The 102307-nt window shown below is 43.8% G+C and overlaps 1 protein-coding gene across 1 annotated transcript; it reads left to right on the forward strand.

Annotated features, from left to right (window-relative positions):
- The first annotated feature begins 15692 nt into the window (after nt 1-15692).
- MUC2 (mucin 2, oligomeric mucus/gel-forming) lies at nt 15693-89285 on the forward strand. The gene is made up of 59 exons (XM_086612847.1): nt 15693-15762; nt 17234-17498; nt 20033-20147; nt 20830-20920; nt 21322-21431; nt 21641-21857; nt 22322-22447; nt 23150-23267; nt 23590-23728; nt 24381-24491; nt 25503-25572; nt 27823-27960; nt 28535-28699; nt 29301-29395; nt 30330-30460; nt 31090-31341; nt 32235-32287; nt 32580-32689; nt 33120-33271; nt 33731-33869; nt 34438-34548; nt 34862-35041; nt 36030-36269; nt 37481-37637; nt 39159-39287; nt 41207-41354; nt 42119-42162; nt 42761-42958; nt 43325-43354; nt 43724-44194; nt 45740-45955; nt 47679-48329; nt 49983-50231; nt 52287-52937; nt 54592-55012; nt 56926-57048; nt 58492-58614; nt 59536-59658; nt 63316-63527; nt 66366-66968; nt 75232-75566; nt 76706-76880; nt 77446-77693; nt 78865-79048; nt 79178-79382; nt 79999-80177; nt 80428-80430; nt 80828-80897; nt 81220-81320; nt 81475-81506; nt 81681-81858; nt 82479-82583; nt 83207-83247; nt 83904-84026; nt 84488-84586; nt 85254-85382; nt 85988-86027; nt 86311-86440; nt 89042-89285. Exons 1-59 carry the CDS (start codon nt 15693-15695, stop codon nt 89283-89285), a joined length of 10368 nt encoding a protein of 3455 aa, XP_086468973.1.
- The last annotated feature ends 13022 nt before the right edge of the window (nt 89286-102307 follow it).

Below are 102307 nucleotides of genomic sequence, written 5' to 3' on the forward strand. Positions count from 1 at the left end.
CAATAAGCATAAGAAACTCAAAACTTAAACTGAAGATGTAGTTTAGCTTCAGGGAGTGAATAAATAATATGAAGGATGTGCATGACTGTGCTTCTCTTTCTGCCTCTGAATCACAAGTGTAAGAACAGCCACCTTAACTCTTGCTCCCCACCCGCGATCGATTTGTTAGCAAAGTCATATCACTTTGTAAGAAAGCTTATGTAATAAAATTAAGTGTAGGATCTTATGGAAGAGGAGAGTGATACTTATTTACAAAATCTCTAAATAATTTTATCTTTTTAATCATAGAACCATAGAATGGTTAAGGTTGGAAGGGACCTTAAAGATCATCTAGTTCCAACCCCTCTGCCACAGGCAGGGACACCTTCCCCTACATCAGGTTGCTCAAAGCCTCATCCAACCTGGCCTTGAACACTGCCAGGGCTGGGGCATCCACAACTTCTCTGGGCAACCTGCGCCAGTGCCTCAGCACCCTCAGAGGTTTGGCCAGGACTGTTGGTGTGCAAAGTAGAGGACAAGAGACACTGCTGTCAAGTCCCCGTTCCATTATTTGATTTCTTCATGTTAGTGATGACAAAGTCCTCTGGACAGATATGTATATCCTTCTTAGTCACTGGCTGTGAGGATGTGGTCCGTTACTGCAGAATATGGCTTATTTCAGCTTTCTTAAATCTTAGATCTGATTACTGCTCATTGTTTGCTTTTCTCCATTTGAATTATATGTCTTTAGTCTGTTTTCTTGGTAAACTAATGGGAAAAGGAACCATATGTGTAACATGCTGCTGCTTCATTGCCATCCTCCTGATATGAGGATGCAGTCTTCCACTGTCAAGTTATCTGTGCTGTGGTCTCAACCGAGTGCAAGCCTTTTTTTCTGTATGTAAACAATACTCTTCCACTTTATCCGTGGGAGCAGTGTCTCTGGAACAGTGTTCTTCATTATAATTGTGTGCTGTTCTTTCAACCCTTGTTCTGCTGCTTCTTCCAGTGCTTAAACATACACATTTCCATTCATATTGCATTCATATTCATACCAGCCCCAAACCACATGTCATTAGTTCTGAAAATGTTTTAATATGCTGAACTGGATTTTCGCTTTCATTGGTCATCTTGAAGAGTCTTTTTTCAAAGTCATAACTAGTTGTGACTGAATGGACATTTCTCTTTTGGCCAGGCTGTTGAATTTCTCTCTTTCACATTCACTATTGTTAATGTTGGCTGTCCATGGCCAACAGAAGTAAAAAAACGTGTGAACAAATACAGTGTCACAAATGCAAGAGCAAGTCTGAGGAATTTACTGATGCTTTTATGATAGCTTTCAAGGATAGAAATATCATTGAAGCATCTCGAGAGTACTCAACAAGAGATACTTTGTTTCACGGTGAGCAAGCCAAGCAGATTAGAAGATTTTCCAAAGCTTAAAGCTTCTTACTTCCCCATTTTAAACATGTTGTTTAGTATGCATCTCTTGTCCTGATGGCATTACTTGATGGATTAGTAATTTTGTTTCAGATGCATGACAAGGGATATTGTGCCTCCGCCCACTAGCCTGCTGTGTCCTACATTAAAGTGAATTTACTTAATTTTAAATTTAAGAAAAAAATGTCTTTAAAGTCAGAAACTGTAGTTTTAGAATTAGACTACCAGAACATTAGTGGATCTCACCATTATCTAGTTCCAGAAATCATCACCTTTTAATTGAGTTACACTCAATGGCACTTAATATATAACATATACACTTGACGATGGAAAAAATGACATAGAAGACAACAGTCAGTCCTAGTCATTCATGTCCACAGGTGTCCATATTCAGTCCATGAGATGCATCTGAAGACAACTAAGGTCCTTATAAGTGGTTAACAGATCATTACTAGAACCTTATAGGTGAACTTTTTGACACTTTTGGGAATGCATCTCATCCTGAGTCTTGTTTTCCTTCTCCGCACTTTTTCTAGTTTTAAAATATGCTTCTTGGAATGGACTGACCAGAATGGGAGGTAATTTTTTAAAAAATGTGGTTCCTCCATGAATGCATATAGGGTATCACAGTGTTACTTTGTGTTTTGTTCTCTCTGCCTTTACTAGCACTATATTAACATATTGACTCTCATCGGTCACTTAGATGGAATTATTCTGATACTTGTCACATTGTTTTCAAGATATTTTTCCTGAGAGCTGATGACTAACGTTGCACCCTTTATGTGTGCATGTGTGGGATAGGAAGACAGTGTGGGCACACTGGAATTCTTTTTTTTTTTGCATTCTCTGCAGTCTTATTTTTTTCTAACTCTTTCACAATTTTTGACTCTCATTTGTTTAGTGATTTTTGTACTGAAGCAGTTCCAGATATGAAGTAACTTTTGTGAGATGCATTTGATTACTACATGAGGTAATAGGAAATTAAAAGATGAATCGTGGCAATGAAGGAACTAAAATGTGAAGGAACTAAAATCCCGTGTGTTTTTCTATCCAAATGATATTTAGGCAATCATTATTCTGACATACCTGTCTTGGATTGAATGCAAATATCTGTTCGCGTATTGCGTAGAAAGTTAGAAGCCAGTCTTCTATCATTTTCATTTTCACTATGTATCCTTGTCTCTGTTTTGTTCTCATCTTGCAGCTAATCAAGACAGCTTTTTCCTAAGACTCACGTAGGCTGTGCATATACTCTTACCTAACTTACACTCAGTGACTCAGTAGTATATACTAATCTTCTGTTCACATCAGACTTCTTTTATATTTTCTAAATTTACTTTGTGAAATGGGAGTTACCAGATTGTATGGTAGTTTCTCAGAAATCACACAAAGAGGATACACCTTCTTAGTCAATTAGAGAGCTTATTATGAGGGTAAATGTCATATGTTGAGCATCAATCACTTCCAAGTTCATTCAGGTATGCTTTGTTCACTGTCTTATTTTAACAGTATTTATGTAACAGGAGTCAAGATAACGTACAGGATTATGCAAATACTTTTTAGCTTTGTAAAACCAAATTCTGTTAGTTCAAAATTACTGCCTGCACCCTTCAGGCAAATATTGTCTATGCATCCCAGTTTAGGATGAGGTGAATTGCTCTTTCCAAGTTCACTGAGTTCCCTCAGTTAAAAGTTATTTTTCTGTTTGCAGTTTATTTTGGCTACGTTCCACATACTAGCTTGTATGAGAGACCTGGCAAGGACAGGGTCACAACATGAAAATGCCAGTTTCATCAAAAGAGGAAGGTTTTCCTACAACAGCTACAAAGTAGCTCCTATTAAAACATGGATAATCCATGTTTTGTAATCTGTATGTTTAATCAGTTTATATTCTATGTATTGATATAGTTGTGTTTGTAATTGATACCATCTCTTGTATAGTTAGTAGCAAATTAAAATCTCATGCATCCTCAGTTAGTTCAGGGGGATTTTTTCTTTGATTCGAATGACCCAATCTGAAAAGATTCCTGTAATGACAAAATAAAAACAAAGAGTTTAGGATAAGAGATGAAAGACTTGAAAAATGGGTTTTTCTTTGACATATCTACATTCCCATAAGTTTCTTGCAAAGAAAGGGAAAAGTTTATCCCCAAATGCATTTAACATTAACCAATAATTTTTCAGTTGATTGCTGGAAGTGTGATTTACATTTTGTTTTATTATAATAGTTTTTTTCAAGACCTCATGCGCCTGTCTCAGTCTTTCCATTTTTGTAACATCCTAAGTTACCCGAACACTTTGTAGTAAATCTAAAATCTGACCATTATTTACCATTTTTGTTGTTTTAAACGCCTTTTTGAATGCTGGATGATTTACAGAAGAGTCTGTTGTCAAATAGTGCTAGCACTTGGATTCAATGCCTCTAGAGTAAATGTCTAATCGTATTGTTAGTTTATAGACAAGTACGTTCAATCTGATCTAAAATAATAGAAAAAGATCCTTTTTGAAACACGCGGCTCTCTCAGATGGCAGAGATGTTTCTGTAATAATTTGTGTATCTGTGTAATTGGTTTACCTGGCAAGATTTGGGAATCAGGGGAGTTGCAAGGGAGGGTCTCTGCAGAAAGAGACGGGGACTGCCCCATGCTGCCAGCTGGCTCCAGTGGTCCCACCACAACACACAGTTGAGCCCATCAGCCAAGCTGTTGGTGGCCCTGTGGAAATGTGTTCAAGAAAGGGTAAAATGCTCTGTAGCAGTGAGAGAGAGGAGGGAGGAAGGAACGTCCTATTGAGGAGGGGGACTGAAAGAGCTGCTGGGTGAGGGTCTTGCAGCCAGCCAAGGTTAGCACACCACAGCAGGAGAAGTAAAGAAGCTTTTTATCTGCTTATAGGTTTGCCTGATGAGAGCAACACTTAAAGCAGTATTGATGAAGTACTGTTCTGAACTGGAAACTTTACTCTAGTTTCTGTCTTGGGAAAGTACAGAGAAGATGTTATCACTTATCTCCTGGACCTGCTTTCGATTTAGCTTTTTTATTAAGCTATTTGCTTAGAGCAAACATCTCTTACAGTTGTTATGAAATACTTTTTCTCTATAATATTTCTACTATATGAGAACATTGCCAGAAAAATAACTGTTCTTCAGACTGGGTAGAGAAAGATGATTTTACTTTATTATCCACGTTCTGCATGCTCTTACACATCAGCAACATTGTGCTGTGATATGTTAGGTCAAAAAAAGAATTTAACTTTTTTTCGATCTTTGTCTTTGCATAAACTGAGAAACGTCTTTGGAAATGAACATTTGGGTCTATATCCATACCAAAGTTTCCGTTACCAGGATGTGAGCTATATCTTACATCCAATGTTTGGATTAATGTTTTAAAATTAATTTATTTTCAATCCAACATTTGGATTAACTGAGACCACGCCTGCCCTTCCTCTTCTCATCAGCAAGCCTCTCTGATTTCTGCATTGTAGAGTCATGCTTGCTGCTGCTTTCCTTGCCTTTGGAACAATGAAACTCTTTGGTATTCTGCACAAAGTTGAAGAGTTTCAAAAGGAGAAGGGAGCCTTAGAACCCAGGTTTCAGGTATTAAAACAGAATTGTTCAGTTGGAAGGGACTTAACAACAATCATCTAGTCCAAATATGTTATCACCAGAGATGTGCATGTGAGTCCCCAAGACAGATTTAGGTATATATGTCACCCCTTGCTGAATGAGTACTCAGTAAGCTGTGGAATGAAAAGATAAGTCTTCCTCTGGCATCATTTTGAGAAAAGGATCTGTTTTTTGAAAGGCATAAAGCACCCATGTTCATGAAAAGAGTCATGTCTGTGAAGGTATTAGTCATGATCCACAGAAAAGAGTTAAAATTTATTTGAAATGTTTCTCTTTCCTGGTCCAGGCAGCTCTCTGTTCAGAATGCTGGATGTGTACATCTCATTTTGAGCGCTTGCTGTATATTGCCTAAGTACTTTTGTGGTTCTGTATCTCTGACTGTGTGTTTAATTCTGCAGTTGTAAATAATTGCGACAGGAGTTTTGTGAAGACACATACATCAAAACTGTGAGGTATTCTGATACTCTGGGAAGTAGTTCTCCTGGACATCAATTACCTATAACTTGAAGTTATAATCAGAACTTTTCTTCCATTTTGTTTTTATCCAACCCTTCCAAAATTTGAATGCAGGTAGTCCTAGTAGATGCAATTCTGTCGCTGGATGACATGTACTCTCGGTCTCACTGCTGGTGTTTTATTGTACAGATGATCTGCTTCTGAGAATTGGCATTTTTAAAAGCAGTAACTGAAAAGGAAAAGCATTAAGGAATGCTCAAAAGTATTTTTTTTGTTTTCATCCTGGTTTTGTTCTCTATTTTTTTCTCTTTCAAAAGGCACCTTAATGAGTGATCAGATTCAAATTTTGAAAATGCATTGAAAATAAACGCAAACAGTGCAAAATATTATGGAAGTGCGTGAAGGAAAATGTTTCTTAGGTTGTCTAATTCATCTTTCCCCCTCCTTTGCTGTGTGGAAGGTAGCAGCTCTCAAAGTGTTCTTCAGTATACACTGTTATATTCACAGTGTTGCTGTGATACAGCATTCTGTATTGACAATGTTGTCTTTTTGATGATTCAAAAGTTAATTATAAAGGGATGTCGCTAGAAAAGGTGCATGGCAGCTGGAAGACTTGGATATGAGTCAGATGTATTCTTGCATTTGACGTAGTTTTTTGCTCTCACACAAAACAGAAGGCCCTATTAATTATATAACTGCTTATATACGTAACAGAAAAAAGTTAAAGTATACCATAACTATGGAAAGTGTAGGAAATTGCACCAGCAGGACCATAACAGTTGGTGATATGAGGAGGAATACTAAAGATTCTTAGCTAAATATTCATGTAAGTAAACTCAAATTTCCATAGTGTTCTGTGGAGCTATCACCATAGTTATGCCATGGCTCAGAATATTATTTAACTCAGTTATTTGATATTAAATCTTAAATTTATGAAATTCTATAAGGTTGGTAGAAGTGTTGACTACATGCCATTAAATAAGCCATTCCATCAGAGTTGAGCAATACGGGAAAAGTTTAATCCATCAGCCAAGTGACTAGACTGAACATTTCATAGAATAGGAGAATATACTGTATTAAGCAGGCATTCAGTGTGATATTTGGAGTCATTCAAATTTCTGGTTTTGAAAGCTAAAAAAACATCATAGCGAATGTTGACTTTGAGGCCATATCCATATACTGCTTCAAAAAGGAAGGAAAGAGCAAAGGATTTGCTCTCTGTTTTTTGGGTTTTTTTTTATGGCAATAAGGTGAGTCTGATTTCCCATATGGCACCTGAAAATATTAAGTAAATGCAAATTTACTTCAGTTTCAGCATCAGTGTCAATAGGAATTTTGAGGCAAGGAGATGGTATAAAATATTAGTAGAGGAAGACAGCAATTAAAGCAAGTATGCTCACTTTGTTTCTTGTTCAAACCCTCTCTAAGATCTCCTTGATATGTGAACTCCATGGAGAGAACACAGGTTTAGGTGTACAAGCTTTTCCTAGAACATTTCCCACCTTGTTAGTGAGCTGTATTTTCAGATAAAACCTTCTTCAGACGACAGAGGAAAAAAATGCACATTTTGCCAGTATTTTTCTTCCCAGTGTTTCCTAGAGAGAAAAGAACAGATTTGGGAAATCCCATTCCACTGGAGTAATATTGCCAGAGGGAAAGCAATGTGGAGTGTAATTCACTTGGTGCCTTTACTATGTCATTGCTTTTTGACTCTGTCCATTTTCTTGTAGGAAATCCAATAGATACTTGAACAAAGGAGAGCTGTTCTAATCTTTTTTTAAATTGTCAAAGATTTTTCCATGTATGATATAGAAGCTGTCGTGCTGAGGCTTTTCGCAGGTATACCTTTTCTAGAAGGTAAGTGTTAGTAGGAAAGTTTACTAGTTAAAGTTATTACTTAGTACATCCATTCCTAATCTACAGTAATTCTACATCACATATTTATCCCCATTTGTACTTTACTGGAAGAGAAAGAAATGTTTTGCAACCTCAATCTCAGAGTATGTGCTACCAACAAAAAGAAGAAACAATTATGAGTGGAAAATGGATGCTAATCTTGAAATTTCTGCACTAAACCATTTAAAGAAGGGCATGTGAGAATGCTATACTCCAGCTAGCATCAGCAGATACCTTACACTGTTGTATTTGTGTGAATAAAAAAGAATGCAAATAACTCAAAGATTTGCTCAAGGCCACAGCGATGAAATTAGTGGTAGTCCAATCAGAAATCAAATACCTTAGGGTAAAATGATAGAATAATTCATTACATTATATGAGCCTGTTTCCAGAAGAGACCTAGGATTAATCATAAGTATGCAGGTTTTTGTAACATTTCATTAAATAAAAGCTTGACTGTTGAATACATTTAAATGGACATTCTGTATATTAGAGTTCTTTTTGTAAAAATAGTAACTACTGACTCCTCATTAGAAAGTCTGAGCAAAAAATTGGTTATAGCCATGTTTGGGTTTTTTTTGTTTCTAATTCTTTAATAACATACAAAATATAAATTAATAATTTCAGTAATTTTATACCAGCTATACATCCATATAAACACTGGCTCCTTTTGTGTCCATAATTTTAGGTTAATCTGTTGACAGCATACATATCAAAAGGAAACACATCCTCATTACTTCTGCATCATTGTTTTAACACTCTCTTTCATGCACTCTTCACCCTTTGGCTTCATGTCTCTGCTTTATTAAGGTTTTGTCTAGGTGTGCTACAGAGTGCTTACTGGTGTCTCAGTCAAGGAAGTACTGTGATTGCTTGTCAGACATCTCTTAATTCATAATCTGCCTATATTTTGCCAGAGCTATTTTAGAATGGCTGCCAAGGAGTTCAGACAATCCATCTCTGTGCTTGAGATAAAGGGACTGATGTGTATATCATGCAGTTGGATGGTCATAGAATCATAGAATGGTTTGGGTTGGAAGGAACCTTAAAGCTAGTTTCAACACCCCTGCCACAGGCAGGGACACCTTCCACTAGATCAGGTTGCTCAAAGCCTCATCCAGCCTGGCCTTGAACACTTCCAGGGATGAGGCATCCACAGCCCCTCTGGGCAACCTGTTTGTGTTTCACCACTCTCATTGTAAAATATTTCTTCCTATATCTGATCTAAATCTCCCCTCTTTCAGTTTAAAGCCATTGCCCCTTGTCCTATCACTACATGCTCTTGTAAAAAGTTCCTCTCCAGCTCTCTTGTAGTCCCCCTTTAGGTATTGGAGGACTGCTATAAGATCTCCTTGAAGCCTTCTCTTCTCCAGGCTGCACAACCCTTCATGTAGAAGGCTTTGTGTGCTCTGGTGAAGTGCTGACAGGTGGTAGAGTAGTAGAACAAAATCCTATGGCTACTTCTGCAGAGCAACGTCACTGATGATAGAATATTGCTTCTTGGTTTGACAGCCTTGATAAGTCATTAATGCAAAAGAGATACAGAAAAAAATTCCATCACCAGTATAATTGTACTTTTTGAGGTATTTGTACAGTGGTCATCCTGTGATTGCCGTGTCAAGACTGCAATGAGATTTCCTCTTGATATGTTAACAGACAGAAACAGACCCCAAATTCTTGAAAAATTATTTATTCTTCCAAAACCAATAAGCTCAGCCAGCTGTCTGCTTAATTTATCTTAAAGTAATATAAATTTTGCATATAGGCAATTTTATTCTGCAGTGTGAATCAGAATGAAGATAATCTTCTGTGTAGGTTCTTTTTTTTAACAGAAAGTATACTGCAAAATAAATTTACACTGTAATTAGTATGAACATCAAAAGTGAGCTATGCTGATGGAATGATTAGAAAGTGTCATAAAAGTTTAAGGGTAGGGAAACACACAATGCAGTGACATAGCTATGACTCAAAATACATTTTTTATCTCTCCTTCTGCGTCTGCTGCTATAACAAACATACTTGCCATGCAATCAACTTTTTTCTTTTAAATTTGAGTTTTAGCATTGCCTGTTGCTATTGTTACTGTCATAGCACTGGTGTTCGGGCTCCTAGGTTAGGCATATAGTAAAAGATTATGGGAACTTGTATTTCTACTCATGGACTTCAGGAAATTTTAAAAAGCTATGTCTGTTAAGAAACAGCAGTGGGACATAAATATGAAAACACTCCTTCTCATGGGTTGTTTCGGTGATGCCACTTGCACAGTGATAGCTTTTACCCAGTTAGTATTCCATATGTTCTCAATTGTGATGTCCCTAACTGCGAGAGAATTGAAGTGCATGCAGAATTATAAGAAGCATCATTGGTATTAAAGGCAAATGAACACCCGGTATTGGAAAGATGAAGGTGATTTCTGATTACAATGACTGGAAGCAAGGAATGTCATGAAGTTCCAGAGACAGGTCAATTCAGATGTAGAGAACTGATGTAAGCTGAAAGCAAGAATGCTAATGCTAAAGAATTATCTTTGTTCCAAAATGATTGATTACTTCAAGTTGTCAAACAATTTGAAAGTTAATTAGTGCATACTTATGGATGCAGAGTTATCTGTGCATCAACAGTAAAATTCTTCTGGATTAAAACGTGTAACCCAATCAGCTGTAAGGTAACTGAGCATGAAATAAAACAGGCTATGATTGTCTACCTCAAATACTGATTGTTTCTGAAAGGCATATAAAGCAGCTGGTAGACAGGATCATTACCCTTCCAGCAATAAGGAAACAGTTTAGGACACTTTCCAATGCTAGCAAAAGTACAAATACTTATGAATTGTGAAGATAAGGATCTGTCCTTGCTTCTCCTCAGATCAGTAAAGCCATGTAAGCTTGAGTGCAGATTCTGTAAGAGTGGCCTCAATGCTCAAAGGCGTGTTGTTTTCTCTTATTCTCCAGTTTGGGATGTCACAGTGAGACACAGCTTCCTGTATGTCAGAAGGGACAATGGGAAATTGTTGGTCACTCTGAAAAGAAAAGACTGGAGAGGGAAAATAGTCCTATTTTAACTTTATAGCCCATGAAGGAATCATGCTTCCTATACAGTCAGACCAGAGCTCAACCAGAGAAAATCAGTCACTAAAATTTAGTGTTGCTTGGCTAAGAGCAGCTCTTCAAGGGGCTAGACCTTGAAGATGATTCATATCACCCAAAGAAAGGTGCATTTCTCACCATGCATGGGAGAAAAACGCCAGCGTATCGAACTGAGGGATGGTGCATCTGTAGGAGAAGGATGATTACCTTTTACAGTCCCAGCAAATGAATGAGGCTGATTCCAGATCTAGAAGTTTCATGGAAAAGAAACTTGAACGGAAAATATGCAAATTTCTAACTTACACCAAAGAGCATGCACATCCAATTTAATCTATAAAAGGGTCAGGTCTGTTGTGTACATGGAGTTGCTCTTACAGTTTGAAAGATTGTACATGACTTACATCCCACGCCTGTTGGGATATGATTTTATTGGCATCATGGAGACGTGGTGGGATGAATCCTATGACTGGAGTGTCAGAATAGAAGGGTATAGGCTCTTTAGGAAGGATAGGCAGGGGAGAAGAGGAGGAGGAGTTGCCCTCTATGTCAAGGACCAGCTAGTGTGCATGGAGCTGCACCTGGGGACAAATGAGGTCCTGACTGAGAGCTTATGGGTTAGGATTAAAGGCAGAGCAGGGACAGGGGACGTAGTAGTAGGGGTCTGCTACAGACCACCTGACCAGGAGGACTGGGTGGATGAGGCCCTCTACAGACAGGAGCTGCCTCACGTTCACGAGCCCTGGTCCTCATGGGGGACTTCAACCATCCTGATATCTGTTGGAAGGACAACACAGCAGGGCATAAGCAATCCAGGAGGTTCCTGGAATGCATGGATGATAACTTCCTTCTCCAAGTGGTAGAGGAACCAACGAGGAGAGGTGCTTTGCTGAACCTTGTTCTCACCAACAATGAAGGGCTGGTGGGGAACGTGACGCTCAAGGACAGCCTTGGCTGCAGCGATCTTGAAATGGTAGAATTCAAGATACTTAGAGAAGCAAGGAGGGTGCATAGCAGGCTCACTACCCTGGATTTCAGCAGAGCAGACTTTGGCCTTTTCAGGGATCTCCTTGCTAGAGTACAATGGGATGAAGCCCTGAAGGGAAGAGGAGCACAAGAAAGCTGGTTAATATTCAAGGATCACATCCTCCAAACTCAGGAGCAGTGCATCCCAACAAAGAGAAAGTCAGGTAGGAACACCAGGAGGCCCACATGGATGAACAAGGAGCTCCTGGACCAACTCGGACACAAAAAGAAGGCCTATAGGGGGTCGAAGCAAGGACAGGTAGCCTGGGAAGAATACAGAGTGATTGTCCGAGCACCAGGAGATCAGGTTAGGAAAGCTAAAGCCCTGATAGAGTTAAATCTGGCCAGGGACATCAAGGGCAACAAGAAAAACTTCTATAGATATGTCAGTGATAAAAAGAGATCTAGGGAAAATGTAGGCCCTCTCCAGAAGGAAACAGGGGACCTGGCTACCCAGGATATGGAGAAGGCTGAGGTTCTCAATGACTTCTTTGCCTCAGTCTTCACTGGCAAGAGCTCCAGTTGCACAGTCCAAGCCACAGAAGGCAAAGGCAGGGACTGTGAGAATGAAGAACCGCCCAGTGTAGGAGAAGATGAGGTCCGAGACCATCTTAAGAACCTGAAGGTGGACAAGACCATGGGACCAGACAAGGTGCATCCGCGGGTCATGAGGGAACTGACAGATGAAGTTGCTAAGCCACTATCCATCATATTTCAGAAGTTGTGGCAATCTGGTGAAGTTCCCAATGACTGGAAAAGGGGAAACATAGCCCCCATCTTTTAAAAGGGGAAAAAAGAAGACCCGAGGAAGTACAGGCCAGTCAGTCTCACCTCTGTGCCCGGCAAGATCATGGAGCAGATCCTCCTGGTGACTATGCGAAGGCACATAGAAAATAAGGAGGTGATTGGTGACAGCCAACATGGCTTCACTAAGGGCAAATCCTGCCTGACTAATTTGGTGGCCTTCTATAATGAGGTTACAGCATTGATGGATAGGGGAAGAGCAACTGACATCATCTACCTGGACTTATCCAAAGCGTTTGATACTGTCCCACATGACATCCTTGTCTCTAAACTGGAAAGACATGGTTTTGATGGATGGACCACTCGGTGGATAAGGAACTGGCTGGATGGTCGCACTCAAAGAGTTGTGGTCAACGATTCAATGTCCATGTGGAGGCCAGTGACGAGTGGTGTTCCTCAGGGGTCAGTACTGGGACCAGTGCTATTTAACATCTTTGTTGGAGACATGGACAGTGGGATCAAGTGCACCTTCAGCAAGTTTGCAGATGACACCAAGTTGTGTGGTGTTGTGGACACGCTGGAGGGAAGGGATGCCATCCAGAGGGACCTTGACAGGCTGGAGAGGTGGGCCTGTGAGAACCTAATGAAGTTCAACAAGGCCAAGTGCAAGGTCCTGCACGTGGGTCGGGGCAATCCTAAGCACAAGTACAGGCTGGGTAGAGAATGGATTGAGAGCAGCCCTGAGGAAAAGGACTTGGGAGTGCTGGTGCATGAGAAGCTCAACATGAGCCGGCAATGTGCTCTGGCAGCCCAGAAAGCAAATCGTATCCTGGGCTGCGTCAAAAGAAGCGTGGCCAGCAGGTCGAGGGAAGTGATTCTGCCCCTCTACTCTGCTCTCGTGAGACCCCGCCTAGAATACTGTATTCAGCTCTGGAGTCCCCAACATAAGAAGGACATGGAGCTACTGGAACAAGTCCAGAGGAGGGCCACGAAGATGATCAGAGGGCTGGAGCACCTCTTCTGTGAAGACAGGCTGAGGGAGTTGGGGCTGTTCAGCCTGGAGAAGAGAAGGCTCCGGGGTGATCTTATAGCAGCTTTCCAGTACCTAAAGGGGGCCTACAGGAAAGCTGGAGAGGGACTTTTTCAAGGGTGTGTAGTGATAGGACAAGGGGCAATGGATTTAAACTGAAAGAGGGCAGATTTAGATTAGATATAAGGAAGAAATTTTGTACAATGAGGGTGGTGAGGTACTGGAACAGGTTGCCCAGAGAAGTTGTGGATGCCCCATCCCTGGAAGTATTCAAGGCCAGGTTAGATGAGGCTTTGAGCAACCTGGTGTAGTGGAGAATTTCCCTGCCCATGTCAGGGGGGTTGGAACTAGATGATCTTTGAGGTCCCTTCCAACCCTAACCCTTCTATGATTCTATGATTCTATAATTAAGTCATGGAGAATCTTTTTTTCTGGGACAATAGTAGTTCCAGACAGAAGACTATCTGGAAAAACACAAGTTGGAAAAGAAAAGCTCAAAGTAAAGTCTAACAAGAATCTCACTAATATTTTTAGAAAACATTTCTGAACTAAGACTTTTGGTGGCATAAAAGAAAGAAAAATCCAAGGTGAGAGATGTCTCTGAGGTGTCATAAGAAGTTAGGTCTGTTGAAGTAGCCATCAGGGAAAGGTCTCTGTGTGTAGTGTTTCTTCTTTTTTTTGTCTAAATGGTTTGTTCTAACTGGTTATTGCTGTTTTTATTTTTGTTTTCCCATAATTAAAACCAATTCTCTTTTCTTCTGGTGATGGTGTCCTAAAGGAGAAAAGGGCAACTACTTAATTTCAGTCATGAGTCTTCAGTGAACGATACCCTTCTCTCACCTAAGGGTGAGAGAAGTGCAAATCTGTATCCTTAAACAGGAAAAGCAGAAAGTCTAAAACCTTTTGAGATGTATTGAGGGGAAACAGGAACATGTTCGGTTTGAGGCTAGGCTGTACTTGAGATAAAAATAGCAAATAAAAGAAAACTTTAGCTAAAGACCATGTCTTTATGACAAAAGAGTGTTTTTAGTTGACTAGAGCAGCCAAAGGGCTAAGTGAAGAGTTTCCTTGATGTTAACAAAAGATAAAATATTTCTACTTGCAGTTTGAGCAATGAAAGTAAGGAACATTCTGAACAATTAAGAGGATTAGAGGTTTCTGGACACTGCATTGAGAAATTTTTGATAAGAAAATATAGAGCCTGGCTTGAGACCTTTAAGGAGTAAATCCTGTTAGTGCTATGAAGAAGCCGTGTTAAAAGATCTGTTGAAATAAGTGTATTTTACACCAAGGAGACTGTGTTTTGTCTTCTGAAAAGAGTTGCAGAAACACGTTCTCAAATTTTTCAAACTAAAACACAGTGCATGTGGAAATCTTGTAATTCTGAAGCAGCATTCTGAACTGGTTCCTGGTTCTGTTTTCTGCTTTATTCTTCTCCCAAGGACCCTCTTCGTCTTTCTCTGCACAAAGGAAAGCTGACCTTATGGCTCTTGTAGGATCTGATGTGAGACAGCAGACTGTAAATTTATCATTTATGCAGCAGGCAAGCAAGAGTGAGCTGTTTAGGAGGATTCTACCTGAAAACAATTGTTATTCAATCTGGACAGTAATGTTTTCCCCTTTCCCCCCCTTTTTTCCCCCTTTTTCCCTAAAGCTTAATATGATGTGTGAGTCTCTACAACCTTTTTGATAGACTTTCTCTTGTACCATGACAATGTTCAATAGAGCATCTCTTTTGCTGCGAATTCCTTGAACTTACCTTGTCACTCCATCTCAGTTATTTTTTGGGCACAATATGCAGTAGGGACTATGCCCTGTTTTAGATGCTCCCCAGAGCTTTACAAATGAAAGGAATCCAACAATTGCCTGCAAAATAATTTTATTATGCATGGTGTATCATTCTTATTTGTGAGGGTTACTATTGTCTACAAGGAGCTTCACAAGCACTATTTAATTTTTACAGAAATCCTTCTATGTGATGGTGAAAAATGAAAAATCATTTGGCTTTGAAGCCATTGTTTGAGGATATCTCATCCTAAACTTCCTTCAGGGGATTCCTTTGTTCAGCCACTCCAAAATTCACTATTTGGTATAGGAGTTACTGAAGGTTAAACTTGACGTGAATATTTGAAAGGTTTAAAATCATAGCATCCTGTAGACGAAATAGAGCAATAAAAAATTGCATGATTACTGAATCAATATTATACCATTTCCTGTATACTGAATTCCTTCATTTATGGTGAAAAATACCTGTCTGTTTACTTCTTATCTTCTGTAAACATCACGCCTATTTTTTTACCCCTCCTCTTTCCTCTTCCCTTTGTGTCTCCTCCCTTGTGATAGAATCAATTGCATCAGTGGATATTATATAAAGAAATTTTTCAGTAGAGTTTCCAGTTCACCTGCCTTAGCCACCATGGGGCTAAGAGTAGCCAGCCTTTTCATACTCTGGCTGGCTTTTTCCTATGCAAATGAAATAAGAAAAGGTAAGCTTTAGAAATGGAATGGTAGCAAATTGCCTTCTGGAAAAGAGGGAGAGGATTAAAATATCACTGCAGAGGCAGAAGGAGGCAGTCCATTTAAATAACGCACTGGAGTTTTAAGGGACCTTAAATTTCTTAAACTTTCAAATACTGAGGCTACATGGCTCCCAACATAGGCAGATACTGCTGTCTTTGGAGGGATTAGTACCTCTATCTACTGCATTAATGTCTAGTTTGATGGGCTTGAAAAATGTTTTCAGTGTTACTTTTCTTTCTTGTTGAGACTTTCTGCTTGGCAGAAAGTAACTATAGGAGTTTGGGAGGTTTGTTACAGTAATGAAGAAAGTGAATGATTGTGCCTTCTGTTACTTTAGAATGACGTAAATGCTTTCTTCAAAAGCGAATGTAGTCACGTTGGACAAAGCTCATTTTGTCATCCAGGACATCAATAATTGTTCTGTAAAAGCTCTGATTTACTCTGTATGTTATCAGCTTTGTCTGAAGTGTTGAAATGGAGCTCTTATGCTGAAAACTATTTTGGAGGAAGAGGTGATGAATTTTGTGCAGTGATCAGGTTTGGGCTATTGGTCTTGGTCTGCTATGTCTTGAATTCAGCAATGGGAGGAAAGCATTATCTTGCATTTGATATCCCAGCTGTGAGCTCTGGGAGAATTTCTCTGTAGCCTTCCTTCTGGGAAGAGAAGCATACCAGCTTGGCTGGATGTATCTGCTATGACTGATACCATCAAAGTACAATAACTTAGAGGTCCCCTTGGTAGTTTTGCTTCCTCAAATTAAACATTGCAAGAAAATCTTATGAAGATGAGTGGCATGTGTGCTTTCGGTACCTTGGTGAGTTTCACAAGTATGCTCAGCTTTTATGTTTACTCCTGATTTACAGCATCTTGAGATTTAGCAGATACTGTCTTAATTTGTATTATTTGTTGGTATAGATGGCTGGGATGGGAAATATGATCAGTTACATCTTTTGTTAATGCAAAAAAAAATTAATGTTTGGGGTTTTTTTGCTCCTACCATGGTTATTTTCTAACCTATCTTCTGAAAAATTTCTGTTCAGTAGTAATAGAAATCACTACTTCTGTTAGGAAAAGAAAGAATTCTTTAAAAATTCCTGTTGCACACAAGTTCTTTCATAATGTTTAATCTACTTACTTTCCAGAGTTAAAGTGGTAATTTCTTGGTTTCCTAACTGTTTCCCTTCTAGTGCATGTTGCATCAGGGAAGAAAATAGCTCTTAGAAATATCTAGTATTACTAAAAATAATACTGTAATTCAGAATAAATTCATATGTTTGGCAAAACAGCTCCATACTTGATCAGGCTTGGGATCTGTGGAATCACTGTGGACATAATTGCAAGTGGTTTCTACTGTGTACTGCAATACTCACCTTTTCTCGATGCTAGCTTGCTCATTTCACTTTTTTCATCCCTATTTCTTTTTCATCACTTGACAGGAAGGACAAGAAACCATGGCCACTATGTCTGCAGCACTTGGGGAAACAACCATTTCAAAACTTTTGATGGAGACATCTATCAATTCCCTGGCACTTGCGAGTATAATTTTGTTTCTGACTGCCGAGAGTCTTACAAGGAGTTTTCTGTGCACATTCAGCGTGGCCTGAACAGCAATAACCACTCTGAGATCCAGTATATTCTGTTGACAATCACGGACTTCACAGTGTACCTCAGACCAAAAGTGGCTGTGGTGGATGGGCAGATGTAAGTTCCTTCAGTATAATAATGTTTCAGAGAAATGTTCTGGGAACATAAAAGCGGAACTGAAGAACTGATTATTTACACATCTATCTGTATACCATTAAGGTACCTGCTACAAGCGTTTCCATGAGCAAAAAAAGACCCTTCGAAACACAGCATAAAAATTGCTTTGGGGAGGAGCTTTAGTATTAATCATCATTTCTACACTGCCATAAGGCATGATTTAGATGCAAGTCAGGAGGAGGTTTGAGTGAATTGTTCTTTTTCTGGTTGTGCAGAAAACAATGCAGCTCATAAACCGGATCTTTCTCTGGTGTAAAATGACATAGTTTCATTTAGTTTATGGCATCACCTTAAGTTTACCTTAGCAGATGATCTAGTAAATCCTCAAAAATGAAGATGTATTTCTCTGGGGTCTTTTTCTCTTATTTTGTGGCAGAAGAGAGGTGTTTTTTTCTGATGTTCATAAACAATTCTTAAAGTTCTGATGGCCATTCCTCAATGAATTACAACAGATATAATGCGGGTCAAAATTTACACTTATTTCTATGTGGCAATAAGTACTTTTTCACAGTGAGTTGTAGCATTTTTCTCCTCCTGTAACATGGTCACGCAAGGAACTAGTCTGACACCGTTACTAGTGACAAGTAGTGTCTTAATCTAGCCTTTCCTATCATTAGACTGTCCTTTCAGTGTGTGTATATATATATGCTGAAACAAGTGAAGTGACTCATAGGTTAAGATATAGTTCTGAAGATGGAAGAAACTGGCTGCTAGCATATCTTAGCATAATTTAAAAAAAATCCTTTCTATTGTCACTGTAGACTGGGTTTTGTTCAGAACTGAGCTTTTGCTCTGAAGTTTGGAAGCCACTGAAATGAAAATCTGTTCAAAGATAGAAAATAACATTCAGTTTTCCAAGGATCATACCAGAATGCATAACAATATGATAAATAAAAACACATTCTTGCCTCAAATTGAAAAAGTCCGTATTGTGTACTCAGGTCTTAAAAAGAACTCCATGAAGAACAAGTTTGGAAATCCTTTAAAAATTGTTTTTTTAAACCAAGCCTCTTTTTGTCTTAAGTAGTGTTCATAAAACAATAGATCCCTTCAGACCAGAAGGCTTGTAGAACAGGTTTTTGCTGCATGGGGGATTTAGATTTTTGAAGAACTTAATTTTCCATATTGCTCTTTAAATGACATATGATCCATTGTCATGCAAAATAACGTTTCACACTACTGAAGTGAAAACTGTAAAGTAGAAAAATGTATTAATTTGCCTTTTGGTACCTGATCCACTGATTGACTGAAAGTCCTAGTATTAGAAAAAAAAGAAAAAAAAAAAGAAATATTCCATGCTGTGATAGCTGAAAGGTGAAAAGCTGCCTAATGTTTTATAATCCCTCTCTGAAAACATGATCTCTTAAGGCCTCATTGTCCTTGATGAACAAGGCAGACAAAAGTAGAAATAATGGCTTCTGAATTTCCACCTAGTATTTAGACGTGTAAGTCATTGGGTCGTGTTAAAAATAAATGCCTGAGGTAAATAGTTGGAAAAATCCTAGGGACAGGAAATTAGGAGATAAAATTCTCCCAGTCAAGAGATCAGTTAAGAGATGTACATAGACCTATGTGAATCCTGATAGGTAACGATTATATTGGCAAACCTATAGAAAATGAACGGGTTATTTTGAGTGGATTCAAGTTTACACTACTTCTGTTTGAACAACTCTAGCTCTTCAGATTTTATAGGATGAGGCTGCTTGCCACAATCCCTTTATTGCTGAATGAAACTCAGTGATGTGATTCGTTACATAGTTCACTGTAAGACAGGCATACAAGAACAGTAGAGAAATCTGGTTAATTGATTCTTTATCAGACAAAACCCTCTATGCTCAACCTTCTGCAAAGTATCTTCTGTCACATTAACATGCCTCACTGTCACCATTAACAAGCTTGGTCCTGCCAACCAAAAACTAACGAATTAACTACTGAAACAAACTACTGAATTCCTCTTAACATGCTCCTTTCTTTTCATACTTTTGTTGGCACTCTCTGTATCTGTGCTTTTTGAACTCTCTCTTGAGGAGGAGGATCCTTCCAAAGGAATACTTGTTCTCTCTGAAATGATTGTCAGATCTTTTGGTAAGAAAACCCTTCCATTTATGTTGTAACTTCTTTCATTGAAGTAAATTGTTAGTGTTTCAATAGCCTCTGTTAATACCAAAATAATGATGGATCTTCCTTTGATTAATTTGAAGACATCTGACATTTTGAGTTTTTTCTTAAAGAACCTGTAGTCTTGGGGAGATTTTAGCTCTGAAATTGCTTTGTCTTTTAAAGGCAATGAGTTATTGCATCAAGTGTCAGAGAGGATTTTATGCCTCATTAAAACAAGGCATCCTGTGCAACTAGGATCAGGTAGACAGAGACTGGTTTCTCTCTTCATTAGGGTATTTATTTGGCTCATTACAGACATCCATGTCACTCCCTATGTTTCTGTACTAATGCAAAGTCTCTGGTTTTCTTCCTAGTGTGAAGACACCTTACTACAGCTCTGGTGTGCTCATTGAGAGCAATGACATTTACACCAAAGTTTATGCCAAATTAGGCCTCGTTCTGATATGGAATCAGGAAGATGCACTGATGGTATGCGTGACCCAAGTCTTTTTATTGGTGTTTCCTAGGTTTAACAGACTACTTTATACTGAACAGGAGTAGAATCTCACAAACTGAGCAGAGCTAAAGTGTTAGGCTGACTCATCCAACTGACACTCGTAGTACCTTATTTTAAAAACATAAAGTTCCGTCCTTTCTCTGAAATGGGATAGAGGGAGCAGTACGGCATGCAGATGATCTTACTGGTCTCAAGAAAGTGAGAAGGAGCTTTCTGAGAAATAGCTAATGTTGTTTTTCCTATAGCACTTTTACAATTCAATCTGCATTTTCCTTCATGTGTTTTTTAAAGAACCGTCATCATTGACTTTCCCAGTTTATAACAAGACTTAAATTTTATCCTGGTAGGGAAAAAAAAACAGTCCTCTGATTTTAAGAATGCTTTCCCTTTCATCTTTATTACCGTGATGGTTACTGCCATTATTGAAACACAGGAGCTTCAGTCACTTCTTTCTGTTTTCTGTGTTACTTTTTGCATCTAACCGTGTGCTTATTAACCATGTTACAAATTCGTTTGCAATAGCTGCTTCTCTAAGAGTTTTGGGTTTGCAATTGCTTCTATCATTAGCAACTTCCCTTTAAGTAAAAATATTTGCTTTGGAATGTCTTCATGCTCCAGATAATTATTTTCTGGTTTTTTCTTTCCTTTACCTAGGTGGAGCTGGACAACAAATTTAATAACTATACTTGTGGTCTATGTGGGGATTACAATGGAGTTCCAATCTACAATGAGTTTATCAATGGAGGTGTGTCATCCTACCATACTGACAGTTATCACAGAAGATAGGCTGATAAGCATTGTGCATAGAAGCATCACAGGAGAGCAAATGTCACCTGAGAGATTTCTGTGATTGCCTCAGAATAAACATTATTTTCCAGTTCTGCATTCCTAGTCTAAGGTTATTTTATTCCAGATGAACCATCTTGTTCTTTTCTCTACTGGCCTTGTTTTCTTGTTACCACTTTAAATTTTTAAGCACACTTAAACATAATAGACATAATTCAGAGCAGAGGTCTGTGTCTGGCTGGCATATATATGGCATATACCATAGTAAACATTTTCCTGGATCAGTCGAGTCCCAGGAATAAGATTCTCCTTGTCAATTTTTTGAGCTCAGCAAGTCCTCTTTGTAATTTTTTCTCACAGTTACAAGCTACAATTCAATTACTTATGGGAATTTACAGAAGATCAGCAAACCCAATGCCGACTGTGATGATCCTGATGAAACTCAGGCTCTTCCAAGCTGTAGTGAGCATGTGAGTATTCCTAGTAGTGAACTTCACTTGCATGGGCACATGTGTGAGGAGCTGGGAAGACTTTGTCCCTTCCAGGGCAAGTGGTTTCTTCTTCCTTTCTTGAGTAACTGTTGAAGTTCAGAAGACAACAGTTTTTATGACAAGACAGGAAATGTCTAGAAGCTCAGGTGCTTACAAATCTCTTAAATATTATTACTTTTTCTCCTTAGCGTGATGAGTGTGAGACGTTGCTGACTTCCTCTGCATTTGCTGATTGTCGGTTACGTCTTAATTTGGAATTGTACATCCAAGCCTGCATGCAGGACAAGTGTGCATGCAGCACAAATGAGGACTCCTTCTGCCTCTGCAGCACCATCTCTGAGTATTCTCGACAGTGTTCTCATGCAGGTGGCCGGCCGGGTGAATGGAGAACACAGGACTTTTGCCGTAAGCAGCTACATAAATTTTACGAAGAAACAAATATTTTGTGAATGTAGCACTGTGAAACATTTAAATTAATTCCTTCTTTACAAAACTATAGGCATATATTAGGAATTTCACACCAGTAGTGTGACTAACTACATGCCATGTTCTTCCTGTTTTCTTCTTCCATTACCTTTGCTATTTTGCTATTAAGAAATCTTTTTCAGTGAGTAGAAATTCTGTTCCTGGTAAAAAACTGTGAGGTCTGATGCTGCAGATGACTGGCATAATTTGAACTATTCAAGACCAAAAGAAGAAAATATAAAAAGCAGGGAAAGCAGTTCAGAAACAGACAAATGTGTTTTGCTAGATGGAGTCTGGCTCGGGACACCAGTGACTTGAGAGAAGTATTGGATATGATCTGTGATTTCTGAGGAATGACAGACTTTACCCTCAAATAATTGGTGATGTCTTTCTCATTCTTTCAGCCATGACCTGCCCTGACACCATGGTCTATAGAGAAAGCAGCTCACCCTGCATGGATACTTGCTCACACTTGGAGGTCAGCAGCCTTTGTGAGGAACACTACATGGATGGTTGTTTCTGTCCTGAAGGCAAGTGTTATTCTAGCTGTTGTATATGGAACAAAACCAAGTGCTCTGGCAAAGGAGGTCATAGCCAAAATATTAAATGTAGTCAAATTATATCTTAAAAATTAGTACTACTACTCATTATTTCTCCACTAGGGGAACAAAATTATAACAGTTTTTCAAAAAGGAGATCATCGTTGATTTTGTAGTTAAATCATATTAACACAATGACAGGTAATAAATCTGCTTTTTAATTCTCAACAAATGGACTTCTGCTAATACACAGAAAATCATGCTTTTTAGGTTGAATAATTCTGAGACAACAGACATCATTTGCCTGGAGAGTGATAATGAGGGACAATGAGTAAAATTCCCAGACTTACAGTCAACCTTAGGAAAAAAGATTACAATGATAGTCTACAGAGTATGCCAGAAGGACTGAAAATATAAACATGTAAAATTCTGAGATTGTTCTTGTATACTTACATTAAGCTTTGCATCTGTGTATAGTTATATAAATGGATAGACAGATTTTGAAAGCTTGACAAAAATGTTTTCCATGTGTCCTATATTACAAAAAGTAGAAACAGTATACTTCACAGTTTTGATAATCTCAGCCTCTGCTTTCTGTGTCAAGTTGATAGCATGCCTCCCCTGAGAGTTTCTCATCTATGGAAGTTACTTATTTCAGAAGGAGCTGGAACAGCTTACTATTGTGCTTTACAGGAACTGTGTATGATGATATTACTGGAAAAGGCTGCATACCTGTTAGCCAGTGCCACTGCAAACTCCATGGACAGCATTATTCACCTGGAGAAAACATTACCAATGAATGTGAAGAATGGTAAGAATCATGGTTATTTATATACTTTTCTTTGAATAATTATAAATGAGTCTGCGTTTTTCAATCTTCCACTTAGTCATAGGAGACTTCCTGAAAACATTCTGAACTTAACACTTATGTTACATGTCTATACAACCAATTTTCTGAAAAGTTTTCTTATATCTATGGCACATGGCAGAGGGGAAATCTTAAGGAAGTGGTCAAAGATACAATTTTAAAACAGCTGGAGATATCTTGATGTTTGCTAGGTATACAGATGCTTTCAGTGCTCTCAGCTCCTGTAACACCTACAAGCAATTTTTGATTATTTGTCTGTTTATAGCACCTGTGATTCAGGCAGATGGACGTGCAAAGATTTACCCTGTCCAGGCACATGTTCAGTGGAAGGAGGTTCCCATATTACCACCTTTGATGGGAAGAGATACACCTTCCATGGAGACTGTTACTATGTGCTGGCCAAGGTACTGTGTACTGTAGGGCTTTCTCTTGTAGACTAAATACGAGTGTCTGTGCACTGGTATGTAGCAGCTGTGAATTGGTGTTTTATTCAATTTGTAAGGAATGAGGAAGGCAGAAATGCTAGAAGCTGTACTGGAAAATTCAGAATGGGCTGAAACAGCCCTACGGGAGAGTTGGGCACTCACTGCAACAGGTGGTTAACTTAGTAAGACAGTAAATTACATGTGCTGTCATTACCCAGTGGAGTCCTTAATGTATAAGAAATCAAAGAATAGTCTGGCTACATGGATAGGAAGTCTGCAAAAACTGGCAGTTCTCAGGATTAGAAGCTCTCAGCCAGATCTGTAATAGCTGTTTCCATGTCTAAGTGTCAAAGTCAGCTAGGGAAAGGAGCTAGGCAGCTATTTCATTCATCTGTCCCTAAAAAATCTGATGCCTGTTCTAGAGAGTGACAAAGATCTTGTTTAACTAGAAACCATACCACTGGGTTTGTTTGAAAGACAATTCAGCTTTCAAAGCCAGTGCTGAAATGGTGGTCTTAATAGCTAAGCTCCATAGTAATTGTTGTTGTAACTGATGACTTTAGCCTTTGTTTTCAAAATCTTGTAAGATTTCTGATTGGACTAACGGACATTTATTTCCCTCTGATTGTAGGGTACTGTAAATGACAGTTACGCTCTCCTAGCAGAGCTGGCTCCTTGTGGCTCCACAGAAAGGCAGACCTGTTTGAAGACTGTTGTGCTATTAGTAGATGACAAAAAAAACGTAAGTGTTCTGCGAGTTCTGCTACATATGTTTAAAATTAACATATTTCCCTAATGTGGAGCAATAAGTAATTCTTCTGGAGTTGCTATTGTGGATAGATAGGCTGAAAAACAACTCAGGCTTCTGACTTGGGAATTTAGAATAAACCTAAATTGAACAAAAGATGAAATTCAAATAAGATAACATTTCCCCTCTTCCCTTCTCTGCTCTATTCTATATGATTATTCTCACTGTATTCCAGACTGGCTGGAAGTAAGAGTATCATTCTTCCTTCCCTTACAGTATTTTGCTTTATTCAGATACAATTTTATAGATTTAATTGAGTCTTTTTCAGAAGAGATCTCATCTTTGAATGTGATACAATCTAAGCTTTTTAAGTATTTGTATTTTTGTTCACTTTAGTGTTCTGTTTGGTTATGGGAGTATCTAGACTATAAACATAATTTTACATACATGTACATATGATTTTCCTCCCATTTTTCTGGTCTTCCATGTTGTTGCCAGCATAACTAAAACAAAACCAAACCAAATCATAAACCCATGTTTATGTTTCTGTATGTATGGACTAGCATTTTATGAGGAGGTTTAAGAAACTGCTTTCTTACCATGCCAGAATCACACCAAACCATTACACTGAAGCTGTGACACATGCTTTTACAGGGAATAGGAACTTGCTATAGATATTGAAGGCCAAGTATTTTCTTTTACTTGCTGAAAATAAGATGCTCAAAATAAATAAGCTTTGCATTTTGTTACTGCCATAAATTGTTGTAGGCAGGTGTAGGTGAAACAATGAATATCAAATTCAAGTTTGTTCAGTAAGACCAAATCTTACTTGTATCCTACAAGTCTACTGCTACCTTCAATTTTCAGATTCTTCCTTTCAAACATTTTGCGTTCTAGTCACAGTCTAAACGTGCAGAATATTTCCCCTCTTAATTTTGTTTTTTTCATTAGTTCCTTTTCCTCTCAGTACCTGGAATCTCATTGATTCTATTTGCTATTTTACAGGTGGTGGTTTTCAAATCAGATGGCAGTGTGTTACTGAATGAAATGACAGTGAATGTGCCACATGTGTCAGGTAAGGGACATAGCCTTGCGTGTCATGTGTCACACACCTGACTTCTCATGTGGGAGTGTATTTTTTCAGAGGGAAAAGTAGAAGAGAGGCATATGAAATTTGTTCAGATTTTGGAACAGCTTGGAGATTAATGTCATTTAATAGTAGTCCCTGAGAATTTAATGGGCAGACTGACTCTCCATACAGCGAGTGATTGAAAAAATTGTCCCTTCAATTTTTCATACATGTTGAATATACTTCTGCAGGTAGCTTGAGAAAGAGGAATTGTCATGGCTTATTTTAAAGTAGATAACCTGTCTATTAAGAGGGGTATTTAGCACTTTCCAAATCTAGCTACATGGTGCGTACATGTTCTGGCTCTCAGTCATGGTGAGGCTCAGGCATATCTACCCCACCTCGCTTCCTCCCTGTGTTTTTTTTTTGTCCTGTGGGAAGAAAGCCTGGCAGAAGGTAACTGCTGTATTTTCTGGTCAAACAGGGCAGGAAAGAAGGATGTACTGTGTAGCACCCTCTCCTCTTCCCAGCTTACTTGAGACATGAGCATCTTTTTATATAATCAGTGGATTTAGAGAGACACTTTCAGAGGCTGACTCAGATCACCTAATATAGGAGCTAAACTTCTGGTGGAAGGTCACTATGAGTAGCTGCAAGCTCTGGGAGTAACTTTTGAAAGGAACGTAGAACTTCTCTTTATCACTCCTTTTTAGACACTTTCAGGCAGCGCTCTGATGCAGTATGTGTTGCTTCTTATTTACTGGCTTATGTGCAGATGACAAGTTACTTGCAAGAAAGTAATTCTTTATCTGAAGAGACAAGTATTCATGGGATGATATGTTCATGAATGCTTGCACAAAAACAATTACAGTAGGCAGTTGAATGTTTAGAAAAATTAAAGTGCTCTAGGCAATAAAACAGACCATCTAATAAGTAGATTAAATAAATAAATAGAACATTTAATAATAGATTTGCTGTAAGAAATTAGTTAGCCAGTAGATGTGGTGGTTTCAGACTTTAGCAAAGCTTTTGATACTGTCTCTCAGAGTAAGCTGCTGGACAAATGTCCAGCATACATCTAGACAAGTCCATAATATGTTAGGTGAACATTTGACTGACAGGTCAGGCTCAAAGAGTTATAATAATATGAGTAGTATGAATACAAGCCAACAGTGTGCCCTGGCAGCCAGAAGAGCCAACTGTATCATGGAGTGCATCAAGCACAGCATAGCTAGCCAGTGAGGAGGTGGTTTTCCTACTCTACACTGCACTGGTGCAGCTCCACCTTCAGTACTGTGTGTAGTTTTGGGGGCCTAAATACAAGAAGGACATCAAACTACTAGGGCGTGTCCAGAAGAGAGTGACCAAGATCATGAAAGGTCTTGAGGGCAAGACTTGTGAAAAGCAGCTGAAGTAACTTGATTTGTCCAGTTTAGAGAAGGCTGAGGGGTGTCCTCATCAGAGTCTACACAGGAGCAGCAGAGGGGGAGGAGCTGATCTCCTCTGGTGACCAGCGATAGGACATAAGGAAATGGTATGAAGCTGCATCAGAGGAAGTTCAGATTGGACATTAGGAAAAGGTTCTTCACTCTGAGAGGATGACGGTCAGTGGAATAGGCTCCTGAGGGAAGTGGTCATGGCACCAAGCCTGTCAGAGTTCAACAAGTGTCTGGACGACGCTCTTAGTCATATGGTCTAGTTTTAGGTAGTCCTGTGAGGAACAGGGAGTTGGACTCGATGATCCTTACAGGTCCCTTCCAACTCAAGATATCCTATGATTCTATGATTCTAATTAGGAAGCCCAGTTTCTCCACTATGCTGATTTTTTATGTCAGTTCTGCTGATTTTTTTACAATGCCTTAATTAACTTAGGTATAAGCATCTAACATTTTATTAATAGTAGTATTTAGCTACGTATTGGCCTGTAGAGATACATCTATTACTTATCATATACAACAGTACTGGGACAATTCTCAGAAAATCTCTTGCTCTTCAGTTTGCTCAGCATTAATGAGTTAGAATTGAAGCTCTATTGCAGAAAATCTGAATTTGGTTCTGATCCCAGGAATCAGCTTGTTAAGTTAGTGGGAATCAGCATTGTATCTAGTTGACCAGGGATTTTTAGAGGACAAAAAATATTAATTTGATCCTGATCTCAGAGTTTTCATGGCAGGTGATACCTTAGAATTTAATACGAAGTGTTTCTTTTGGCCACCCTATGTGTGTTTACTGCACAGTTCATGCTTTGTTTTTCAGCCAGCTTCTCAGTATTCCAGCCGTCTTCCTACTACCTTGTTGTACAAACTTCTTTTGGGCTTCAGCTGCAGATCCAGTTGTATCCAATCATGCAGCTGTTTGCGACTGCGGATCAATCAGTTCAAGGAATACTTCAAGGCAAGTGTCTAATCAAATGGGAAGAAAAGCTGTTCCACAGCTGAAGAGTCGTGTATTCTTTACACGGGTGATAAGTTGTGCTACTTATGGCTTCAAAAGGAGGAAACTAAAAGCAGAAACTGAAATATTAGAAGAGAATTGACTCCAGCAAACTAGAAATGCGTTTTTATTATTTCATATTGAAGTGAACTATCACTCCGGTGCCAGTACATGAATGTTTCTTAGAATATTCCTTACTCTTGTTTTCAGTTTAATTTTTAACTGTCCACAAACTCAGGCTTTTCATGCATTTTGTGGTTTTAATATCATCAGAAAGCACAAAAAATACAGATTAGGGTGGTGATCTCCTGAGGCAGAGATATCTTCATGAAGACTATTCTTCTCAAGAGGTTAAAGAGTTGAAGTGGAGCTCCTGAATCTTCAGTACTTATAGTATGCATTAATATTGAGGAGGAATTATCAGCTGTATGAACTTCTGTTTCTGATGATTGTAGTCAATTGTCCCTTTCCCTTTGACCTTTTAGAAAGAGAATGAGTAATAATTAGGTAAAAATTTTACCTTCTTTTTGAATAGGTCTTTGTGGAAACTTTAATGGAATGGAAGGTGACGACTTTAAAACAAGCAGTGGGCTGGTAGAAGCTACAGGATCTGCCTTTGCTAACACATGGAAGGCACAGTCCACCTGCACAGACCAGGCAGAAAACCTGGAAGACCCCTGCAGTCTCAGCATTGAAAGTGGTAAGCACATTAATAAGTCAGATGGTTGGCTTCTGCCTGAACGAGCAGAGTTCACTGTTTGTTGCTGCAATAGGCATGTAAAAGCTGTGGTGTGGCATTGAAGTTTTTTTAGAGGACTGCCAAATTAGTGATTGATTTCTGCAACTGTGTATACATACAAGCACTGATTTCCCATCAAATTGAAGTGCAAGTTTAGGGGGTGATTGTAGAGGAATCCTGAGTGGAAAGGTAGGATCCTTGATTGCCTTTGCAGATAATTAATTTATATTATCTGCAAAGGCAGCTTGTATTTCCTAATATGAATTATTCTTATGTTTAACTTAGCTTTATGGTCTTCAAATAGAAAGGACTGTCACAATTTCATGTAGACAAGTTGCAGCAGTAAAATATGATTTTCGATTTTATGATTGTGTGTCTACTGCTAGATAACTGAATCAGAGAATAGAAATATATGTGCAGCAATTGCACGTCGTTTCTCCACTCCCCAAAGTGCAGACAGGTCTCTCACTTATATTCCATTATGTGACAACATAACCAGACCTGGCACAAGGAAGATAAGTGAATGTAAAAAATATAATGATATATTTATTTTTTTTTCCAGCAAATTATGCTGAGCATTGGTGCTCTTTGCTGAAAAACTCAGAGGGTCCTTTTGCAGGATGTCACTTAATCATTGATCCTTCAGAATACTATAAGGTATTGTAATCTTGCACTCTTTTTAGTACTGCTTTATTTCAGATGGATTATTGTAGACATTTATCATTGTTCAAACATTTGAGACATTACTAAGTAGCCTGGCTGTAAGAGCTGGCAAAGTTTTTGCAGTAATGAACTGAAGCAACAGAGCATGCATCCAAAGTTATCTCCTATGATGAGATTGTTATAAAGTGCTGTTGAGGAAAAAGGTAAATTTGTTCCTTCTGGTTTCTTATGTTTTGTATTTCAAGTACATTTTTATCGGATTGGATATTTGAACTGGAAAGAAAATTCAAGAGACGTAGGTGTGCACAAAAACTTTAAGTCTACACTTACACATTAATTGCTATTATGTCAGGAAAAAAAAAAAGTAAATATTTATTATTTCCTGTGTTGGCTGGAATGTAACACCAAAGGATTATCATGCCAGAATCTCCATGGTTTCTTTTTCACCTGTGTTCATCACTGTTGAGCAGTAAGAGAGGCTTACCTGAGTAACAAAGAAGAAATTCCTGTGTCTTTGCTCGTATCTGCAACTTAGTCTGAGCTCAAATTTTGTGAAGATCTTCATAGACCAGGTTAATATTTTGCCGTTATGATTTTTAATTTTTATGAATCTCTGCATTTCTAAGTTGTAGCTGAGAAAGACGATATCCAAATCCTTTAGAGAAAGGCGTTGTTAGGAGGCTGGCTACTTTTTAAAGACTCAAGAGGCTTGGCTTATGTTAGCATAAGCATTGAGACGTTTTCGTTGTGTGTGAAATGAAGAAGCACCTTTAGTCTCTGGTCTTTGTCTATTCCTTCCATTGTTCTCTGACTGTAGAAATTAATAAAAATGAAGTCAGACAAAGGACACAGGGTATTTCCTAGCAGCTGAGTTGCAAGTGCTCATTGGTTTCATGTGGGCTTACTGACCCTTTTCTTCTTTTTTCAGAAATGCAAATACGACACCTGCCTCTGTGAAGACAATGAAGAATGCTTGTGTGCTGCCCTGTCTTCTTACGCAAGAGCTTGTGCTTTCAAAGGGATCATACTGGAAGATTGGAGGGAAAGTGTCTGCAGTAAGTAGTGGTACTGTGATCCCCATGGAATTAGCCACCAGAAATAAGTGGGTTCTCTCTAAGTTTGGTCATCAGTGATGTCAAAGTTAAGCGATTTGGAGTATCTTAGAAATGTCTAATGGACTTAGTGCTTATAATGTTTACTGATTCATATTATATTCTTTAGCTGACATTTGTTCATGACATATTCAGAAATAGAAAGCAATGTTATTCACTTTCACCTTCTTTCCCTAGTTTAAATAATAATGCTATTTCTATCTTTGACTAATGGAATCCCAGCCATCGGGACTTTTACATTGTCTTTGCTTATCATATCATTGTACTTGCTTTTCATCAACAGCAGAGTATCGTTGAGGCTAGGAGTTTGTTATAGTGTGCTCTCTGATTATCAATATGGGAAAAAAATGTCAGTATCAGAAGCTATTAGTAGCAGCTACAAAAAAGTCTAACTGGTGAATGAAGTTAGCTCGCATTACTTGTGACTTACAATATTTCTGTACTTTAATAAAATCTAACGGAATGTTTTTACCATTACATGCTGCACAGCCAGAGAAACCAAAATGGAAATGTCACGGTTAAATTGTCTATCGTGCATCCCTTATTTATCACTTTGTTTCCTTTATCTCCAGCTAGTGAAGTCTCTGCCTGCTCAGAAACCCAAGTTTTCCTTTACAATATTACAACGTGCCAGCAAACCTGTCGTTCCCTTGCTGATGGTGAAAAGTATTGCTTGCAAGACTTTGCTCCTGTGGATGGCTGTGGCTGCTCATATAATACATACTTAGATAACCAGGATGCCTGTGTGCCCATCTCCGAGTGCCCATGTTATTACAGGGGGTCCTACCTGGAACCAGGGGAATATGTCACAAAAGATGGAGAACGTTGGTATGTTTTATTGTGGCTTCTTGTTTCTGGAGATAAAAGCTGTTTTAAAATTTGCTTGTTAGGTGTAAGCTACTTAGCTTTTTCTGGTGCTTTAATGAACACTTGTAATATGTTTCACATTATCTTCATGCTGAGCAAAGCATCATCCTGTTGCAATGTAATTCATTAATAATTGAGAAGTGCTGCTTTGGAGGTGTGAGTACTGACCTTCAAAGATAAACGTTACTCTGAAGCTGCACTGTTAATGGGGCTTTGTTGAGCAGAGGGGTAAAAGGAAGATAAAAGGCGAGTTACAATGTTATGTGGCTGTTTCCTTTTCTGTCAGAGACTGTTTGCTTGTATTTTCCACTTGAAGGTCCTCTTGATAAGTACTGATTGTAGCATAGTCTTTTGAAAGCAACTTTCAAGATCTTGTTATTTTTTGTCATGAACTCTGACAACTGTTTGCTGCATGATTCATAGTGCAAACTGTGAAATCCTTCCTTCTCTCGTCCGGCAGACGAAGCATACAAGCCAACAAATTTGCAACATATGAGTTGAATAGGTGTGAAAACATGCTGTGTATCCAAGTGAAGACTTTGATTTAAATTATCATTATTATCTGTTTCCTGAGTCGTCAAAAAGCATAGCATTAAGGATTACTAGAATAGTTGTAGTTCCTGAAAACATAACATTTCTGTGCACTATGCCTAAAATCTTGCTACATTTTTTCTCCAAGTGAAAATTCAAGAGTGCACTTCAGTAAATTTCAGCTTGAAGTATCAGTAGAAATTATGCAGGTCATCTCTGATAAATGCTCTCAAATTTATATAAACAAATCTTTGGATTTAGATTGAAGACACTGAGCTTGCTTTTTTTTTTTTTTAATTTCTACTTATTTCACTTTTTTCTAGTGTTTGCCGAAACGCAAAGGTCCAGTGCACTTCAGTGACAATAACGCTGAAAAGTAAGTGACATTCTATAAAGTAAAATAAAATCAAAACCATAACCCAATCTCCAAAGTCAAACCTTCAGCTTCCATTTGAATTCTTCACATACTTGTTTTGTGTGTTTGTTTTTTCTCTTTCTGTGAAACAGTTACACATTTTCACATTTTCACTTTGTTCTGTCTTCACCAAGTCTCTCATTTTTCATAAGGATAGGCATACCTCAAGATTTCTGTCTCAGTAACTGCCACCTTTCACACACATTTCTTTTGCCTTTTCTTGATTCATCTAAACCAACAACATACCTTTCAGATGAAGAAGAATGTTCTTCTAACAAGACCTACTTTGACTGCAGTGCATCCCCAAATTGGACTTCACGAACACCTGTACAACTTAGCTGTCATACTCCTCAAACTGATCATGTATGTATTCAAATTTTCTCCATGTTATGGTTCCTTTACTCTGTATTCTTTAAACGACACAGTGCAACACAGAAAATCTAGTTGTAACTAACAATTTATTTCTCTTTTGTTTAATCTTCCTTTCTCTTCTCTCCAATGGTATTAGTCTGTTGCCAATTTCATGGTGATTTCCCTTATGGTTTCCTCCTCCTTTTTCTTTTTACTGTGTCTTCAGTAGAGTCGTACCTCCAAAATGAAATATGATTTGAGTTCTTGGACAATCAAAAAAGAAAAGAAAAACAGCAGAAACCTGGCAAGAAAAACCTTATAAAACTAATCAATATTGTGCTGTTTGGTTATAAATGCAGTTTTTACCAGAGTGCTTGTGAAGTAATGGAAGAAAAATTCAGTGTTTTTTCATAATGTAAAAATTTCTCCTTATATTCCTTAGTTCCAGGCAGAGTGTGTCTCAGGCTGTGTGTGTCCTGAAGGTCTATTTGATGATGGGAAAGGGAACTGCGTTGAGGAGAAGGACTGCCCATGCATTCACAACAACCAGTGGTATCCTTCTGGACAGGAGATAACAGTGGACTGCAACACTTGGTAAGTTATGATTTTGTACTCTTTTCCAGAATGTATTCTATGCAGTAAATTAATAGTCATGCCTGGGCTTATGTACCACAGGGGCTGTGATAGCTGCAAGTAAAAACCTTTATTTTCAGGTATACTTTTTATTGTCTGAGGAAATACAGATTGTGCTGAAAATATTGGTATAATAGCTGCTTCTGTTTTCAGTAGGCATCTCTTGTAGGGAAGATGTGTTTTTTTAATATAAACCCTATCAGATCTGAAAAATATTGCTGGCCAGAGTTAAAAATAAAGTTATAGGCTTAAAAACACACTAAACTATTGAAGTTGAGACTTAAGACACTCTGTAACACTGAAATGGGTATTGTGCACATAATCACGTTGTATCAGGTAGCTGCTTGGTTTGTTCTGCAGTTTTCCAAACAGCACATTCTTGGTGGGATCTGCAAATTCAACTCTTCTGCTCTGTTCTAGTACCTGCCAAAAAGGAGTTTGGAACTGCACTGAAGATGTGTGCTATGGGACTTGTATTATATATGGAAATGGCCATTATATCACTTTTGATGGAAAATTCTATGACTTTGATGGAAGTTGTGAATATGTGGCTGCTCAGGTAATGCTCATCAGGAGGGCTGAAATGGCATCTGATTGCCTTGAAGATCTACTTTCCTTTTTGATTCTGTCATTCCTTATTGCCTGCCATCACTGTTCCTGAGGTGTTTCACATTCTGCCAAGAAAAATTCTGTGTTTTCAGTTCAGGCAAGCTGCGTGAGTGTTGGGTTTTTTATTTCAGATACAGTGGTCATAAATTGTATGTAACAGGACTATTTTATAATGAGAGCTAACAGCTCATTATCAGTTGTGAAATAAATCAAAATTCGAAGTTTGCAAAACAATGATATTTATATTTGAAGATACACTCCTCATTGTGTTTTAGTGTCCCACTTGTTTCCCAGGTGTTGGCACACATGAGACTGTATTAACTGTTTATACTTATGCAGAGATGTATGTGTAGATGTTTGTGGGTCTAAAAATATATGTAGGTAGGATTTCATATATGAAGCAGCAGTATCAATTTATACACTGTGGAGATTTAAATCATTGTAATTGTTGTGAGATTGAACTAAAAGTTAAATATGCTACCTAAATTTCTTATGCTTATTTTTTCCGTTTTCAATAGGATTTTTGTGGTGACAAAAATTCCAGTGGCTCATTCAGTATCATCACAGAGAATGTCCCTTGTGGAACTACAGGAGCCACCTGCTCAAAGGCTATTAAAATATTTCTAGGGGTGAGTAATGATACTCAGTGAGTGTATATCAGTATTCAAGTATTTAGAAAAAAGTAATGTTCCAAAGCCACGTCCCTAAAAGCTGCTATAACAAGTAAAGGTTAGAGGGCCTATCAAATTAATCTGTAACGGTGTAGATTCTCAGGTACCGAAACCTCTCTCAAACAAGGTGCTACACCACTTTCTGTCATCTTGGAAAATCATCCCAGACTTTGAGATATTGGTTTCAGAATGAGTTGCATTTTTAAGAGCACCTAATATTTTATCTCATCCTAAAAGCTGGTATTATAATATTTCTCTTTTTATCTTTCAGAAAACTGAACTGAAATTGGAGAACAAAGATTATAAAGAAATTCAGCTAGATACTGGTGATGATGTACATTATTGGAACAGGACAGTAGGCCTCTACCTCCTTATCGAGGCCAGCAATGGTGTGATGCTGATCTGGGATAAGAAGACTACTATTTTCATCAAGCTGACCCCTGATTACAAAGTTAGGACCTGTCTATCTTTTTCTGAAGTAGTAGTATGAGTAGATAAATGAGATAAGGAAATGTAAATGTTCTTTTATTCAGACTCTGTGTTTAATTCCTGTATCCTCTGCACGTTGCTGATTAGCTTGCATTATAACTATCATAGCTTGAAGAGGTGCTACTGGAGTTCCTTACAGTCCATCACAATGCATTGCAGAGGATGCATAGCTTATGATTGCAGTAAAGCTAAACATCTGTGGCATTTTGAGTTTGTGAATGTTAAGAGCCAAGTGAGTTAGGGGATGCAAACTGACTGCGTACTTGGAAACCTGCATGGAACTCAGCCCTGAGTTAAAAGCAATTCCCTATGCGGTGTATGGAAATGATTCTGATTTCTGAAAATCAGCATGCTGAATTATAGTGTAATGAATTCACTGGGCTGAACAAGGAGCTGCAGGGTTGTACAGACATGCTGTTGCTTGAGGGGGCTGTTGTACCTTAAATAGCACTACCAAAAATTCACTTTTGTGGGTAAGTTGCTAAATTCTTTTTTTTTTTTTTTTTCCGAGAAAAATGAGTCCCTGACTTTTTTTTCCATGGATGAAAAATGGTGCTCATTATATTAGAAGCTTTTAATATAAACAGTTTTGAGCAGACTGAAATTCTCTCAGTCTTATATTAATAGCTGAGTTATGATAAATTGAGAAAAATGGAAAATAAATTAATTCTTCTCAGCTGGAAGAGGCTTAGTCTTGGAGAGACATGGAAATACAGTAGATATAATTGGTTTCAAGGAGGGAAGATATGGCAACTGAATAGTGTGCTGAGTACACAGACAAATAAAGGTTTAATTTCTGTACAAATTATCTGGAAGTAAAGATAAAAATACACCATTTATGTGGAAAGTCGGTTGTCCTTTTTAATGTCAATGTTTTGCTCTTACTTTACTAGAGTCTGTTTCTCACTTTCCACTTTAAAAGCTGTGGATATGTTAATTTTCTTTTCCAGGGCAAAGTGTGTGGTCTGTGTGGCAACTTTGATGACAAGTCTAACAATGACTTTACAACAAGGAGTGGAGTGCAGGAGACTAGTGCTCTGCAGTTTGGGAATTCCTGGAAACAATCTTCCACGTGCTCAGATGTCACAGAAGAGATTAATCCCTGTGATGTGAAACCACATCGAGAGTCCTGGGCAGAGAAAGAATGCAACATCATCCAGAGTGAAGTCTTTAAAATTTGTCACTCCAAGGTTTGTAGAGGGCAGTAAGTGGTGGGACAGCACAGTGCATTTCTGTTACTGCAGAAGAAGAGAGATCATCAGAAATGAAGAGGTGGTTAAAGAGAGTGTTTTTAATTAAGTCCTCAGTACAGCTACAGGTGTCAGCACATTTCAGGCAGCATTAGTCAAAGTAGTTTGAGTATCTGTGGCAAGGGGACTGTGCCAGTAGTGGTGCCAGCACCAGCTGTACAAGCCCATATTCATCACCACAGTTTCACTGCTACTGAAGCAAGTTTCATAAATCTAGCCTGAATAGGTCTGTGTGTGTTGTGGTTGCACCATCCTTTGTTGAGAGGCTCTCAATATGAGAAGTTCTGAAAAGCCTTGCAATCATCAGGCCTGTCTTCTAACAGAAACACGTGATGTACTTGAAAGGTGACCATTGAAGAGACCACTGCTCCTTGTAATAGTCAACCCATAGGAGGGATCTTCTTGGAAACAGCTAACATCACACAGTTTAGGCAGGGTTAGCTGCTAGTACTGTGCCTCTAAATTGTCATAGCCTACACTATGTCAGGCCCACAGCTTCCAGAGCACAGTGCACAGAGAGGACTCCTCTCTTTCCTGAAGTATGGTAATATTAACAACAGTTTGTTCTTAACTCACAGTGGGAAAGTCACAAAGAATTACGAATTTAATTAACTCAGTATGTGATATCAACTCTCTATGTTGATTCCCTCAGCAGCTAAAATCCAGTCTAAGTTTCTCCTCTTGCAGTACCAAGCACAAAAGTGCCCGTTTTGCTAATGTGTCATTGGATAAACTCCAAAAACTGGCAAGCACAACTGCTTCGTATTTGCTGTGAAATGCAGCGTTTCTGTATTGCTCACCACTTGGTTGGCAAAGCTTGCTGGAAGATAAGACTTCATTGGCATAAATCCAACTTGGTTTTGAGAGCAGTAAAATGGAATTCTGGTGGAAAATGTGGGCACTGCCAAGGACTATTATTTTATTTTTTCAGTCGTAGCAAATTATGAGGGTACTGTATTACTTTAAGTCCATTATTATCTAAAATACATCAAGCAACCTCAAGCCCATAATGTTTGTTTGCGATTTGTTAATTCTTAGAAACAGTCTCATTCCTGCCCAGCTCAATTCCCATACCTCAAGAGATCTGCCAAGCTTACTAGTTTGAAAACAAATTTGGAGGTGAACTGAGGCATGATTTCTTTCTCCAACAGGTAGACCCGATTCCTTTCTATGAAGCTTGTGTTCATGATGCCTGCTCTTGTGATAGTGGTGGAGATTGTGAGTGCTTCTGTTCTGCAGTTGCTGCATATGCTCAAGAATGTATCAAGGCTCAGGCCTGTGTTTTCTGGAGAACTCCTGATATATGCCGTGAGTAATAGTTAAACAGAGGTGTATCTTTCTGGTTGCTGTCAGAAAGCCTATCAAATAAACCATTTATAAATAAATTAAAATAATAAAACCAAATAAACCTTCACTGCAAGGTCGTGCTGGCTATGCAAAGCAATTTGTTTCTGCAGTCTATCAGGGAACAGATAGAACTAGTAAATTTGTACATGTCAATTATCTTTTATTCAGCCTGGATTTTTCTTTTTCTTTCTTTTTCTTTTGCTTTTCCTTTTTGCTTTGCTTTGTATATTTCCTTTCCTTTCCTTTCCTTTCCTTTCCTTTCCTTTCCTTTCCTTTCCTTTCCTTTCCTTTCCTTTCCTTTCCTTTCCTTTCCTTTCCTTTCCTTTCCTTTCCTTTCCTTTCCTTTCCTTTCCTTTCCTTTCCTTTCCTTTCCTTTCCTTTCCTTTCCTTTCCTTTCCTTTCCTTTCCTTTCCTTTCCTTTCCTTTCCTTTCCTTTCCTTTCCTTTCCTTCCCTTCCCTTCCCTTCCCTTCCCTTCCCTTCCCTTCCCTTCCCTTCCCTTCCCTTCCCTTCCCTTCCCTTCCCTTCCCTTCCCTTCCCTTCCCTTCCCTTCCCTTCCCTTCCCTTCCCTTCCCTTCCCTTCCCTTCCCTTTTCTATCTTTTTTTTTTGTAATGAAGGCTAGATTTTGAGTCATCCTTCTATTTTTTTCTCCTCTCTTTTTTTCAAATTATTCAGAATTTGATTTTAGCAAAAGTATACAGAAATACTCCTGTGTAGATGAACCTAATCAGTTTTGAGTATAGTAAGCAGTGTCCATTGGTAGTGCTAATGCTCATACCAGTTTGTCCTAAGATAATGCAAAATAATATTTAAATTAATATTTCCCCCAAAAGTGCTCAAAACAAAATTTTGAGATTCTAAGTGGCGGAAAGGTAAATTTTTTTAATTTTAAAAATTCAATCTGATTGGGAATTAAGGCTAGTTGAAGTTTTAAGTGTAAGAAGTCAGTGAAACAGAAGTTAAAAGTTTTAGTCAGCTCTGATATATGTTTATAAAAGCTCCTTCTTCTGTCCATAGTCGTCTAAGCTGAATTCTGTTTTAAATTGTATCCATAATGTCTCACATTATGGAGTGACTGGTGAGTCTTGGCCAGTGTGACACAGCAAAGTTGAACTATTTTGAATATACTCAGAGAGTTTTTAGGAGTTTGCCAGTAGGTAGGGAAGAAAATACTCTCAGAAATTTACTCTTAATTTTAAATTAAAATCAACACTAATTCTTTAATTTATTCTGTGCTTTAGTCAAATATTTTCACCTTGCAGCTTGAGTGTTTAGTATGAAAATATTGGACTCCACAGTTTTGACCCCAAATTTTGATGTACCATATGTTTAAGTATAGCAGAAGAAAGTCCAGGTCATAGACCTCAAGAGAAATTTTGCTGGCTTAATGTGTAGATTCATTTAGCTTCTACCTTTAGAGACCTGATCAGAGCTGCATTCTGGCAATCACATTTTTAATCAGCTTCTCTTTTTTTCTCACCAGCAATATTTTGTGACTACTACAACCCTCTTCACGAGTGTAAGTGGCACTATGAGCCTTGTGGCAGTAGTATCACAACCTGCAGGACAATAAATAATGTCAGCACCAACTTTTCAGTACCATACCTGGAAGGTAATAAATTCCTTTCCATTTTTGTATTTTATTTTGTATCGCTTTTTTCAGGTATCATTTAATGAATATGTAATAGTGAGTCAGCTTGACCAGCTCTTCCTAAATCTGTTATGTTGAATTTGTCTCCAGTCTTAGATAAATGTTTCCTATAATGCCATTTATTATTTATTAACATCACTGGTGATAGTTACATTGCTGTCAGCCTTAAAACTAGGTCTCTGCTTGGATAATATCCCGAAACATGCAAGATTTTTACGCCGTTGTTATTTTGCATCCCATCCTAAGGGAATTTCAAGAGAAGGAAAACATTTTACATGGCAAAGAAGCAAGTTACTGATAGCTAGATTTTTTTAACCTATCGTTCTTTATGCATCAGATGCGTCTTGACTTTATTAGATTAATGTGCAGCATCCTCCTATCTTTACAATGGAAAATATCTTCAATATCAGACACAGTGATGCTACTGTATATTGGATTCTTAACGGACACTACCAGATGTTGTCAGAGGGCTACTGGGGGCTACCTCTATTTTTAATATATTTCCTTTGTAGTTTTTGTCTAGGCTTTAAGATCAAAATGTGGGGCTAAAACAGGTTATTCTGCATTCCATCTCAGTTAAAGGAGGTACAAGCCATTTAAATCACTTTGAAGCCCTCAAAGTATGTACAGTTATGATATGAGTAGGTGAAAGTACTTGTGTTTGATAACTAAAGATGAATTTCATGTTATGAGGACTGCAATGATCCAAGAATGTCAATGTCTTCACAAATATCGCCTGTTTTATTACATGATGAAGTTGGAGAAAACAGCCATGGTTTTGGCCACACAGTCTTTTTGCTCAGGACTGGAAGCAGTTATCTCCAGTTTAGGAATTGGAAAGAACTGCCCAGAGTTTGACTTTACTATTTTAATGCTTAAACTGCTGGTAACAAAACAAAACAAAAGAGAACTCAAAAAACCCTAACCAAAATATTTAAAAAATTAAAAGTTGACTCTGTGTTTTAAACTAGATTGTCTCAGAATATTAGAAAGGTTTGGAAAGTATCAGAAGGCAGATTACCATATATCCAATTATCTTTCAAAATTATTTTTTATTTTTGTCTTCAGTGGAAATATAGAGCACATTTACTTTTGTTAGGACACCTTTAGTACAGTCTGGCACTATAAAGTGACTTTTAAGTACCAGTTAATTACATGATCGTTCAGTTTATAGGTTATTTAGAACTCCAGGACAGTATAAAGAGGATGATATGCAATTCAGAATTGAATTTTATGAGAGTTTATTTGAAAGCAGGACATAATAATTTTTTTAAAGTGTATTTACATGACAAATGCAATGAGAATTGACAGACAATTAATCCCTTGCAGGTGGGGTTTGGGTGACTTACCAAGGGTACGGAAAAATACAGATAAATTATCTGTATGGGGTGGAAATATCTGGTCAATTAAAGGCGCGTAAACAAGGTCTAATGTTCCAATAAATGTAGTGAAAAATCTGTTTGTTAATGAACCTACTTCCAAATTAGTCAAAAAAGTATTATTGATATAGTGATCACATTTCGATATCTGTAGAAAAATCGAGATGTTTCTTTGTCTTGAAATTACTAGCTGCCCATAAAATTTAATATAAATTAGAGGTTTCTCCAAGATCTTGAACCAGCAAAAACCAACTTCCCTAGTTTTCATGACTAAATTCTTATTTTAATCCTCCTCACCCCAGTATTATCAACGAGAATTGTTTGATTTACGTCTTTTGGAAAGACTAATAGTCGAAGGATTAATTTTAATTGGAAATTTTCGATTTCTTTCACTATGTTTGATTCAGTGAGAATCATTTACCTTCAGAAGGTATCCTATCATTGAATTAACTCTTAATATTTTTTCTTCATCTTGTATAATGTTCTCCTTGTCATCAACAGGTTGCTACCCTAGATGCCCTAAGGACAAGCCTGTTTATAATGAAGAGACAAAGGAATGTGTGACTGAAGATCAATGTTGGTGTTACATCAACGGAAATCCCATTCTCCCTGGGACTGAAATACCCACAGAAGAGAACTGTACAAAATGGTATACAAAAAATTCAAAAACATTTGCAGTAATTCAAGAAAGAATTTATGCATACTAAGCCACTCATTTACTTTGCTGGGCCTTGAGAAAATAGAGGTGCAACTTCAACTGAAGAACTGGTATATTTTAGCATTTATATATACAGATCGGAGGAACAGGGCCGTTCATTCCAGTTGAGACTTAAAATAAAAAAAGCTGCACCTACAATACGTATAGATTCTAAACTTTTCATTCATAATTTTCCAAACTCCTAATAATCCAGAACAACCTTTTGATCCTCATGGCTCTTTGAGAAGAGAGGGGCGACTCTGCCTTGCTTTCTCACTCAAACCTGGGATTTCAAAATCACTGTAATCTGAAATGATCTGTACTAGCCCTGAAAGATACAGTTGAGTTCTAACTGCCCATTCCTAGAACCTTATTAATGATAGCACTGCCATCTATGACTCCACCTGGTGACCAGAGACAAAAAAAAACTCACCTAGCTATAAGTTCATTGCTCTGAAAAACAGTTGTTATTATTGCACTATTGCAACTTGCAACACAAAGTAGTTCATGATAGTTTTAAGATGTACTTAAAGAATGAAAGTGATGACTTAGTTTGAATGAAATAGTGATAGGCAATATCAGAAAATATTACACCCAGAAAAATAAGTATGAATGAAGATCAAGTGACAAATTTCTACATTTTGGTGCTCTTGGCTCTGCTAACAGGTGCCATAAAACATCTGCAACATTTTAATTTTTGAAAATTTTGTTTTTAGTGTCTGCGGCCCCTCAGGATCCATACAGTGTAAACCAATCCCAGGTAAATAGCTTTTGTTTTTTTCTACAAATGAAAAGAAAAAAAAATGCATAGGACTGCTTTGTCTGTCTGTGCAAAAGACTTAGTACTGATTTGAAATCATTCTTTCCAGTGTAAGTGAAAGTTGTGGCCGAAGAAAATTGGGCAGCACTTTTGTTGAACTTTGCTGTTAGTACTTCTTGTTCAACCTGTTTCTCATGTCCCTTTACTTTTTCTCCCAATGTCCCATATCCAAACTAAAGGATTTCACTACAAGAGTTTGCACTCCCAGAACATGCAGTATTACAGAAAGGTGTCAGATAGTAAACTGCAGTTGTTATTTCTCTCAGAATATTTTAAAACCTCATTTGTAAGTCTGTTCTTTCAAGTATTTTTTGCAGGGTTTTATTAGCTATGTTTTGATGTTCCTCTGAATGTAAAGATAGATTAGTGAGGTGTAGTAGAACTAAGTTACAGGTATAGCTCTGAAAGTAGCATGCATGACTCATGTTTCACATGTTTTACATGTAAACTCATGTAAAAACTTAATTGTCCATAAATGTTTTGTCTTTTTGTCTTACCTGGTGGTAGAAAAATTGCACAGTAAAGCTCTTTCTTGCAGGGTGTCCTTGTGTCATCAATGGAACAAGTTATGAAGTGGGTGAAACTGTGGCACAAATAAAGGATGGCGACATATGTACAATATATGTTTGTGCAGAAGATGGCTCTATATTTGTTGGAAGTACTTATCCTTGTCCAACACCTACTTCACCTACAATCATTTCAACCTCCATTCCTACCAGTACCCTTACCGCCACAGGTAAATCTTCAACAGAGATGTGCATCTAAAAGTTTTTTTCTTTAAGGAAAATACTTTAAAGATAGAATGTATAAGTTATAGCTGACACAGATAGAACAATACTTATGAATAGTTTTATCACACTGCACTAAGAAAGACATTTAACACTTTGAGTTTAATTCTTATGGAAGAAATTGTAACTATAAATGTACAGGGTGCCTTCCTAGTTCTGAAAAACACATTAGCATCTTAATATCCTGCTGCGATAGTAGAAATTGTCTTGGTAGTCTCAGAAAAAAAAATATAATTAGTATATTTAAAACTACTATTATATTTTTTTCCTAAAGCTTGCACATGATGGAGTAATCTTTTTTTTTTCTATTGCAGTTACCACTACCAGTCCTGCAGTAACTACAAGTAAGTCTTAAATAGAAAACTCAGTTGTTAAAAAAAGTGAAAAGAACATTTAAAGGAAGAGTAAGTTAAAGACGACCACTACAGAAAAATATATTTAAAACAAAAATAAATATTTTTTTTGTAATTGCAAAAATGTAATAAGTATGGGCAGAAGAATGACCTTTAAAGGCTTCAGGTTGGTGATTTTATTTTGTTGCGAAGCTTCCTGTTGAAAAACATGGTAAATAGCATGGTTTTAGAACTCCTTTCTTTGGAATAATGACAAGTTGCAATGCATCGCTCTAGTCATTAATGGACTATAATACCAAATTAACCTTCTCAGAATGTTCTCTGTAAGCTCAGATGCTGAATCTCTGTCTTTTCTTGCAGCTCCATGCTTTGGATTAATCTGTAATTGGACTGAATGGTTTGATGTTAGCAAACCTGACGAAGATGACGGTGACTATGAAACCTACGATGAAATAAGAAAGGAATATGGAAACAAAATATGTGAAGCTCCTGAAAATATTGAATGCAGGGCTAAAGATAATCCCTATGTGAGCTTAGAGGAACTTGGCCAGAAAGTAGAGTGTAATGTTACATATGGACTAATCTGTAAAAATGAGGAGCAAGATACAAGTATATGGCAACTTTGCTATAATTATGAAATCAGAGTAAACTGTTGTGAGTGGCGTGAAATTTCTTGTGAAACTACGAGTACACCGAGTCCAACACCAACTGCAACTTCAACCACCACCAGCACAACAGTACCCATTACCACTACAGTCAGGCTGTCAACAGCAATTACCACCACGCCCACACCCACAGCAACCATCACAAGCGAACTCACGCCATCAGTCAGCACTCCAGTAACTCCAACCCCTCCAGGTATTTAGCAAACTGATATTCTCTGCTCTTGCTTTGCCATAGGAGAAATAAAGGGCCATCAGCTACTAAGCATGTCATCTCCGTAGCTGGCAAGAAGTCTTACTTATGCTGGTTTGAAGCTTTATCCTTCTGCTGGAGATAAGATTCCCAGAAGGAATTGTTGCGTGACATTAGAGTAGGTCTTGATTTAGAATACCATCATTTTAAGCATTGTCTGGGTAGGACTGTGCAGAATTCCCTCCATTTCTCCTCCTGCTTTCCCTCTGTCAGTGCTGACATTTGCCTGTGGTTATAGATCTAGGAAGGAAGGAATCCCCTAGAAGACTTTAAGGAAGAGCTTCACTCTGTAGGCTGCCACTTACTGTGAAGGATGGTCTTTGGCTGCTGAGGTCCACTAGTACTCTGTGAATCTCTTCAGCAGGTGGACATTGCACCACAGGGAAATGACATGACAATCAGGCAGGAACATATTCCTGTGCATACTTCCTTCCCAGACCACAGCTTACCCTCTCAGTTCTTACTTCATGTAATAGTGAGATGTTCTAAATAATGAAGGAGACAGAGAAAGCCTCGCAGAGCCTTACTCATCCTCATGTCTTACCCATCGTTAGGTATTTTCACTTTAGTAAGAAGCACATTACAGCCACATCCCTAGTTTCATTGCTAGGAAAAGATTGTCATGACCTTGTCTGTACACTGATTTGGAACTAGTCTGCTTTCTGGTGACAGAAAGAAAGGCCTCATGATATACGCATTTGCAGTTTTAAGAGTGGCCAGGCTGCTATAGGTTAGTGGCAGCTGACTAACACATAACTTCTGCTCACTGCATATTGTGTTTCACTCATACATCATGCATCCTTGTTTTCCCAATCCCTACTATTTCTAAAATCCCCATGTTGGTCCACAATGAGCAAAGTGCCCTTTACAGTGCCAGTGTCCTGATTTGGCCCTGCTGTGCTTTGTAGGGCCAAGAAGGGCAGGCCTGCCCACACAAGTGAGCTTTGTTGTGGCTGGATATGGCTGAGTGGTGCAGCAGTGCTGGAAGGGCACCATGGTGTGCGGTGACGGCCGGAGCGGCCCCCGCCAGTGTGCTGCTGCCCTGGCTTGTTGTCTCTGTTCCTGCTGTTTCTAATTGTTCCTCTTGTTGTCCCCTAGACTGTGACTGCGTCTGGACGGACTGGATTGATGTGAGTTACCCGGATAGTTCTGACAGAAACAGTGGCGACTACGAAACCTTTGAGAACATTCTGAAGAACGACCCCTCCTGGGTCTGTGCGAAAGCTGAGAATATTTCATGCAGAGCAAAGAAATTCCCTGCCATTCCCATTGCGGATTTAGGGCAGAAAGTGGAATGCAGCGTTAACAACGGGCTCATCTGTAACAACAGCGATCAGGTCATCGGAGGTATAATACCGATGCCGGTCTGCCTCAATTACGAGATCAGTGTCTGCTGCGTCCCCAACGTTCCAGAGTGTGTTACAACCAGCACCGCCAGCACCACAACAGTCCCACCTTCGTCCACATTGAGCACCGTGTCCTCTCCACCCGTATGGACAACCAGTCCCACACCAACGTCGTCGGAGCTTCCCAGCAGCACTGCCACCACCACCACCCTGCCCACCAGCAGCACCACCGGCAGCACCACCCTGCCCACCAGCAGCACCACCGGCAGCACCACCGGCAGCACCCTGCGGACCACGACGACTGCTCCTGGCACATCAGCACCCACCTCAAGTACTGGCAGCACGGTCACAACACCAGTAACAAGCTTGGAAACCTCAACGCTTTCGACTTCAGCAGCAATAAGTAATTCTCCTCTTGTCTTGTCATGGGTTGCCTTGCTGTGGGAGAAATCAAGGTTTATTGACAGCAACGTGTATCTGAATTTTTGCACTCTGAGGGAGTGTACTTGATGTATATTTCCAAAAACTCATAAAATCATAGGATAGTTTGGGTTGGGAGGGACCTTTTTAAAATTCTTTTAGTCCAACCCCACTTGCTACGGGCAGGGACATCTTCACTACTGCTCAGAGCTCCATTCAACCTGACCTTGCGTGTTTCCAATGATGGGGCATCCACAGCTTCTCTGGGAAACCTGTTCCAGTGTCTCACCACTCTCATCATAAAAAACTTCTTCCTCATCTCCAATCTAGACCTGCGCGCTTTCAGTTTAAAACTGTTGCCCCTCGTGCTGTAACTACAGGCCTTGGCAAAAAACCTCTGTGTGTCTTTCTTATAAGCCCCTCCATCTACACTGAAATGCCACAGTGAGGTCTCCCCAGAGGCTTCTCTTCTCCCGGCTGAACAATCCCAACTCTCTCAGCCTCTCCTCACGGGGCAGGTGTTCTAGCTCTCCGATCGTGTTTGTGGCCTTCCTCTGGATGCGCTCATACGGTTTCATGTCTTTCTTGTACTGGGGACCTCAATGCTGGATGTAGTACTGCAGGTGGGGTCTCACGAGACTGGAGCAGATTGGGTCCTGCCCTGAGCTCCCCATTGAGGAGGGAGAGTGCACGACTTGTTTCTGGTTCTCGATTCCATTCCTTTGATTATCGGGAACACGAGGAGTTTTTCAGCCTGGTACCTCTGCCCAGCTTAGGCAGATGCTGAACTGACAGGAAGTCTTGCTTTTGCTGCTGTTGGATGTCGTCCTTCAGCTGGAGAGAACGTAGTGAGCGGGACCCATGGCCTGCAATGGGAGTGGGGCTCGCTTTTGCAGCACTGTCATTTCAGGCAGTGTTTGGGGGCAGCGGTGCAGACTTTCTTCCCGTTCTCCTCTTGTGTTGGCTCCGTGGCCATCGCTGCCGCTCATCTGCTGTTCTGGATGTAGGAAGCTTTGAAGGCTTTCTTCAGCGGGGCTTGGCAAAAGGTTTCAGACCGCAGGTTACCCCCTGCTGCAGAGCAATGCTCCGGGCAGCCTCGTTCTCTCAGCGCTCCCATGAGCGCTGTTCTCCAGCTGTCTGCACGCCGCTGGAAAGCACGCCAACGTTTTGGCAGCAGTGTGTGTCCTGTGCCTGCTTCCTTTGTGGTCATGACCCTTCCCAGGGTTTGGTCTCTCTCTGAAGGTTCTGTGGTGGTGTGAGTGGAACGAGAAGGTGAGAGAGTGGCCGGAGTCTCTCCTTGGTTTTGCTCCACCTCACCTTGTGCCCTCATGTGAGTGTTTTTCACAGGAGAAGCCCAATCGAGCAACATGCCCGAGCTGTGAGGGGGAGACACCCATGGCTCGGCAGTGCCAGTGTCCTGATTTGGCCCTGCTGTGCTTTGTAGGGCCAAGAAGGGCAGGCCTGCCCACACAAGTGAGCTTTGTTGTGGCTGGATATGGCTGAGTGATGCAGCAGTGCTGGAAGGGCACCCTGGTGTGCGGTGACGGCCGGAGCGGCCCCCGCCAGTGTGCTGCTGCCCTGGCTTGTTGTCTCTGTTCCTGCTGTTTCTAATTGTTCCTCTTGTTGTCCCCTAGACTGTGACTGCGTCTGGACGGACTGGATTGATGTGAGTTACCCGGATAGTTCTGACAGAAACAGTGGCGACTACGAAACCTTTGAGAACATTCTGAAGAACGACCCCTCCTGGGTCTGTGCGAAAGCTGAGAATATTTCATGCAGAGCAAAGAAATTCCCTGCCATTCCCATTGCAGATTTAGGGCAGAAAGTGGAATGCAGCGTTAACAACGGGCTCATCTGTAACAACAGCGATCAGGTCATCGGAGGTATAATACCGATGCCGGTCTGCCTCAATTACGAGATCAGCGTCTGCTGCGTCCCCAACGTTCCAGAGTGTGTTACAACCAGCACCGCCAGCACCACAACAGTCCCACCTTCGTCCACATTGAGCACCGTGTCCTCTCCACCCGTATGGACAACCAGTCCCACACCAACGTCGTCGGAGCTTCCCAGCAGCACTGCCACCACCACCACCCTGCCCACCAGCAGCACCACCGGCAGCACCACCCTGCCCACCAGCAGCACCACCGGCAGCACCACCGGCAGCACCCTGCGGACCACGACGACTGCTCCTGGCACATCAGCACCCACCTCAAGTACTGGCAGCACGGTCACAACACCAGTAACAAGCTTGGAAACCTCAACGCTTTCGACTTCAGCAGCAATAAGTAATTCTCCTCTTGTCTTGTCATGGGTTGCCTTGCTGTGGGAGAAATCAAGGTTTATTGACAGCAACGTGTATCTGAATTTTTGCACTCTGAGGGAGTGTACTTGATGTATATTTCCAAAAACTCATAAAATCATAGGATAGTTTGGGTTGGGAGGGACCTTTTTAAAATTCTTTTAGTCCAACCCCACTTGCTACGGGCAGGGACATCTTCACTACTGCTCAGAGCTCCATTCAACCTGACCTTGCGTGTTTCCAATGATGGGGCATCCACAGCTTCTCTGGGAAACCTGTTCCAGTGTCTCACCACTCTCATCATAAAAAACTTCTTCCTCATCTCCAATCTAGACCTGCGCGCTTTCAGTTTAAAACTGTTGCCCCTCGTGCTGTAACTACAGGCCTTGGCAAAAAACCTCTGTGTGTCTTTCTTATAAGCCCCTCCATCTACACTGAAATGCCACAGTGAGGTCTCCCCAGAGGCTTCTCTTCTCCCGGCTGAACAATCCCAACTCTCTCAGCCTCTCCTCACGGGGCAGGTGTTCTAGCTCTCTGATCGTGTTTGTGGCCTTCCTCTGGACGCGCTCATACGGTTTCATGTCTTTCTTGTACTGGGGACCTCAGTGCTGGATGTAGTACTGCAGGTGGGGTCTCACGAGACTGGAGCAGATTGGGTCCTGCCCTGAGCTCCCCATTGAGGAGGGAGAGTGCACGACTTGTTTCTGGTTCTCGATTCCATTCCTTTGATTATCGGGAACACGAGGAGTTTTTCAGCCTGGTACCTCTGCCCAGCTTAGGCAGATGCTGAACTGACAGGAAGTCTTGCTTTTGCTGCTGTTGGATGTCGTCCTTCAGCTGGAGAGAACGTAGTGAGCGGGACCCATGGCCTGCAATGGGAGTGGGGCTCGCTTTTGCAGCACTGTCATTTCAGGCAGTGTTTGGGGGCAGCGGTGCAGACTTTCTTCCCGTTCTCCTCTTGTGTTGGCTCCGTGGCCATCGCTGCCGCTCATCTGCTGTTCTGGATGTAGGAAGCTTTGAAGGCTTTCTTCAGCGGGGCTTGGCAAAAGGTTTCAGACCGCAGGTTACCCCCTGCTGCAGAGCAATGCTCCGGGCAGCCTCGTTCTCTCAGCGCTCCCATGAGCGCTGTTCTCCAGCTGTCTGCACGCCGCTGGAAAGCACGCCAATGTTTTGGCAGCAGTGTGTGTCCTGTGCCTGCTTCCTTTGTGGTCATGACCCTTCCCAGGGTTTGGTCTCTCTCTGAAGGTTCTGTGGTGGTGTGAGTGGAACGAGAAGGTGAGAGAGTGGCCGGAGTCTCTCCTTGGTTTTGCTCCACCTCACCTTGTGCCCTCATGTGAGTGTTTTTCTCACAGGAGAAGCCCAATCGAGCAACGTGCCCGAGCTGTGAGGGGGAGACACCCATGGCTCGGCAGTGCCAGTGTCCTGATTTGGCCCTGCTGTGCTTTGCAGGGCCAAGAAGGGCAGGCCTGCCCACACAAGTGAGCTTTGTTGTGGCTGGATATGGCTGAGTGGTGCAGCAGTGCTGGAAGGGCACCCTGGTGTGCGGTGACGGCCGGAGCGGCCCCCGCCAGTGTGCTGCTGCCCTGGCTTGTTGTCTCTGTTCCTGCTGTTTCTAATTGTTCCTCTTGTTGTCCCCTAGACTGTGACTGCGTCTGGACGGACTGGATTGATGTGAGTTACCCGGATAGTTCTGACAGAAACAGTGGCGACTACGAAACCTTTGAGAACATTCTGAAGAACGACCCCTCCTGGGTCTGTGCGAAAGCTGAGAATATTTCATGCAGAGCAAAGAAATTCCCTGCCATTCCCATTGCAGATTTAGGGCAGAAAGTGGAATGCAGCGTTAACAACGGGCTCATCTGTAACAACAGCGATCAGGTCATCGGAGGTATAATACCGATGCCGGTCTGCCTCAATTACGAGATCAGCGTCTGCTGCGTCCCCAACGTTCCAGAGTGTGTTACAACCAGCACCGCCAGCACCACAACAGTCCCACCTTCGTCCACATTGAGCACCGTGTCCTCTCCACCCGTATGGACAACCAGTCCCACACCAACGTCGTCGGAGCTTCCCAGCAGCACTGCCACCACCACCACCCTGCCCACCAGCAGCACCACCGGCAGCACCACCCTGCCCACCAGCAGCACCACCGGCAGCACCACCGGCAGCACCCTGCGGACCACGACGACTGCTCCTGGCACATCAGCACCCACCTCAAGTACTGGCAGCACGGTCACAACACCAGTAACAAGCTTGGAAACCTCAACGCTTTCGACTTCAGCAGCAATAAGTAATTCTCCTCTTGTCTTGTCATGGGTTGCCTTGCTGTGGGAGAAATCAAGGTTTATTGACAGCAACGTGTATCTGAATTTTTGCACTCTGAGGGAGTGTACTTGATGTATATTTCCAAAAACTCATAAAATCATAGGATAGTTTGGGTTGGGAGGGACCTTTTTAAAATTCTTTTAGTCCAACCCCACTTGCTACGGGCAGGGACATCTTCACTACTGCTCAGAGCTCCATTCAACCTGACCTTGCGTGTTTCCAATGATGGGGCATCCACAGCTTCTCTGGGAAACCTGTTCCAGTGTCTCACCACTCTCATCATAAAAAACTTCTTCCTCATCTCCAATCTAGACCTGCGCGCTTTCAGTTTAAAACTGTTGCCCCTCGTGCTGTAACTACAGGCCTTGGCAAAAAACCTCTGTGTGTCTTTCTTATAAGCCCCTCCATCTACACTGAAATGCCACAGTGAGGTCTCCCCAGAGGCTTCTCTTCTCCCGGCTGAACAATCCCAACTCTCTCAGCCTCTCCTCACGGGGCAGGTGTTCTAGCTCTCTGATCGTGTTTGTGGCCTTCCTCTGGACGCGCTCATACGGTTTCATGTCTTTCTTGTACTGGGGACCTCAGTGCTGGATGTAGTACTGCAGGTGGGGTCTCACGAGACTGGAGCAGATTGGGTCCTGCCCTGAGCTCCCCATTGAGGAGGGAGAGTGCACGACTTGTTTCTGGTTCTCGATTCCATTCCTTTGATTATCGGGAACACGAGGAGTTTTTCAGCCTGGTACCTCTGCCCAGCTTAGGCAGATGCTGAACTGACAGGAAGTCTTGCTTTTGCTGCTGTTGGATGTCGTCCTTCAGCTGGAGAGAATGTAGTGAGCGGGACCCATGGCGTGCAATGGGAGTGGGGCTCGCTTTTGCAGCACTGTCATTTCAGGCAGTGTTTGGGGGCAGCGGTGCAGACTTTCTTCCCGTTCTCCTCTTGTGTTGGCTCCGTGGCCATCGCTGCCGCTCATCTGCTGTTCTGGATGTAGGAAGCTTTGAAGGCTTTCTTCAGCGGGGCTTGGCAAAAGGTTTCAGACCGCAGGTTACCCCCTGCTGCAGAGCAATGCTCCGGGCAGCCTCGTTCTCTCAGCGCTCCCATGAGCGCTGTTCTCCAGCTGTCTGCACGCCGCTGGAAAGCACGCCAACGTTTTGGCAGCAGTGTGTGTCCTGTGCCTGCTTCCTTTGTGGTCATGACCCTTCCCAGGGTTTGGTCTCTCTCTGAAGGTTCTGTGGTGGTGTGAGTGGAACGAGAAGGTGAGAGAGTGGCCGGAGTCTCTCCTTGGTTTTGCTCCACCTCACCTTGTGCCCTCATGTGAGTGTTTTTCTCACAGGAGAAGCCCAATCGAGCAACGTGCCCGAGCTGTGAGGGGGAGACACCCATGGCTCGGCAGTGCCAGTGTCCTGATTTGGCCCTGCTGTGCTTTGCAGGGCCAAGAAGGGCAGGCCTGCCCACACAAGTGAGCTTTGTTGTGGCTGGATATGGCTGAGTGGTGCAGCAGTGCTGGAAGGGCACCCTGGTGTGCGGTGACGGCCGGAGCGGCCCCCGCCAGTGTGCTGCTGCCCTGGCTTGTTGTCTCTGTTCCTGCTGTTTCTAATTGTTCCTCTTGTTGTCCCCTAGACTGTGACTGCGTCTGGACGGACTGGATTGATGTGAGTTACCCGGATAGTTCTGACAGAAACAGTGGCGACTACGAAACCTTTGAGAACATTCTGAAGAACGACCCCTCCTGGGTCTGTGCGAAAGCTGAGAATATTTCATGCAGAGCAAAGAAATTCCCTGCCATTCCCATTGCAGATTTAGGGCAGAAAGTGGAATGCAGCGTTAACAACGGGCTCATCTGTAACAACAGCGATCAGGTCATCGGAGGTATAATACCGATGCCGGTCTGCCTCAATTACGAGATCAGCGTCTGCTGCGTCCCCAACGTTCCAGAGTGTGTTACAACCAGCACCGCCAGCACCACAACAGTCCCACCTTCGTCCACATTGAGCACCGTGTCCTCTCCACCCGTATGGACAACCAGTCCCACACCAACGTCGTCGGAGCTTCCCAGCAGCACTGCCACCACCACCACCCTGCCCACCAGCAGCACCACCGGCAGCACCACCCTGCCCACCAGCAGCACCACCGGCAGCACCACCGGCAGCACCCTGCGGACCACGACGACTGCTCCTGGCACATCAGCACCCACCTCAAGTACTGGCAGCACGGTCACAACACCAGTAACAAGCTTGGAAACCTCAACGCTTTCGACTTCAGCAGCAATAAGTAATTCTCCTCTTGTCTTGTCATGGGTTGCCTTGCTGTGGGAGAAATCAAGGTTTATTGACAGCAACGTGTATCTGAATTTTTTGCACTCTGAGGGAGTGTACTTGATGTATATTTCCAAAAACTCATAAAATCATAGGATAGTTTGGGTTGGGAGGGACCTTTTTAAAATTCTTTTAGTCCAACCCCACTTGCTACGGGCAGGGACATCTTCACTACTGCTCAGAGCTCCATTCAACCTGACCTTGCGTGTTTCCAATGATGGGGCATCCACAGCTTCTCTGGGAAACCTGTTCCAGTGTCTCACCACTCTCATCATAAAAAACTTCTTCCTCATCTCCAATCTAGACCTGCGCGCTTTCAGTTTAAAACTGTTGCCCCTCGTGCTGTAACTACAGGCCTTGGCAAAAAACCTCTGTGTGTCTTTCTTATAAGCCCCTCCATCTACACTGAAATGCCACAGTGAGGTCTCCCCAGAGGCTTCTCTTCTCCCGGCTGAACAATCCCAACTCTCTCAGCTTCTCCTCACGGGGCAGGTGTTCTAGCTCTCTGATCGTGTTTGTGGCCTTCCTCTGGACGCGCTCATACGGTTTCATGTCTTTCTTGTACTGGGGACCTCAGTGCTGGATGTAGTACTGCAGGTGGGGTCTCACGAGACTGGAGCAGATTGGGTCCTGCCCTGAGCTCCCCATTGAGGAGGGAGAGTGCACGACTTGTTTCTGGTTCTCGATTCCATTCCTTTGATTATCGGGAACACGAGGAGTTTTTCAGCCTGGTACCTCTGCCCAGCTTAGGCAGATGCTGAACTGACAGGAAGTCTTGCTTTTGCTGCTGTTGGATGTCGTCCTTCAGCTGGAGAGAACGTAGTGAGCGGGACCCATGGCGTGCAATGGGAGTGGGGCTCGCTTTTGCAGCACTGTCATTTCAGGCAGTGTTTGGGGGCAGCGGTGCAGACTTTCTTCCCGTTCTCCTCTTGTGTTGGCTCCGTGGCCATCGCTGCCGCTCATCTGCTGTTCTGGATGTAGGAAGCTTTGAAGGCTTTCTTCAGCGGGGCTTGGCAAAAGGTTTCAGACCGCAGGTTACCCCCTGCTGCAGAGCAATGCTCCGGGCAGCCTCGTTCTCTCAGCGCTCCCATGAGCGCTGTTCTCCAGCTGTCTGCACGCCGCTGGAAAGCACGCCAACGTTTTGGCAGCAGTGTGTGTCCTGTGCCTGCTTCCTTTGTGGTCATGACCCTTCCCAGGGTTTGGTCTCTCTCTGAAGGTTCTGTGGTGGTGTGAGTGGAACGAGAAGGTGAGAGAGTGGCCGGAGTCTCTCCTTGGTTTTGCTCCACCTCACCTTGTGCCCTCATGTGAGTGTTTTTCTCACAGGAGAAGCCCAATCGAGCAACGTGCCCGAGCTGTGAGGGGGAGACACCCATGGCTCGGCAGTGCCAGTGTCCTGATTTGGCCCTGCTGTGCTTTGCAGGGCCAAGAAGGGCAGGCCTGCCCACACAAGTGAGCTTTGTTGTGGCTGGATATGGCTGAGTGGTGCAGCAGTGCTGGAAGGGCACCCTGGTGTGCGGTGACGGCCGGAGCGGCCCCCGCCAGTGTGCTGCTGCCCTGGCTTGTTGTCTCTGTTCCTGCTGTTTCTAATTGTTCCTCTTGTTGTCCCCTAGACTGTGACTGCGTCTGGACGGACTGGATTGATGTGAGTTACCCGGATAGTTCTGACAGAAACAGTGGCGACTACGAAACCTTTGAGAACATTCTGAAGAACGACCCCTCCTGGGTCTGTGCGAAAGCTGAGAATATTTCATGCAGAGCAAAGAAATTCCCTGCCATTCCCATTGCAGATTTAGGGCAGAAAGTGGAATGCAGCGTTAACAACGGGCTCATCTGTAACAACAGCGATCAGGTCATCGGAGGTATAATACCGATGCCGGTCTGCCTCAATTACGAGATCAGCGTCTGCTGCGTCCCCAACGTTCCAGAGTGTGTTACAACCAGCACCGCCAGCACCACAACAGTCCCACCTTCGTCCACATTGAGCACCGTGTCCTCTCCACCCGTATGGACAACCAGTCCCACACCAACGTCGTCGGAGCTTCCCAGCAGCACTGCCACCACCACCACCCTGCCCACCAGCAGCACCACCGGCAGCACCACCCTGCCCACCAGCAGCACCACCGGCAGCACCACCGGCAGCACCCTGCGGACCACGACGACTGCTCCTGGCACATCAGCACCCACCTCAAGTACTGGCAGCACGGTCACAACACCAGTAACAAGCTTGGAAACCTCAACGCTTTCGACTTCAGCAGCAATAAGTAATTCTCCTCTTGTCTTGTCATGGGTTGCCTTGCTGTGGGAGAAATCAAGGTTTATTGACAGCAACGTGTATCTGAAATTTGCACTCTGAGGGAGTGTACTTGATGTATATTTTCAAAAAAATCATTAAATTACAGAATAATTTGGGCTTGAAGGAACTTGTTAAAAATTCTTTTAGTCCAACCCCCCCTTGCTATGAGCAAGGACTTGGAGCGATGAAGAATTACCTAAATAATTCACTAATCAATTCAGTGAATTTCACTGGATTTAGGACTGCTAAGGTCTTACTGTAATATAGCGTTTTACACTGCATACAGTTGTATGATGCAAAATTTATCATTGACAAAGTGTTTACATCAATGTCTTCCGGGAAAGATGTAGGAGATTTTTAACAATCTCTCTCCTATGCAAAATACACTAAAAGAACAGTTTCTGCTTTATGCTGATCAAAATAAACTACACTTAGGATTGATGAATGTCGTTGGTTTCTTCAAAAAGAAACGAAGTTAATAACAAATACATTTTCTTATTTAAAAAAAAATATTTTTTCCCCACCGTTTTACAGAGGGTACAACACCTGAAACAGGAACACCAATAACGGCAGGGACCACAAGAACTACTTCAGCTACTGCACTGCCAACGACAAGAACGACACCAATAGAAAGCACCATGTCACCAATTAGCAGCACTATTCAACAGACGACAGCATCGGTGTCAACAAGCCCAGTGACAGTCACCACCTCTGGAGTCACTGAAACAGGGTCCACCACCCAAACCACCACTTTGCACCCCACACCCTCCCAACCTTCTTCCCAGAGCACCACAATAGTAACGGAAACCTCTAGCCACGAGACCACTAGCATAGGGACTGGGAGCCCTCCAACAGCATCACCTGCCAGCACCGCCAGCACCACAACCTCAGGACCATCCTCCCCAGTGCCTACAGCCAGCACGACGGGATCACTGCCATCAGTCTCAACAAGCCCAGTGACACTCACCACCTCTGGAGTCACTGAAACAGGGTCCACCACCAAAACCACCACGTTGCAGCCCACACCCTCCCAACCTTCTTCCCAGAGCACCACAATAGTAACGGAAACCTCTAGCCACGAGACCACTAGCACAGGGACTGGGAGCCCTCCAACAGCATCACCTGCCAGCACCGCCAGCACCACAACCTCAGGACCATCCTCCCCAGTGCCTACAGCCAGCACGACGGTATCACTGCCATCAGCCTCAACAAGCCCAGTGACAGCAACCACCTCTGGAGTCACTGAAGCAGGGTCCACCACCAAAACCACCACGTTGCAGCCCACACCCTCCCAACCTTCCTCCCAGAGCACCACAATAGTAACGGAAACCTCTAGCCATGAGACCACTAGCACAGGGACTGGGAGCCCTCCAACAGGACCACCTGCCAGCACCGCCAGCACCACAACCTCAGGACCATCCTCCCCAGTGCCTACAGCCAGCACGACGGTATCACTGCCATCAGCCTCAACAAGCCCAGTGACAGCAACTACCTCTGGAGTCACTGAAACAGGGTCCACCACCAAAACCACCACGTTGCAGCCCACACCCTCCCAACCTTCTTCCCAGAGCACCACAATAGTAACGGAAACCTCTAGCCACGAGACCACTAGCACAGGGACTGGGAGCCCTCCAACAGGACCACCTGCCAGCACCGCCAGCACCACAACCTCAGGACCATCCTCCCCAGTGCCTACAGCCAGCACGACGGTATCACTGCCATCAGTCTCAACAAGCCCAGTGATAGCAACCACCTCTGGAGTCACTGAAACAGGGTCCACCACCAAAACCACCACGTTGCAGCCCACACCCTCCCAACCTTCTTCCCAGAGCACCACAATAGTAACGGAAACCTCTAGCCACGAGACCACTAGCAAAGGGACTGGGAGCCCTCCAACAGGACCACCTGCCAGCACCGCCAGCACCACAACCTCAGGACCATCCTCCCCAGTGCCTACAGCCAGCACGACGGGATCACTGCCATCAGTCTCAACAAGCCCAGTGACAGTCACCACCTCTGGAGTCACTGAAACAGGGTCCACCACCAAAACCACCACGTTGCAGCCCACACCCTCCCAACCTTCTTCCCAGAGCACCACAATAGTAACGGAAACCTCTAGCCACGAGACCACTAGCACAGGGACTGGGAGCCCTCCAACAGCATCACCTGCAAGCACCGCCAGCACCACAACCTCAGGACCATCCTCCCCAGCGCCTACAGCCAGCACGACGGGATCACTGCCATCAGTCTCAACAAGCCCAGTGACAGCAACCACCTCTGGAGTCACTGAAACAGGGTCCACCACCAAAACCACCACTTTGCAGCCCACACCCTCCCAACCTTCTTCCCAGAGCACCACAATAGTAACGGAAACCTCTAGCCACGAGACCACTAGCATAGGGACTGGGAGCCCTCCAACAGCATCACCTGCCAGCACCGCCAGCACCACAACCTCAGGACCATCCTCCCGAGTGCCTACAGCCAGCACGACGGGATCACTGCCATCAGTCTCAACAAGCCCAGTGACAGTCACCACCTCTGGAGTCACTGAAACAGGGTCCACCACCAAAACCACCACGTTGCTGTCCACACCCTCCCAACCTTCTTCCCAGAGCACCACAATAGTAACGGAAACCTCTAGCCACGAGACCTCTAGCACAGGGACTGGGAGCCCTCCAACAGCATCACCTGCCAGCACCGCCAGCACCACAACCTCAGGACCATCCTCCCCAGTGCCTACAGCCAGCACGACGGTATCACTGCCATCAGCCTCAACAAGCCCAGTGACAGCAACCACCTCTGGAGTCACTGAAGCAGGGTCCACCACCAAAACCACCACGTTGCAGCCCACACCCTCCCAACCTTCTTCCCAGAGCACCACAATAGTAACGGAAACCTCTAGCCAGGAGACCACTAGCACAGGGACTGGGAGCCCTCCAACAGGACCACCTGCCAGCACCGCCAGCACCACAACCTCAGGACCATCCTCCCCAGCGCCTACAGCCAGCACGACGGTATCACTGCCATCAGTCTCAACAAGCCCGGTGACAGCAACTACCTCTGGAGTCACTGAAACAGGGTCCACCACCAAAACCACCACGTTGCAGCCCACACCCTCCCAACCTTCTTCCCAGAGCACCACAATAGTAACGGAAACCTCTAGCCACGAGACCACTAGCACAGGGACTGGGAGCCCTCCAACAGGACCACCTGCCAGCACCGCCAGCACCACAACCTCAGGACCATCCTCCCCAGTGCCTACAGCCAGCACGACGGGATCACTGCCATCAGTCTCAACAAGCCCAGTGACAGTCACCACCTCTGGAGTCACTGAAACAGGGTCCACCACCAAAACCACCACGTTGCAGCCCACACCCTCCCAACCTTCTTCCCAGAGCACCACAATAGTAACGGAAACCTCTAGCCACGAGACCACTAGCACAGGGACTGGGAGCCCTCCAACAGCATCACCTGCCAGCACCGCCAGCACCACAACCTCAGGACCATCCTCCCCAGCGCCTACAGCCAGCACGACGGGATCACTGCCATCAGTCTCAACAAGCCCAGTGACAGCAACCACCTCTGGAGTCACTGAAACAGGGTCCACCACCAAAACCACCACTTTGCAGCCCACACCCTCCCAACCTTCTTCCCAGAGCACCACAATAGTAACGGAAACCTCTAGCCACGAGACCACTAGCATAGGGACTGGGAGCCCTCCAACAGCATCACCTGCCAGCACCGCCAGCACCACAACCTCAGGACCATCCTCCCCAGTGCCTACAGCCAGCACGACGGGATCACTGCCATCAGTCTCAACAAGCCCAGTGACAGTCACCACCTCTGGAGTCACTGAAACAGGGTCCACCACCAAAACCACCACGTTGCTGTCCACACCCTCCCAACCTTCTTCCCAGAGCACCACAATAGTAACGGAAACCTCTAGCCACGAGACCTCTAGCACAGGGACTGGGAGCCCTCCAACAGCATCACCTGCCAGCACCGCCAGCACCACAACCTCAGGACCATCCTCCCCAGTGCCTACAGCCAGCACGACGGTATCACTGCCATCAGCCTCAACAAGCCCAGTGACAGCAACCACCTCTGGAGTCACTGAAGCAGGGTCCACCACCAAAACCACCACGTTGCAGCCCACACCCTCCCAACCTTCTTCCCAGAGCACCACAATAGTAACGGAAACCTCTAGCCATGAGACCACTAGCACAGGGACTGGGAGCCCTCCAACAGGACCACCTGCCAGCACCGCCAGCACCACAACCTCAGGACCATCCTCCCCAGCGCCTACAGCCAGCACGACGGTATCACTGCCATCAGTCTCAACAAGCCCGGTGACAGCAACTACCTCTGGAGTCACTGAAACAGGGTCCACCACCAAAACCACCACGTTGCAGCCCACACCCTCCCAACCTTCTTCCCAGAGCACCACAATAGTAACGGAAACCTCTAGCCACGAGACCACTAGCAAAGGGACTGGGAGCCCTCCAACAGGACCACCTGCCAGCACTGCCAGCACCACAACCTCAGGACCATCCTCCCCAGCGCCTACAGCCAGCACGACGGTATCACTGCCATCAGTCTCAACAAGCCCAGTGATAGCAACCACCTCTGGAGTCACTGAAACAGGGTCCACCACCAAAACCACCACGTTGCAGCCCACACCCTCCCAACCTTCTTCCCAGAGCACCACAATAGTAACGGAAACCTCTAGCCACGAGACCACTAGCAAAGGGACTGGGAGCCCTCCAACAGGACCACCTGCCAGCACCGCCAGCACCACAACCTCAGGACCATCCTCCCCAGTGCCTACAGCCAGCACGACGGTATCACTGCCATCAGTCTCAACAAGCCCAGTGACAGTCACCACCTCTGGAGTCACTGAAACAGGGTCCACCACCAAAACCACCACGTTGCAGCCCACACCCTCCCAACCTTCTTCCCAGAGCACCACAATAGTAACGGAAACCTCTAGCCACGAGACCACTAGCACAGGGACTGGGAGCCCTCCAACAGCATCACCTGCCAGCACCGCCAGCACCACAACCTCAGGACCATCCTCCCCAGCGCCTACAGCCAGCACGACGGGATCACTGCCATCAGTCTCAACAAGCCCAGTGACAGCAACCACCTCTGGAGTCACTGAAACAGGGTCCACCACCAAAACCACCACTTTGCAGCCCACACCCTCCCAACCTTCTTCCCAGAGCACCACAATAGTAACGGAAACCTCTAGCCACGAGACCACTAGCATAGGGACTGGGAGCCCTCCAACAGCATCACCTGCCAGCACCGCCAGCACCACAACCTCAGGACCATCCTCCCCAGTGCCTACAGCCAGCACGACGGTATCACTGCCATCAGTCTCAACAAGCCCAGTGACAGTCACCACCTCTGGAGTCACTGAAACAGGGTCCACCACCAAAACCACCACGTTGCTGTCCACACCCTCCCAACCTTCTTCCCAGAGCACCACAATAGTAACGGAAACCTCTAGCCACGAGACCTCTAGCACAGGGACTGGGAGCCCTCCAACAGCATCACCTGCCAGCACCGCCAGCACCACAACCTCAGGACCATCCTCCCCAGTGCCTACAGCCAGCACGACGGTATCACTGCCATCAGCCTCAACAAGCCCAGTGACAGCAACCACCTCTGGAGTCACTGAAGCAGGGTCCACCACCAAAACCACCACGTTGCAGCCCACACCCTCCCAACCTTCTTCCCAGAGCACCACAATAGTAACGGAAACCTCTAGCCATGAGACCACTAGCACAGGGACTGGGAGCCCTCCAACAGGACCACCTGCCAGCACCGCCAGCACCACAACCTCAGGACCATCCTCCCCAGCGCCTACAGCCAGCACGACGGTATCACTGCCATCAGTCTCAACAAGCCCAGTGACAGCAACTACCTCTGGAGTCACTGAAACAGGGTCCACCACCAAAACCACCACGTTGCAGCCCACACCCTCCCAACCTTCTTCCCAGAGCACCACAATAGTAACGGAAACCTCTAGCCACGAGACCACTAGCACAGGGACTGGGAGCCCTCCAACAGCATCACCTGCCAGCACCGCCAGCACCACAACCTCAGGACCATCCTCCCCAGCGCCTACAGCCAGCACGACGGGATCACTGCCATCAGTCTCAACAAGCCCAGTGACAGCAACCACCTCTGGAGTCACTGAAACAGGGTCCACCACCAAAACCACCACTTTGCAGCCCACACCCTCCCAACCTTCTTCCCAGAGCACCACAATAGTAACGGAAACCTCTAGCCACGAGACCACTAGCATAGGGACTGGGAGCCCTCCAACAGCATCACCTGCCAGCACCGCCAGCACCACAACCTCAGGACCATCCTCCCCAGTGCCTACAGCCAGCACGACGGGATCACTGCCATCAGTCTCAACAAGCCCAGTGACAGTCACCACCTCTGGAGTCACTGAAACAGGGTCCACCACCAAAACCACCACGTTGCTGTCCACACCCTCCCAACCTTCTTCCCAGAGCACCACAATAGTAACGGAAACCTCTAGCCACGAGACCTCTAGCACAGGGACTGGGAGCCCTCCAACAGCATCACCTGCCAGCACCGCCAGCACCACAACCTCAGGACCATCCTCCCCAGTGCCTACAGCCAGCACGACGGTATCACTGCCATCAGCCTCAACAAGCCCAGTGACAGCAACCACCTCTGGAGTCACTGAAGCAGGGTCCACCACCAAAACCACCACGTTGCAGCCCACACCCTCCCAACCTTCTTCCCAGAGCACCACAATAGTAACGGAAACCTCTAGCCATGAGACCACTAGCACAGGGACTGGGAGCCCTCCAACAGGACCACCTGCCAGCACCGCCAGCACCACAACCTCAGGACCATCCTCCCCAGCGCCTACAGCCAGCACGACGGTATCACTGCCATCAGTCTCAACAAGCCCAGTGACAGCAACCACCTCTGGAGTCACTGAAACAGGGTCCACCACCAAAACCACCACGTTGCAGCCCACACCCTCCCAACCTTCTTCCCAGAGCACCACAATAGTAACGGAAACCTCTAGCCACGAGACCACTAGCAAAGGGACTGGGAGCCCTCCAACAGGACCACCCGCCAGCACCGCCAGCACCACAACCTCAGGACCATCCTCCCCAGCGCCTACAGCCAGCACGACGGTATCACTGCCATCAGTCTCAACAAGCCCAGTGACAGCAACCACCTCTGGAGTCACTGAAACAGGGTCCACCACCAAAATCACCACGTTGCAGCCCACACCCTCCCAACCTTCTTCCCAGAGCACCACAATAGTAACGGAAACCTCTAGCCACGAGACCACTAGCAAAGGGACTGGGAGCCCTCCAACAGCATCACCTGCCAGCACCGCCAGCACCACAACCTCAGGACCATCCTCCCCAGCGCCTACAGCCAGCACAACGGGATCACTGCCCTCAGTCCCAACAAGCCCAGTGACAGCAACCACCTCTGGAGTCACTGAAACAGGGTCCACCACCAAAACCACCACTTTGCAGCCCACACCCTCCCAACCTTCTTCCCAGAGCACCACAATAGTTACGGAAACCTCTAGCCACGAGACCACTAGCAAAGGGACTGGGAGCACTCCAACAGGACCACCTGCCAGCACCGCCAGCACCACAACCTCAGGACCATCCTCCCCAGTGCCTACAGCCAGCACAACGGTATCACTGCCATCAGTCTCAACAAGCCCAGTGACAGCAACCACCTCTGGTGTCACTGAAACAGGGTCCACCACCAAAACCACCACGTTGCAGCCCACACCCTCCCAACCTTCTTCCCAGAGCACCACAATAGTAACGGAAACCTCTAGCCACGAGACCACTAGCAAAGGGACTGGGAGCCCTCCAACAGCATCACCTGCCAGCACCGCCAGCACCACAACCTCAGGACCATCCTCCCCAGCGCCTACAGCCAGCACGACGGTATCACTGCCATCAGTCTCAACAAGCCCAGTGACAGCAACCACCTCTCCACCCGTATGGACAACCAGTCCCACACCAACGCCGTCGGAGCTTCCCAGCAGCACCGCCACCACCACCACCCTGCCCACCAGCAGCACCACCGGCAGCACCACCGGTAGCACCCTGCGGACCACGACGACTGCTCCTGGCACATCAGCACCCACCTCAAGTACTGGCAGCACGGTCACAACACCAGTAACAAGCTTGGAAACCTCAACGCATTCGACTTCAGCAGCAATAAGTAATTCTCCTCTTGTCTTGTCATGGGTTGCCTTGCTGTGGGAGAAATCAAGGTTTATTGACAGCAACGTGTATCTGAATTTTTGCACTCTGAGGGAGTGTACTTGATGTATATTTCCAAAAACTCATAAAATCATAGGATAGTTTGGGTTGGGAGGGACCTTTTTAAAATTCTTTTAGTCCAACCCCACTTGCTACGGGCAGGGACATCTTCACTACTGCTCAGAGCTCCATTCAACCTGACCTTGCGTGTTTCCAATGATGGGGCATCCACAGCTTCTCTGGGAAACCTGTTCCAGTGTCTCACCACTCTCATCATAAAAAACTTCTTCCTCATCTCCAATCTAGACCTGCGCGCTTTCAGTTTAAAACTGTTGCCCCTCGTGCTGTAACTACAGGCCTTGGCAAAAAACCTCTGTGTGTCTTTCTTATAAGCCCCTCCATCTACTCTGAAATGCCCCAGTGGGGTCTCCCCAGAGGCTTCTCTTCTCCCGGCTGAACAATCCCAACTCTCTCAGCCTCTCCTCACGGGGCAGGTGTTCTAGCTCTCTGATCGTGTTTGTGGCCTTCCTCTGGACGCGCTCATACGGTTTCATGTCTTTCTTGTACTGGGGACCTCAGTGCTGGATGTAGTACTGCAGGTGGGGTCTCACGAGACTGGAGCAGATTGGGTCCTGCCCTGAGCTCCCCATTGAGGAGGGAGAGTGCACGACTTGTTTCTGGTTCTCGATTCCATTCCTTTGATTATCGGGAACACGAGGAGTTTTTCAGCCTGGTACCTCTGCCCAGCTTAGGCAGATGCTGAACTGACAGGAAGTCTTGCTTTTGCTGCTGTTGGATGTCGTCCTTCAGCTGGAGAGAACGTAGTGAGCGGGACCCATGGCGTGCAATGGGAGTGGGGCTCGCTTTTGCAGCACTGTCATTTCAGGCAGTGTTTGGGGGCAGCGGTGCAGACTTTCTTCCCGTTCTCCTCTTGTGTTGGCTCCGTGGCCATCGCTGCCGCTCATCTGCTGTTCTGGATGTAGGAAGCTTTGAAGGCTTTCTTCAGCGGGGCTTAGCAAAAGGTTTCAGACCACAGGTTACCCCCTGCTGCAGAGCAATGCTCCGGGCAGCCTCGTTCTCTCAGCGCTCCCATGAGCGCTGTTCTCCAGCTGTCTGCACGCCGCTGGAAAGTGGAAAGCACGCCAACGTTTTGGCAGCAGTGTGTGTCCTGTGCCTGCTTCCTTTGTGGTTGTCACGTTTTGAGGTCAAAACGACCAGTCTATCAGCTCCCAAGTCAGGCGAGACCCTTGGGTCCGACTCCCCCTGCCCTCTCTATGGCAGCTCAGCAGGTCGGAGGGTGATTCGTCTGACTTATCATGGGATCCATCACTAATAGACAAACAGGAGGTAATTTGGCCAGTATACCAGCTCCCAAGTTAGACGAGACCCTTGGGCCCGACTCCCCCTGCCCTCTCTTGGCAGCTCAGTGAGTCGGAGGGTGATTCGCCCACTTATTAAGGGATCGTCACTAGTAGTACTATGGGCCAGCTCCTTATAATAATTCAAAAGTTTCCGGAAACATGCATATATATTTTATTCGTGACAGAATACAGGTTCGAGGATAGCCGGTGATAGTGACTGACTACAAAAACAACTTTAATTGAAATACTGCAGTGATAATATAAAACGATTACTGATCAGTGATAATATTAAATAGCTAGCAAGATGTTAGTAAGTAATTAAGTAAATGCGCATAACCCAGAGTTCTTACCCAATAGGCATCCCTATGGGGGGGAGAAGAGAGGTTCAGCCCGTCGACTGATCCCAGACGTTCCGGTGGGGGGGCTTCTCCCTAACATCCCCTTTGTTTGCTGCCATTTTATACCTTTTTCGTATCTTTTAGGTGGAGCTCGAGTGACTCTAGTCATACATAACTTTTATTAGGATTGGTGTAAATTCCTCTCGTGAGGGGTGTTCACTAATTGGGATTGGTGTAAATTGCTCGTTTGAGGGGTGGTCGCAGCTCAGAGGCGAGTGGGGGTGTGATTTAGTAGCTGAAGGACACAATTTCGCCATCACTGCTGAGACAGCGGTTGTGGTTCACTTCCTCGATGGTATTTTTATGGTTATCTTTACCAGGCGCCTCTCATCCCTGATAACAGGGATGAGCCGTGATACCTCCGTATCACTCTCCTCCCCATCTCAAGGGTATTGCGTGGGCCTTGTCCGTTGTTTCTTGTCCCCGATAACAGGGATGAGCCATGATACCTTCGTATCACTCTCCTCCCCATCTCAAGGATATTGAGGCCTTGTTCATTCCTGGAAGCAGCAGCTGTGTTTCATGTCAGAGCTGCTCTAATATTAGCTGAATTCTAGGGAACAATGTTCTCCCCTTCCTCATCGATTTTAGTCGTTTTCCCACAGTGGTCATGACCCTTCCCAGTGTTTGGTCTCTCTCTGAAGATTCTGTGGTGGTGTGAGTGGAAGGAGAAGGTGAGAGAGTGGCCGGAGTCTCTCCTTGGTTTTGCTCCACCTCACCTTGTGCCCTCATGTGAGTGTTTTTCTCACAGGAGAAGCCCAATCGAGCAACGTGCCTGAGCTGTGAGGGGGAGACACCCATGGCTCGGCAGTGCCAGTGTCCTGATTTGGCCCTGCTGTGCTTTGCAGGGCCAAGAAGGGCAGGCCTGCCCACACAAGTGAGCTTTGTTGTGGCTGGATATGGCTGAGTGGTGCAGCAGTGCTGGAAGGGCACCCTGGTGTGCGGTGACGGCCGGAGCGGCCCCCGCCAGTGTGCTGCTGCCCTGGCTTGTTGTCTCTGTTCCTGCTGTTTCTAATTGTTCCTCTTGTTGTCCCCTAGACTGTGACTGCGTCTGGACGGACTGGATTGATGTGAGTTACCCGGATAGTTCTGACAGAAACAGTGGCGACTACGAAACCTTTGAGAACATTCTGAAGAACGACCCCTCCTGGGTCTGTGCGAAAGCTGAGAATATTTCATGCAGAGCAAAGAAATTCCCTGCCATTCCCATTGCAGATTTAGGGCAGAAAGTGGAATGCAGCGTTAACAACGGGCTCATCTGTAACAACAGCGATCAGGTCATCGGAGGTATAATACCGATGCCGGTCTGCCTCAATTACGAGATCAGCGTCTGCTGCGTCCCCAACGTTCCAGAGTGTGTTACAACCAGCACCGCCAGCACCACAACAGTCCCACCTTCGTCCACATTGAGCACCGTGTCCTCTCCACCCGTATGGACAACCAGTCCCACACCAACGTCGTCGGAGCTTCCCAGCAGCACTGCCACCACCACCACCCTGCCCACCAGCAGCACCACCGGCAGCACCACCGGCAGCACCCTGCGGACCACGACGACTGCTCCTGGCACATCAGCACCCACCTCAACTACTGCCAGAGCATTTCCAACACCAATTACGATCATCAAAACGACGCTGCGTCCGAGTACAGCAGCAATAAGTAATTCTCCTCTTGTGTTGTCATGGGTTGCCTTGCTGTGGGAGAAATCAAGGTTTATTGACAGCAATGTGTATCTGAATTTTTGCACTCTGAGGGAGTGTACTTGATGTATATTTTCAAAAAATCATAAAATTACAGAATAATTTGGGCGTGAAGGAACTTGTTAAAAATTCTTTTAGTCCAACCGCCCTTGCTTGCTATGAGCAAGGACTTAGAGCGATGAAGAATTACCTAAATAATTCACTGATCAATTCAGTGAATTTCACTGGATTTAGGACTGCTAAGGTCTTACTGTAATATAGCGTTTTACACTGCATACAGTTGTATGATGCAAAATTTATCATTGACAAAGTGTTTACATCAATGTCTTCCGGGAAAGATGTAGGAGATTTTTTTAACAATCTCTCTCCTATGCAAAATACACTAAAAGAACAGTTTCTGCTTTATGCTGATCAAAATAAACTCTACTCAGGATTGATGAATGCCATAGGTTTCTTCAAAAAGAAACAAAGTTAATAACAAATACGTTTGCTTATTTTTTAAAATTTTTTTTTTTTTCCCCACCGTTTTACAGAGGGTACAACACCTATAACAGGAACACCAATAACGGCAAGGACCACAGGAACTACTTCAGCTACTGCACTGCCAACGACAAGAACGACACTAATAGAAAGCACCATGTCACCAATTAGCAGCACTAGTCAACACACAACAGCATCGGTGTCAACAAGCCCAGTGATAGTCACCACCTCCGGAGTCACTGAAACAGGGTCCACCACCCAAACCACCACTTTGCACCCCACACCCTCCCAACCTTCTTCCCAGAGCACCACAATAGTAACGGAAACCTCTAGCCACGAGACCACTAGCACAGGGACTGGGAGCCCTCCAACAGCATCACCTGCCAGCACCGCCAGCACCACAACCTCAGGACCATCCTCCCCAGTGCCTACAGCCAGCACGACGGTATCACTGCCCTCAGTCCCAACAAGCCCAGTGACAGCAACCACCTCTGGAGTCACTGAAACAGGGTCCACCACCAAAACCACCACGTTGCAGCCCACACCCTCCCAACCTTTTTCCCAGAGCACCACAATAGTAACGGAAACCTCTAGCCACGAGACCACTAGCACAGGGACTGGGAGCCCTCCAACAGGACCACCTGCCAGCACCGCCAGCACCACAACCTCAGGACCATCCTCCCCAGTGCCTACAGCCAGCACGACGGGATCACTGCCATCAGTCCCAACAAGCCCAGTGACAGTCACCACCTCTGGAGTCACTGAAACAGGGTCCACCACCAAAACCACCACGTTGCAGCCCACACCCTCCCAACCTTCTTCCCAGAGCACCACAATAGTAACGGAAACCTCTAGCCACGAGACCACTAGCACAGGGACTGGGAGCCCTCCAACAGCATCACCTGCCAGCACCGCCAGCACCACAACCTCAGGACCATCCTCCCCAGCGCCTACAGCCAGCACGACGGTATCACTGCCCTCAGTCCCAACAAGCCCAGTGACAGCAACCACCTCTGGAGTCACTGAAACAGGGTCCACCACCAAAACCACCACGTTGCAGCCCACACCCTCCCAACCTTCTTCCCAGAGCACCACAATAGTAACGGAAACCTCTAGCCACGAGACCACTAGCACAGGGACTGGGAGCCCTCCAACAGCATCACCTGCCAGCACCGCCAGCACCACAGCCTCAGGACCATCCTCCCCAGTGCCTACAGCCAGCACGACGGTATCACTGCCCTCAGTCCCAACAAGCCCAGTGACAGCAACCACCTCTGGAGTCACTGAAACAGGGTCCACCACCAAAACCACCACGTTGCAGCCCACACCCTCCCAACCTTCTTCCCAGAGCACCACAATAGTAACGGAAACCTCTAGCCACGAGACCACTAGCAAAGGGACTGGGAGCCCTCCAACAGGACCACCTGCCAGCACCGCCAGCACCACAACCTCAGGACCATCCTCCCCAGTGCCTACAGCCAGCACGACAGTATCACTGCCATCAGTCTCAACAAGCCCAGTGACAGCAACCACCTCTGGAGTCACTGAAACAGGGTCCACCACCAAAACCACCACGTTGCAGCCCACACCCTCCCAACCTTCTTCCCAGAGCACCACAATAGTAACGGAAACCTCTAGCCACGAGACCACTAGCACAGGGACTGGGAGCCCTCCAACAGGACCACCTGCCAGCACCGCCAGCACCACAACCTCAGGACCATCCTCCCCAGTGCCTACAGCCAGCACGACGGTATCACTGCCATCAGTCCCAACAAGCCCAGTGACAGCAACCACCTCTGGAGTCACTGAAACAGGGTCCACCACCAAAACCACCACGTTGCAGCCCACACCCTCCCAACCTCCTTCCCAGAGCACCACAATAGTAACGGAAACCTCTAGCCACGAGACCACTAGCACAGGGACTGGGAGCCCTCCAACAGCATCACCTGCCAGCACCGCCAGCACCACAACCTCAGGACCATCCTCCCCAGTGCCTACAGCCAGCACGACGGTATCACTGCCCTCAGTCCCAACAAGCCCAGTGACAGCAACCACCTCTGGAGTCACTGAAACAGGGTCCACCACCAAAACCACCACGTTGCAGCCCACACCCTCCCAACCTTCTTCCCAGAGCACCACAATAGTAACGGAAACCTCTAGCCACGAGACCACTAGCACAGGGACTGGGAGCCCTCCAACAGCATCACCTGCCAGCACCGCCAGCACCACAACCTCAGGACCATCCTCCCCAGTGCCTACAGCCAGCACGACGGTATCACTGCCATCAGTCTCAACAAGCCCAGTGACAGCAACCACCTCTGGAGTCACTGAAACAGGGTCCACCACCAAAACCACCACGTTGCAGCCCACACCCTCCCAACCTTCTTCCCAGAGCACCACAATAGTAACGGAAACCTCTAGCCACGAGACCACTAGCACAGGGACTGGGAGCCCTCCAACAGGACCACCTGCCAGCACCGCCAGCACCACAACCTCAGGACCATCCTCCCCAGTGCCTACAGCCAGCACGACAGTATCACTGCCATCAGTCTCAACAAGCCCAGTGACAGCAACCACCTCTGGAGTCACTGAAACAGGGTCCACCACCAAAACCACCACGTTGCAGCCCACACCCTCCCAACCTTCTTCCCAGAGCACCACAATAGTAACGGAAACCTCTAGCCACGAGACCACTAGCACAGGGACTGGGAGCCCTCCAACAGGACCACCTGCCAGCACCGCCAGCACCACAACCTCAGGACCATCCTCCCCAGTGCCTACAGCCAGCACGACGGTATCACTGCCATCAGTCCCAACAAGCCCAGTGACAGCAACCACCTCTGGAGTCACTGAAACAGGGTCCACCACCAAAACCACCACGTTGCAGCCCACACCCTCCCAACCTCCTTCCCAGAGCACCACAATAGTAACGGAAACCTCTAGCCACGAGACCACTAGCACAGGGACTGGGAGCCCTCCAACAGCATCACCTGCCAGCACCGCCAGCACCACAACCTCAGGACCATCCTCCCCAGTGCCTACAGCCAGCACGACGGTATCACTGCCCTCAGTCCCAACAAGCCCAGTGACAGCAACCACCTCTGGAGTCACTGAAACAGGGTCCACCACCAAAACCACCACGTTGCAGCCCACACCCTCCCAACCTTCTTCCCAGAGCACCACAATAGTAACGGAAACCTCTAGCCACGAGACCACTAGCACAGGGACTGGGAGCCCTCCAACAGCATCACCTGCCAGCACCGCCAGCACCACAACCTCAGGACCATCCTCCCCAGTGCCTACAGCCAGCACGACGGTATCACTGCCATCAGTCTCAACAAGCCCAGTGACAGCAACCACCTCTGGAGTCACTGAAACAGGGTCCACCACCAAAACCACCACGTTGCAGCCCACACCCTCCCAACCTTCTTCCCAGAGCACCACAATAGTAACGGAAACCTCTAGCCACGAGACCACTAGCACAGGGACTGGGAGCCCTCCAACAGGACCACCTGCCAGCACCGCCAGCACCACAACCTCAGGACCATCCTCCCCAGTGCCTACAGCCAGCACGACGGTATCACTGCCATCAGTCCCAACAAGCCCAGTGACAGCAACCACCTCTGGAGTCACTGAAACAGGGTCCACCACCAAAACCACCACGTTGCAGCCCACACCCTCCCAACCTCCTTCCCAGAGCACCACAATAGTAACGGAAACCTCTAGCCACGAGACCACTAGCACAGGGACTGGGAGCCCTCCAACAGCATCACCTGCCAGCACCGCCAGCACCACAACCTCAGGACCATCCTCCCCAGTGCCTACAGCCAGCACGACGGTATCACTGCCCTCAGTCCCAACAAGCCCAGTGACAGCAACCACCTCTGGAGTCACTGAAACAGGGTCCACCACCAAAACCACCACGTTGCAGCCCACACCCTCCCAACCTTCTTCCCAGAGCACCACAATAGTAACGGAAACCTCTAGCCACGAGACCACTAGCACAGGGACTGGGAGCCCTCCAACAGCATCACCTGCCAGCACCGCCAGCACCACAACCTCAGGACCATCCTCCCCAGTGCCTACAGCCAGCACGACGGTATCACTGCCATCAGTCTCAACAAGCCCAGTGACAGCAACCACCTCTGGAGTCACTGAAACAGGGTCCACCACCAAAACCACCACGTTGCAGCCCACACCCTCCCAACCTTCTTCCCAGAGCACCACAATAGTAACGGAAACCTCTAGCCACGAGACCACTAGCACAGGGACTGGGAGCCCTCCAACAGGACCACCTGCCAGCACCGCCAGCACCACAACCTCAGGACCATCCTCCCCAGTGCCTACAGCCAGCACGACAGTATCACTGCCATCAGTCTCAACAAGCCCAGTGACAGCAACCACCTCTGGAGTCACTGAAACAGGGTCCACCACCAAAACCACCACGTTGCAGCCCACACCCTCCCAACCTTCTTCCCAGAGCACCACAATAGTAACGGAAACCTCTAGCCACGAGACCACTAGCACAGGGACTGGGAGCCCTCCAACAGGACCACCTGCCAGCACCGCCAGCACCACAACCTCAGGACCATCCTCCCCAGTGCCTACAGCCAGCACGACGGTATCACTGCCATCAGTCCCAACAAGCCCAGTGACAGCAACCACCTCTGGAGTCACTGAAACAGGGTCCACCACCAAAACCACCACGTTGCAGCCCACACCCTCCCAACCTCCTTCCCAGAGCACCACAATAGTAACGGAAACCTCTAGCCACGAGACCACTAGCACAGGGACTGGGAGCCCTCCAACAGCATCACCTGCCAGCACCGCCAGCACCACAACCTCAGGACCATCCTCCCCAGTGCCTACAGCCAGCACGACGGTATCACTGCCCTCAGTCCCAACAAGCCCAGTGACAGCAACCACCTCTGGAGTCACTGAAACAGGGTCCACCACCAAAACCACCACGTTGCAGCCCACACCCTCCCAACCTTCTTCCCAGAGCACCACAATAGTAACGGAAACCTCTAGCCACGAGACCACTAGCACAGGGACTGGGAGCCCTCCAACAGCATCACCTGCCAGCACCGCCAGCACCACAACCTCAGGACCATCCTCCCCAGTGCCTACAGCCAGCACGACGGTATCACTGCCATCAGTCTCAACAAGCCCAGTGACAGCAACCACCTCTGGAGTCACTGAAACAGGGTCCACCACCAAAACCACCACGTTGCAGCCCACACCCTCCCAACCTTCTTCCCAGAGCACCACAATAGTAACGGAAACCTCTAGCCACGAGACCACTAGCACAGGGACTGGGAGCCCTCCAACAGGACCACCTGCCAGCACCGCCAGCACCACAACCTCAGGACCATCCTCCCCAGTGCCTACAGCCAGCACGACGGTATCACTGCCCTCAGTCCCAACAAGCCCAGTGACAGCAACCACCTCTGGAGTCACTGAAACAGGGTCCACCACCAAAACCACTACTTTGCAGCCCACACCCTCCCAACCTTCTTCCCAGAGCACCACAATAGTAACGGAAACCTCTAGCCACGAGACCACTAGCACAGGGACTGGGAGCCCTCCAACAGCATCACCTGCCAGCACCGCCAGCACCACAACCTCAGGACCATCCTCCCCAGTGCCTACAGCCAGCACGACGGTATCACTGCCATCAGTCCCAACAAGCCCAGTGACAGCAACCACCTCTGGAGTCACTGAAACAGGGTCCACCACCAAAACCACCACGTTGCAGCCCACACCCTCCCAACCTTCTTCCCAGAGCACCACAATAGTAACGGAAACCTCTAGCCACGAGACCACTAGCACAGGGACTGGGAGCCCTCCAACAGCATCACCTGCAAGCACCGCCAGCACCACAACCTCAGGACCATCCTCCCCAGTGCCTACAGCCAGCACGACGGGATCACTGCCCTCAGTCTCAACAAGCCCAGTGACAGCAACCACCTCTGGAGTCACTGAAACAGGGTCCACCACCAAAATCACCACGTTGCAGCCCACACCCTCCCAACCTTCTTCCCAGAGCACCACAATAGTAACGGAAACCTCTAGCCACGAGACCACTAGCACAGGGACTGGGAGCCCTCCAACAGGACCACCTGCCAGCACCGCCAGCACCACAACCTCAGGACCATCCTCCCCAGTGCCTACAGCCAGCACGACGGTATCACTGCCCTCAGTCCCAACAAGCCCAGTGACAGCAACCACCTCTGGAGTCACTGAAACAGGGTCAACCACCAAAACCACTACTTTGCAGCCCACACCCTCCCAACCTTCTTCCCAGAGCACCACAATAGTAACGGAAACCTCTAGCCACGAGACCACTAGCAAAGGGACTGGGAGCCCTCCAACAGGACCACCTGCCAGCACCGCCAGCACCACAACCTCAGGACCATCCTCCCCAGTGCCTACAGCCAGCACGACGGCATCACTGCCATCAGCCTCAACAAGCCCAGTGACAGCAACCACCTCTGGAGTCACTGAAACAGGGTCCACCACCAAAACCACCACGTTGCAGCCCACACCCTCCCAACCTTCTTCCCAGAGCACCACAATAGTAACGGAAACCTCTAGCCACGAGACCACTAGCACAGGGACTGGGAGCCCTCCAACAGCATCACCTGCCAGCACCGCCAGCACCACAACCTCAGGACCATCCTCCCCAGTGCCTACAGCCAGCACGACGGTATCACTGCCCTCAGTCCCAACAAGCCCAGTGACAGTCACCACCTCTGGAGTCACTGAAACAGGGTCCACCACCAAAACCACCACGTTGCAGCCCACACTCTCCCAACCTTCTTCCCAGAGCACCACAATAGTAACGGAAACCTCTAGCCACGAGACCACTAGCACAGGGACTGGGAGCCCTCCAACAGCATCACCTGCCAGCACCGCCAGCACCACAACCTCAGGACCATCCTCCCCAGCGCCTACAGCCAGCACGACGGTATCACTGCCATCAGTCTCAACAAGCCCAGTGACAGCAACCACCTCTGGAGTCACTGAAACAGGGTCCACCACCCAAACCACCACGTTGCAGCCCACACCCTCCCAACCTTCTTCCCAGAGCACCACAATAGTAACAGAAACCTCTAGCCACGAGATCACTAGCACAGGGACTGGGAGCCCTCCAACAGGACCACCTGCCAGCACCGCCAGCACCACAACCTCAGGACCATCCTCCCCAGTGCCTACAGCCAGCACGACGGGATCACTGCCATCAGTCCCAACAAGCCCAGTGACAGTCACCACCTCTGAAGTCACTGAAACAGGGTCCACCACCAAAACCACCACTTTGCAGCCCACACCCTCCCAACCTTCTTCCCAGAGCACCACAACAGTAACGGAAACCTCTAGCCACGAGACCACTAGCACAGGGACTGGAAGGCCTCCAACAGCATCACCTGCCAGCACCGCCAGCACCACAACCTCAGGACCATCCTCCCCAGCGCCTACAGCCAGCACGACGGTATCACTGCCATCAGTCCCAACAAGCCCAGTGACAGTCACCACCTCTGGAGTCACTGAAACAGGGTCCACCACCAAAACCACCACGTTGCAGCCCACACCCTCCCAACCTTCTTCCCAGAGCTCTACAATAGTAACTGTTACTGGTAGCCCAAATACTACCACTGTAATTCACACTACTCCCACAAGTTCAAGTGCCTTCACATTCAGCTTGACTTCTGGACCATCTTCCCTAGTGTCTACCTCTGGCAGTACTGTTTCTCTGCCCTTATTATCATCCAGTCCTGTGTCTGTTACCACCTCTGGTACAACTCCAACAGAATCTCTTACTACAACTTCAGGAACTACCTCTAGTAATTTTATCACAATCAATGCAACTACCACCACTTCCGAAATTGTTTCCCCAGCCTCAACTAGTATTTCTGGTCCAACTGCAACATCAAGTGCAGTCACTATTACAGGAAGTTCTACATACAGTACAGTTACTCCATTCAGTGCAAGTTCTACTGCAAGTCCACCATCAACCACTTCTGGACGAAATTGCTCTATTTTACCTGGTGAATCTTATGCGGTGAGTAGATTTTATTAATTTGGTTATGCGTTGTACTTTGGATCGATACTAGGACATAATGTCAATGTTAGTAACATAGTGAGTAGGTTTTTAATCTGGACAGAAAAGGAAGTATCAGTCCATTCTATTTCTTTATATTTTCTTGAGCATCTGCAGGACTTTCAATGATATTCAGTTTAATAGCTTATATACTGCTATTTGTTCTTCAAGACTAGTTTTAAAAAGGCTTTCTTCAAAGAGTTAGATCTCAATTTTTATTTTTATTGTATGATAGCTTTGATGAGGACATAACCAAGAGCTAAGTGGTTCTAAACTATCTTCTCTGTTTCTTCTTTTGAATATGTCCAAAATGGGGGAATATTGTTTGTGGGTTTATAATGCAACCCAATGAGAACCCACAGGGCTGAACTAGTCTGGATTTGGATTGAGTCATACTTGGTCATAGTCTGGTTTCAGGGAGGACTGTGAAACAGATCACCGCATTCAAATGTTCATGGAATTTGACTCAGAGTTCTGAGGTTTTTGAAACCCTCCACCTCTGATACAGACAAGCTAATGTATTGTACATTTCTGAAAACTCCTCACAGCTTAGATGTCTACCAACTTGTTCTGAGATAAAAATTATACATGACCGAATAACTGGTGAAAGAGAAAAAAACATCAAATCACAATGCTTGCACATAGTCACCTTAGGCATTACTCCCCAAATAGCTGGTGTTTGCCATAGCTTTAGCTGTTAATCTGTTCTAGGCATTCATGGAAGCAGATTGATCATAAATCGATTACTGATATTGATCAGTCTCTTTCATTGTTGATTAGAGAGGGAGTCTAGGTGATGAGATTAGGTCATACATCTAACTTTTAGATAGCTGAAACTAAAAAAGGCAATTCTCACTTCATGTTACTAGCTTGACTTTTATAAGTAATGCTTTTCACTTAGCAGCTCTCAATAGTGCTGGTTAATCTTGCAGGTCTTGATTGTGCTGACTGCTGCACGTACTTTTGGTAGGGAAAATTTGTAAATCAACATATGGCATTTCAACATTCTGCAAGAGATATTCAGGCATAACTGTTGTCAGTCTGACTGCTTCATAAAGTTTCCTTCTCTCTTCCCTCTCCCTCTCTCTTTCCAAACACAGCCGGGTGACTCATGGTGGCTCTGTAACTGCACTAAGGCAGTATGTATACAAGACAATATAATCCAGGTGTTTCCTGTAAAATGCAATCCACCTCCTAAACCCTCATGTACCAATGGACTTTCTCCTGTGCAAGTCATTGATGAGGATGGATGCTGTTGGCACTGGGAGTGTGATTGTAAGTATATGCTTTGTGAATATTTTATCTCCTCTCGGAACAATACTAGTGTCATGAGCAAAAATATGTATCAGGGACAAATATCACACAAGGTTGTGACTCTCAGACTTCTAGTGTTGGTCTGTTTGAAGTGCTTGATTGAGTCTTTTTAGGTAATCGGGAGCTTTTGCTTAATTTGCCGTCATTTCTACGTAACTATTTTTTAGTAGCATAAATTGATCTCCCAAGGCAAGATTTAAAAGTCCAGATGCAGACACCTATAGGCAAGAAGCCTACGTATAAATTACCCGTTCAGATTTTCAATAAAGGTATATCTAGGGTGCAGTTAATCCTATTCTCAGTTGTCTATCGGAAATCACTCATATGAACTGTGCCCTGAAAGGGCTTGTCTTTCTCTGTTATTGATGAGTTCTGGATAATGAGCTCATGCATTGACATACACACTTCAAAGATTTAAATGCTTGAAGTTAGTTGAGAGGAATCCCACACCTACAGGTTTTGTCTGTAGTCTGATCTGATTCTGTATGTTGCCATAAGAGGCTAACCTAGCTGTATGTTTTTGCAGGTTACTGCACTGGCTGGGGAGATCCGCATTACCTGACTTTTGATGGACTGTACTACAGCTATCAAGGGAATTGTACATACGTCCTTGTGGAAGAAATCGATAAGAAAGTTGACAACTTTGGTGTCTACATTGATAACTACCATTGTGATGCACGGGATGTGGTGTCCTGTCCTCGAACACTCATTGTGAGACATGAGACTCAGGAAGTGCGCATGGCAACAGTCGAACCAAATACTCTACAAGTAGAGGTATTGGAGAATGTTACGTTTGATTTCTTGATTAAAATACTAATGCAGCATCAACTTGATAATAATATTCACAATGTTAGGAAAAAAATTAAAAAGGAATCTGTGTTTTAGATTTAATATGTTTGGATTATACAACAGGACGGCTTTGAAGGACTGCTCTTTCTATTCTGAATATGGGGAAAGATTTCTACAACTTCTTCCCTTTTTATCTCAAATATTTGCAGTGTCTTATCTCTCCTAAATACGCAAACACGGACAAATTGCTAAGAGTTAAGGATATAAAATAAATTCATTTATAATTAATATTAATGTAACAAAGGAAAAGAATAAATGTTGAACAGGAGGACACAACATAAACTAGACATAACAATAAAGTACTGGGCTTAAAATTTTTTTAAACATACCGTTACTAGCTTTGATTGGTGTCACCTTTTTAGTTTTCACAACAGAGGCTGTTTATTTAAAATGTGTTTATTTCATTGATAAACATGATGCTCAAGCTTTGGGGCTTCAAAATTGGGTGAGAAGTGTTTGGTTTTAGGCTTTTGTGGGTTTGTTTGGTTTATTTTTGTACATTACTGTGTGGGGATACTACTACAAGTTAGGTTGCAGCATATTGTTGAAAATTTGCACTATTTAGACCTCTTTTTTTCTCTCCAAAGCAAGGAAAGCTACCATTGCTGAGTAAAATCAGTAGTGTTGGTTCCATAGGTATACCATAGCTACTCTATTTAAATAAATAATACAGATTTTGGTTTATTTCTTTCATTTAATTTTCTTAGAAGCATGTTCCCTTTATGTCGAAAAAGTTAAAACTGTGTGCACTAAGAATGTAGGAGAATTTTATATTGCACTTTTACGGGGTGTCCTTAATGCCACAGTCACTCTGAGTGTTAGGATTTAGCTAGTTTAAACTCTGAATTTTGACCTGATTTATCAGTGGCTGATAGGCCTTTTCTTTGGTTCAGAGAAGAAAGGTTTGACTTTCTTTAAAAGAAAGTCCTTTCCTTTTGGTCCTTTAAAAGGAAACACAGGAACACTTGTTACAATCTATAAGCACATTATTTGCTTTTACATTCTATCCCCAATACAAATTAATGAACAATCGACTAATTGTTTTCTAAAGTCAAACTAAATGTATGTCTGTTTTCTGTTTTCTTTTATTTATTAGGTGACAGTAAACAAACAGAAAGTGTCTTTGCCTTATAAAAAATTTGGTGTGAGCATCTATGAGTCAGGCATAAATCGCGTAGTGGAAATTCCTGAACTAAAAATGAACGTGACCTACAATGGCTTGTCCTTTTCTATTAGAATGCCCTACAGCCTGTTTGGCAACAACACTCATGGACAGTGTGGTAAGGCTTACTCTTGTAATTTTTGTACTCAGAAAACCACCAGCAGCTAAATGACAGCCCTGCCACAAAGTTGAATGGAATTTGATAACAAATCTGTGAGTGAATTCTTTCTCCTCCTACCAACTTTAGGTACTTGCAATAACAACACAGCAGATGATTGCATGTTGCCGAATGGAAGCGTTGCAGAAAGCTGTGAAACCATGGCAGATCATTGGCAAGTTGTTGATCCCTCCAAACCACAGTGCTCTCCAGGCCTAAGTCCTACAAAAGCACCTACCACAACCCCAACAACATCTTGCAAAGAGCCTTCCATCTGCAAGCTTCTTTTGGGAAGGTAGACATTCCTCTGGGGTTTATAAGCCTTTGATCTTCAAATTAAGCAGCAATTTTAGGATTCATTTCTAAATAAAAAGTGTTTCTAACTATTGCTTCATTTCTTGTAGCTGTGTGGGTTGCTTCAATTCCTTTTACTGTTTCTAGATGTCTTTCTATGCAGGATAGTTTGCTTCCAACCCTCTGGCTGCTACATTAGCCTTTCTTGATGTTCTCACATTCTTCTATGCTCTCTACCATCCGCTGTCCTATGCTCGTGCCTTTTTCCACAATCACTTAGCAGAAAATAGAGATCTTGATTTTAGAAAGTTGTGTCAGAATTAGAAAAAAAAAAAATAATCTTTGGAAAAGTAGTTCATGGTTACACTTGACAATATTCATGTAGCTCCTGGACAGAAAATATTGGTGCCTGAGTGTTTTGTAGGTGAGGGGAGAATACTTTAACATATGTTGAAAGGTTACAATCTAGATAAGTGCTCTTAGTAAAAAATCTCTTGGTAATGGTCCTTGTTCACATCTCCTTAAGCACCATTGTTGCCACGTTATACCATTTCAAACACATTGAAGAATTCATGGATTATTCAATAATTAACAATGATAAATGTTTCTGTTTCTAGTGTGTTCGAGCCGTGCCACAACGTTGTCCAGCCTCAAAAGTACTATGAAGCCTGCTTTTTTGATAGTTGTAAGGTTCCCAACTTAGACCTGGAATGCTCAAGTCTGCAGATCTATGCTGCCACCTGCGCTGACCAAGGCGTATGCATTGACTGGAGAAGTCATACCAATGGTCTTTGCTGTAAGTATTTGATCGTTTATCTTGAACTATTAGGGAAGCTTATATGGAACTGTTTCAGCAACAATGCCCTAAAGGTAAGTCATACTGCTTTCCAAGAAATGAAGACACCAATAAATCACACCAGCTCTTTTCCTTGAGTAATTTACACTTAACATTTCTAACAATGGAAATTATAAATAACGCTGCAAAAATATACATCTATTGACTGTGCTAGAAACATCTGTATCAGTAGATACTTTTTTGTACATAGGCAGTTTTGTGTTTTGCCGGCATCAGCAGATCACTCTATTTAGTGACATATGCATTTGATTTCAGCAAGAAAAGGACAGAGGGTAGCAATACACTCCGCTTTGACAACTTGTGCAAAAGCGACTAAATTTATGAAAAAAATCGTAGTCAAGATGTAGACTCTTGGCCTTATCTCCTTAATGCGAAGTATGGTGCTATATTTCTATGGCTAAATTGCGTAAACTGATTCCATTCAGATACATGAGTCTGATATCTGTTTTTTTGTTTCTCTTTGCTTCTCAAGATTGTCAAAGATACATAGGAAAATGAGTAGTCAGTGTTTAATTTCTCGGCATAAAGTCATGGGGCTTTTATATGATATTGTTACTGAGCTCTTCCTCCTTTTTATTCTCCCTTTCCAGCTTATGAATGCTCCTCAGACAAAGAATACAGAGCATGTGGTCCTATTAAAGAGATAACCTGCAAAACAAGGTAAATCATGCCTTTACTGTTAGTTATAGCTCATACAACTGTTCAGTCATATCTAATGCATAGGTAGATGAGAGAAATCAACCTCCTGTCATGTCTTAAATTGACTGTCAAATTTGGTACCACTGTTCTCCTGATCTTTAATCTGAGTGCCTGTGCTGTTTATGTCATGCAGCTATAGCAAACATGAACAGTGACAATCTCTAAAGTGTAAATGTGCAGATCATTTGCCACTGTTATCTTCAGTGAAAGGTTATTTGACATAATCTTCCTCTGCGTGCCTGTGACAGTAACGGTGTTCCTCTGAACATTTTATCTCATACAGTCAACAAAATGAAACTTCAACAAAACAAGTGGAAGGCTGTTTCTGTCCTAATGGAACAATGCTGTATGACTCTGGTGTGGATGTCTGTGTGAAAACCTGCGGTGAGTTTTACTGCTTCACTTTTTTTTCCTCTTTGTTGTTTCCTTCTCATGTATGCAACATAGATCTAACTGTATGCAGTACTCATACATCATATAGTAGAGATGTCTACTATTATATGAGTGGTAATGGAAATTTATTTTGATATTTTCACAGGCTGTGTTGGAGTGGACAAAACACCAAGAGAGGTATGCTGCCATACGCTTTTGTGTTTCGTGTAGAGGCTGGGAGTGGGGAGAGGAGAGTGGTCTCCACTGGTGCAGTCTTGTTTTGTGGTCTCCCAACTTTTTATTCCTGTTTTGACTTCTGTTCTTTTTAATTGGTAAACGTGCAATCACTCACTTTATTTTCTTTAATGACAGTTTGGAGAAGAGTTTATGTTAGGCTGTCAGGACTGTGTTTGCCTGGAAGGTGAAAATGGCATTGTATGTCAGACTCATGAATGTGCCGAACAAAACAAGACCAGTTGTGATGGAGAAGGCTTCTATGAGGTCAATGAATTCAATTCTGAAGACTCCTGCTGCCCCATTGTCACCTGCAGTGAGTTTATACTTTTGTTTTTAGTCTCTCTATACCTTTTAGGAATAGAAAGGAAAAGACAACTGAAACAGTTTAGCACCAGAGACCTGCAGCAGGGAGTCACAAGATAGTATCTTTCCTCATGCTTTTCAAAATCAACTTCCCCAGTGTTAGGGAAAATACATTTTAATATTGAAATGACTCAATATAACTGAATTTACAGTTATGAGACTCAACGTCACTGAATCAATAGTTCTTGAGTTCAGGACCACATTTTATTCAAGTAAAATGCAAATAGATCATGGCATTCAATGTAGGTTTTCATTTTGCAGCAGTTGCCTACAACCTTGGAGAGAGTAACAGTTATTCACTACTCTACAAAGAATTGTGATACTTTTTAAACGCTTGGTAATTGCATAGTAAAAAAAGTTTCATAAACTAGTGCAGTCCCCCAATCCAGTGCCTGCATTCACTAGGAAAAATATGTTCTCTTTCTGCTGTTTGTTCCTTTGGAGACAATCTGGACTGTTTCCTAGCAATGGATAGTCTATCCTAAATGCTTTGATGCCTATTTCTAGTAGCCGTGATTTAGTATACTTTCTGGCTTATTCTTTTTTTTTTTTTTTTTTTTTTTTCCCCAGAATGCAATACAAGCTTGTGCACAGCTAAAGCCCCCAAGTGTACACTGGGATTTGAAGTCTATTCTCATATTCCCAGTGGTCAGTGCTGTCCTGTGTACCAGTGTGGTAAGTCCCTTGGAAATATATTACAATGATTAGCATTACACATCACATAGTTTAGCATCACACTTAGTAAGATTGTATGCAATAGTCCATTGAAAGAAGTAATAAAAATAGTCAGTTTCTACAAATTGGTTACTATTTACATTGGTTACTACTGCTATGGTTATGGTGAACAGCTACGAAATCAGATACAGCTCAGGTGGCTCGAGTTCAATTTTCTTGTTTGTCAGTACATGTAAGAACAGCTACAGAATTTACTGGGACTATGGTCTCAGCTTAAGCTAGCAGAATGTCCCTGTAAGCATGCCCATTAGAAGATGGCTTTACAAAGTCCACTTTGTTCTTGTAATTGAAACAGGGAACTAGTTGTACCTGTTAAGTGGACATTCTTGGCTATGAACTGGACTTCACATATCGGCCCAAATCTTCCTCCCTTTTTTGCACATGCAGTATTTGTTCTTGTATTTTATATATGTCATATCTGCTAACAGAAATGGAGAATATCCAATGTATTTGGCTGTATGCATTGTGATTCATTGTAGAAGAAATAAGCTTGACTAGAGTGGGGTAAAGACAATTTTTCCTCCCTGCCCTGTATAACCACCTAACTCCTTGCTTGTTAACAGTTGCCAAGGGTGTTTGTGTACATCAGAATGCTGAGTTCTTGGTAAGTTCCTTCTTCAACAATCCTCTGAAAATGCTTAAAAGACCAGTTAGCACTTTATCAGAAGTGCTATGAGGAGGTTTATCTGGTACAATCAATATTTTAGAAATTTTCAAATTCCTGTCAGGAGTTCATCAAATTCACAAAGCCTAAATCTTTTCTGAAAAGGTTGCTGTATGAAAGAGACTGAAGAGTTGTTTGTATGTCAGTATCAGAGAGAGATTTGAGTTTAGAGTTAAGTGTGCATATATTTTAAAAAGTCAGTCCACATTTACTGTAAGCATGTTATTGCAGTTCTAAGAGTCTGCTTTCAAAAATGAAGAGATTTGTAAATAAATATTATTCTAGACAGACTTAGATTCCTAGTAAATTCTGTTGGGTCTAGTAATTGTTTTATTGCAGATATTTGTATGACACCTGTCCTTTTAATATCTGAGTTAATCATTGCTATAAAGGACTTCAATAAAGACAGATGTTAAATTAAGTTCAGTATTTAAAATGTTGTCTTCATAAATCGCTAGCCAAATAGCTCTCAAATTGTGTTTATGATTGTTTCCTTTTCTATTGCTTGGTTTCCAGATTTTTTGGATGTTAAGAAATGTCTGTCACACATGTCATATCTCATTAATATATGAAACTTTTTTTCTTAAAATTTATAGCCTAATTCCTCAGTCTTCATTGATAAGTGTCAGAATTGTTTCTGCACTAATGAAGTTAACGTCAGCACTGAACTGAATATCATCTCCTGTGAACATGTTCCATGCGACACATATTGTGAGCCAGTAAGTGACAAACTTGAAACAAACAAAAAAGACCCCAAAATATCCATGTACATGAAAAGTAGTTCAATCAACGAGTGGTATAAGCAAAAGACAGGGAGCAGGAATCCGTAGTCCAACTATGTCCAGCATGAATACCAACTGCCCTTGAGCAATCTATTGTGAGAAGCTTGACCATGTAACTTACATTATTCAGTTCACGTTGTGAGGATTAACTGGGAAGTTTCCATAGAGCACTTAAAGGAGTGATATTTATTTGTTAGGCATATTTGTTATAGTGTTTTAATTCATTCCATCCGTGGCCTGCTTTTATTACTTGTGTTCCATTGGGTTAGAACACAGACAGGCACAAATCTAGAGTGCACTTCAAAGCATAAGCAATTGATGGGTTAGTGTGCTTTCATTTATTTCTCAAAAATGCATCTATTATAGTACTTTCATTTTTAATTAATTTTAATATCTAGGGGTATGAACGTCAATCAGTGAAAGGCGAATGCTGTGGAAGATGTGTGCCGACTAAGTGTATTATACATCCAGCAAACGGTTCTGTCCTCATCTTGAATGTAAGTAGCTGTACATCTTACATCTCTACCAAATTTGTGAAGTTCTCCCTTTCAGAAAGGGAACACCTCCTTGTTAGAGATAAGGCTCAGTATAAGTTTGCAGCTGAAAGGTCAGAGGTTCACCTAAAGCAAAGCCTGTCTACAATTTTTTGGCCTGAAGAAAGGACTCATGAAATCAAATTTTCTGAAAGGCTCTTCCTGGAATGACAAATCCAATACCACTGGAATAGTTTCTTTTGCGATGTCTGGAAGCTTGGGCTTTTCTATATTATTTGATTTCTGTGTACTGAAAAATGCTAGTAAAGCCTGCGTATAAAATGGATTTATTGCCCCTATGGGTGAACATTTAGGATTGTTCTTAATTACCGTATAACAGTTTAGTTTCCCATGGCAAAATCCATTGGTATGGATGATTTTGTTATTACCTCTAATGTACTCTGCATACTTCAGAGGGATTTTTTCTTTTCCAAGGGAAATCCCATGTTAAATTGAAGATTTTCTCCACGTATGGCATACTGCAATACATGTAATAATCTGTATCCAAAATGACTGTTAACCTAAAAATAATTGACTGGGAAACAAGAGGAAAGTCATTGTCAGAGGACAGGAAAATGTCTGTCTAAGCTCCTTTCAGCTTTTCTTATCACATTTTGTATTTTGCTTGCAGCCTGGAGAGTTTCAAAATGATCCTGACAACAACTGCACCATTTATAGCTGCTTAAATATCAGCAACCAGCTTATCTCTTCCACATCTGAGATTACCTGCCCAGCATTCAATGAGGAAAGTTGCAAACCTGTAAGTAAATATGGAAAACTTACCCTCTACTCAGTGTAGTAACTAACCAGCAACAAAAGTCAAATTAAGCTCTGATGACCTTTCATCAGAGTTTCTCAGTTTTCTCAGGGCAAAAGTTTCTGCTGCATCCATGCACAGACCTATAGCTGTCTCTCGGTAACCGAAACATCGGTCGGCACTGAGATACCAGGTCCTCGCTGACTGCTTTGTGCAGGGTGCTGTCTGAACAAGAGCTGTGTTTTCTTGAACGTCGCAGAAACACAAGCTGTTCAGTCAGTGGGCTGTCGATAACACCATGCACACTCCCCATTCAAATACATAAGTCTCTGAGAAAATATTTTTTGGAATTGTTTCTGAGGAAAAATTGCATTATGTTAGCTGTAGGCTTCCTTCAAAGCATTATCTTTATTTCCACAATCCTTTGTAAACTGATAGATTTCAAGTCTGGAAGAGACCATTATCTTTGTTTATTCAGATCAATGCTACAGTTTTCGCTGGTTATTTCTAGCCGTTGCGGAATTGCTGTCCTCAGTTGTAGGCCTAAGAGTCTCTTTAATACAGGGAAAGAAAATAACGTTATTTTTCCTGTTTCTTTGTTCTTTTAGGGAACTATTACATTCTTACCTAATGGTTGTTGCAAAACCTGTAAGTATGCCAGCGTACCTGAATCAACAATATAGAGAATGAGTTTTCTTCTTAAATCAACACATTTTCCAGCCGTAGGACTGATATGTTTGTATTTAAATAGACACTTTTATATTTATGTTTGTTATTCCAATGATCAGACATTCACTGTCTGATCTCTCTGGGATAGTTTAAACTGAAGCAAAAAGATCACTTAAGACAATTATTTGAGTGCACTAGTGCTGAACTGCAAGGAACTTCTAGAGCTCTGTAACTGAAACTATTTTCTGATCTTTCCCTATAGGTGCCCCTCTGGACAGTCACACACCATGCTCTGTCCGTGAAAGAGAAGACTTTATTGTCTACAATGGCTGCCGTTCTGTGGACAGAGTTGTCATGACTGAATGTGAAGGATCATGTGGAACCTTCTCAATGTAAGTAAACTGATAGGACAATGAGATTTGAAACCTGCTGGCACTGAGCTTGTTTCTAGAAAAAGAACAATAAATAGGTAGACTACAGAATGGTAGAAGACCTGAAAATGTGAATTCCCCAAATCATGGGCACAAAATCATGAAGTCTGTGACTGAACAGTTGATTTGTCTTAATACAAAGCAGAAAAGTGTATTAAATTGCTTTGGGATTCAGACAGCTATGATAAGGTCTATTCATCCTTTAAGAGCTGACTTGTCTGTCATTTGTGTCAGACCATCTTGGCTAGAAATCATCACAAAAGAACATGAATTGTTTCCTGTAGTGGGAATGGGACCAGAGAGCAGCCAGACCTAATTCTTATAAGCTGAAAAGCTGCTTCTCCATAATTAACATCTAAAATGAAATACGTATCTTTTAAAGGAAGATTCAAACATGCACAATTTTTATGCAGTAAAGAAATTAGAAAACAAATTATTTGGGGAGGTGTTAGTAGAGTAGTTTCACTGTACATTTTTCTCTGAAATGAGAGAATCTACAAAAAAGCAGCTATAAGAAAGTGGCTAGAAGGACACCAGGTACTGAACTAGTAAAACACTGGAAAAACATAGTTTTAGCTCCCCGAAGAACCTGACATTTGCTGCCTATCACTGAATATGCCACAGGGCACCTTATATGGGAGAAAACTGATCTTTAATCTCAGATTGAACCCTGATAAACCAGTGGGTTTATTAGTATTTTGAAATACCTTATCATCACAGTCTCACTGTGGTTGCCTCTGAACACAAATACAAGAAAAAAATGGCTCTTGACACAGCCTGACATTGACAGATCCTGCAGGTTAGGATTGGTACTTGGGAAGCTGATGAACACAAGGTTGCAAAAATACTTTGCTGTGAGATACGAACAGAAAGAGCTGCTGCTTCCCCCTCCTGTTAACACTGCCTGTTTTGGGATAAGCACTTTGATTCACATGATACAGTTGTAGCCCTTATAGCCAGTTGATTAATGTGATGCCATTGTAACCTCATGTCTCTGCAGTTTTCTTATTCAGGTCAGGGCTTTGTCTAATTTAATTGTTGATCTGGTGTAATTAACATCTATTATCACTGAGATGATGAGAGGAGTCTAAGGAAGCTGAGCTCCTAGAACTCACTTTTGTTTTTTTTAACTAGGACTTTAATACTTAATTGTTTTACCAGAAAACAATCTTGGCAAACACAATGGATTTTAAAAGCATATTGTTATAACCACTGCTCTGTCAGATGAATTTAGCACTTTCATTAGCCACAACTGTGGCTTCTGTGACCAGGTGACCCACTCAGTGGATGAGGGAAAGGCTGTGGAGGTTGTCTACTTGGACTTCAGTAAGGCCTTTGACACCATATCCGACAGCATCCTCCTTGAGAAGCTGTGAGGCTTAGAAGCTCATGGCTTAGACAAGTGTACTCTTCACTGGGTAAAAAACTGGCCGAATGGCCGAGCCCAGAGAGTTGTGGTGAATGGAGTTAAATCTGGTTGGCAGCCGGTCACAAGTGGTGTTCCCCAGAACTCAGTATTGGGGCCAGTTCTGCTTAATATCTTTATCAATGATCTGGATGAGGGGATTGAGTGCACCCTCAGTCAGTTTGCAGCTGGGTGGGAGTGTTGATCTGCTCAAGGGTAGGAAAGCTCTGCAGAGGGATCTGGACAGGCTGGATCGATGGGCCAAGGCCAATTGTATGAAGTTCAACAAGGCCAAGTGCTGGGTCCTGCACTTTGATCACCACAACCCCATGCAATGCTACAGGCTTGAAGGACGGTCGCTGGAAAGCTGCACAGCAGAAAAAGGCCTGGGAGTGCTGGCTGACAGCTGGCTGAACATGAGCCAACAGTGTGCCCAGGTGGTCAAGAAGGCCAACAGCATCCTGGCTTGTGTCAGAAATATTGTGGCCAGCAGGACTAGGGAAGTGATTGTCTCCCTGTACTTGACACTGGTGAGACCACACCTCAAATGCCGTGTGCAGTTTTGGGCCTCTCACCACAAGAAAGACATTGAGTGCTGGAGCGTGTCCAAAGAAGGGCAATGAAGCTGGTGAAGGGACTGGAGCGCAAGTCTTATGAGTAGCAGCTGAGGCAACCAAGGTTGTTTAGCCTGGAGAAAAGGAGGCTGAGGGGAGACCTTAGCGCTCTCTACAGCTACTTGAAAGGAGGTTGTAGCGAGGCTGGTGTTGGTCTCTTCTCCCAGGTAGCTAGCAATAGGATGAGAGGAAATGGCCTCAAGTTGTGCCAGGGGAGGTTTAGATTAGATATTAGGAAAAATTTCTTTATTGGAAGAGTGGTCAAACATTGGAACAGGTTGCCCAGGGAAGTGGTGGAGTCACCATGCCTGGAAGTGCTCAAAAAACGTGTAGATGTAGCACTTCAGGACATGGTTTAGGGGACATGATGGTATTAGGCTGACAGTTAGACTTGATGATCATAGAGGTCCTTTCCAACCTTAATGATTCTGTGACTCTGTGTTTATATTAAACTTCTCACAGGAGTTCTGTACCTATTTTCACCCTCTCCTCTGTATGGTGGCTTCTGGCACAGAGTAACACTGCCATTTTCCATGTTAACAGATACTCTGCTGAGGCCAATTCTATGGAGCACAGCTGTTCTTGCTGCAGGGAATCAAGTACCAGTGTGAAGGAAGTGGAACTGAAATGCCCCACTGGGGATTCAATTTCACATCAGTATGTATATGTGGAAAGCTGCAGCTGTCAAGACACTGAATGCAGCAGACCACAATCCAGTGAGTTGCAGAGCGCAGCAGGAAATTACACGACAAGCTCTCTGAACCTTACCGAGAGGGCCATCAACTGAACATCAAAATGAAGTGGACAAAACCTAGCAACGTTCAACTGAAAGGACTATGCACCATTCTCACCTTACTTGACTACTTTTGAACTTTGCTTTTCCCTGTTACTGTATCTTCTTTGTTCTCTGATTGTATTTAACCGTGCTCTATTTATTTGTGCACAAAACAAGAACACAAATTGGTATTCTTCCAAGTACACAGCCTTTTGTGTCCTTTTATAATCAGCTTATTTTCTCTGAATGATTAAAAGCACATTTCAAAAACCATGGGTTTTGTACTTATTCATGTGCCGTCTTGATGAGCCTGAGTTTTAAAAAAGAAGAAAAGTTTTATGGAAGTCAACTGACATACTTCCTAAATTTTGGGGTATCTATTTCTGGCTCCTTAAAAATTGAAATCTTAGAAGGTGCTGTTTGGTGACCCAACGTGTAACGTGGGGCAGAAGTTGATAACTGTCTGCCAGAACAAAGCCAAAGATGATTATTGTAGTATGAAGTAATTCAGATGACTTAGAGAAACTTCTAGTTCAGGACCAGACCTTGTATTAGCAGAGCTCTGTATGTTAGAACTGTTTCAGTTCATCGTAATTATGTATTTTCACTAAGAAAGCAGTCCCTCATCTATGAGAATATGAAGTCCGTTCACAGTGCTTGAACTTTAAGTAGTGTGTAGTTAGTACTTTTTGTGGTTTATCCCAGCCAGCAACTAAGCACCATGCAGCTGCTTGCTCACTCCTACCCCCGTGGTGAGATAGAGAGAAGAAAATGTAACAAAAAACTCGTGGGTCAAGACAAGGACAGGGAGACATCACTCACCAGTTATGGTCACGAGCAAAACAGACTTGACTTGGGGAAAAATCAGTTTAATTCGTTACCAATTACATCAGAGAGGATAGTGAGAAACAAAGCCAGATTTTAAAAACACCTTTCCCCAACTCCTCCTTTCTTCCTGGTTCTACCTCCTCCCCTCCAGCAGTGCAGAGGGATGAGGAATGGGGGTTACAGTCAGTTTGTCACATGTTGTTTCTGCCACTCCTTCCTCTTCAGGGGGAAGACTCATCAGACTCTTCACCTGCTCCAGCATGGGATCCCTTCCCATGGGAGACAGTTCTCCATGAACTTCTCCGACATGAGTCTTTCCCATGGGCTGCAGTTCTTCATGAACTGTTGCAGCTTGGGTCCCTCCCACAGAGTGCAGTTCCTCACCAAAGACTGCTCCAATGCAGACTTTCCCAAGGAGTCATGGCCTTCTTCGGGAGCAGCCACCTGCTCTGGTGTGGGGTCCTCCATGGCCACAGGTCTTCATGGACTACTCCATCATTAATCTCCAGCTCCAGCGCAGCCCTCCCATGGAGTCATGGCCTTCTGCAGGTGCAGCCACCTGCTCCGGCATGGACTGCTCCACCGTTAACCTCCATGGGCTGCAGGGGCACAGCCTGCCGTCTCACCACGGGCTGCTGCGGAATCGCTGCTCCAGCACACCTCTTCTCCCTCCTTCTTCACAGACCTTGATGTCGGCGTAGTTGTTTCTCTCACATCTTACTCCTCTCTCTGCTGCAGTGACGCTGGGCCTGTCCAGCTTGATGAACCCTGGCAGTCCCACTAGGACAAGTTCTGCCCAGTGGGCACTCCAAGTGTGGAGAGGTTCAGAGCGCGCTCCAAGCCACTCTGAGCTGCAGCCATTCACACCCACCTCCACCCCACCAGGCAAGGATGGGGGTGTCTGCAGCCCATTGCAGACAGCCACCTCTGCCTTTCCCCCCTCTCTCCACTGCAGATCCCATATGCTGCGGGTTTCTTTGTCCCTTCTTAAATATGTTATTCACGGAGGTGCTGATTGGCTCAGTCCTGGCCAGAGGCGGGTCTGATTGGCTAGAGGTCCAACTTGGAGCTGGGGAAGCTTCTAGCAGCTTCTTACAGGGGCTGATAGCCCCTCCACCACTACCAAAATCCCACCACATAAACCCAACACAGTGTTACGCTAAGAGATGACCGAATTCCAATTTTTGCAAAACAGATGTCCATCTCTGAGCTACTAATCCTAGGCTTTGTCTACAGGAAATGGAGATAAATAGCCATTTTCAACATCTGTTTGTCTCACAACATGGGACATATAGCTTAATTGCATTCTAAAGTGCTTGTTTATCTGATGTTACTGTAAGGGGAGCTGAACCACATTAGCTGAGAGATGGACATCTGTCTTGAATCATCTCAAGTACAATGAGGGTAATCCACAACTTCTGTTGTGTGTGAAAAATGCTTTTGACATTGTTTTGCCTGTTGATGAGCACTAATCTTGCTTCACCTTTCTGAGAAATTAAAGTAACTGCTTGAGCCACAGCCAACCTGAATACAGGCATCTTTGCTGCCTAAAGAATTGGTGGCCCCATGTTTTGCTACTGCTAGCCCTGCCAAATGTCTTGCAGCTTAGAATGCAGACACTGGTGAGATTGAATAGAAAATGAAACTCTAGAAGTTTTGCATCTTTAGAATACTGCTTTTAGAGAGCTAATTTCTGTAGAGGGAGAGAAGTAACTGATCTAAGAAGAAGGAAGTTTTGTCAGTTTGTGGTCTGGCCATGGAAAAGTTAAAGGTTTAAGTGAAGGGTTTGCTTGAATCTGCTGAAGTTAGCGACCTGCTTGCCTATACATACACCTGTTTGTGTGTACTTAAATAAAGTAAATATGTACATAATGTTGGGAACCAGGATAGTCATCTTAAATTGTCAAGCTGTCTTTAAAAGAGGAACATCCTGGAAAAATATGCATTAAACACAAAAATGTACTAGACTTTGTTGCCTTTAAGATAATAAGGGATAGCGAAAGAGCCTTAAAATATATGCCAAGAGGAGGACACATGTCCTTGTAAGTCCAAAACATCTGGCAAGCGTTAATGATTCTGCTAGCCGTTAATCACTAAAGAAGGAGTCAAGGCAAGGACTTCAAAGACTGATAAGGAAAACATCTTGTTATGAGAAAAGGTTAACAAGATTGGAAGAATACCACAAATCTTAAGTAAGCAAGAGACAGGGGTAACTAGGGGATAGGTAACTCTGGCAGGAGGAGATCGCGACCACCAACTCATGGACCACCTACTCTAAACGTACCTCAGTCTCAAAAAAAGAGACAGAGGCAAAAGACTGAGCATGTGAACTAATTTACATGCTAGGCGAGAGAAAATTAACCAATTGTCCAAAAGAATAACACTGAATATGTAAATATGCTAACACATACTGTAGAAATGTTCGCTGAATTTTGGAAGGGGTGTGCTGTCTTGGGACAAGCACCCAAACTTGAACAACTTTATAATACAACAATACCTCGACTCAGTGTGTAGATCGGCTCATTGCACACCAGGTGAACAAATCCTGATTTTGGGAAAACAAAATCCAAAGAAAAGCAAGCTCCAGAACTAATGAAGCTTGGTTTCTGCTTTGGTATGGGTTTCTAAGGATTTTTTTCTCTAGGTTTATTGTGAGATGTGACTGAGACTTTTCTCCTGGGGCATTTACCAGGTCACTCTCCACTGTGGATTCTTTGTTGTCTAACAATTTATGTGCTGACACTACAGCCACAGTTTTCTTTGAGTCATTTGTGAAAACCACTTTTCTGAAAATCTGATGACATTTAGCTGTCTTTGAGATCTTCATTTTTGCAGTTAAATTTGGCTAAAGTCAGCCAGTAGCTTCTGGAGACAAATACAAGGTGTGATTAAATCTGCTTTGTTTCCTTTGAAAAAGACGTAAAATATTCCAAGTCAAGAGCGACATTTTGCTGCACACTAAATTTACACTGAAGACTAAAATCTCTTGTGCTTCATTTTTTTTCATTTGTTCTGCAGTTTGCACGGGCTCTTTCTGTCCCTTCTAGTGATGAGCAAACTACTTCTAAATAAGAAAGTTAACAAATCCTGAATAAAAGTCAGTAAGGCTGCAGGTTTTGGATTCACCACTACAGGGCAGTCTATGGCTGAGAACGTAAAATTACTTCGGACACAAAAAAGCAAGCTGAGTTCGCACTTCAAGTAGAGGGTTTTACCCCTGAGAAGACTGAATTCCCGTATTTCCCCACAGACACTTGTATGCTCTTAGTAAGCAGTGAAAAAATTATTCTGTCAGGAATTTACATGCATGCACAAGATGGCAGATTCCTTACAGTGCTCTAGATTACAGCAGCCCCTTCAGTTCTGGTGCTGGGTCAGAGCTGCCCATTAACAGGTTCCCAAGCATAGAATCATAGAATCATAGAATGATTAGGGTTGGAAGGGACCTCAAAGATCATCTAGCTCCAACCCCCCTGCCATGGGCAGAGAAATCCTCCACTACACCAGGCTGCCCAAAGTCTCATCTAACCTGGCCTTAAACACTGCCAGGGATGGGGCATCCACAACTTCTCTGGGCAACCTGTTCCAGTGCCTCACCACCCTCGATGTAAAAAATTTCTTCCTTATATCTAATCTAAATCTCCCCTCTTTCAGTTTAAATCCACTGCCCCTTGTCCTATCACTACACGCCCTTGTAAAAAGTCCCTCTCCAGCTTTCCTGTAGGCCCCCTTTAGGTACTGGAAAGCTGCTATAAGATCACCCCAGAGCCTTCTCTTCTCCAGGCTGAACAGCCCCAACTCTCTCAGCCTGTCTTCTTTTCTGACAGCAGGCACTGTCAGAAAATCCTTGTTTACAAGGGCTTCGCAACTCCAGGTCAAACTGTACGTGTCAAACCTCCACCCCTTTCGGCATTCTTAGTCACCTTGGAACTTTGCAGTTCAGTTCACACCTGTATTTCCATTGAAACTGGATCACAAAATTGAACAGATTAAACGTTTTCCAGCGCAGAAATCCACAAATAGTCTTTCGGAGAGAAAGGCAGGAAAGAAGCTGTAACTGTGTATCCCTACAAAGAGAGTAGTAGTGACAATGCACTGCATCCTTGCTCGTTCTCCCAGTCCTCTTAGAAGCAAATGGAAACCTGCCCTACCTGATCCCATGGAGCATTTTGTTTCTTAAGTAAGAACTGTTGGGTCTGCAGGTCACAAGCAGAGATTCGTCTGGAAATTCTGGAGAATAAACTGAAGAAATCTTTCACAAGGTAATGTCAGCCCTTTAGGGGCTCGGAGGAAGTGGTGGAACCTTCTGATCCCATTGTGTCCCAGGCAGGACCTACTGCAAGGGGCACTGGCAGCTTCCTAAAAAGCATTGGTGCTGGAAGGTAATGGACTTGACTCCCTCTGTCCTCCAAGAATGACTCCGTTCTCCAGGAATTTCCTTGTCTTCTGGAGTCTAGCAAGAAGGAGAAGTAGCAAGAGCCCCTGCAGAGTTCAGCTGGTGGTAGAGCAGCTAAAACATTGTTCTGTCCCCATGCCTGAGTCCTGTGTCCGTCTCCTCTTAGACTTTCTGTCTAGCCTCCCACTTTCATTGGTGGCAAAGGCTTTCTTTTTGGTTTCTTTATCTTCATCTCCAGTTACTTAGCAGTTTTAGTTTTGCCTTGAAAAAGGAGGAAGCCTTCTTGGGAGGGAAATGGGACTTCTAGCCACACAGCCTTTCAAGGCACCAAAAGCCACAGTCCTAGCTCTTCCTCTCCAAGAGCTGCTTGGTTTGGCCTCACTTTGTCACATTGTCCCTAAGCAGAGTTCCTTTAAACTTGAGGTTTGAACACGTCCCTGGGGCCCTCAAAGCAGTATTTGAACCTGCTTGGACATTCTGGTGACCAAAACAAGACCAAAGAAATCATGGCCTTATTGCCGCTTTCCTTAAAGGAAGGTAGAGTAGATACAGGCAGGCTGGAATTTACCTGTAGCATGATTATTGTCTCGGTTGCCACAGATTGTGATTTTGAGTCCTTGCCTTCGGTGCAGGCTCATCCAGGGCAGCTGGAAGCTCAAGCAAATCTTTCCCAGGCAGCTGCAGTCTTACAGAAAGCTCCCTACAGCATAGAACTAGCTGTGAGTAGGAGTAGCTAGTAGGAGACCACTACCAAATGCTGGAGCAAACGTGAATGGGTTGGCTGCAGCTCAGGGAGGATGCTGTTGCCACACAGGTAAAGCCCATTGCAGCTGAGGGCCTCCAGTGCAGCTCTTGACACACTTGGCCACTCAAATAAGCAAAAAGAAAAAGCTCATTGTCCTACGGCATTGTGGGCCATTTGGGGAGGATGCACACAAGTATTCCCTTAGATACACCCTGAGACAGTAGGTTATATGCTTCCCTGGAAGCAAGGCAATTGTGACGTGCACCTTATCCGTACAGGGGTTTCATTCCCAGTTGTAGTCTTCTCCAAGGTAATTTGAAGCTCAGACAGCGTCTTCCTAATTACCTGGAGATGCACTGGAAACTCAATGTTGTTCATATGACTCTTTAGTAATATAGTGAGAACTTTCATCTAAGATTTGCTAATAAAGTGAGCACAGCTGTTTTATGAACCATTACTGAACAAGTGTTTTGAGAACAGAAAAGGAAAATGCTTGTTAGCAACATGGAAAAATGACTGCTACTATCTGAGGTGAGGCAGATGGGATTCAGAAGGGGGGAGAAAAGCCACATGCAAACCAACAAAAACTCTCCTCAAAACAATATAAGATAGGGGTTTCTGATCTAATAACTATTTAGTGATGTAGATATGGGTTATGGCACTATCATTTTATGCTGTAGGAGAGGAAGGATAAGATAAAATTTTCAGTGTGTTTACTGTTGGACTGTAATTTGCTAAACCACACTTCGCTGAACTAAGCACATGCAACTCTGCACATAAGCCCCAGTGAAAGGACTTCAGCAAAGGCAAAGCCTTAAGTAAATAATCACATAGTTACTGTGCTTGTTACACACTGTTTGAACTTGTGTAGCAAAGCAAACTCAGATACCAGGAAAAGAGGCAAAAATAGACTTACAAACCCTAAGATCATAGGAAAGAAAATTACTGTGAACTTTAGGTCCCATAAAAACTGAAATATATTTAAAGAACTGTAACATTGATATACATTTTCTGAAATTTCATCTCCCAGCAGAAGCTTTGAGGAGTAGCGATATTTTAAGGCAGAACAAGTTCTTCAAGTTAAGCAGCCCTCTTCCTACGCCGAATTTCCTAAATTAACTCAGTCTTTTTAGGCTACCACAAATAACTCTCTTCTTAACTGGCAACCTCCCAGACTAACTTCCAACCAGGCTATGGAAACTATATTCCCACCACTAATGTAGAAAATCTTGTAAGTTGTTTTCAGCATCACCCTTTTAAAATCTGATATGTTCAAACTGTACTTCCTTTAATGTTCCAGTTTTTCAGCACTCATATGTAAAACGCTTGAATTCCTTTCACAAAAATTGTCTCTAGAACAGTAAAAAACACCACTGTGATTTTTTTTCTTATTCCAAGACTTCGGGAAAACTCAGCAAACACAGTAGAACTCATAATGAATTTTTGATATTGCTTCAGTGCAACAACTTCCATATCAGAACATCTTTCTCTTGCAGAGTGGTTTAAAGACAGAAGACACTTTGTGTCACCTTTTGCTATGCTTTTGGCTAGCCTCCTCTCCACATTGACAAAGAGAGGGGTTCTTCTAACTGCCATTAAACTTCCTTAGTTGCAGGAAATCACGGATGTTCCAGTGATTATCAATTACTCTTACAAAGAGTACCTTGTAAGAATCATGCTGGAAATTTGTTCCTGGTCATATTATATGGCACATTTGACAGGTGAAAACCTTTTCATTTGCTTTGAAGGCTACACAGAAGGACTAGTCATGAGTGCCTAATTCAGTTAGTCACACCAATGCTAATCTTCACACACAGAAGAAGCGACCGTCTGACCACGCCAAGGCCATTAATCTCAGTCTGACCTAATGATAAGAAAAGCATCACACATTTTTAAATCATGCGAAGATTAGCATGTATGTGGGGAGCAAGGTGGAGAAGAAACCTCAGATGCTAAGTGAAGCATACAATTACCCTATTTGGCAGAAAATATGGCAGATCTGGGTTGAGAAGGGGCACCTTTGCTTCATGCAACTCTCTTACGCAGTAACAAAAGGCAACAGGAACTGTGATCACGGAACGTGGCTTTACACAGTGCCTGTGACCTGACAGCAATGAAATTTCAATAGCTTGTCCCTTTGGACTAGCGTGGCTGAGCACTCCTTGCACTTTGTTTCTGGCATCTATGGGAGCTGTACCCTCATTCTGCTCCTCAAAACCACATGGAACCTGAGCTAAATACAGCATACTAAGGGCAGCTAGCTATTGGGTGGCTAATTCTAACTTCTGCAACGTGCTAAGCAGAGGCCTGGGGAAAGACTGTGGCCCCATTTGTCTTGCTTTTCCTCTCTCTGAATAGTCATTTGAATTTAAGAGAAAACTGGTATTCAGCCACCTACAAAACTGCTTTGGTTTTAGCGTTCAAGGCAAGGCAGACTCTAAAACTTGGATGACATAGAAATGTTAGCTTCTTACTGCGAAATATCATGGTTCATGTTGGAAGGATCACAATGCTCTGACAGAATTTTAGATCAGGTCCTTAATAGGAACATTGTGTATATCCAATTTAGGAGAAAATAAAACAGGCCAAGGTTGCTTAGCTTCTCATCTCAACCTGTTCTCTGTCCAATCTCTCTGCCTTCCTTTTGACTTGCAGTAACTTTCAGTCATGGTGGACATGGTTTCTGGGTTTGTAATTTCATGCAATTTCAGGGTTATACAGACTTCAGTATTAAGTATGCAGTGGCCTCTTCTGAATTGTCTTGCATCTTTTAAATAAGGAATTGCTTTTAAATAAAGGAGTGGAATCTACACTAGCCTGAAACCCATAAAGCTGTAATTCTTAAAGGAGAATGTTCATATATCCTTCCCCAAATGGGGCCCTGGGTTCCCTTTGTTCTGCTACTCCATATTTTTCACCAGGAAGGCCATTTAAAGAAAAATCTTTCAAGTAGAAAAAGCTCAAGGGCCCAACCTCCTGATGAGATGGCTTTCTATGTAGGGAGTCTTTCTTAAGTGAGGAAGTGACAATAGGTCAATGAGACCTGTGTGCACAAACACCAATCAGCCGTGTCATTACTCCTTGTACATGGATTTTGAAAGATCTACATCCTCCTTAAAAAAACAAAACAAAACAAAACAAAACAAAACAAAACAAAACAAAACAAAACAAAACAAAAAACCCAGAAAAGAGCAGCCAAACTGATTCCTTGCAAATAGGAGTAACTAATGCCCTAGATTAGTTCAGGAAAATTCGAGGAACCCTATGGCAAGATGAGAGGTGAAGTAGCTTTATGTTCATTCTAAGGTAAAATGTAAGAAAACACCCAACCACCTCCTACTCAAATTAAAATACGTAAAGCATTCTTCGTGTATTTTAATTGACAACTAATGACAGAGATTCATTCGCTGGTTTTGCTCTGCCTGTTACAGATCACTTTATACTTACTGCGAACCATTTCAAACTGTGTGGTATATGCAAATTTTATGTATCAAATTAATCTTTGATGTGAATTTCCTAAATTCCATGGTATTATATCAAGAATAAAAATATAATCCGTGTAGTTCTTGAATTCTTCTGACAATTTAGAATGTGCAAAATGGCATTGTAACCATCAGTTATGTAAAATGTTTGGCCAAATTCACTTCAGATATTTTTATCACATGGATTATCAATACAAGAGGACTTGACACCAAATCCAAATTAATTATTTTCCTAGCTAACACTACCTTGTTAATGAAGTACACAGCATTTCTCTAGAGTTACTATCTAGGCAGTGCTTGTAAAATAGCATTTTATTGTGGATTCACATTTTAAGAAACAGTACCAGCTTTGCCTGAAATTAAATGGAATATTAGAGGATTTCCAGGCTGAATCCCACCAGAGCTTGGACTGACCCAGGATGGTGCGTTACAAAAGTCTTGGTAGCCTTAACACTTTACAGTGTGTGCGCGATCACCTTTTGCCAGAAAGGCATGATACAAATGGAACTGCCAGCCTTCAGCAAGGTGGCTGGCTATGAACGTCATTAATCCAGCAGATGCCCCCAATCTGGGTGCCTCGTTACCAAGTTTGTAGAGAAAAACACGAGGTGTGAGTCACTGATGTACTACATTAGCTTCGCGATGGTTTATCTACAGTGAGTCAGTGGCGATAAAGAAGCTGAGTTAATATTTACCTATTGTATTTACTAAAATCACATACCCTTTAATGGCAAATGACCCATGAAATGGGCTGTAAAGGGGCCAAGAGGAATTGTTCTTTTTGATAGTACAGCTGCAGTAGAGGGAAGGCCTCTTATGCCACAGGCCCCAATAAAGTGAAGAGTTATTAATCTCAGTGTGTCACTGAGGGGGGAATAGTTATAACTTGAGTGCCTGCGACAGCAGTGATGCAGTGGTAAGTGATCAACATATTCACAAGCTCCCCGTCACTTTGAATTTCCTTCTGAAAAGCTACCGTATATTTCTTCTGAAAACCTCAATGTTGCCACACTTTAATATAAGAAGTTCATTTGAATGCAAATATCCTTCCCCTCTCAGTAGTCCTGAAATAATTGCAGGGAATTGAAGCATCCAGGGATTTCTAAGGAGTGTAGTCAGCACTCTCTGTGGAGAAGTCAGAAGCAGCAGCTCTGGTTAGTCACTGACAGGAACTCTGCTCCCAAAGAAATGGCAAAAGAATGGCAAAAATGACAGAGCAGACAAGCAGAGGTAAGAAAATGGCTAGGTACTGAGCAAGAGGAATGGGTTTCCTATTTCCCTGAGTAGCAAGAGTTGTGGTCTTGCTTTTCACTGTGGAGGATTCCAGATGACTGGTATTACTTTCTCTGCTGAATGGAGCATAAGTGGATGGTGATTCAATTAATTGTTTTATTCTGTCTCTTCCTTGGACACAGTTTTAATGTCTGCTGTTCATGTTCTTCCTCGGCACCTAAGTGCTAAATGGGGCTTGCAGGGGGAAATCATGCCCTAGCTCATCCCTCCTGCCCACCCTGGCACGCCCTGGAATCACCCCACATGTAGAAGACAAAGGGCTGGAAGTTACAGTGAACAGCCTCCCCATGTCACTGTCATCTAAGGACTACTCCAACCTGGAGGATCTTTGGCAAGTAGCCCATGTGTGGTTCCTACTGCTTATGCACTGCCTGCTGAGAATAAAGGATTTTTTTTCTAGAGTCAGGAATCATACTCCTGGAGTCCTGTTCTCCTTTCTGCTCTCATACCAATATGAATGAAATAAGTGCCTTGATTGCCTGGATGGGAATGGGAAAGGAAGAGGACCATGATTAAAAAGAAATAGACTTTATCTCAGCAGAGTTTTGCATTTGGATTTTGACACTAGGCTTGACTTGGGAAGATTAACAAGTTTCATTCAATCTTTATCCTCAACTAAGCTCTCTTTGTCATTGTCTGTGGTGTACTGACCTATCTGCTTTTTCTCCTGGGCTTCACAACCCTTTCCCACAACTGCCGTTAACACTGTTCTGCGGCATGAAAAAGAACTCAATTTGAAAGTTACCGTGGGGATCTGCTGAATTTGGGTGTTACTATTGCACTGTATTCGATTGCAGATCATCTTCACATCTACAATATTGTATTCTCGTGACCCAGTTTATCTGCTAGATATTCTGCTGGTTTGCTTTGTAATTGTTTGGTTGGAGATCAGCAGGCAAGATGCGGGTGACTAAAAGAAGCAGCAGCAGAAACCTGTTACTTCCATTACCAGCGCCATGAGGTCTGTCAGTTCTGTATTCCAGCCAAAATGGCAAGGCTTCAAGAACAGACTTGACCTTCCAGTAATGCCCTGCCTCAAGTGCAGCTGACAATGGAATTAATGGGTCACGGACAGTGGGAAAGGGGTAACATGAACTCATGTTTCATGTCCAGCACAATGCTCTTGCCTGCTAGTGCAGGATTTTCTTATGAACAACAGCAGCAGCAAATCTTCCTCTGGCAGACGTTTGCACTGCAGTTCTGTAAGCAACTTAGTAAGTGGCTTGTAACTGTGTAGGAGGAACAGCTGAAAAATAGCAGTTGGCCACTTTTACAACACTTAACTTCGTAAATGCTGGAAAGTTTGGTGAAGCAGTGAGCAAGACGCAGTTCTCAAGGGCCAGCTTACTGTCTGTCAACCAGATAGAAGGGCATGTGTATTCCCTCCTGAGGGCAGGGACAGACTCGACCTCAGGACTTGGAACAGGGGTGAAACCTCAGTCCAGTTTAAACTGTATTTGTGCCCACTTACTACTGGCAATCATTCTGACATCAGTGTACTCCCAAAGGGGCACGGAGCAGTTGAAAGAGTGGGAATGTCTGCTACCTGTGTTTGATTTGTTGGGACTAGGTGAGAGGCTTCCTCTGTGCCAGAGGCAGTTCCCCCGTGGCACGGGTAAGTTGAAGAAATGCTAGGTCATCTTGTGCCAACAGAGCAAGTAAATCTCCAAAAGAGACTCTAAAATTACTGACGTCAAACATCTGTAGCAGGATAGCTAAGAACTGTCCTACAGTAGAATGTAGATCAGCTCACGACTGAGCCCACTGGATTTTTTATGAGTATGTGACAGGGTATGAAAGCACTCTGATAACACCAAGGGACTCTTGTAGCAGAATAAATTAGGAGGTGAAGGAATAAATCATGGTCTACATTTTGGTGGGACTTGGGCAGTGGTCCCTTACACTGTTTGGAGAAACCACCACCTCTGTGCACATAAAGAATAAATTAACTTCCCTTGTCTGACTGATGCAATTAAATCCCATTTGTGCAGTAGCGTTGAGAATTTTGCACTTTGTGGACTAATGTCATTCCTGGTCTGTTGAAGCAGTAAACCTCTGGCCTTTTTTGTAAGATATTTTGGATACACTTATTAAAGGATATTGCTCTCCTGCCAAAAGTTTTTGCTCTAAATAAACCATACCTTATGTCTGACCTTACAATATTTTTTGCTCTAATATTTAGAAGTTGCCATCAAGCTAGCAGATGCAACAAGCACTTTTTCTTGAGCTGGAGGACTGCGCTGGTGTCAAGCCAGAGAAAAGCTCTGAAAGAGGGCAATGCTTGCTTGTT

The sequence above is a fragment of the Tauraco erythrolophus genome, chromosome 6, assembly GCF_009769465.1.
Source record: "Tauraco erythrolophus isolate bTauEry1 chromosome 6, bTauEry1.pri, whole genome shotgun sequence".
Taxonomy (NCBI): domain Eukaryota; kingdom Metazoa; phylum Chordata; class Aves; order Musophagiformes; family Musophagidae; genus Tauraco; species Tauraco erythrolophus.

Coding starts and splice junctions, on each gene's coding strand:
- MUC2 (XM_086612847.1), top strand. CDS start 15,693: ATGGGGCTAAGAGTAGCCAGCCTTTTCATACTCTGGCTGGCTTTTTCC. Junction 35,042..36,029: donor AGCTGACCCCTGATTACAAA/GTTAGGACCTGT, acceptor TTTCTTTTCCAG/GGCAAAGTGTGTGGTCTGTG. Junction 86,441..89,041: donor TCATGTGGAACCTTCTCAAT/GTAAGTAAACTG, acceptor CCATGTTAACAG/ATACTCTGCTGAGGCCAATT.